The following is a 124871-nucleotide window of genomic DNA, read 5'->3' on the forward strand; positions in this document are numbered from 1 at the left end:
AAAAAAAAAAAAAAAAAAAAAACCTAAGTTATTACAAAATAAACTAAGGCAATTCAGCTCCGTCTCCCTCTTTGGCTGGACGGTCCCTAACGTCTTTAGCCTGGCTGTCCGCAGTAGTATGATCCATTGGAGCTTCGCGGACAAAGACGTTCTCATTGAAGAGAGCATCAGTATCCTCCGACTGAGCGGGCTGGGCGATGGATGGCTCGGGGGCAGAGACGGTGACGGTGGATAAGTCTAACTCTAGGTACAACCTCCTCACCTGACGAAGGGCATCGTCGAACCTGTCATTGAAAACTAGACTCAGCTCCACAATAAGGGCGTCGGAGTCACGGTACTCGCGTACGGCGTCCTCCTTGGCCTGACGGACTTCATTGTCTTTGTCCACCAAGTCTTTCTTCAGACTTTCCACCAGCTGAACGGCCTTATCCCGGGCCGTCTCGGCCATCCTCAGCTTCTTTTCCTGAGTGACCTTCCAGGCCTTCAGGTCGAGCAACTCCCCCTCCGTCACCTTAGTTTTCTCATGAATCCGACCAATGGTCGTCTCGTGGTTGAGACACCGTCCCATAAGGCCTTTCATCATGATCATAGCCTGAGGGACAACAAAAATGAGTAAGCAAAATATAAGTCAAAAAATGATGAACGGATGGACTAAGGACGACGGAGTAATTACCTGGGCAATGTTGAAAAGGCCCGTCTCCCCCATCGCCTCCGTCGAGTGATTCCCAAGATCCTCGTAGTCGTCGGTGGTAATGATCGACGACAACTTCTCCAAGGCATACTTGGAATCCTCGCGGAGTAAGACGGGTGGCTTCTTCTGCTTGCCTGGCTGACCCATCATCAGCCCCTTGCCCTTACCGTGCTTGGCCGGAGTAACTGACTTACTCCCCTCAGCCATCAAGCCGAGGACCGGGTCCAAGGGGACCTTGGGCTGCTTAGGTGGACGGTCGCTTTTCACGGGCAGCTTCCGCTTTAAAGATTGCTTACTGGAGCCCGTCCCCATGGGGTCTGTTCCAGTCTGTTTGTTCTTCGCAGCTTGAAGTCTTATGGCTGCTCGTCTCTTTGCATCCTCCATCTCTGAAAAAGGATGACGGACTAAGAAACAATAATAATAACGCAAAAAAAAAAAAAAAAAAAAAAAAGGTCATGAGGGTAGACAGACTTACGCAGACGGGTCTGTTTCTCGTACTTTAAAGCCGCTGGGGTGGGCTCGGGACCGTCACAATACCAGTGAATAGTATTGAGGTTGACAAGCTTGGCCCACGTCCGCTCCTCTGGTGTTGTCTTGGAAAAAATTCTCTCAAGGAACTGAATTCCTCAAGTGTAATTTGGGGACGCCGTCGAACTGCACCATAGAAGACGGAGGTTAGAAACATTACAAAGTTACTAAGATGTACGGAGTGATTTATGACGGACCATACCAGATGAGTTTAAAATGCCCCAAACTGTGTCGACGGGCATGAAGTCCGTCTCCCTTGGATGACACATCCAATCCTCTCCTTCCATAAAAAAGTAACGACTCTTCCAGTCCCTATTTGAGTCCGGGGTTTCATAAATGACTTTCAGGACGGGGCTCCTAGGGACGAAGCTGTACATGCCCCTCGACTTGTTTATCTCGTCCGGACGGTAGCAATGGAGGAACTCTTTTATTGAAAGCCTCCTCCCTCCGTTCGACATGGCTCCGTACAGAACCTCCATAGCAATAAAGACTTTCCAGGCGTTGGGGGACACCTGGCTAACGGATATGCCTAAATAGTTTAAGAGTTCGCGGTGTAGCGAACTCAACGGGAACCTCAGACCAGCTTTAAGCACTTGCTCGTACACACCCACTCCGTCAACTCTTTCGTAATAACATTTTTTTGACTTATAAGGTAGACGGAGTGGGATGTGGTCTGGAATTTGGTAGCGGTCCCTAAGTGTATTGAAGTGACCCTCCTTGATGGTTGACGTAAAGGCATGGACCGTTCACTCTGGGGGCAAGATGAACTCCCTAAGTCCATCAACCCCCACGACGGACCTCACCAGTAGCTCTTCGTCGTTTGATCCCTCTTGAATTTCGATCATCTCCAGGCCCTCATGTGTTGAGGACGAGGAAGATGATGACGGACTACTCTCGCTCGGGACGTCGTGGTCTTTGGGACCTGACGGGTATACCCCTTCGTAATCCACCCCGTCACGAACGACCGACTGATTACTTGACGCACTAGACATGGCCTACAGGTAATGACAGAACCTAAGACTCTGACGGGGTTGGAAAGAACGACGGGCACACGAAGTATAAATAAGAGCAAAAGAAAAAAGAGAGGACAGATATGAAATAACTCACCAGAAGATTGGAGCAAGATGTGGCAGGCAACGGATGTGTGAGTGAACGGACTGTTCTCTGACAGATGTGACGGACTCGCTTTGACAATTTCTTCCAGCAACAAGTGGGGAAATGAGGGGCGGAGGATTGATATTTATAATAGAAGTGCACGGAAGACGAAGCGACGCCTCGTTCCAAAACAACGGCCATTGACAGGATGACACTTGGCACAATACATTAATGCATTAGCTCCTGATCCAGCAGTGTACGGATGAAAATTCACGGACATAGGTGTCCTAGATGCATGACCGAGTTTTAGATCCGTCACCCCATGGGTCCGTTCATTATTCTTGACGGACCCATCGGGTGAGGGGGCAACTGAAAAGGACAAAATACCTTGGAATGTCTTATGAGATTGGACGGGCCGAATATGGTCCGCAGACGTCCGAATAAGCGAGTCCGTCATTTGTACGGGCCTCCAATGGACGGATCTGATGTGAACGGGCCGGATATGGACGGAGTGAAGGAAGGTGGGCTGGTTGTCCATGGGCCCGTTGGACCCCTCATGGGGGATATTTTGGCCCATTCTCATAAGGGCCCAAATAGAGTCCTTGTGCTAGTAGGACTCCGAAAATCTTACATATTTGGTAAAGATCTTCCATATAAGGAGGAGATCTATTCATCACGTTTAGGATTCTACAAGGAGAGTCCTATAAGGAAAAGACTTCCGCGCCAAGAAAGGGATGTCAATCTTATGCCACTATAAAAGCCCCAATACCCTCACAAACTAAAGTACGCATGATTTAACCCTCTCTAGCACTCTAGAGTTGTGATAATATTTTCTGACTTAACCTTCGGAGGGTGTTTGGCCGGCACCACATCGATGCCCTTCGATAGGTTTTCTCCTTTGTTTCGTGCAGGTTAACATACAAGCAAGAAGAGTATTGTGCGACTCATTGGTGAATTTCTTTGATTCATCACCCCTTATATAAAGACACGATGATAGTACAAAATTTGGCCTTTCAAACCTTTGTTAGTAAAAAGTGTCAACTGTAACCCATGCAAAACACGACAAGTTTGACAATATATATTTTAAACAATGAGTAGTAATGAATAAGAAGTCAAATTATATACTGTATTTTTTTGGAAAAAAACTTACCTAATTTAGTTAGATATTCATACCTACTTTATCAAATTTTCTTGGTTTTGTTTTGATAACTACTTTTATCAAATTTTATTTAGATGGAAACAGTATAAAAAATTCATTAAAAAGCGAAAGACTTATTTTTATACATATTATCTATTATTGAATTTTTTTTTTTGATGTGATCTATTATTGAAATTAAATATATAAAAATAAGAATTATAATCTTAAGTTTACACAATTTAAAGTTTACAAACGTGGCCATAAAAATATAGGTGGTTTGCTGTTAAGTGCCAAAAAAGACGTAATTTTAGTTTTTCATAAATTATCATTCCTGGTTGAGCTGGGTTGAGATAGTCTCCAAAAAAAAAAAAAAAAAAAAAAATTAGGTTTTTTTTTAATATAAAAAAAGAACAATAAGTGTCCACAACTTTGGTGATCATTCCTGGTTGAGCTGGGTTGAGATAGTCTCCAAAAAAAAAAAAAAAAAAAAAAATTAGGTTTTTTTTTAATATAAAAAAAGAACAATAAGTGTCCACAACTTTGGTGACATTCTCGTTATACATTCCTTTGATACTTGTTTTTTAAAATACAAACTTTGTTCCACCTGAAAACAACGAAAGATATGTTGGTATGTAGAAGATGAGACTGACAATGACAAGAATCTTATGAATTTGATTACCCAAATGTGGGGTTTATACTGATACTCTAAGTCTTTTATCACACCAAAGAATGTAGAGATTTTATTTAAATCTAAGCTACTCGATGCTCTCAAAATTTATATTATATACTTAATTTCTCTAAATCTTGTTGCCTCATGGTCAAACTAGGGAAAAAAAAATTGGTGACTTATATTTGATTTAGTGTAGCCATTACCTTTAGATGGTTGATATCATGTTACTTTCACATGGTTTAGCATTTTAGAGTGATTTGCTAGCTTATTTTGCCTATCTTTCTTTTTTTTTTCTTTTTTTTTGTTAAAAAACAATTGTTTAAAAAACAAGTTGGGTTTGAATCAAGCCATCTTTGCTTTGAGTAAAACATTATCAGATTTGGATAAGATATATTCCTTTAGGTTTGAGTCGAGCTAACAGATTAGATCAAATTTTGCCAGTTATTTATTTTCACACTTTTATTTTTCAGAATAATTATTGGGTAGTTCGGTAGCATTACTCCCTCATCTCACATGAAGGGTAAGTCTCATTTAGTCATGTAAGAGGAGAAAGCAATACTCCCATGTAGGGCTGTCCACCAGACTCAGCAGCCCGTTCAACCCAGCAAACTCGCTTGCCATCGACCCGCCACCACCCGATCCGACGACTCTGGCGGACGGACGTGGGTTCTGAACTCGATAACCCGACCTCATGTGGGTCAATTGTCGGTTTTCTGTTTCAAAACCCGTGACACCCGACCCGAACCGAACCTTTATCCTTTCTGGCGAAGTATTACGAATTTTCGACTAGATCCGGCGAGATCTCACCATTATCCGACAAAATCTAGGCTAGATCTCGATGGATCCGGCCATATTTCTGTCCGATCTCAACAAATCTAGCCATATTTCTGTTCGATCTCAGCGGATCCGGCCAGATTTTGGCCAGATCTCGCAGGATCCAGCTAAAAATGTTCCCCGTGATAAAACCCGATACCCAAACTGATACAACCCGAAACCGACTAGACCCGAACTGAAAAATCCGACCAGATCACTGGGTCGGTTTTAGGCCATATTTTTCTCCACCCGAATAATTTGGGTTGGGTCCGAGTTGGGCACAAATCTGACCTAGCACGACCCGTGGACACCATAGTCCCATGCTATCCAATAGATTTCCTATTTTTCATTAGTAAATTCATGGCCCGCCCAATAAAGATAAGTTTCCGCTATAAGAAAGTCTAAGCCAAAGCCCAAACCGTATTCATGACCCATCAATGGACACCCCCACCTACGATATAAGGCCGATCCAGTGGAAGTAGACAAGAACTCTAAGGCGGTTCCAACTACAAAATTTTCGGCCCTTAAAAGTTCAAAAGGCAGCCATAGTGAAGTCGGGGTCTCCTTACGCTAGCCGCTAATTTTTATATATATTCGACCAAAACATAAGGTTAGGGTTTCGACTCTCGAAATTTCCTTTTTCTCTCTGGATTCAACATTCATCTTCGCCACGAATTTTTTTTCCGCGATATCTTGCAAAATTTAGGAACCGCTTAATTTTTCTGGTAATTCTATTTTCCACTTTTGAAAGATTAGCATACAGTTTTTCAGTTTCCAGTTTTCGTTTTCTTCATTGTTTGCGTGCAATTATTTTTTCTTTGTTAATTCCGGTCTCGTATAATCTCAACCGCTCGAACTTTCATCACATAATAAAGAACTTGAAGTTAGTCACTCATATCATATAGTTGAGGAATTGTAGAATTGCACGAATTATTATCTGCTAGGGTTTCGAATCTCTCTTTTTTTTTTTTTTTTTAATTGATTTGTTATGTATTGTTTGGTTTGTGAATTCATAGGAGAAAGCGATGGATGAGGGGAAGCACAAATCTAGGAGGGAGGATTCGGAGAGGAGTGAGGTGGAGGATTTGAAGGAGTCGAAGCGGAGCCACCGTGATCGCGATAGAGAAAGAGATAAGGAGAGAAATGGGGAGAGACACAGGGATAGGGTGAAGAAAGACCGTGATAGCCGGCGTTCTGAGAGAGAGAAGAGTAGCGAATCTGATGACAAGGAGAGAAATGGGGAGAGACATAGGGAGCGGGATAGGGAGAAGAAGGACCGCGATAGCCGGCGTTCTGAGAAAGAGAAGAGTAGTGAATCTGATGAGAAGGAGAGAAATGGGGAGAGGCATAGGGACCAGGAGAGGGAGAAGAAGGACCGAGATAGTCGGCGTTCTGAGAGAGAGAAGAGTAGTGATTCTGATGGCAAGCATGATAGAATTAGGGAGAAGCATAGAGACAGGGACAAGGATAAGGATAGGACAAGAAGTCGTGATGACGACAGAGAAAGAGAGAGGGCCAGAGAAAAGAAGAGGGAAAGAGACAGGGAAGAGAGGGAGAGAGAGAGGGAGAGGGAAAGGGAGAAAGAGAAGAGGGAGAGAGCAAGAGAGAAAGAAAGAGAGAGGGAAAGAGAAAGGGAGAAGAGGGAACGTGACAGAGAAGAGCGAGAGAGGGAGAGAGAGAGGGAAAGGGAGAGGAGGGAGCGTGAAAGAGAGAGAGAGAAGGAGAGAGAAAGAGAGAGGAGGATACGGGATAGGGAGAAGCATCGAGAAGCCGATAGTGATGACGGTGATGATAATCATAGGGAGCATGACAGGAAGCGACGCAGGAGAGACGATGATGGTTACAAGGATAGAGATCGTGAACGGAGCAGGAGCAATAGCAGGCCTCGCAAGCACAGGGCTGATAGTGAAGAGAGCCCAAGAAAAAAGAGTACTGAGGATGATTCTGATAAGGATAATAAACTGACCCGTGAAGAGGAGTTGAAAGATGAGCAGCGGAGATTGGAGGAGGAAATGGAAAAGCGGAGGAGGAGAGTGCAGGAGTGGCAGGAGACAAAGAGAAAAAATGAAGAAGCTGAGAGAGAAAAGCGTGGGGAAGCAAATGCTGAGGAACCCATGTCTGGGAAGACCTGGACCCTTGAAGGAGAATCTGATGATGAAGAAGTACCTCCTATGGGGAAACCAGAGACAGATATGGACATTGATGAAAATGTCAATCCTACTGACAATGAAGTTGGGGATTCAATGTTGGTTGATTCTGAGGATGGAATAGCTTCCACTTCACAGAATGGGGCTGATGGTGATGCTGGGGATGAAGAAATTGATCCATTGGATGCCTTTATGAATTCTATGGTATTGCCTGAAGTTGAGAAGCTAAACAATACTTCAGCTCCTCCGAATTTTGATGATATGGATGTGGACTCAAAGAACAAACCTAAGAAGGATGAATTAAGTAATGGTGAGCAGCCTAGGAAGGGTTCAAATAAGTCTATGGGGAGAATAATGCAGGGTGAAGATTCAGAGTCAGATTATAGTGACCTTGAGAATGATGAGGATCCTGTACAAGAAGAAGATGATGATGAGTTCATGAAAAGGGTGAAGAAGACAAAAGCTGAGAAGCTTTCTGTAGTTGACCACTCAAAGATTGATTATGAACCGTTCCGGAAAAACTTCTATATTGAAGTGAAAGAGATCGCTAAGATGACTTCTGAAGAGGTTGTTGCTTACCGAAAAGAATTGGAATTGAAGATACATGGTAAAGACGTACCAAAGCCAATTAAAACCTGGCACCAAACGGGACTTACGAGTAAAATCTTGGAGACAATAAAGAAGCTGGAATATGAAAGTCCAATGCCAATTCAAGCTCAGGCTCTGCCTATAATTATGAGTGGTCGAGACTGCATAGGCGTTGCCAAAACTGGCTCAGGCAAAACCCTTGCATTTGTGCTGCCAATGTTGAGGCATATCAAGGACCAGCCACCTGTGGTAGCTGGAGATGGACCTATTGGGCTTATAATGGCACCTACAAGGGAGCTTGTACAGCAGATCCACAGTGATATAAAGAAGTTTTCCAAGGTACTTGGTATCAGGTGTGTGCCTGTGTATGGAGGTTCTGGTGTTGCTCAACAAATTAGTGAATTGAAGCGTGGTACAGAGATTGTTGTCTGTACTCCGGGTAGGATGATTGACATACTTTGCACAAGTGGGGGGAAAATTACAAATCTGCGTAGAGTCACATATTTAGTTATGGATGAAGCTGACCGGATGTTTGACATGGGTTTTGAGCCTCAAATTACTCGAATTGTTCAAAATATTCGGCCAGATCGCCAAACGGTACTCTTTTCTGCAACTTTCCCTCGTCAAGTAGAAATTTTGGCACGTAAAGTGTTAAACAAACCTGTGGAGATACAGGTTGGTGGGAGAAGTGTTGTGAACAAGGATATAACACAGTTGGTTGAGGTGAGGCTGGAAAATGAAAGGTTCTTAAGATTGCTGGAATTACTTGGGGAATGGTATGAGAAAGGGAAGATTTTAATATTTGTCCACTCGCAGGAGAAATGTGATGCTTTGTTCAGGGATCTCATCAAGCATGGTTATCCTTGCCTCTCGCTTCATGGGGCTAAGGACCAGACTGACCGTGAATCCACCATTTCTGATTTTAAGAGCAATGTCTGCAATTTGCTAATTGCTACAAGTATTGCTGCTAGGGGTTTAGACGTGAAGGAGCTTGAATTGGTGGTCAACTTTGACGTTCCAAACCACTATGAAGATTATGTCCATCGTGTTGGTCGTACAGGTCGAGCTGGTCGGAAAGGTTGTGCTATCACATTTATTTCTGAGGAAGATGCAAGATACGCACCTGATCTTGTAAAAGCATTGGAACTTTCTGAGCAAGCTGTTCCCGATGACCTGAAAGCTCTTGCTGATGGTTTTATGGCAAAAGTGAATCAGGGACTTGAGCAAGCCCATGGTACTGGTTATGGTGGAAGTGGTTTTAAATTTAATGAAGAGGAAGATGAGGTGAGGAGAGCTGCAAAGAAAGCACAGGCCAAAGAATATGGTTTTGAAGAGGACAAGTCAGATTCGGATGACGATGATGACAGTATACGGAAGGCAGGTGGTGACATATCCCAGCATACTGCCTTAGCTCAGATAATCGCTGCTGCCTCCAAAGTCAGTACAGCGAATACACCTATGCCGACCCCTGTCTCTGCTGTACAACTGCTTCCCAACGGTGGACTACCTGTTACACTGCCAACAATTGGTCTAGCAATACCTGGAACAACGGCAGCGGTGTCTGCAACTGGCCTGCCTGTTGTTGCCAATGATGGAGCAGGGGCAGCTCGGGCAGCAGCAATTGCAGCGGCTCTCAACTTACAGAAAAATTTGTTGAAGCTTCAAGAAGTTGCTATGCCAGAACATTACGAAGCGGAGTTGGAGATAAATGATTTTCCCCAGAGTGCTCGATGGAGGGTTACCCACAAGGAAACTTTGGGCCCAATTTCAGAGTGGACTGGAGCTGCTATTACTACGAGGGGGCAGTATTTCCCACAAGGTCGGATCCCGGGACCCGGAGATCGCAAGCTCTACTTGTTCATTGAGGGCCCTACTGAACAGTCTGTCAAGAGAGCTAAATCAGAATTAAAACGAGTTTTGGAAGACATCACAAACCAGGGATCACAAACAAACAGTGCAGCCCAACCTGGCAGATACCAAGTTTTATAAGTGTAAGCAGTTGATTTCAATTTATACAGCCATTATTGGCATAACATTACATGCTTCTGTTGGATTTAAGTTGAGACCCAACTTCTGGTTATTTTTCTCTTTCTTGGTTTATTGTTGGATAAATTTCTGTTAACTACTTTTTGGCCCTCCACCTTAAACAAGGGAAGGAGGTGCCATTTGAGCTAGCTCATTAGCTAGGAAATGACCTTTTTGATTTTAAAAAATCTCTACTAGTGGCTTGGGGATTGTTTATATTTTTATGGTGTAACTTTAGTTTGTGAGTAGCACAAGATATGTAATATAATCTAGAATTGAAATCGTGACTTTCTTGTTCTTCTTCTTTTTCCAGATTTCCCTCCCTCCCTCACCATTGTAATACCTTGTGGTGTCTTGGATGTAGCATAAAATGTTATGAATTGTTTCTTGCTTACCACATTTGTTCGACCCTTTTGATTTTTCTTTTCTTTTGGTTTTTCTTTTCTCATGGCACGAGGGATGTTTTAAGCCTATGCCCGCATTTGCTATCGTGGATGTGAAAGAGATGGCGATTATGGTGCGATACTTTTTTCCTCGCATTCATGTTGTTTAGTTTAGTCTGATGTGTTTTGATCTAGGTTTTCCATCCTTCATATCTGACTCTTAGCGGCATGAGTTTTAGGATTTGTGACGTTATGTTATGTAAAAAAATAAATTTTGTTCTTGTATGTTTTTCAGGTTCAGTTGGGAAATTTCAGGAGCCAATTGTTGCTTTGTGTGCAACTTTTGTTGTGGTGAAGATATCGACAGGACTTCTAATCAGGACACCTACTAGTAAGAAGATCTCCATTTCTTGGTTTTTCATGGGGTTGCTTAAAAGTGATTAAATTTAATTGGTTTGGCTGAGCTTAAAATGGATGTCTATATTATACTACATAACAAGTTACTTGGTCTCTTTACAGTAATAATCACCTCGAGTGCAGAATGTGTTCCATACACTCGTGAACTTTGGGGATGTAACATATGACCCCTATTGTTGATGATATTTTTGGTTTGATTCTTTTTCTTTAAGTGGGATATTCCTATATGATTGATATTGGAAATTCTTCTTGGTTTGATATTTGGCCATGTGGAATTGTTTAAAGTGGAAGTCTGCTAATGTTTTGTTTCTCTATTTCAGCCTGAACTCTCAGCAGATCAATTTCTAATGGTTATTTTCATTTTTTATGCATTAAAGTTTGATTTAAGCATTTTTAATTGGTTCAGCCACCGGCAGTAAGCCTTCCAGGACTGTCAATCTGAAACTCTGTTCCTATCATATCAGAAGCTAGTAGGGAGAGAACTGAAAGGAGGTTTGGAAGAAATGGACGAGAGGTAAATCAGCATATTGGATTGGTATACTGGAACTCTGGTATGCTTTTTTCCGAACTCGTGTCTTGGATGTCCTTTATGTGATGAAGGAATTGCTTCACTTGCTGTTAGATTTCTATGGATCAATCTGCTCGTGCCTCAGAAGGCTGCTTCCTTCGTTTGATTTAGAAGATTTAATGTTATTTTCCTCGTTTTATTGTGATGTGCAATAAGTGTGATGCGGTGCTATATAGAATTGTTAGGTATCTTGTGGGGGGGACAAAAGGTTATGTGGAGTTGAAAATACGAGTCCTTGCAATTTACAGCCTTGAATGTCTGGGTCACTTTGGTCTTGTCCCCCAAAGTTTAAAATTTTAGATTGTGACCCATAGTGTTTGGAAACAAGTTCATCCCTCAATGGCCGGTGTTGATGTGTCTGTTAAGAATTAATTAAGCTCTAAACAATGTGGTTTTTGCTTAGAACATGTATAAAAAGAAGAACAAAAAATAAAAAATTTCCCTTTTTAACTTTTTATACCAGCTAATTTGTAAATATCGGGACTCTACAAACACCATCCGCAATTAGCCACCCAATGATGTGTTTGAACGGATGGATTCTCTTGCTTTTAAGAGACTAATTTTACACATCTTTCCTTCTGATCTTCATGTCATGACCAACGCACAAAACTAAATCTACACTACAATATTGGCACCCAAATAGACAAACGCAACATTGAACCCCAAGCTTTAGCCACCAAAATCAAGGGGCAATACCATCATTGCCATGATTAAACCCATAAACTACTCAACCCACCTGCAGAGTAAAGTCAGTATGCTGTCGGCCAAGCTCATTGCCATGGGTTTGAAATTTTGAGACCCATTCTTAAATTAGGAGAGAGAGAGAGAGAGAGAGAGAGAGAGAGAGTGTGTGTGTGTGTGTGTGTGTGTGTGTGTGTGGAGGGAGAGGGATAAGAAAGTAAAGGGAAAATAAAGGGGGAAAGTGAAATAAAACAAGGAAAATGAGGGTAGGGGTGGCAATTTTTATCCATGTTCATAAACCCGTCCATTACCCACCTTATTTGGATAAGTCTTAACTCAATCCATTTAAATATTTGGGTTAAATGGGTAAAAACTCATTTGGTTATTTAATTAGATGGGTCTAAATGGATAAATCCACTAATAACCACTAAACTCATCTAAAATTTAAATTTAAATAAAAAATCCAAATGGGCTCAGCATGTGTAAACAACATCAGAATGTCGTCGGAGAGCTTTATCGACCTAGCTTCGGTGAAATCACCGCCTCCTTCCAAGCTACCAGATTTGGAAGCATCGGCTGGAGATTTTGAGTTCAGGCTAAAATATCCGGTGGCCATGCTCCCTGCCGACGAGCTCTTCTTTGATGGAAAGTTCTTTCCACTACAGCTCTCGTCGGTCAAACCTCAAGTCAACAACGCCACCATTTTCGAGATCAGGTCGCCGGAATCTCCAAAAACTCGCTAGAGACCAGAGATCTCTAGTACCAACCCGTACCTCTTTTCTCCCAAAGCTCTAAGATGTTCCAGCCATGGAAAGACCTTCTTGGCCTCAAAAAACTCTACCACAACTCAAACCCCAAACCCGACCCAAAAGCAACACCGTTGTCCACCGCCACCACAACCACAAACACCTAATCCCTCAAACACTTCCTCCAACGAAGCTCGAAGTTTGCCACCACATCATCATACGACTCATCGTTGAGCCTTCCTTTATTAAAAGACACAGACTCTTCCTCATCCGAGAGGTAGAGGAAATAGATGGAGACGGAGAGGTGGCGCCGATGAGGATTTTTCGGAGGAGAAGACAATGTAGATCTTATCTCTCTGTTTGAATCTCTCTCTCTCTCTCTCTCTCTCTAATGCTTTGTTTGGTTGCTGAAAAATGAAAGGAAAAAGAAGGAAAAAGTGATTTCTGAGGTTTTTTTTTTTAATTATTTTTTTTTTAAGTTGATAACTTAAACTTTTTCTCTTTCTTTCTCTTTCTTTGATGGTTTGTTTGGTTGCTGAGAAATGAATTTTGTGAAGGAAAATGAAAGGAAAGAATAGAAAAAGTGATTTTTAAACTTTTTAATTTTTGTTTTTGAAGTTTTTAACATGTTATTTATTTATTTGGATCATATTGGGTTAAATGGGCGGGTTACTAATTAAATGGGTTGGGCGGGTAATAGATAATTAATTTATATATAAACAGATCATAAATGGATAATTACACACCCAACTCATTTATGACCAAATCCGTCCATTTGCCACCCCTAAATGAGGGCAAAAAAAGAACAATATATGAATTAATAAAATAAATACACAAACATGAGTTTAATAGAGTTTAGAATGAATTACGTTGTTTTGAGCTTAGTCAGCACTTAGCAGAGGGATTACATGTTTCCAAGCGTTATGTAACGTAAGAGATCATAAGTTGGAATTTTAAATTATGTTCACAAACTCTGTTTTTTTGTTTTTCAAAATTATTGACTACCACTGCCACATTTTCTTCTTCTCAAACAATGAAATCTTAAGGAGAAAAGATACAATAGAGCTATGGGCACAATAAAATACAAAATATTTTGATTATTTTCACAATAATGCCCATCTTCCCATCCCCTCGTACAAATCTGAGTCCACCACAACCCCAATTGGAGAGACAAAACTCAAAAGGGAAAAGAAAGAAAATTATGCAAGATCAACAGTTACATACATTTGATAGGAAAGAGGATTTCAGTCCTGGTTCCTGGAGATATCGAGATGATGCAAAATCCTTGGTTCTAAAAGGGATTTTCAAATCTAATTGCGTTTTTAATCCAAAAAACCAATGGGAGAGAACAATGACAACTATGATGATAAGAATATTGAGGAAAAATAACAAAAATATGGACACAACAAAGACAAATAGGGGAAGTGCCGAATTTGGCAAAAATCAACAGGACAACCATCGTTGTAGATGATGTCTTTGAGCACAAGCCTCACATATTCCTCACAAAACTCCTTGTAAACAGAAGTGTCTCCGAGAAACTTTGAGAATTCGATCACCGTTTTCTTCAGCACCACCTTGAACACCTTCGTCGTCACTGCCAGCTTCCTTTTCTTCCCATCCATTCTCCCATGCATTTTCCACCTTCACGCCCATCACACTAAAATTCAGCCTCTTCACCACGACATCCGACTTTGTGACGCTCATTGTTGTTGAGCACTTGGACGTGAACATCAACTCAGATTATCTAATGCTCTAGAATGGGCTCAACGAAATGAACCTGGGCGACATAAAAGAAAGCGCTTTTATTCTTTCACATCCACTTTTTTTACATTATTTTTTCCCATCCACTTTTATATTTTAAATGTGGACAAGTTTTTTTCATCTTTTTATAATGTGTATATTTCTTTTTTCTGTATCAATTATGGACGCGTGGCGGAGTCAAGATTTGACTTCAAGGGAGGCAAAATTTATATACATTATGTGCATTCATTAGTACATGTATATGTATATTACTTGATATAAAAAAGCAATACACATATTCTAGTGATATTTTAATATAATAAGACCTATATAATTTAAAATAAAAGAATAGAATAATACTATTACTTCTTAAATACAGTACTATAGAATAGTATATCAGAGCCTACTTGTTAACCGATATTAATACTTGTTGATGGTCATTTTGGAAGTCAAAAAAAGAAAGGAGCCCAACAACATGGGCAGAAAGGAGTTTGTAAACAGATAGAAAAAAACCATTAAGCCCAAGTGGCAGGAATAATGGGTCACAAGTCCATAAAATAAACAAATGGGTATTGAGGAAGCAAACGGGCTCAAAGAAGCCCGGAAAGAGAGAAATAGCAAACCCATGGGCAGTATATGATGTAGAAAAGTGAGAATGAGTCATGACAAGCCCGAAGTAATGCAAGTAAAGAAAGTAAGGGTTTAATGGCAAGCCCATGAACCCCAAGGATGAGGACAAGGTAATTGGGCTGGGGAAGCCCAATGGAGTTAGTAAAAACCCATGGGAATGCAGAGTTAGGAAAAGAGTCAAGGAAACCCAAGAAAAGCAAATGAGCCAAGGATGCTTAAGAGAAAACAAATGGGACACAGAAGCCCGCAAGTAATGTGATGAAAAACTAATGGTCATACTGAGCCACTGGGGAAGGAATAAATGGCGGGTCCAAAGAGGTCCAGCAGGATTGGGTCAAATAAATGTCACAGCAGGAATGACAAAGTAATATAGCAGAAAATTATAGTAGTTAAGGAGTAGACTGAAAGAAGGCAAAGCCTAACATCAAACAAAGCCCAGCTCCTAAGGGGAGCGGGAAATCAGAAAGTAGCTCACATAAAAGGTCAAGGATGGATGGCAGACTGTGTAGGCATGCTTCTAGACTGCGGCGAATGCGTGAGCAGCAGACAAATTTTGGACATACATGAAAGGGAGACACGTGCAGGCCCAGACATCACTAGCTTGTACCCGGCCAATACAAGACATGGTGAGGTCATGGGTCAGAGGTAATAGGGCATGGTTTCGCAGTGGGGAGAAGGGAAAACCTATTCTGGGGTTCCTACTCAAGCTCTTTTGGGCGATACATCTTGCTGGGATGAAATACCATCCAAAAGAAGTAAGGCTGAATTGGAACCACTAGGTGCACGCCATAAGGGACAGGGAAAGAGAGCACCCACACCGTGGCAGGAAAGGGTGCCACCACAGACTAACAAACAAAATAGTTTTCCTTGTCTAACGATAGGGAGTGGCACACAGACGAACCAGTGGTGGTCGGCAAATACACCCATACCAGAAAAAAGTGGTTAAGGGTTAAAATAGTAAAATCCGGTCATGGCAGGCATTATAAAGGGAGGCCCTTGCCGTGTACAGGGGACAACAACATAGAATCACGGTATCAAGAACCTCTAGGGAAAACCAGGAAATAGAAAAACAAGTGTGGAGGAAAGAAAGAAAAGATAAGAAGAAAATTAAAAAAGGAAGAAAGAAATAAATAGAGAGTTAGATCGGCAAGCATGCATCAATAGGTTAATTCCCTCTCTCCCTCTCAAAATTCTACTCTCTGCTAGAAGCAAGAAGTTCATTTGGGCACCAACCATTCAGGTCTGTTTCTCTTAAAGTGATTAATTTCCACGGTAGGATTTTCCCCGAGAGATTATTCGCATTGAGAAGAAACGTTCTTCTCTCTCTGGTTTTGGTCCTGCGGATCAGACTTGATCTGATTTCTTTCTTTTGATTAACCTATATACTACTCATTTATTCCCCTTGCTTTCTTTATAAAAGTAATTGTTGTTAAACTGTGATTATTTTTCTTGATTTGGGATTATCTATTCACTTTGATTAAGGAGTCAAAGTACTTTCTTTTGTCTCATTATTATCATATCTGCTTGTCACGACTTATCTAAAACAGCTCTGCCTATTATAAGCATGCTCTTGGCAAACGAGGTATAGTTTGCGCACAAGTCAGATCAAATTGAGTTGCAGTTGAACCGGTCTCAACTCTTTTACTCAAAACACTTGGGTCTAGTACTGCAGGAGGTAGCCCAGCCCAATATAACAAAAAGGCCCACTACAATACTTTAAGAGACTAAGACACGTTGCACTAAAAGAAAAAAAATAAGAAGACATGTGTAACACTAAGAGAATATAGCTCAGTTTTCAAAGAATCTAATACCTAGTAGTCACAAGAGGGTTAGTCTCATTCCTGGAGTTTAGATCAAATTCTCTTCATGTATTCTATACGTTTAGGATTGAGAAGAAAACAAGAAAATGAAACCATCACAAGACAAAGTTAGGATATCTCTTATGTGCCTAATTTTTTTTGGCGGGCCGGGGGGGGGGGGGGGGGGGGGGGGGGCGGGGAAGAGGAAGACTAGGAGGAACTTGGGTCTTTGGAATTTCTTTTGAAGTTAACCCCTTATTCTTGTTGGCCAATAGACCCTTTAAGCAGGTTCTTTGCTTCAAGTTCATATTTTCTTCTTTGGCTTCCGAGCTAGTATTAACCTAGGCAACTATTAACCTCGGAGAATGTGCAGCAAAAAATCTATCCGAATCGGCCTCAAAGTCTGAGAGATCTACTGGCCTTTCTGGCACTTCACCTTCCTCCACAAAATGGAATTGGTTGATCTCGGCCTTGAGGGATAAATGTCTAGAAGCTGTCTCCTCTCTCGAAGCAGGTACTTCCTAAGGGATGCGTTGAATGGGCAGCTCAACAGGTGGAAGGTCTCTCTGAGCCAAAAACCCTGGCTTAGAGACTTCTATACGCACTAATCTAGGGTCATCAGCCCTTATTGCTTGGCCTACGTCCTGATATATGCGAGACAAAAGCACGTAATCCAAAATCAAGTGAGCAGCTCGTAGCTATCCATCTTCCCTTATGAATATCTGACCTCAGCAGTTTATTAAGACCTGGAGTGTTGACTAAGCTGAGCCTCGGAGCAGTGTGAGTTTTATCTACAAAAAACATCTAAGGAGGAAGCCATGGTTAGATCTACAAAAACTATTATCCAAGAAGGCGAAATGTTAAGGCAGAGTTAAAAAGAAATAAAAATAAAATAAAAATAAAAAAAGAGAAAAGAAGAACTAAGAAGGCTAAAGTCCTTGCTAGGGGACCTAATCCTAGGGTACCTCGCCTAGCTTTCCTGCCCGAACTGGGCAGTGAAGACCGTCGTGCCACTCCCTGGAGATGATTAGATAATCATCCTTCAAGCCCTTGTTGGACTTAGGAAGGCAGGATATTAATCTAACAACATCGGATCGGGACTTAAGGTAATATCTCGCACTACAAGAGAATGACACTCGTACATATGAACGACGTCGTGCCATGTGAGCCTTAATTTCATCTGATCGTTCAAAGCATCTACATTCCCTAGGACGCTAAATAGGTTGGGGGCGCATTGATGGGGACACAGCCTGTGATTGCGCAGGTAGTCTCTAGTTATCCTACCTATGGGAAGTGTCATTCCTCCCTCTATAAAGGCGATCATAGGAATGACAACTTCACCCTCCCCTCTATCTGNAGGGTAGTGCCCCCTCGACCCTTTGGCTCCACCCCGACATGTGAATGAAATAATGGATGTAAAGTAATGTGAGTGAATATTTTCTCTAAAATAAACAAACTCGAAAGCGTAATAAAAAGGCCACGTGGCATCCACTAGCACAAATATATTATTTTTATCTTATTGTTTGTCTCATCAGTTTTTTTCAGTCACTTAATTACATCAATGAATGAAATGACACATTTCAAAAGTTAGGAACTATTTTTAATCATGGGACAAAAGTTGAGGACGAAATTAGTAATAAACCAAAAAAATATATATATATATATATATATATATATATATATATATATATATATATATATATAAAGGATTAAAAATAAAAATAAAATAAAAAACCCGAAGGAGAGATGGACATCTTAAAGTACAATTTATTGGGTGAATTCAGGCTTGAGCCTTGGCCATTGAACTTTATATCTCTAACATGGTCAAATCTTCCTCACCCATTGCAATATTTGCTTAGCAGACCACTGAAAATGCTTGAATGGCCCTGTCTACCACCGATCAATCCATAGTAAGGAGAAAGAAAAGGGAAAAATAAGAAGTAAAAGAGGTTTGTACCATTGCTTTTAACCTTGAAAATGCTAAGGCTAGTTATGGAGAAATTATTAGAACCTCTAGGACCACTGTGGTCCTCCTAGCTCATTCCCACCCAATAGAAAAATGTCACCTATTTTAAAATTATGACTTAGCTCTCTCTCACCACTTACATATTAATTTTTTTTTTTTTTTTTTTTTTTTTTTTTTTTTTTTTTTTTTTTTTTTTTTTTTTTTTTTTTTTTTTTCGTATTTATCATTAATATTTGTTTGTAGCTCATTTGCATCAAGCCACATCATAGAATTCATGTTTGTGATTTCAGCCAATCTGATATAGATATGGGAGTAAGGAATAAGTATACCACTATTAATTGTCAATTACAATTGTTGTTTATGTTATCATTGTTATGCGTTGAATTGAAATAATGAACCTATATAGTTGGCCTAAATTGAACATGACCGATTAACCGTGCCAAATTTTGAGAAGCATATCCTTTTGAGTTATCAAATATGCCAAGACCATATGAGTTTCTAAGTTTTCATTTTTTTTTTCTTTGGTTGAGATTATGAGTTCCTTTCCAAAGTATTATTGATAATTGTGAATTGAAAATTTTCATAATTATTTTCCTTCTTTTTTATATATATTTTTAATTTTTTACATCCTATAATGTGGTTGATGTGGTATGGCCAGCCTCATATTACACTATAAAAAAGTGCAAGTATATTTTCAGTTATTGAATAATTAACGTTTTGTTGTAGGTTATTGAATTATTTCAGTCTAATATTATCAACGTAAGCTGTTTTCAAAGCTTACTTTAAGTTGATGAATTTTTATGTTTTTAGAACTTTACTTTAGATTGATGTGATTTAGTTTTGTATTTTTATGATGGATTTTGTTTTTCCTTTGATTTAATAGATGTCATCTTATTACAATATATAGATAGTATATAAAAATACATCATTATTATATTATATAGCATGACTTGAATAATTTGATGTTTATTACTATATTTTATATTTGTACTCTTTTTGTTCTTATCTTATTTTTTATAAATTTGTTTCTCTCTCACTCTCTCGATTTTTTATTCTTTCTTGCAACTTTACTTTAGGTTGAGGAATCATTGTATTTTTTATAACTTTATTTTTTGGTTAATACATTTTAGTGTTATATTTTTGAGTTTTCCATCACAATTAATCTCTCCCTCTTATAGTTTTGGTTTAATTTTTGTTTGAGTTACTTAGTTATTTTGTAAATGAGAATTTGAATTTATATAAAAATAAATTAAAAGTCTTGGCTATGCATTTGAATGTGTCTATCAATTATTTAAGTAACATTAAGTGCAATTTTGTTATGATTTTTTATTATCATAATAATCTTCTTTAAGAGAATGAAGAATTTGAATGATTTATTTAAAACTTAAAAAGTTTAATTGCACAATAAAAAAAAATAGAAAAACATAGTGCACTATAACATAATTTCAATTAATATGGACCACCTCATAAAGGAGTCATATCAATCAAACACAACCCAAAATAATATAATGATATATTGGTAGAATTAGAAAGATAAAATAATTTTAGAAATTGTTTAATTTTTTGGGAGAACAAAACTATCTTCAACAAAATTTAGAAAAAAAAAAATTTTATACCACGATTATAAAATAATTATCTATTCCCACGCATCATGTGGGTCTGCAATTAGTTTAAATAAATATATAAAAAAGGTGTTGTATAGTTTTTATTTAAAAAACTCTCTCTTGTTAATTTAGACAATTTTTTTTTTTTTTTTGGTGTGTGTGTGGATAAAACAAAGAATTTATTTATTAACTAAGGAGCACTGTTATAAGTATTGTCCATTGGGCACTCGTGAGGAGTGCCTAGTTGCAAAATATCACACACATATTTTACATAAACAAAATTTGGACATTCATTATATTCTCTAAAACTGCATTGGTGCTCCCATCTCCTCTTTGCTAATTCATTTGCCACGCCATTTGCTTCACGAAAGACATGACATGGAAGGACGGTCCATTCTTGACCAAGCAGCATCTTGCAATCCAAAATCAAAACAGAAAGTTCCTATGCCAGAATACCATATGTTGTTAGCCAATTGAGGAGAATTTGAGAATCAATTTCTAGATTTATATGTTTATACCCTAATTCTCAGGCCATTTTTAAACCATATCTAACAACCCATTTTCTGCAATATTATTTGAGGCAATGCCAATGTGAATTGATAAATCTTTTATCCATCTTCCCTTACTATCTCTTAATACATTGCCACCTCTTGTTTTACCAGGATTATTTAGAATTACCATTTGTATTTAAGGTAACAAAAGCGGGTTGTGGAGGATGCCAATATATTATTTTAGTAACTTTTGTACCTTTTGTTTTTCTATGATATGCAAGATGATAAAATTCTACAGCTAAATGTAAAAATTTGTGCATAAGCTGGTTAACTATTTTAGAAGGAGGTTTGAATATCCTATTATTTATACAAAGTTGTTAAATTTCATAAGCAAATAAAATATTCCACGGCATCATCCGAAAATAGTTGGGAGATATATTAGTAAAATTTTCATGTAACCATTCTACTAGTGATTTATGAAAAAAAGATATTTCTCACTGTCCATGAAGAGCAAAGGGATACTTCTAATAAGTTCCATGAATTCAACTTTAATTTAGTCTTCTGCATTGGATAATGGGCCCTCAATATGATACCTGAGAGGTCATCCTAGTATCCAATTTAATCTTTCTTGTTTGGTCACGCATTTTCGGTTTCCTCGTACACAAGTTCAAATTTGGGTATGATTCTTAAAATGAAAAAAGAAGAAGAAGAAGAAGAAGAAGAAGTTCTAATGGGGTACGTCTCTTTTGCCAATTGCAATTTGTGTTCTTCTTTTCCTCTCCTTCTGTCTTTTCATTTATGTTGGTCTTTATCTTTATCATTCTTTTGGCTTTTGGGGTTGCATCTGCAATACGCCAGACAGTGATGGGTCTTTGGTTGGATCATAGATGACACATAAGAGATAGTTTATAAACACAAAAATATTTAAAGAGAAAAATCAGTACAAACTTGTCATATTAGCAATGTCAAAAATATTGTCAAATTTTTTTGTATATGTAGCATTGCTCGCCTTATAATTAAGCAACGTTGAGATTAATGATCCAATATTAATAGTTACGATTAATGATCCAATATTAATAATGAAGGCCATCACAGTTAGCTTAAAAGAATGCTTTCAATCTAAATTATCTAATGAACTGGTTTACTAATCAAATTAGTTTTCATATTTGATAAACTGAGGTATTTAGAGAAATTGCATAAAAAACATAAGTAGTTTATAACATCTCTTTTTTATTTTTGGTGTAAAATGTGGATGGTTTCCTTGTCATATTCTTGTTGAATTAAAGATGAAAGTGCAAAACTTTGCCGGAATATGATGCAACGTTATTTGGTAAATATTTATTGGCTATTATTAGTTGCTAAGAAACCAACCTTAGGATCAAGTGGGGTGGTATCTAAGTTAACACTTTCTCACTTCATAATATAGTATTTGAAATTGAATTTAAGCACGCTGATATGTCTTTTTGATTGTAATGGAAGTGTTTTAGTAATTTTTATTTTTAAGATTGCAACTAAAAATAAAAGTTACGTAATTTCATCATTGATGCACTTGTTATTTCTTTTAGTAAATGATGGTTTCTTTAATTTTCATCACTGTTCTAATAATTAAAGCGACAACTTCAATGTAAAATTCCTCTATAGACATATCCTTGGTGCGGTGGTCACTTTATAAGTATAAATGATTGTGGTATGTGGGGAGCAAGGACTGGAATTCAAGTCTCTAGAGGAAATTTTCATACTCATATACACTTAGATTAGGTTAGAATAAAATTTCTATCTTGTATTAAAAAAAAAAAAAAAGAGTTATAGACATCCATGGTTGATTCTATACTTTGAAAATTGGAATTGGGAATCCAAAAAATACTTGAGTCGTAGACGAATCTTCCAAATACGAGACGCTTTTAATATTAGTTGTTTTCTTACAAATTTGCTACTTTTGATATCATTTAGAATTGGCAATTCCCTACAATCTTCTTCTTCTTCTTCTTCTTCTTTTTTCTTCTTCTCTCTTCTTCTTTTTTTTTTTTTTTCATTTTGAGATATCCCAAAAATATTGTCCATACACTCCAATGTGAAAAGTTTAATAAACAAAATTTTATCTTTTTTATTTGGAAAGTTAATACTTTTTTTTAAAAGAACTATTTTAAATTAAGAAGAATCCTTTTCAAAATGAGTAATTTTTGTTATAACTAAATATATTAAATAGTTTTTTTTTTTTTTTTTTTTTTTTTTTTTTTTTTTTTTTTTTTGTGAAAGCATAGATTTTTTTTTTGGGAATCCAGCAGAAGACGTAGAAGTCTTTGTTAATACACTCCACAATAAAGTGGTAAAAATTGAAATCGAATGGTTATGGAAAAGTTTGATGGTTTACATCGAAACATTATTTACCTAGACAAAACTTAAGCATAGTTCTTTTGGTGTTATATTTTATATTCCTCAATTATATTCTTACTATATTATTGTATTGATTAATAAATCACATGATTAAATTTAATTATTTTTAAGAAAATAACGTTATTTACGCTCAATCTAACATTAATATAACTGAATTTATTTAAAGATAAAAAAAGGTAAGTATATTAGTTTTGTCCAATATATTTCTTCCCCTTTTTAAAAATAAATAAATAAATTCAATAGTTAAGAGTAGAAGATTTGCACCGTGGATGTCACCCTTAGAAATATTGAATAGTGCCAACAAGCTACAAATAAGGACCTTCTCAAAAAACAAAGAAAGAAGAAGCTACAATTAAGGATGGCAATGGGGTAGATCAGGCTAGATCATGGGTGCCTTGTACCTGCCCTACAAGGTAGTTACCGTGTCCCACTTTGCTTCGCGTGTTGAGGCAAATTGCCTTGCCCCATTCCTGCCCCACCACCTTGCAAAACCTCACCCCATTTTAATTTGCCTATCCCCAAACCATTACAATATTTCTTTTAATAAAACCTGTTACGTGCAATGGTATAAATCATACTTGAAATTGCAATTAAATTGATTACATCAAATCAAACAAATTTTTACTAAGGACTCAATAATAAAAATAATAAAAAGTATTTAACAAGATAATATAACAATAAAAATAATAAGTCTTAACGTTTAAACATTTAAATACTTTGTAATACAATAAATCGAAGGAAATATTGTGAAAATTAATAACACGAGCATTTTTGTATATAAATGTGAGCCCAGGCAAGTCAGTCTCTGCCCCGCCTTGGAATGTGGGGCAAAAATCTCAACCCATCCCCACCCATCACCTCTATGAGGTAGAGAAAAAGACCAGGATAGGTTGGATTCAAACAGAGCAAAATTATCATCCCTAGATAAAGGCTTTTGGCCTTCTCAATTATTTTTGAGTCTAATAAATTTGAGGGCATGATATCAATCACAAGCCCTAAGGCCCGTAATTTTTTAAAGATGTGCATTAAAGTTATTCAAGGGTTCCAGCATACTCTCATTATAATAAATGACTATGTTAATAGATGCCCATAGGACAATTGTTAATAAATTATTTTTTACACAATTTTTATAAGAAATATAAAAAACTGTTAACAACATTTACTATTTTATTATTATCCTAATAAAATGTCTCTAAAAATAACTTCCTGAAAATGAAAAAAATAGTAGGCATGGTGTGAGTCGACGGTCGCAAATGGCAACTAGAAAGTAGGCGGTTTCTCTATAATTAATTTGCTCCGCAGAAAACATAAAAAACAAATGCCCATCGTGTTACAAACTTTTTACGCGTCTCTTATTTGTTGTCATTTGTGACATTGTTTGCCATTTATATAATAGACAACACATACACACATATGAGATCATTCATCTACTACTTTCTTTTCGGAGTTCATTTGGGTCTTGGACTTTGCTACTACTTCCTACGAGTTATTAGGTGAGAGAGATAAGTCTTTGTTTTTGTTTATGTGTCAACACGTAATCATTATATATTTTTTATGGTTCAAAAATTAGGAAATATTAACGAATATTCTAAAAGTATTTATTAGTGAATTATTTAAAAAAAAATTTTATAAAAAAAGAGAAAAAAAATTAATATTTTGACAATTTTTTTCACTTCTTATAAAAGTAATATAAAGACTTTCTAAATTAATTTATTAACAGTTGCCTTAAAGACACCCGTCATAACCCAATTAATATCACAATTTTAATCAATATTTTTTTCATTATTTAAAATTGTGAATCAGATAGACATTTAAATACAGCTAGACTCCCCCGGCTTATGTGTCAATGTGTCATATCTGTCTTTTTTTTCTTAAATACATTCATGAAAAGTAAAGTTAAGAAGGCGTAGGAATTGGCTTCATTGAGTTCTTCACACACGTGGGGGTTCATTGCAATTTGCATGGGAGAAAAATAGGGTCGATTGATACAGAGGAAGAGGAGGGTCTATTGACATTTTGAAGGTGTGTTCTGTTCTATTCTGTTCATGGTTTACAGTTTGTGTGTCATATGACAGCAAACTTTTCTGAATCTTTCTTGTTTGGAAATTCAGAAAAAAAGTTTTTTGATTCAGAACGACTTTTGGTGCCAGCTCTTATTAGCTTTGTTCAACCATTCTTTTATGTAAGCTCCTGAAGCTGAACATAGATGGGTTCAGGTTAAATGAATGTATAACATTTAACTTTTTCCATGTCAGTAATCATTTTCTTTTTTTTAACCTTCACACCTGTTTTGGGTGGGAGTTGTTTAATCTTTAACAATAGTTTAATAAATGTTTCACGGCTGTCAAACATACATCATATATGTTCTTAACTTCTTGTGATATACTTGGTGCAAATATACAGTTCTGTTTCATAAAAGCGTGGCAAGAAAATCTTAAGAGAATTCTTTTGTACAGAAAATTTTGAAATAGTCTAAAGAGTGCCAAGTGAATCATGTGATTCACTCATTAACCTGTTCTGTTTTTTATGGCATCTGCTTGTAGGGTTTAATTTTGTAGGATTGGCATTCTGTTTTGTTTCTTATGCCTGTTGTGTTTAAGATTAACAATGCCAACGTTGTGTTATGCCCCATTATCTCTAGCGAATCAATTCAGTTTCTGACAGCATATTTCAGATATAATTTAAACTATCATGCCATTTTTCATAATATTGGCTTTATATATATATATATATATATATAGCAGGTGAAGGTCATTTTCAGAGTTGTGAAGAGATCTCAACATGGGCCTTTTGGAGCTCTTCATCACCGCATCAATTCCAGTGTTGAAAACGCTATTGTTAACCGCACTAGGGTCTTATCTTGCCCTAGAAAGCGTTGATATCTTGGGGGAAGATGCTAGGAAGCATTTAAATACTGTGAGTTGTTGATTTATTCAGTTCATGTTAGTTGTGCTTGTAACATATGGAAGAAATGTTATTAAAAAATTATACATCTGAACATTTAATTTTGATTTTGTTTTGGGATAACAAAAAGGAAAGGTACTTATTTATGTTTTATGTCATTATTTGAGCATTATCAAATCAAGCTGTAGAAATGGTGAGACATACATTCTGATTATCCAATGCACTGCTCAGTTTCTTAGTGTGCTTTTTTTTTTGGTTTAACAGGTAGTATTTTATGTATTCAATCCAGCCCTTGTGTCCACCAACCTTGCTAAAACAATAACGAGCGAGAGCATGCTTAAGTTGTGAGTTACACTCTAATCACTGCATCAATTCATTTAATCAATGCCAAAGCTTTCCCTGGGAAATATTCGACTCCCTTTTAGTATCAGAATTATGGTATTTTGAAGTAAATTTGATTGAATGTGTAGGTGGTTCATGCCAATCAATATCCTCATCACATTTATTATTGGCTCAGTTCTTGGATGGATTCTTGTCATAATTACAAGAGCCCCTCCACACCTGAGAGGCCTTGTAGTGGGTTGTTGTGCTGCAGGTAAACATATATAAAAGATCCTAACTTGTATTCGAAAAGATTGCTTCAACTTCTATGTTAAATAAAACTAAATATGGTTTAGAAAGTACAGCTTAAACGGTTATGTGGGCTCAAATAAAAAGAAAATAAATTATCATTGTCCATCCCATCATCAAATTGATTATTACTTCTGTCATGGATAATTTCTTACAAATTTGTTGTTTCCCCTACTGAATGTCACCTATGTGCTGAAAGATAAAAGGAGAAGACTAAGACCACTAACTGTTTGTTTCACCAGAATTGAGAGTTAATGTTTTCACCATAGCAAAAACTTAATCTATCAGCCTCATTTTTGCTGTAGAAGTGCAACAATATTTTTCACGCAATAAGCTAGAGTGAAGGAAAAATATATTGGCAATTGCTGATGGTGACAATGTAATTATTAAGGATGTCGTTCTGTCACTTGGAGTGTACTAGGACTTTCTTATTAAAGGGAAGGGACTTCAGGAAGCTCTTTGTCCTAACAAAAGTTAGATGTCTTGCTACTGCTATTCAAGCTGCTTTAATAATTTTTTTTTATTATAACTCTAGTTGGCCAATTGTGTATTGGAGAGGGCCATTGGTGCTGACTGTCAAAAACTGGATCACTATAATGGCTTGTGAAGGCTTATGAACTTTACTTACCATTGGCTCATTGCAGAAATGATGGGTTAGTTTGACCAAGGATATTGGGATTGTAACAGCTGCTTACCTTGAAAACAAGCAATAAACAGGATATATTCCTATTTGCATAAATTGTTTCCCAAATTCTTTTCTTTGGTATGAAAAATAGCTGCATTAGCTGCTTCAAGAAAACACTGTATAAAATCTTCAAAAAATGCTCCAATGTTTGTCTGACTAAATATATACCACTTTGTAAATCATTGACAAACATTTTTTTTTCCTTATAAAAACAGGAAATTTGGGGAACATTCTTCTCATTATGATCCCAGCTATTTGTAAAGAAAAAGGAGGACCATTTGGAGCTCCTGATGTCTGTCATACGTATGGAATGGCTTATGTTTCACTTTCAATGGCAGTATGTATCTTTTCATTTGATTCATATATCATTTTGGACTGAAGGTTCTTTTTAATCTTCATGGAATTCAAGGGAGAAGGATTTTAGCTATTCTTGCTTCTTGAAATTACAAGGTGTTTATAAGCACTTTTACTATATAATAACCCTTTAATTCAGTACACTTAGGCCAGCTCTTGGATGGGTTGTGGTTGCTATCTCCTGAGGAAACAATATTTAAATCTGGTTGTGAATAATCATATTTATTATGTACAATTTCTCCTTTGCTTCAAATTTGCTTGTCCTAATGTATGTGTAAATTGTGACTTTGTTTCAGTACATCTTGCCCTGTTTGACTATGACAGACTAATTTCCACATATTTTCTATATTGGAATTTTTTGTTGTGATATTTCAGATAGGAGCCATTTATTTGTGGTCTTACGTGTATAACATAGTTCGGCTATCTTCAAGGAGAATCACCATAGAATCCGGAGGAAAGGACATCTCTAGAGAATCCTCCACCTCAGACCTGGGGAGTTGCACGGAGCCACTACTTTCTTCCACCAAGGAATACTCGATATGTGAGGTCCCCAAGGAGTACTCGATAACTGAGGACCATGAAGAGCAACATTCACTGCCCTGCGCTAGAACTGTAACGAAATCTGAGGTTGCTCCAGCATCATATTTATGATGAATTCTGTGCTTTCTCTGTGAAATACTTCTTATATTATCTTCTAGTGGGGTGTTATATATGACTTTTCTTTGCCATTATTTCATTTTCACTGCAAAGCTCGCCAAAACTGTTTCAGAACCTAATTTAAGGAATTCTTGTGTAAAACCGTGAGAGAGGCATGAAAGGGTATATCCCTTCACTACTACAGTTTCAGAACCTAATTTTGATTTGGATTTTTTTAATCTCACTGAAGTAATTCTAAATAAAGATTTACCTGGTAATGACTATTTACAGGTGGATTTCTTTTTCTATTTTTGTTTTAATGACTAGAGAGCTTTACTTCTATTTAGTTATATAATGCAGAAACATGTCTATTTCTTTTCTCTTTTGGTAAGTGTTTTCTGGTATTGACAGTGTCAATTGTATAATTAGATCACCTGACTCAGTCAGGAAGCCATGTTGGCAGCCTATGATGAGATCGACTTTTTTCTAAGAAAAGTTTCGTCATAACAATGATTTTCTTTTATAACTTTATCCCCAAGTAGTTGACATATAAATTTGTCTATATGATTTTGTTATTTGATTCGTTGTGGTAGATCTAGTAAATACTTCACACTGCCTGTGATTTGATAAAACTATGCTATCATATTTATTCCTCTTCAGTGAAAGCAGCATTCTGAAATCTCAATATTTATTCCATTGCAGGTTGCAATTGCAGATAAAATAAAGCAAAAGTTAACAGAGCTGTTTAAAAAGATTAATCTGAAGATAATATTTGCACCTTCAACAACCGGAGCGGTATGACCTTTTAGCTTATTGTTGTCATCTCATCGCTTTTGATGTATGTTTTAGCACTCTTTGATTAGGTAGGTATAGTCCTAATGAACCTGTCATGATATTGACTAAATTTTATATGAAGACAATATTTTCCCCTTCAACCACAGGAGTGGTATGATCTCAACTTATCATCGTCATTTCATTCCTCTTGATGTACTTTTAGCACCATTTCATTAGGGTAGGTCCAGTCCTAAATGAGCCTGTCACAATCAAATCTAACTTTATCCTCCTTGGAGGATGTCCCTTGCATTTTTACACAAGAATGAGTTGTACAACTTGGTGAAGGAGATCTATTATGGTTCTTGCTTCTTATAGAATAAAATTTCAATTTTTTAGAGAAACAAGCCATGTGCAACATGCTAGTTCAAACTGAATGTATTTGAGTTTGGAATTAGAACCAGGATCATGTCTGAAGCCACCTTCCCCCTAAATTGAACAAGAAAACAGGACTCCATTCTTAAGTGCCCAAGCCTGTCCATCCTGGCCATGACTTCTTTATGATTTGGCTAGTGTTGATTGGTTTTCTTGCTATGGTGGCTTCTGAATATTTGCTTTTGATAATTTATTGATATGTTGACTAACCTCATGCACTTTTCTTGTGTAGATTGTTGGGTTCACGATTGGACTCATCCCTGAGATCCGAAAGTTATTGATTGGTGAAGTTGCTCCTCTTCGTGTGATCCAAGACTCTGCTTCCTTGTTGGGGTATAAGACTTAAGAAAAAAAATCTATTAAACTCTAAATAAATTGGTCATGATTTTGTTTTGGGATGCAGGATAATAGATAACCACTAATGTCGGTAGATTGAATGGTCTTCATCTATTTGTAGAACGTAGTACATATCATTTATATAATGTGCACTCTCAAATCTCAATCCTCAAATATAATGATGTTATTTGTCATTTTGAAAGTTCTTGCTACACTAAGTCGCTAACTCTATGGCCTACACAAACTATTTGCATCATATCACACATTAACTTGGATTTTCTCTACAATTAATTGGCTCAATGTATTTACATAGTTACTTTCTGTAATGAGAAATTTTTTGATATTACTTCTCCCTTTTGCTAAGCTTCTGAATTAATCTATAACTGCAGTGATGGAGCCATCCCAGCTCTCACTCTAATAGTAGGTGGAAATCTTCTCAGAGGTAATACTAATAACTGATATGAAGATTAGTGTAACTTTTGTTGGAACTTTGTTCTCATTGACAATAGTAAAGTTGTAATTGATATAGGTTTATTTTTTCTTCAGGTTTGCATGGGTCAGGAATTAGTAAATCCCTCATCTTTGGCATTGTAGTTGTTCGTTATATAGCCCTGCCTCTGACAGGGATTCTCGTCATTAGAGGTGCACATCGAATTGGTTTGGTGCATTCTGATCCATTGTATCAGTTTGTTCTTCTGCTCCAATATGCAGTCCCTCCTGCTATGAACATAGGTACTAATATCTCCATATTCGGATAGAGCAATTTCACAACAATTTTACAGTTTTACCACTGTTTTTTGTTTTTTTGGGACTTAAAAGTAGAGAATCCACCATTACATATTAAAAATGACACAATCTGTTAAAAGCTTAGTTGGAAATGGAATTTTCCAAAATCATTCAGTTGACTGGCTGCTTTGTTCCCATATTTGATTTTTGACATCCTTGAATGGCAGGAGTTATCACTCAATTGTTTGGAACTGGAGAGAGTGAATGTTCTGTAATCCTGCTGTGGACTTATTCCTTGGCTTCAGTGTCACTTACTGTTTGGTCAACCTTCTTCATGTGGCTTGTGTCTTGAAGTCTCACAGCTTTCATTAAAATGACTTCCACATCCAGGAATTGCAGATTTACAGCAGATTTTAAATTCAGAGAGACAGCTGCGTGTAGCTTTTACGGCAGATTTTAAATTCAGAGAGACAGCTGCGTGTAGCTCAAAGCAGATTTGAGCTACACAAAATTTTGAAAGTTTTGTGTTACTAGTATTTGATATTCGCATTCAATTAATGTATTTTGAGTATAGAAGAAAAAAAAGTCAAGAGAAAGTTAAGTATAGCCCGCTGTTATACTTAAGAAAGTTCACAGTTATTATCATTAAAAAGAAAAGCAAACTTGTGTACCATCTGTGTGATTTAGGTGATTTAACATCTATATCTGCTCAGTAGGTGATTTCAACTTAATATTTTTAATCTTTTAGTCACATTGTGTATCATGTCAGATTTCTTGATTAAATTACGCAACTAATTTCTTACAAAAAGCAACCCCCCCCAAAGATAATATTGACTACATTATCAATTTAGCTTTTAGCTGTACAAAATTTATTTAACAAATTGTCTTCCTTCCACTTAGATAAAATAAAAGCCATTATATTAGTTTGCACAAAGTTTTTTTTGTCTTTCAGAAATTCCAAATCAACTGTCAATATGAATAGAACTTGCAATAAAATAATTAACTACTTGCTTTACCATCAAAATTCACAACACCACAACCAAGCCTTAATCCCAAAAATTTTAGGATCGATTATGGATCCTCAACAAACATCAAACTTGTTTGGGTTATGACTGTAATCTGAACAGTAAATAACTGTAATTTGAAGGACTAATATATAAGCAAACCATATTTTCATTAGAATTGCATAAGCAAGGTTGAGCAATTGTCTAGAACAGATTCATCGTGCTACTGCTACAAACACAATTAACATGACTTGAAGTATGCTTGAGGGAAGCAGATACAATTTGCTACAGAACTTCTTGTAACAAGCCAAAATAAGATTTCTCATCCACATAGTTCAGAGAGAGTCCTTGTTCAGATCATCAAAGTAAGGATGTTCCATAGCTTTCTTTGCTGAGATCCGCTTTGAGGGCTCATACTGCAACATTTGCTGCAAAACACAAGTGTCAAGCGAGTGTCAATCATCATATAAAAATAAACATTTTAAATTTAAGCCAACGCCAAATTATGAGCAACCAACTTACTGCTAGCAGATCCAGTCCATCCTTATCCAAGTTAGGCACAGATGTTGACAGATTTTGAGGGCTCCATTGGGGGTACTCATGCCAATTCATTAGTTTGCTGACCCCAGGCCACACTTCTTCATTTGGAGTACCTAGTAACCTGCATTAGAAACCAGAAAAAAGAAAAATTGTGAGGACACATCATATAGAAACCAGGGAGGCCATTAGAAATGAATTGTTGTTGTCTTTACTGAACCTGAATATATGAAGGAGCTGTTGCAGTTCAGAATCTCCTGGGAAGAGTGCTTGCTTTGTGACAAGTTCAGCTACAATTCGGACAAAATATATTAATTAATCACACATTAAGCAAATGTAATATAATTTGGTAATCAACAAATTCATGGAGTAGGGATGTGTACCAAATATACAAGCAACAGACCACATATCTACAGCAGTAGAGTAATGGGTCGAACCCAGAAGGACCTCAGGAGCTCTATACCACAGAGTCAATATCTAGGAACAGCCATGACATGAAAGTTTGATTAATTACTTGTTAATCAAGCATAAAGAACAAACATATAAATAAGCATGATTTGTCGCATTTTTACCTCATGGGTATACTTCTTGATTGGCACAGTAAATGCCCGAGCTAGTCCAAGATCTGCTATCTTAAGCATCATCGTCTTTCGGTCCATCAACAGATTGTGGGGTTTCAGATCCCTGATCATCACAAAAACACAGTTAATTCCAATTAATTACCCAAACAAAATAAACCCTATTTGAGATTGAATTGTTTCAGATGAAATTGAAGGAAAATAATTACCTGTGTAAGATTCCATGACCATGGCAAAAGGCAACACCCTTGCAGAGTTGGAACATTAAACACTGCATTGAAAAAACAAAATTCCCAAACATTTTCATTTTGTAAATAGAATAATTAAGATCACAGACTTCGATAGAAAAACAACTATGAACAATCACAAAAGAGTTTGCAAATGTAAAATTAAGAATAATTAACCTTAACAGTATTAGCAGGAATGTCCTCTCCAGATTGACGGAAACTCCGAATGAATTTCTTGAGATCAGTGTCCATATACTCAAACACCAAGTACAGTACTGTCTTCCCTTCTTTATTCTGACCTTGTTTCACATCCATCAACCTTTTTCATCACCAAAATTAAAAATTTAAAAACACAATCTTTTTCAATCTTTAACAAAATTGAAGGATCTAAAAATCTAAAAAAAAAAACCTAGAAATCTGACAAGAAAGAAAAGAAATTCAAGAAACCAAGAATCCAAACCAAAAAAACCCTAGAATTTGAAAATTGGGAAAGAGGAAATTGGAACCTGACGACATGGGGATCGCGAGAGAGCATGCGGAGAATGGAGACCTCGCGAAGAGTGGTGGGAGGGACGCCTTCTTCGTCCTCGTGGAGGCGAGTTTTCTTGAGGGCTACGATTCTGCCAGTGGCTCTCTCTCTCGCTCTGTACACCTTCCCGTACGTCCCTTCTCCTACTTTCTCTAGCTTCTCGAACGCCTCCATTGCCGACACCGCACGAGTCACACCAGCTTTCTCCATTTCCTTTCTCTTCTCTTCTCTTCTCTTCTCTTCTTTTCTTTCTCTCTCCAACGCTCTCTCTGTCTTTGTTTTTTTCAAAATGTAAATGTACGTACAGGGGGCTTAAAGTGAGGGATTTCGATATTTATAACGGTTTGGGGGAAAAAAGTAGGGTTCGGTGTAGGGGCGTGGCGTGGAGAATGGAGTGGGAGTTCTGATCGTTGCGCAACGGATACTTTTTTTTGAATTTCAAAATGAAAATTTGTCCAGATCAGATCACTACTCGTATTTTCTACTATATACTAATATATTAAGCTTTTATGGGCTTCTGCTCGTTTTTTAATTGGTCGGGTACAAGACGGACGGCCCATCATTTTTTTTTTATGGGAACGGCCCATCATTATTAATACTGAAAACAAATCACAAATGGAGTACTTTCTAGCCCATGAAAAAAAAAAACTACCTTATTTATTAATTATATATAATAAAATAAAAAATTCACTACAGTGCACTCACTTTTTTCTCTCCTTTTGTCCCCAGTCCCTCCATTGAAATGCGCCATTATTATACAATCGGACTTGAAATTTTTTATACCCGAAAGCTTGGCTGCAAGTGCACACCTTTTCCAGCAATAACGCCAATACCTATTCCAGATATCGAAAAATTGTTTGGTATTCTACCTCTAAGTTAATGAACTCCACCTGAATTCCTCATTTGTTAGAGCATCACCAAAATTACCAGAACAAAGGAACTGATCACTAAATTATAAAAGCGCATCAAAGTTTATTCGACTTTCACCACCACCCACTACAGAAACTATTCTATGGTCACATCCAAATAGAAGTCCACATAGTTTATGACTATCCTAAACTAGGGGGAAAAAATTTATATCCTCTTTTTAGTTACTAAACAAATATGTTAACAATGAGCACTAAGCGCGTGCACCCTTCCTAGATGTATTTTACAGTCTTCTACGACAGCTTTTCAGTTGCTACATGTATTTTACATGAAAGATGATGGAAATGGCGCCACAAGCCCATCACCAACCAGAAAAGTTAACTTCTTAGATTGAGCCTCACATTCTGAACCTTAACTGATATCTTTAACTTCTGTTCTTCCAAGTTTTTCAAAACAGCTGACAGTTTTGCTCGATATGCTTCACATTGCTGACTTGCATTCTCCAACTCAGCAGTCAATGCCTGAATTTCCTTGTCCTGATCCTACAAAAGGGAAACAAAAAGACTATAAATTAATTTACATTGAGACACAGGTGCACATATAAGAAACAAATTAAATGCATAAAAGAACCAGAATGAAGAAAGCCACTTTTTGCACACAAACAGCTCCAAAATACAAATTATTGAAGAGGTATAATACGAGTTGATTTTTGAAGATTCAGTGTGTATGTTTATTGGACAATCTTCTAGACTCCTGTTCGTTAGCTGAGACTCAGCCAACAGACTACGCCTTTTTTTTTGGTTCACCTTTTTGTTTTATATTGATAAGTTCATTTGAGTTTGAAAATTGAGGTTTGAGCATCTTATTTGACAGTTGAATGAACTCGATCAGTTCTACAAGTCCCATACCAATGAAGTCAAATCCTCACGATAAGCACATTTATTATATAAATAACAAGAGATTTTATACCAGAGTTGGTCTTTTCAACAGAGATATAAATGAATAGCAACAGTAAGAGAACAGGAAAAGAAAATAAAAACCAGTAGCCATGAGTTCAAAGCTGTTCAGACTATGATAGACTTGAAACAGAATATCCAATATCTTCATTATCATCATACTTACTTCCCCTGGTACTAGGCTATCTCCAATGCATGCAAATTATGCCAAAGCTCTGGAAAATTTGCAAGCTGTAAAACTTACTATATTCTTGACTACGGATAAAAAAATAGATAACAACAGCACAGAAGAGAAAACGAACTTAAGATAAGAACAGAAGGTTTAAGGAATCTTGAATATATAGAAGTCAGAGCTCAAGATTTTTTTTTATTGGTCTTGCATATGGTGATTAGAACCAGCAATGGTTGTATTTTTCACAGACTATATTACCTAAAACGGCATTACTAGATTACATTTCCTACAATAACAATGGTCTGGTAGCAGAGTGGTACTTCTTGGAAACGTGGAGTTCTGAGGATCAACCCACTGTGGGTGAGATTTACGCAATTTCTATCAACCAGATTTGACCATCAACCTTAATATATTCATTCATCCATCCCAATAAAGAGGGAAAAGACAGACAAAAATGGAGAGATGGGAACAAAAAGAAACCATTCCTTTGTCTGCAATTACAGAAGTTTGAAACGTAACAAGCAATGGAGGGATGATAACAGGGCTGGTTTCCTACCTGCCCCTGCCCCACTCCTGCTTCAAGGAAGTTTTTTTTTTTTTTTCCCCGCTTCCTGCCCTGTCCTAGCGGGCACCCACCACGCCCTGCCTCACTTAATTTTTTTTACACAGTTTATTAAAATTTCATTTAAACTCTATCATACATTAAATTAAAAAACATAAAACATTTATTTATAAAAAAAAAAAAAAAAAACACACACATTCTAACTTTACAAAACCTTCTTAAAGCAAAACAATTCAAGTATTAAAAAACACAAAAACGATTAAAACATAACAATTCAACAATTAAAAAACATAAACAATTTAAATCTTAAAACAAAAAAATATAAATACAATAATACAATGCCAAAAGACAACATAAATTTAAAGTTTGATGGCTAAATGCACATATATATGCCTTATAAAAAACCTGTATAAAAAATACTTTTTAATTGTTGAAATATAAATGGGGTAGGTACAGGAGAAAAAATTAACTCTCGTCCCCACCCCATTTGCTATGCAGGGTAGGGTGGGGTGAGGCGGGTGGGTACCTGCAGGGGCAGGTTTAAATTTCTATTCCTTTATTCACTCTAAATACCAAGGCTACTCCATGAATATGCTGTAGATAAAATCAGCACTTGAATCAAACAACTATCTATATAATCTTTCACACTGAACTGACCAACAGTCGAACATCTTCCAAGTAAATTCCACACCAATATCACATCTAAATTTAACTGAACATGCATACTTCTCAAAAGTACTCAAACCACACTTCCAACTCCAAAATGACCTAATCCACTCCTCATTGACAGGAACATGTTCAATACCATAGTGTATATCAAGTAATCTTGTTAATTTCTCTCTCATAGGTTATTTAAAACATTGATACTTTATAATGATTGACAGCATATATCTCACAAGAACCTATTCAATAATGCCGCAAGTTTTGGTGAGCTGTGTCTTTGAAGTGTGAAGGATAAAGTAAAGTCAGGTCCAAATCAGACCCACCTGGAGAAGAAAACCTTTCAGCAAATAAATTTTCACCTAAGAGTAAATTTTGTAGCATAACATACAGCCAAGGATTCCTTCTTTCATATGAATTAAGTGTTACAGGTAAAGAGTAAAAAGATAATACCAGAAGGAATGCATTATCCATGAACGGCACATCTTCTATCATTGTTAAGCAACAATGTCAAGAAGAAAGAAAAGTTTTTTCCTATGCTGGGGTTGCTTATCTGCTGTTATGCTAATAATAGGCAGAAGCAAAGCTTCAAAAGAAAACTCAAACAGATACATAGAGTAAGATGTATCTAGAGTTCAAAGAATACAAAATTTCTTGATTGCCTGCTGCTGATCCTATTATAGAAATAGCCGATTTTCTTGATGCAGTTTTTTTCTAACCTCATAATCTAACTTTTAGTCAAGAGACTACATTCAGATATTCATTAGAATATGTGACAGCTTAGAATATTGCTCCCTATAACTTTAGTTTTAGTTTGTCCTCACTTTTATGTTTGTTTGTAGCCATTCCAGTTTCATCAACCCACATAAAGACATCTACAGACCTTCAATAGACAACAGATACAAACGCTGAAGTTCTTGAAAGATAAGTAGAGAACAAAGTACCCTTACAAATAATAATACAGTTCAGTATTAGGACTTTCTAACCTCATAATATAACTTTTAGTCAGAAGATAACATTCAGATATTCAGTAGAATATGTGACAACTTAGAATACTGCTCTCTATAACCTTTTCCTTTATTATTATTATTATTATTATTATTATTATTATTATTTATTTTTATGACGAGGAACCCCCTCAAGGTATGAGGCAGTGGGACCACCCCTGAGGGGCAAACCCCGAATGTCTACACACTGCCACTGGGCAGGCATCGGGTAAATTGCAAAATACCTCAGTTAGACTTAGGAGTTGAACCAGAGATTTCTAGGTTTACAGTTAGTCCAGGCACTGTCCCTTACTGCTGAGGCACCCCGGGTGGGGGAATTTTTTTATAACTTTAGTTTTATTTTGTTTCACCTTTAAACCTATAAAAAAAAGTTTGTCTCATCTTTAAACCCACAAGATCCATGCAATGGACACACAATTTTATGTGTGTTTGTAGCTGTTCTGGTTTCATCAGTCTACAGACCTTGAATAAACAATAGACACAAATGCTGAAGTTCTTGAAAGATAAGCAGAGAATAAACTCCCCTTACAAATAATAATACAGTTCAGTATTAGGACATATCCAAGGTTCTTGCTAATAAAGCAGCGTTTTTATCTAGCAATAATCAGCTCTTATTCCTGTGGAAGAGGAAGATTACTGAAGAAAAGACTCTGTGAATTAAGTAGAGCATGTTTACTAGGGGGGGAAATCAGAAGATGATATGGTGCAGAGGCCATGAAGGGAGGATATCTTTTATGAGAAAAGAACATACCAAGGAGTAAGACTGAAGCTGTGGACTCCCATTATCCAGTGCACTCTGATGAACCCCAGAACCATGCTTCTTGGCCGCAGCAACCTTCTTTGCAGCCTCTTGAAGAGCAGTCATCGCCACATTATAAATAGGCACAGATTCAGCCCCTTCTTCTACATATTTGATAGCTTCTTGTCGTAGATTGTCATAACGAGCAGCAGATGACTCTTGGGAATCACTAGGCAATCCAAGAGTGCACTGATCCAACAAAACCCCACTTTTTGCATTTCTTGTCCACCGTTTCAAGATATAATGAGGTGGAAGTGTCAAAACATTGGTTACTCTAAATACTGCTAATATGTGCCTACATATAATACCTGCAAATTCAAACATTTGACAGCTACAACTGGCTTTCTTTTCAAAAATGTTGAACCTAACAAAGTGCGTTTTGTGGTCTTCCCCAAATTTTGCTACCCGGTACATAGTTTCTGATCCTGTATCATCAATTATAGTTGCAGGATAAGCAAGAGTTTCAACCAATTCTTCTTGGAATATCATAAATATTTTCCTTGTGTAAAGATTTGCTGCTTGTTTTTCCATGGGAGATGGTGTTTTTAGAACTGGTAAAGTATTAATTGTATCATAATCTGCCTTTACTTCTTTTTCATACCGACTAGCAATTGCCTTTTCATACTGCTTAATCAGCACCTGAACATTAGTTGATGCATTTATATAGCCATCAAAGTATGAGTTTATGTTATCACTTCCTTGATTAATTGACATCTCCCCAAAGAATGTGTCCCGTAGATATACTGGGACCCATCGGTGGCGAGCATTATACATTGACTGAAGCCATTCATTATCCCCAAGATCATATCTTTGAAGTAGGGACTCCCAACATGACTCGAACTCATCGATTGTCTCTGTCACATTGATGCACTTCTGGAACTCCGCTTCAAAATTAGGACGTGCGTGATACACATCAGACAATTTCTCTTGAGCTTCCCTAAACACATTCCATTTACAAAATCGGTGACAGGTTTCAGGAAACACTTGCACAACTGCTGCCCGTATGATCCGGTCTTGGTCTGTCGTGATTGAGATGGGATAGCGACCAGACATTGCAGCTAGCCAAGTTTGGAATAGCCAAACAAACGAGGACTCTGACTCATTAAGGAGTAATGCACACCCAAACAATACAGGCTGTCCATGATGGTTCCACCCTGTAAATGGAGCAAAAGGAACTCGGTAACGATTAGTTCTATATGTTGTATCAAATGTAACAGTGTCTCCAAAGTAATTATAATTCATTCTTGAATTTGGGTCAGCCCAGAAAATGTTTCCTGTTAAATTTTCAAAATCACCCTGGACTGCACAAAAGAAATCAGGATCCTCAGCCTGCATCTGCTTCAAATAGTCAAAAACAATCTGACCCCCACTCCCTAGACTCCTTTGCCTGCTACTACTCATATAATTCTGGCAATCGACTTTAGTAAAACCAACATTGTTAATTCCACCGGATTCTTTGATCAACACAGACATCACCCCACTAGGGCCCATCCCAGCCGCTTGAAGAGTATCAATCAGGCTCCGAGCAGGGCCTGATACATGCCTATGTGACCGGAGGCAATGCACCTTATCGGGGGGCACAAGCTCGTGATTATGTTCCTTCACTAGTTTTGACACAGCCCATTTCCCAGAACTCTGCTTCTTCACAGTCATCTGCGCTTTACACCCAACTCTAGTAATCGTCCGCTGTCTCTTAGACCTATTTTCACCTCCCTCGCGACGAAACCCTTCACGGGAACACACAATTTGACGGCATATGATGGAGCCATCACGGCGTGAACGCTGGTACACACTGACCCGGGTACTAAAACCAATACGCCGGGCATACGAGTTATAGAAAATACGTGCAGCCTGTTCGGAATCAAATTCCATACCCTCATAAGGTTCAAGATTGGGTTCTTCCCCATTGTGGGTCAAGAACACATTAGACGTACTAGAATTAGAACCCTCAAATGACTCATCATTGTAATCTCTTTCATAGTCATCATCATGGTTTTCTAAGTCTAGTGTGGCAGTGTCATCTTCCATAGAACCACTAGCGTCAAATTCCATAACCTCATTTTCAATGTTCAGTGGTTCAAAATCCATAACTGGGTTAACAAGTTTCTAACTTTTCCATTAAATTATCACCTTTTTATAGCAATAAATAGTGTGGGTGCTGGAAAGTAAGAGAGAGAGAGAGAGAGAGAGAGAGAGAGCTAACTGACCGGGAGATCAGAAGTGAATAGAGAGCCCAAAGTTGCAGATTATCGACACCAGGAAGAGAGAGATTGATTGTACAAAATGGGTTTTTGGTGAGAGAGAGAGAGAGAGTGGTAGCTCTGGTTTGTTCAGTTGAGGAGGGAAATTGGGGTGTTGAGGGTTTTCAGTTTGGGGAAAAAGTTTTGGGTGTGAGAGAAAGATATCAAACTTTGTTGTTCCATAGGACCAGTACTGATCTCCTGCCACACAACACAGCTTTCTTTTTTGTTACACACACTGACACGAGTACACTACAAGTCTTAAAGTCTGTCTTGAGATCAAAAGGAATTGCACCATGCAATTACACCACTTTTTTCATAAATTTTTTTACATTTTTAACTTTTAATTTTAATTTTTTACATCTTTTTAATATTTTCTTTGTGGGGTTAGGATTTGTGACCCAATCTCAAAACAATGAATTTTTAAAGAATGGGTGAAAGAGCTAGATTGACTATGAAATTGACAACAGTTAATTACAACCTACACGTATAAACCAACATGAAGTTACTCATAAAAAATGGAATGACTTGGTTTCCGAAGAGGCATATCATTGATCATATAGCGGTTACAATTCTTAAAACTACAGTAAGGTTTTCTTTTTCTTTTCTCTTCCTTTTTTTTTTTTTCCTCTCCCTTTTTTCTCAGGAGCCTCCTTCCTTTATATATCATCCCTTCTCCTCATCTCCATCGTCTACTTGTACCTCATCCGTGAGCCTACTTGAGTATATGTCATGTCAAGTATCTCCTTTAGCTCTGTGTGAGTGGCAGTAGGTGAGGTTACACTGTTCAGGGGTCTTCTCCACATAAATGCGGCTAGAAAAGTTGCTGCAGAGCTTTAAATACGGTGGTAGCAGCTTTCTCTTTAGATATTTCTTCATCCTTATCGTCTCCAAGTATACTTAGAGCTTATCTTGATCAGGAGGAGTCCTCTGAAAATCATTTTAACTTTTTATATGTTCAATTGATCCATACTATTCGCGTCAGAGGAATATAATCTCTTCAAACAAAAGGCGACCTCTTCGGATTGTAATCACTTTTCTTTCTGGGGGTCCCTCTTCCAGATGGGCCTTGCCCTTATCTCTCATTCTCTTCGGACGTACAGTAATCCTCACATGGGGCTCTAGGCCCACTACATTAGACTGGACATTTCCCCCCACATTTTTATTTAATAGTTGAGAATGAAAATTACTTTTTGTAACTTTTAATCTCCACCTTTCAATACTATTGCATCATGTGCAATACTACTGCGAGAAATATTTAGTATTAAAAGCGTATCAAAATTCAATACCTTACTAATAAAGGAAAGACATATGTTAGTAAATAATTATTTTTATACACATGTTTCTTATTTATTGAGTTTTGATATAAATGATGTGATTTTATTTAATACAAATACTTTTTCTTAAGCTACTGCCTCTCTCTCAATTTTTTTTTTAATTATAAAAATGAAAAGAAAAAAGGACTACCTGATGTAGCCATTGTCTCATTTCTTCCGACTTACTTAAATTCTACTCATGATTCGTGTGGGATCATTAGTGCAATAGTGAGATTTGTTTTACTTTGGAGAGGCTGGTGAAATTGATTAGGGTAATTTCTATTTTTTGCATGGAGAACGGGGGAAGAAATACATGGAATAAGACTTATAGCTACTTTGAGTAGGCTATTTTCAGCTAATCTAACATTTGGAACACAATATGGATATATTAATGCAGATAGAATAATATATATACAAGTGAGTAAACTTTATTTTTATTAAGTATTTGAATTTTAACCTTAACACCTTCCTTAAAAATACAAAGAGATGCAAGTTCAGATACAAAACTCTTAGTAAAAATGCATAAAATATTTTTATTTATTTGCCATTGTGTAAATCTCAAAAACTTACATAAGCAATAGAAAAGTCTTAACTAAATTACAAAGTTATGGATTTTAAAACTATTTAAGTTTTAGAAAATGATATTAATGTTATTAAAACTGATTTTTTTTTTTTTGGTTTAAGCATAAATAAGAGGATTCAACCTCATAATTAAAAATAAAGCGATGGACACAATTGATCATAAGAGCATCTCCAACAATTTAGCCAAATTTTCACACTATTTAAAAAGCAAATAGTTTTACTTTCCTACTTTTTCAAATACATTTTTCAACCAACTCTATATTCATTATCTATCAAATTTAAATATTAATTTTTCATTATTCTTTAATCTTTCTTTATTCTTTATTCATAATGTGCACAAAAAAAGAGAGAGTGGTTGAATATTTTAATTAGTGGAGAGAGGGGACTGAATATTTTAGTCATAAAAATTCATTTGGAGAGCAAAAGTAACTCTCCATGTGGGGAGAGTACTGTAGCTATTCTATTTTATTTTTTACAATTTGGAGAGGTTGTTGGAGCTAATTTTTGTGGGTTTGCTTTCCGAACATGACTTTAAAGAGCCTATTGGAAATCTTTGAGACCACTAACCTCCATTAAAAATTATACCTGGTAATGACAATTAACAAGGGTATTACTATTATCCGTTAAAAATTATACTTGGTAATGACAATTAACAAGAGTTTTACCAACTTAATAATCTCTACCAACTTGGGGGAAGGGCAAAGGACAATTTCCCCAGACACCAGTTTCTCTGGGTTCCCAAGTGTTGACTAGTTTAAATTTTTCTTCTTCCATAGTTAGAGCCCCTTGATTACACTTTGGAATGGGTGGAGACCTATCCAATTATTAAACCAGAAGTTAATGGATTTTTCATGATTCAGCCAGCCACTTTATCACATAGCATTAGTATTGCACAAACTAGTCCAAACAATGGATTTTCTCCTTATTTTGGTATTTGCGTTTGAGAGGAATCACCCACTTATCCTCCGATCCAATTCGTAGTGCCTAATTGCTCTTCGATGAAGAGCTAGGTTCCATAATGCTTTTCCTAGTTCTAATACCCCTTGCTTTTAGGTCTAGTAACAGTGTCCCAATTGACAATGTTTTACCTTTCTTTTCCTTGCTATCGTCCTAAAGGAAACCTCTATTATGCTTGTCCATTAACATGCATACTCTACTTGGTAGTTGGCCAGATTGCATTAAGTGTGTGGGAATAGTTGTCATTACCGAATTTGCAAGATCGAGTCACCCTGCCATCGAGAGCTTATCCTCTCATCAGTGATGATTGGAACTCCTAAGTATTTTCCAAGACTAATGATTTCAACAACATAAGCAACAACAGTTCAAATTCACATCTAGCAATTATTCTAGAACAATTATTAAAGAATATAACATTATTGAAAACTGGATATAATCATTAACCTGTTTTGAGGCTTCATAAAGGAACTAAAAACAAAAATCAGCAGTACAGTTGGATAGTACATGTTTAATTGAAATAGGTGCAGACTCTAAGGTGAAGAAAACAATGTTAGGCACCTGTTAATCGAGCAATAATTTCATTTATATACTCATCTGAACTTCCATCCTCATCCACTGCTTCCTTGGCAAACTCTTTCCACTGCTTAGCATTCTTCTTAATCTCCTCTGCTCTCTCCCCATGCATGACTTCACTGATGCATCTGTCAATTTCTTCCCTCGTAGCAAGATTATTCCCATTTACCTTTGGTTGAACACCCACTGCCCAAACTTTCTCGACAAAATATGCATTAGTCATTTGATCTAAAAACTGTGGCATTCCCACCATAGGGACTCCAAAGCTTATTGCCTCAACAGTGGAGTTCCATCCGCAATGTGTTATAAAGCATCCCAGAGCATGATGGGCCAACACCTCCAACTATGGGCACCATGTCACCACCAATCCTTTTCCTGCTGTCTCCTCCATAAAGTTATTAGGGAGATTGCTATCTTCGGTTATCTTCACCACCCATAAGAAGTTGTAGCTAGTTTGCCTTAGGGCCCATGCAATTTCAGTCATCTGTTCAGCATTCAAACTTGCAACACTGCCAAATGAAACATACACCACTGAACCAGGTTCCTTTGTGTTGAGCCAACTCACGCATGACTCACTTTTTGGCTTATAGAGATTGAAACCATAATCTGTGTCGTCTTCCACCCTCTTGTCCAGATAAAATAATGGCACGGTTGGTCCAATAGTCCTAACAGGCCAGAGATTGGCCATCCATTTTACAACCTACACCTTCCCAAATTTACTTTGTCAGAAGTTGATATGACAAAACTGTGTTGATAATGAATTTAAATTATATAATTTAGGTCTGCAGACAGATTTGAGTTTTGGCAGATCATGGTTCATCTGTATCCAAGCTTCCACAACATGTATCAAAATTTCCGTTCAAATTACATTTCTATCAGATTTGATGAAACCTATTAGATTATGAAATGATTTATCATAACCAAATGGAATAAGTAGATTATCAATTTACAAATAAGATGTAAATATGTCCGTATGAATCTGGATAATGCATCCATTGATATAACTGCATATTTAATCCTATGACAAGTACTCACATGCATGTGTGTCAGACTTAGACAGTTTTGAATGAATTGAAGTAAATTCTATGTATGAACCTCTTGTAAATGGATCTAACAGGTTGTTCATCTTTATTGGACTTGTGGATTGAGAGCACTATCAAAATCACATATTAACTGTCTCACTAATATTTCAATGCACTGAAAAAGAGTCAGAAAATATAGTACCAAACTCACCTCTTCTTCCAACTTATCAAAGGAGTTAAAAAGGACCCAATCCGCTTGCTCAATGTTGCTGAATTGGTTCAATATGAACCTGACTACAGGGGGGTAGGGTCCTGTATCTGAACCAAGAGATGCCAGGTTTGGAAATCCAGGCTTTGGCAGTCCAGGTATTTAAAATGCAGGCATGGTTAGTTGCTCACCAGATAGCTCCACATGCATTGGATAGTAGCTGGCAATGGCAGCACATGGTTGAGTGAAGAATGCAGCACCAGCAACACCTAGTTGCTTGGCTATATTCAGAGCCCATGGTAAATTAGCATCATACACTAGGCACTTCACCGGGTACTTGGAGTTCTCTAGTTTCTTGGTGAGGTCAACTAAGCCCCGTTTGCCACTAGCTTCAAACCTCTCAAGGAAGCCCTTAAACCCACCTGGTCCTCCAATCCCACCTTCAATGCAGTCATTATATATATTGGCTCAACTGTAACTGATCCAGCTCCAGTTTGCATGGACTTACTGACAGAAAGTAAGGCCGCTATTGTGATTTTGAGCCCTTTCGAGGCCAACCGTTTAGAAAATTGGAGCATTGGATTTATATGGCCTTGTCCATGGAAGGGAAGAACCACAACGTGAGCACTGTAAGCTCTCTCTTCCTCAATTTCTCTTTAGATTTTTTTTTACCTGCATTATTTCCTGAGCTGATATAATGTTGGCTTTGTATAGAGGTCATAGAGACAAAGAAGCAAATTTTATAAGATTGATTTCTAAGCAAATGACCATATAACTGGCCAAGTAGATCCAAGCAAGGAATGCATCATGAAGTGCACGAGTAGAAGTAATGCATGTCTCTCCCGTATCTCATGAGGGTTCAACTCGGCAAAAGGCGGCATTGTGAAAGAACATACATAAAAGTAAAACTACTCTGAGCCTCTAAAGCCCACTTCACAATAGGGTATCTCATATTTCATATTGAGATGAGGTGTAATATTTAAAGTATTGCATGTATTGCACATGCAATTACTTTTAATGACTGAAATTGATAATTGTAAAAAATAACTTTCAATCTCAATTATTAATTAAAAAAAATTAAGAAAAATTTATGAGAAGTAAAAAATAGAAGTTAAAAAAGTAAAAAGTAAAAAAATTGTGAGACAAATGAGGTGAATTGCACCCGGTGCACACTGGATCCTAATCCATCATATTTTCATATACACCTCCAAATTTTCAATAACTAAACTAGCTGTCTGGTTCCACTTGTCAAATGGAAAGTACAATTTACCAAACGGAGCTACAAATGATGTTCGATGAAGATGTAATCATTGTTGTCATGATGCTACAAACAATGCCGTGCCACCAATATGCATCAAAATCTGTATGATGTGAAAGGAAGGTAGATAACCAGTCTTATGTGCAACTCATCTTTGACAAAGCATTAGCTAGTTCTGTGCGAACAACATGCTGGTAGATTAGTTTTTTGTTGGTGCAAAAAATACTACAACATTTTTATTAAAGCTAAACTTGGTAAGGTTTCTTGTCAAAAAAAAAAAAAAAAAAAATCTAAAAATCTAATCCTGCCTATCTATCAAAAATAAAAAAAATAAAAACCAGTAGCTAAACTTGGTAAAGTTTCTTCTCGAAGAATAATTTAAATCTAAATTCCAACTCCGCCTATTTATTAAAAAAAAAAAAAAACACCTAGTACCTAAACTTGGTATACCAAAATTTAAAAGCCACTAAATTTCTACCCTTCTTACGTTCACTCTGTTTCTTTAGTTGGTAAGTTGCAAATAACAATCATAAACTATCATCTCAAACAAGTAATTTGGCGTTAATTTAATGGCAATGAACTCACTAAACGCCATCTCATACTGTAGTACAAGTAACCATAAAAAGAGTCTCAAAACAGTATCATTATCATATATGGTTAAAAGAAAAGGATGAAAGTGTCAAAAGAAAGGACAAAGGAGGCCCTAAAGCACAGGTCAAAGCCTAGCCATACTGTAAACAATCAAAAACCAATGACAAAATAATAGTACGATCTATAAATCTAAAGATTAAAAAGAAAACGCACTCTGATTAAAAAAGAGCAAAAAGTGACCAATTCTAAACCAATGAAAAATAGTTGTCCGGAAAAGAGAGAGAGAGACAGAGCTTACCAAACTGTCAAAGCAAAAACCCTTTTGAATCAGAGCTCTAATTATCCACCAACCCCCAACTAAACCAAACCAAACCAATGAAGGAAGAAAGAAAGAAGACAGGTCCTAGTTTAATAGTTTAGTCACAACGGTCAAAGGTGCTTTACTATCACGTGCTGCTGTTTCTTTGAACCAATGCCCTGACAACACGTGGCTCTCTTGAAAGAGAATGGAGTGGAGTCAACTGAGTGTGTGGTCAGAACCCACGTGTATTAGTGCATGCATTTATTGGGTTTCAAACTTTCAATCTACAACCATGAATATTTTGGCTCGGCTGTTAAAAATGAGTTTTTTACTGTTTACAGTTTATAATGCTTCAATCCAAAGTTTTTAGCTGATCACACTGCTTGAAATAAACCTTGCTTGTACTGCAATTAAAGTGTCATTGGACTCGTCCAGGGGAGTCCAAATCTCTTGTGTCTCATAGTCTTTGTCTCTGCCATTGAACTACATGATTTAGCTAAGACGTACTTGTAAAATTGATATGAGAAACAGAGAAACAATTTGGGCGGATTTGGAGAGAAACAACGGAATAAAAATAAATAGACCCCACATATTTAAATATTTATGAACCAATTTTACATTTTTGCCCATAACTCTCATTCATCTTTTACATTCGTGTGGGCATAAAAGTAAAATTACATATATTTTTCTTTTGGTTTCCTTTCTCTAGAGTTCTCTTTTCTTTTCTCTTTCCCTCCTTATTCAACTATATGTGAGAGAATTATTTTCTTTTTTCCTCTCTCGTCTCCTTTCCTTTACTTATTTCTTTTCTAGTAGCGGAACCATGAATTTATATTTGGGAGGCCAAATATAAAATTAAACAATTAACTTTTTTCTTTGTGTATATATTAATTATATCCATACTAATAGTAATGTACATACAATTTAATAATCAGAATCCAAAGTGTATTATTTTTGAATTACCGTCTCCAAAATATGTCCATGAACCTAGAATTTTCAAATTAAATAATCACCCATTAAATATAATGACTAAAATTTGAAAAAAAAAATACTAATAATTTAAAGATTGCTAAATAAAAGGTAAACAATCATTCAAATTTCAATATATAAAAAAAAATAATAATAATCTAATAACTACAACCAAATACATGTTATATTATTATTTTTATATAAATTAAATGATAAAAATAATATATTTTAATCATATACATTTATAATGTTTTGATATATTGATTATTTTAATTTTTTAAGAACAAATAAACATATGAAAAAAAGTCAAATCAAACAAAATGAAAATAAAATAAAAGTACACTTTATGCATAACCTACACGGCATGGCCAGCCACACGCTTTCGTAGAAAGGACTTTAACCACACACCTCTCTCCACCCCAGACTCTCTCAAGTCAAGTCTTCTCTGGAGAGAGTGAGAGACCAATCTCTCTTCTCCCCAAACGCTCTCAAGACAAGTCTTCTCTAAAGTGAATTCTAATGAATACTTTGAGGTCAAATATGCTACAATGTTTTAGGGAACGGAAAAAAACCATAGCCCAAACAGAGGAGAGTTTCTACTTAAAAAGCGGGGGGCTGATGTTGGAGCAGCTTATCACTTCTTTTGATGGCAAATACAATTCCTTTCGGATATTTTCCAAACAAGAGCTCGAAAAGGCAACAAATGACTACCGTGTGGATGGAATACTATATAAGAGTTTCCACTATATAGTATACAGAGGAATCCATGATGGTCGTGAAATATCTGTCAAGAAGTTTATGTCAAGCTCGTTTCAGACGTACAAAACATGGTGCATAAATGAGGTAGTGGTTGTGTCCCAGATGAACAACCACAACAACGTTGTTAAGTTCTTCGGCTGCTGCTTAGAGACTGAAATCCCAACGTTGGTGTATGAATTTGCAGAAAATGGAAATCTCTCTGATCATATCTTTGATGATCGTCGATTGCTATCATGGGAGAGCAGGCTTAGAATAGTGATCGAAGTGGCACATGCAATTGCATATGTTCACATGGGAAGACCCAAGACTATTGTCCATCGGGATATAGAATCAAGAAATATTTTCTTGGATCATAACTATGTTGCCAAAATTTCTGAGTTTGGTTTCTCGTTACCAATTCCCTTGGACAAAAAATATGTAGATGCTGAAGTTGTGGGGGCTGTTGGGTTCATTTCTCCAGAATCACACTATACCGGCCGATATACAGAGAAGAGCGATGTTTATAGCTTTGGAGCTGTCTTGTTTGAGGTTTTAACAGCAAAGAGATCATGGAACATATTGCATAACGAGTTTGAAGTTCCTGAAGAAAATTGCAGAGGAGAAAGTTCAATTGTAGGGGTCCAAAGTTGCAGTTGGGATGAGATTGAAAGCTATATCCAATCCTACTTGAAGGCTAATCTGTTGGATGGAGGAAACAGGAAGCAACAAATTGAATGTGCAGAGCTTGCACAAAGATGTCTCAAAATGAATTCTGATGAGAGGCCTACCATGAAGGAAGTTACACAATCTCTTAGAGAGATCAAAAGGCTCCTAGATACTCCAACATGATTTTGTAGTCCTTTCTCATTAATAAATATCATCATTTAATAAAATCTAGTTCATAAGGATAATATCCATGACTCTCTGCTTTGAGCAGTTATATTTGCACCAAAGAATGTGACGTGGATTTGCTTAATTTGCGAAGGTTTTTTTCTTTTTTCTTTTTTCTTTTGTTGGGATTTGTACATTTTCCAGTCCATTCCTTCGGTAAGCTCCTTCAAAGAGCTTCTCTATCATAAATAAGAACATGGGTCCAGTTAACTATTTATTTTGAAAAAGTTTTTATGGAGAACTAAAAAAACTATCAAAACAGTTAATTACTTTTCGTTTTTTCACAGTTAATTACTTTTCGTTTTTTCATAAAAAGTTTCTTAAAATAGTTAATTTCTTTTTTCTTTTTCTTTTGCTGGGATTTGTGTGTCTTTAGGGCATACATTAGTAAATCTCTAAGAATTTATAAATCATTCTTCAATGGGTGGCAAGCAGGACAATAGGATTGTACACTGCCTAGAAGTAACATTGCCTGGCAAGGAGAGTACTCATGCCTTTCATTCACAGAGAAAATAAAAGCGCAGAAAAAAATTTAACTCCCTTCTTTTCTGATGTGTGGTTTGTCAAAGGGGAAAGGAAAAAGAAATAAAAGATAACGAAGATAGATTTTCCTCTCTTTACTTTTTTTTTAAAACCTGCAGATTGAGAATAATATAATTTTCAGTTTTTTTTTTTTTTTCCTTCAGTTAATTTTCCATTCTAAATTGTGAAGCAAACGTTATGTAAAATATAAGTACAATATATAATCCAACAAAAACTGAAGCCGCACACCTGGCTTGCAATTCAAATCAGAAACTGGATTTATCAATCACAAAAATGTCATCCCAATACCTTTCCACTTTAAAAGCCTAAACAAAGGAGGCAAATTGATTCTAATCCACAATATCTAACAGACAAACATCCTTAGGGCTCTGATTGAGATTTAAAAACAAAAATACAAGATGATGAAGAATAGTTAAAAAAGAGGCTGCTTCCTTGGGCAGGCACACAAGAATCTATCAAATAAGTAGACCCCACGTATTTAATTTCTTATGAACCAATTTTACATTTTTTTCCCGTAACTCTCATCCAACTTTTACATTCATGTGGGCATAAAAGTAAAATTACATATATTTTTCTCTTGGTTTCTTTCCTCTAAACTTCTCTTTTCTTTTCTGTTTCCCTCCCTATTCAACAATATAATAGAGAATTATTTTCTTTTCTCCTCTCTCATTTCCTTTCCTCTACTTATTTCTTTTGATCTTTCTTTTCTCTTCCTTCGTTTGCAACCAAACAAAGGATAAGGTTGAAACTTGTATCTAGCGCCTTTTTGCACTAAACACAGTACGATTCAAACACATGTCTATTTTTGGACATATATCCACATGCAAAAAAAGCACCGGACACAAGCGATATGAGACGGGATGCGGAAGCGTTAAGAAGCAGAACATGTTTGCTTCAAAAGACAAAAGTTTGAATTTTATTAACTGAATAATTGTTTTAAAAACGTTTACAAACTTAGGGGCTTATTTAAGGGTTTCGTAAAACTTGACAAATAAGAAAATATATTTTAAAATAATTCCTAATTAATACCTAACCATAACAGGAACAAAATTTGACCTAGTTAACATTAAAAGCATCTAAAAATAAGGAAATAATAACCCTAAACCTAAAATAACGTTTTTTACATAAAAATACCTTGTAATTAAATAATTACAAAAATTAAATTGTACATTCTGTCCTACATCATGATATCCATAAACTAACACCAATCTCTCTTGTAACATCCCAACCCAACTTTATAATTAACCTATATATTTGAGTGGTTAATTATTATTTTGAGCCGTTTACTTTCTATAATTAATAGAAGAGTATTTAATAAGCATATTATTATTAATGCCATTGAATAAAAGTTGTAAAGATTATAAATAATTGAATGGCTAATTGTATTATGATTAGAGAAATGATATGTCTACAACATTTCTACAATATTTTTACAACAAATCCTAAGTGGCAGGTTGTTACTGGTTGTTATTGTTGGAGCAAAAAAATAATCTTAGTGTTAGTTTCAAATTTGAACCAATAACAACTAACCACCTGTGATTTGTTGTAAAAATGTTGTAAAATTGTTGTAAACGTAGCATCTCTCTTATAATTATATACTAAGTATGTACAAAGTAATATATGCTACTTAATTAAGTGGGTAATGTTGTAAATAGGTTACCATCTAATTATAGATTAAGGAAGTTAACATGTTGATTGTTAATTTAACATAATCATTAGTTAGTGCTATGCTTAAAATGAAGTTTTGAGTGATAAGAGTATTAAGAAAACAACTAGTAGGTGATAATATTAAGGTGTAATTAACCATTGGTGTCATAAGTGTGGATTTAAATCCAAGCCAATCAAGGAGATCAAAGATTGATGTGGTTTAATAAAGGAAATAGTAATCTTAAATTATGCATGAGCAACACTTGTCCTCCATAAATCTCCAAAGACTAATACCTAGCCGGCCACGCAATAAACAAGCTCCACCTCATTTCTTATTGTAACTTTCTCAAAACAACTAGAACAATCAAGAAGCTCTCACCCTCTCTATTCCCACAAATCCAAACATCAAAAGGGAATAACTCTCAACTCTCCTCTCCCTCTCACACCTATGGGTCCAGCAGCAACAAGGAAGTTTCTTTCAATTCTTCTCAAGCTCTTGTTCCTAACTTATAGCTAGAGTGAGTCTAGCTCTATCACTTCAAGAACCTATGCCTAGGGCAGGGACGGACCCAGGTGGGGGCCTAAGGGGGCCTGGGCCCCCTCTTGGCCTAAAAAAAAAATTAGTAAGTAAATTTTCCCAAAAAAAAAAACAACAAGAAGACTTGGGCCCCCCCTTTCTTTGTAGCCCAGGCCCCCCTCCAAAAATCATAAATCATCCCACTAATCCTAGTCGGCCAGCCCAGAGCCCATGTAAATGTTAAAAAAAAAATGCAGTAGTCCAAAACCAAATGGAAAAACGAATTGAAAAAGAAGAAGAAAAAGTCAGAGGTGAGACAAAGAGTGAGAGGCAAGACAAACTTAAAGAGTAGAGAGTAGTACAAAGAGAAATTGAGAGAGTGAGAGGCGAGAGAGACCCATATTGCCGCCGCCCACGCTGTGATGCCGCTACCACGCGAGAGAGACCCATCTCGCTGCCCACGCCGCTATCACGCAAGACCCATATTGCAAACCCATCCTAGTCCTTGTCAGTTGTTGCCTGTCGCAGACCAAATGGCCACTCACCAACACCGCCACACCGACGCGAGAGCTATCTTCCCGCCAATTGCTCGATCTACCCAGCCCAGCTTCTTTGCTCCAGCTTTCACAGTTCACAAGTATTTAATCAATCCTTCAAAACCTAATATAGTTTTTGATTGTTTGTGAATCTTTGAATCTAACAATCTGTGCTTGTGGACTTATGGTGTTTGTGTTTTTACTGATAGTGATGAATTGATGTTAGTGATTGTGAATTGAATTTGTGCCTATAATGTTTTTTTTTGGCTTTTTGGCTTTGTGACTCTGTATCACTCTGTGTTTGTGACTCTCTCTCTTATATTATATATATATATATATATATATAGAGAGAGAGAGAGAGAGAGAGAGAATATGTTTGACTGTTTGTTGACTAGTAGTTGGGCAATAATAGGGACAAGTGATAGAAAAAAAAATGGTAAAGTTAGGAAAAGTTTTTGGTGGTAGTGCATAATAAATTCATAGTGTCGGTAGTGGGACTAGGTGAGGGTCAAAAATATGGAGACAAGACAAAGACAAAGAGATAAATAAAAGCAGAAATACAAAGACCAAAGACAAAAGAAAAAAACAAATTATATAATATTAGTAAATTGTCACATAAATTTAAGAAAATAACAGTAATTCACTTTTGCGTATTGTTAACTCATGATGCTAAATTAGATAAATTTATAAATTTAAAAGAAGTGAAAAATACTAAATTTATACATTGAAAAGGATATAGCTTTGACATTTTAGATTCATTCATAGATGATTTTGAAGATTTAAAAGAGCATCGAGTTCCCTTTTCATAGATGATTGTATTAAACAACAATAGTGTTTCATGTCTTTTGTTTTTGTTGGTAGTTGATTGTATCTTAATATATTAAGAAACAATGATTTTTGTGTATTTATCTTGATTGATAATTTTTTAATACTATATGGATGTGTATTTGAAAAAAAAATTCGCCTAACTTCGACCCCCCTAGCTTGAAATCCCGGGTCCTTCCCTGGCCTAAGGTAAGGGAAAAATCTAATTCTTTTAATCTATTGTCCATTTAAAGTTTAAACTTAAGTGATGGTTATATGAATTTGTATATGGGTGTGTTGGATTCTAGAGACTGTTGATTGCCCGTATATGAATTGAATTATTGTTTATGCTTGCATGTGCTCCTAGATGATAGACTAAGATATAATATGTTATGGGTAAGTGTTAAAATGAGTAAAATAGCTAGATAAACTTATGGAATTGCTAATTGAGGTGTTGAATGTGTGGTTGATACAGTAATTGAAACTTGTTGAGAGTTAGTTAATAGGCACTTCATGAACTTGTTAAGAGTTGCACTCATTGGTTAACATGTTTGGACATTCTAAATTTTGTATTTTTTTTTCTAGAACAGCTATGAGTAAAAGGTTTGTTGGAATTATTATATAATATGTCTAGTATGTGTGTATTAAATTTCATATGAAAATACCATCGTTTGATAATTGTTTGTGAATTTATAAGAAAATGTTGCAAAGCTGTCACTGTGACAGATTCTATGTTCAAACATAATAAATTACACAATAAATTGTATACTGTGAATTTGGATGCTAGGGATATTTCCTATGAAAGTTAAGACACTTGCGGTTGTTATTGAACTGATCTCACAGTATTTGGATGAGTATAGAGATAATGGTGTAATTTATAAGTTGACTGAATTTCTGTCAGAGCAAGTTTGAGTATGATGGATTGTTTGGTTTTTATTAAATCATGGATGTAGTCTTTGCCTCCGAAACTGTTAGGGAAAATACTAGATATCTAAAGGAGCAATTCTATAAATTGGCATGAAAATTGGATGTAAATTGGTAGCCTATTTGTATTTTATAAGTCAAGTATATGTTGATAGAATAAACAATGAACAATAAGTGACATACCTGAATTTGAGGATTTAATTCTACAGCTAGGGTGAATGATTTGAGTTGTATATTAGTATGCTCATCATTTGGTATGTCTGGATCATAGATTAATTTTGTATAACTTGGTTCAAAATTTAGTACTCAAAGAAGGGGTTCTAAATCATTCTACTGTTTTTCCATGTTGTTGTTTTGTTCAATGTGTTGTATGTTGTCATATGAGTGTATATGGTTATATGACTACGCTTAAAGGATTTTATGTTTATGCATGCATTATTGCCCTAATCTCAAGCATATTTTGAAATGAAGTTAGCTCATTTGGAGATATGATATAAATATGAGAATGATAGTTTTTCTTGAGTTTGGTACATCATTTGTTGATGTATGCATAATATGTTTGTGAGAACCTCGTTGAGGTGGGATTAAGATTTCCTTGATTTTAAGAGATAGGTTTTGAGATGAATGTGTAAGTTTATGCTAAGGTATAATTGATAGTAATAAGCTTTGATATTTGGTTTAGCTGTTATCAGCACCCAAGTTTGAGCTCCTTCAACTTTAGGCTCTTGGTTCCTCTGCTTTTAGGTAAGGGATAAGTTATATAGACATTTGGTAAGTTATGAGATTATTGTATTATGCATTAAAAGATTTTTGATTAGAAATACGACATATAATTATATTTCAAACAAAAACATATTCGTGAGCTTTCGAAACCTTATGTACATGATTTAAGTATATTGATGCTATTACTAATTCCATGAACATGATGATTAAAGAAAAGAATGGAAATGTTATTATTATGAAATGTTATGCAAACTATGAATTTCATTATGATGTATAATATGAAATGTTTTCAGATTATGTCCTCTGGTGATCTGAACTCGGCCAATAGGGGTTAAATTACTGGCTTTCCATGGTTAAATTACTAACTTTCTATGGAAAATGTTATCTGATTGGCCATTAAAAGTTAGAAGAAATAGGGGTGCTCGTAACTCTGATATCCCAGAGCGGGCAGTATATGAAAGTTGGAGGAAATAGGGGTGCCCGTAACTCTGATCTTTGTGACGTCCTAGAGTGGACAATATCGTGCACATGCATCACAAATCTGTACAAACTTATCAGATATGAACTAACCAATATGTTAATTATAAACAGCTATGTTATTTTATGATCATGAGAGAATGATTATGTTGAAATGCATTATGAGCATAATGAAAAGATAAAAGCTCTTATGAAAAGAAGAAGTTTCTGAAGAAAAGAAAAGTTGTTCTTTAAAGATAAAAGTTTCTAAAGTTCTTTGTGTTTTAAAAATAAAGTATCTGATGAAAAAGTTTTAGTGTACTATAAAGATAAAGCTTCTGATGAAAGCTTATGTTAAAAAGTTATCAAATATCTATTCTTTATGAAACATTAAGTCTAGTGATTATGAAAGTTATAATATTTTATGAAAAGAAGTTTATAAAGAAAAGTTTTGTTATTCTTTAAGATGTTTCTAATTTAAGACAAAGTTACCAGTTATCTGATTTAAGTCAAAATGATAGTTTTTCAATAAGAATATATATACGTGTGTGTGTGTGTGTGTGTGTGTGTGTGTGTGAGAGAGAGAGAGAGAGAGAGAGAGAGATTTAAAACTATCAATATTATATTTGGTGACTTTGTAAGAAACAAAAGAAATTTAGTCTGAAAGGATTTGTAATATTATTCTAATAAGTAAAAGGAAAAACAATTATTTTTCTATGAGAAGTGTATAAATTATTATTATGAATAATATAAAGTACTATGCATGAAAAGATGTTCTCTTATCTGAATCTCCATAAAATGAAATGGTTTGATTTACATGCATTTTTATTAAATTCTAATGTAACTTACCCTTATTGAGTTGTGTAGCTCACCCCTTCTATTCTTTCAGTCAACAAGTTTTATTATTCTGAAGCAGAGGAAACCTTAGTTGAGTTTTGGGAGAGGCCAGTTTAGTTTTATAAGTATAAACCCTAATTTGGTAATTTGATGATTAGTTCTGCAATATTGTGTGTTTTAGGATCTAATGAAAATTGTGTATCTTAAAGTATTAAAAGATGTATTATGTGAAATTCAGAATTTGAATAACTGGTGGATTGTGTTATCACTTGAAGTACAATGTAGATGCTCTGAATATTAAGTAAAAAGTTATATCAAGAAATAAAGAAACAAGAATGAAAAGAAAGAGGGAAGCTTTTGTAAAAAGTTTAGTTAGTTCTTGTTAATATCAGGTTTATGCTAGATATTAGCATGCCTATCATGGTCACAAATCCGGGTATCGGGTTTGGGATGTGACATTTCTCTGCCCCAAACTCTCTCAAGTCAAGTTTTCTCTGGAGAGAATTCTAATGAATACTTTAAGGTCAAATATGCCAGAGTGTTTCAGGGGGAAAAAAAAAACCATAGTTCAAACAAAGGAGTATTTCTACTTGAAAAACGGAGGGCTAATTTTGGAGCAGCTTATCACTTCTTTTGATGGCAAATACAATTCCTTTCGGATCTTTTCCAAATAAGAGCTCAAAAAGGCAACAAATAACTACCATGTGGATGGAATACTATGTTAGAGTTTCCACTGTATAGTATACAAAGGAACCATGATGGTTGTGAAATATCTGTCAAGAAGTTTATGTCAGGCTCGTTTTAGACGTACAAAAAACGGTGCATAAATGAGGTAGCGGTTGTATCCCAGATGAACAACCACAACAACGTTGTTAAGTTCTACGGTTGCTGCTTAGAGATTGAAATCCCAACGTTGGTGTATGAATTTGTAGAAAATGAAAATCTCTCTGATCATATCTTTGATGATTGTCGATTGCTATCATGGGAGAGCAGGCTTAAAATAGTGACCGAAGTGGCACATGTAGTTGCATATGATCACATGGGAAGACCCAAGACTATTGTCCATCGGGATATAAAATCAAGAAATATTTTCTTGGATCATGATTATGTTGCCAAAATTTCTGAGTTTGCTTTCTCATTACCAATTCCCTTGGACAAAAAATATGTAGATGCCGAAGTTATGGGGGCTATTGGGTTCATTTCTCCATAATCACACTATACCGACTGATATACAGAGAAGAGCGATGTTTATAGCTTTGGAGCTGTCTTGTTTGAGGTTTTAACAAGAAAGAGATCATGGAACATATTGCATAATGAGTTTGAAGTCCCTGAAGAAAATTGCAGAGGAGAAAGTTCAATTGTAGGGGTCCAGAGTTGCAATTGGGATGAGATTGAGAGCAATATCCAATCCTACTTGAAGGCTAATCTGTTGGATGGAGGAAACAGGAAGCAACAAATTGAATGTGTAGAGCTTGCACAAAGATGTCTCAAAACGAATTCTGATGAAAGGCTTACCATGAAGGAAGTTACACAATCTCTTAGAGAGATCAAAAGGCTCCTATATTCTCCATTATGATTTTGTAATCCTGTCTTATTAATAAATATAATCATATCTAGTTCATAAGGATAATATCCATGACTCTCTGCTTCGAGTAGTTATATTTGCACCCAAGAATGTGACATGTGGATCTGTTTAATCTGCGAAGGGTTTTTTTTTTTTTTTCTTCTTTTTTTTTCTTTTTCTTTTTCTTTTGCTGGGGATTTGTACATTTTCCAGTTCATTCCTTTGGGAAGCCCCTTCAAAGAGCTTCTCTATCATATATAAGAACATTTATAAATCATTCTTCAATGGGTGGCAAGCAGGACAATATGGATTGTATACTGCCTAGAAGTAACATTGCCTGGCAAGGAAAGTACTCATGCCTTCCATTCACAGAGAAAATAAAAGTGCAGAAAATAATTTAACTCCCCTCTTTTCTAATGTGTGATTTGTCAAAGGGGAAAGGAAAAAGAAATAAAAGATAACGAAGATATATTTTCCTCTCTTTACTTTCTTTTTAAAACCTGCAGATTGAGAATAATATAATTTTCAGTTTTTTTTTTTTTTCTTCAGTTAATTTTCCATTCTAAATTGTGAAGCAAACGTTATGTAAGATATAAGCACAATATATAATCCAACAAAAACTGAAGCCGCACACCTGGGTTGCAATTCAAATCAGAAACTGGAATTATCAATCACAAAAATGTCATCCCAATACCTCTCCACTTTAAAAGCCTAACCCAAAGGAGGCAAATTGATTCTAATCCACAATATCTAACAGACAAACTTCCTTAGGGCTCTGATTGAGATTTAAAAACAAAAATACAAAATGATGAAGAATAGTCAAAAAAGAGGCTGCTTCCTTGAGCAGGCACAAAATAGTCTATTAAATAATGCCATATGAAACTGTATCAGACCACGTCGTCAAATTCCATGAAGCCATTGATCTTATAGAAGCTTCAAAACAGAGAGAACATAATCAACCTTCCTATCATAACGAAAAAAAAAAAAAAAAAATCTCTTCCAAAACTTGCAATACAATCCACTCATAATTATTTTGTACCAAAATAAAAATGTTAAATAACAAAGAAAAACTCAGTTTAATACCATCATCTATCAGATCTGCCTACAATATTAGGATATAAAATTTGGGGGAAAAAGAAAAAGAAGCAAAGAGAAGTGAAGATAACAAGTATTTTGGAAGACAAGTACCACGGCCATCACAACCAGAAAGGTAACAACTGTGTTTAAGGGGATGAGGTAGTTGAAGGTGAAGCCAATGCAGTAAGAACGTCTGTCACAGATGCCATGACGCTCAAAGCTGCTTTCAGAACCTCCTGTGAACACCCTGGCTTTACGATGGTTCGCACCTGAAAAGAGAAAAGGTAATTTAAGAAAAATAGATGACAATAATGGAGAATACATGTCAAATGTTGACATTCACATCATGACTAGAAAACAATTTTGCACAAGTGCAAATTTGAGAAGAAATAGAATTTGTGGCTTTGATCCCTAAAACAGGTTGTCATGTCACAAGCAAACATACAAAAAATTATTAAAGTCATGCTTGAACATCCCAATTATTAGAAACATCAACAGAAAGTGACAGATTAAAAGATCTGGCGGTCTGAATAATTGTCCTTGTTTTTTCCCTTTTCATTGTAAAGTTCATAGCATGTACAAAGAAGACCTGAGAGAGAGAGAGATCAAAGAATAGCAAGCACCTTGTCAAGATATTCCTGCAGTTTCTTGATACGGCCCATGTAATCCTGGTCTTCAACACATAGAGTTACAACCTTAGAATCAGCACCAGGACCATCGAACTGAAGGGGTCCTGGATTTCTGTAGATATCATCCATCAGAAATTTTGCTGCATTTTGCCTCAACAGACTGCAAACAAGGTCATGAATCAGTTGACAACCAAAGTGATAATGGAATCTCATGAAGCAGAAAGACCAATGTTTCATTGATTTATATGAACATCAAGCAAAGCTGTGGCCACTGGCCAACACACACACACACACACACACACAGATTCTATAACAAAAGTAATGCCATTTAAAAATAAAATAAAATAATCAAACAAGTCATATAATCAGTTAGAAATTTTATTTTCTTTTCTTCCCTTCTTCCTTTATCCTAATCCCAACTCTATATCAATCAAGCATCTTGATTCTTGCGTGCAATGATGAGGAGACTTACTCATATGCTTTGCCTCTCAAGTCCACAGTTGCTGGATGAATAGCAGGTTTTCCTATTGACAAGGCCCCCGGATTTTGAGCCCAACGCTTCACAGTCATCATTGCCTAATGTCCATCAAATATGGTCAATGGAGTTAACATTCTTGACAAATGCAAGCATTACCAAAGAACCAAAAATGCTGGACTTTCACTTGACTTGAAATAAAAGACATTTAAGGAAAACTACAAAATCCATATTTGTGAGTTGCAATGGATAAGAAATGCCTTTTTTTCCTCTTTTATTTTATTTTATTTTTTTCCTGATAAGTTAGTGGCCCAAGGGGAGGGAAGAGTTGAACCAGTGATTACACCTAGTAAATATAATTTTACTACTAATTTTTAGGATCAAAACCCCTGCAGTAGGTCCGCACCTTGGGGTTTATGGAGGAGAAAGGCTATATTAAGTATAAAAAGAGAGAAAACCCTACTGTCATTGGAGCAGCAGCACATCGCCACTTATTCACAGGATTCTTCAAGTTAGTTACAGTTGCCAAGTAACCATTCAAACCAGCTGCTAACATATGATAGCAGATGTGTCCAAGAACCTGCAAGGATATCAAATCACTATGATCATGACAGGTGATAAAATATTTATAGCTAAAAGGCTGACAAGCCAAAGCAATGCCAAGTGTTTCCATACGTAGGCATAGTCACAGTCAAATTTTGATGGTAATGATCCCCGAGCCTGATAACCAAAGAAGTGACAGATAGCATTGAATTTCTTCCCTTTGTATGTGCCTTCTTTCTGCTCAAAACACCAAACACATCAGCAACTAAGCATTTTGTTACAAAAAATAACTTAGTATAAACAGTTAATTGTAACCAATTCTAAGCCAATTATGGTTTTCTTATCTCAAGAAGCACTCATTATCTCACCTAGAATCATGGTTCAAATATTTTAGGCATCAAAAAGAAAAATGTACATGATAGAAGTAAAACAAGAGGTTAAGGAATGCCTTCTTAGAGGTGTTTAATGATGAAGCGAAAGGAGAGCTAGATCATCATATGGCACATAGATTATCAAAACTTTAATGAGGGCAAAAAGTTTTGAAGAATGACAACAAAATGCCATGCTAGCATAAAAGAAGAGAGACAAAAATGACAAGCAAAGAACAAATGGACACAATGGATTATGGGTAGTTAGGCCAATTGGATTTATTTTCCCATCCTCTTAATTGATTAGCATTTCACTTCTACTATCATTTATTGACATTTCCTTTTTTAATAGAGTAGAGGTTTTTTTTTTTTTTTTTTTTTTGAAAAATAGAGTAGAGATTCAAGTATGAGAAACAGAGAGGGAACATCATTTGATAATTTGCAACCAGAAAATTATTAACAGGAAAAGAGAAAATTAAAAATACAGTATTGACAGTATAAGGGGGAAAAAAAACCAAAAACAAAAACAAAAACTGAATGGAGATTAATCTATAATACCAGACGCTTGTTCATTTCTGCCTCCACAAGATGTGCGAGAAGTTTCTCTGTCTCAATCTGTAATATAAAGCAAAAAGGATATAAAAGATCTTGAAGTTTGATGATTCCTTTTCAAAACACAACTCTCTGAAGACCATTACCTGGGACAACTGTGCAGAGTCATCGGATTCAGGGTAAAGGAGCAGCTGTAACATTCAAAGACACAATCTCAGATGAGCCCCATAACTCATTCGAATAAGATGAAGTACAATGTCTTTCAAAGTGATTTTTTCGTGGCAAATTGGTACCTGTTTCTTAATAAAGGGTGGCAAAAATTCAAACAAAGCAGATGCCCAGGGTGAAAGTTGAGTAGAAATGTTGTCAGTGGAAATACCTTGCCTGAGCAAACTATGAATTTCCTGAGGTCCAAGATGTTAATGTTAGAGCATAAAATAATATAACTCATTAGTCTCACATGAAACTATGAAGAGAAAATTGCAACATCAGTTTTTCATGGAAACAGAAGCCACTGGTATGAAATGATGGTTCAAGATAATTCATCTTAACAGGGGGGTGGGGAGAGAGAGAGTTGCTATGACAGGAATTATTAGTTTGAACTGCCTGTTACCTTCAATAGGGCATATATTTCAGGGATGCTTTCTATAAGACCTTCTGGTAGTAAGATGACTCCATGATACTTGTCTGGTCCCCAAAATGAAGGGGGGAAAAAAGAGATAGGTCAGATAACAAAAACTGAAATTATCACCAACAACATGAAAAAGCTTGAATTATTTAGAACCTTGCTCTGCCCTAGCTTGAACTGCATCACAAATTTGTGCTGCAATATCAAAAAGTGTAAGCTTTGAGGCAGCCACCTCCTCCCCAAGAATAACCTGCAAAGAGCATATCAAGTTATATTTAGAAAAGAGATCAAGAAAAATATAAAATATGTGTTGATAACTTCACAAAGGCATAATCAAATTGCATAACACCAGACAAGAAAAGCTAACCATATTGGGATGGGATTGGAGGGTGCACTCCAAAGCAACATGGGATGCCTTCCGGCCCATGAGTCTGATAAAATAATAATACTGGAACAGAAAAGAAGTTATGGAGACTTTAAGATTTAGAATAGAAGAAAGGAACAAAACAGAGAGCATAGTAAGAGCAATTACAAGAGCTCTTGATTCACCATAAAAGAGGTTTATGGCGCAACAAGATCAATAAGGCTACAGAAAAATTCTAATGTCAGTTCACCCTTTACCTTCTCCGCGGAGAGTGCATCAGTGCAGACATTGCTAATGAGCTGGGAATTGACCTGAAAGAAAAGAAGAAAATTGATTTCTCATCCTCAAGATTCTTTAATTACACCTAATTCAAATAGAGGTTAACGTGCCCCAGCTGCTACTTGCATGTAATCTCACAAGGCAATAAGAAACAGAACATAAAGGTAAAAGGGGGTAATTTAAAAGAAAAAATATAAAGGGGTAAAAAGTTTGTCATCTTCCTTAATCAAAAATTTTCATGCATATATTTCCCTACCAAGTAAAAGGTCATTACCATTTGGCTAATTATGCACTAGGGAGATAAGGGCTTCCTCCGGGAACCTTTTTTTTTTTTTTTTGGGCTCCTTTTTATAGGTGACTTCCTCAAAGAACATGATGGTTATTACTACACTTCACTTTCAAGTAAAAGATCAACATCAATTGACTAATACCTTACATATTGTATCAAAACCAACATTGGTCTCCACGAACTGGTTCTTCAGATCTCCATTCAGTGTAACAGGTACACCAATCACCTGTCAAATTAATAGAAGTTCTATTAATAGACTGGTATCATAAAAATATATCTAGATTAAAGTTACAAATGATGCGAGGAATAAAATTGCAACAAAAGCATTTTAAAATTCAATTGCTTTATTCTGGAGACAAATACCTATAAATATGAATGAAGTAATACATAAACTTATAATAAATACATCACATGCAAAGTACCTTCGTTGGGCATTTTGCTACAGCAAACGTTTCAGCAAGCTGAGCAGCATCTGTGTTTGATGTCACTCCTACAAAAATATCATAGATTTATACTCAATAACTTCAAAATTTAAAAATATATATATATATATATATATGCTAACTGCAAACATATTCTACACCTTACCTCCAATAATGACAAGGCCATCCAATTTCAACTCTTTGCAAGCATTTAGGGCAGAATTAACTTGCTCAGTTGTTCTAATTTGATCCTTTGTCCGTCCCAGCAAATCATAACCACCTGGCCAAGCACAGCCAATTTATACAGTTCATAAAATTCAAATAATTTAATATCTCAAAGTGGTGATTTTCTTGCAGGATACCTACCTTGATTTTTGTAGGTTGAAAGAACGTCATCTGTAATCTCAAGAGTTTTCTTTGCAAATAAACCTTCTGAACCACCTGTTACCAGTTACAAAGGCACTGGCTTAAGTAAATAATATTTGCTTCAACAGAGAAAATGCACACACCATTCACTTGTATCCCAACGAAAGCAAAAATGAAACATAATCTAGAAACGAAAACCATGCATAATTCTTTATGAGATCCAATGTTTTAAAGCAACCAAACAAGCCAGTTTCAAGCGTTGATGTAAGGAAAAATTCATAGCAAATAAATAAAAACAAAGTAAAATTGAAAATGATTATACATGTCTAGATTTATACACACACATATGGATATAATAAAATAAATACAAAGACACAACAAACAAGCATACTAATTTAAATTACAAAAAACTAGATACTAAAAACTCAAATAGAAAATGCAGCTTACCGAGAAATCCAAGTAAAGTACTCTTGGGGTTGAAAATTTTAAGAGCACTGTAAAGACCCCATACAACATTATGTCCTCCAGGAGATTGTCTACCAGAAAAGACTATTCCCACCCTGTCAAAAGATATTACATTGGATAAATAAGATGTAAGTGTAATATAAAAAATGCACGAGAGGACTATGTAATTATAATCAGATGTGCACCTAAAAGCCGGATGCTCGGTTATGATCTGAGCATCTGGGACTTTTGCAGTGGCCCTGAGAAAGTGAGCCAAAGGCTGACCATAAGTGTTTGGAAAGTAACGAGCTATGGAGTGGGCATCAGCGGGGTCTGCTGCCGCAGCTGCATCACCAAATTCAACCCTGACAGTGGTTCCCTGTTTGATGACAATGTAGGATTACCTCAGTCATTATTCCAACTCTGTTAAAAATTAAATTATTAACCAGAAAGCACCCTTTCATGGCACGGATTAATAGATATCTCATTTATGTTAATTTTCATCATCAATAAACAGTAATAACTACACTACAATACATGAGTATATGATTTACCGCCATCAAATCAAAACCCTAAACTAAAAACTGAAAAACACAAGAAAATATTTCATAGTAACACAACTGACATGGGAAAATTCTGAACACCAATGCAATGAAACAACAAATACGATTCGAAAAAGTAATACCAATTAACAAGAAATCAATGGTCAAACTCAAAAAGCATAAATCTTGAGCTAAAAAAGTTGAAACAAATGAATGTTGCAGGGTTTTGAAGATATTACAATCCACAAATTCTCAGTGTCAAAACAAAGCAAAACAGAGTGGCAGTAAACAAAAATAGATCTAATCAACCAGTTCCACCAATTCTTTTCGCACGTAAGTAGATCTTACACACAATCAGATCACAGATTTTTGTCAAACGCATAGTGAGCAAGCCATTGCATGAAAAAAACCAAAACAAAAACAAAAACATATTCACCATAATAAGAGAAAACCCGATAGGAGATCAACCATAAAAACACAAAACGAATACGAGTGTATAATAAAGAACAGATTTTTAAGACGACAAGAATTTCATAGTAAAAGAGGAGAGGGGGGGACCTGGAGACAAGGAGGGAGTTCAGGTTGGTAAAGAGATCGGAGTTGTTGAAGGTCGGAGAGTTCTCTGGGAATGCCGTAATCTGAATCCATGAGAGAATTCCTTGGTGTTCGCTAACTCTATCTGCGACTCTGAGTTTTTTTTTTTTTTACCTAGTTTTTGAGGTTTTTGGTGTTTCTTGTTTGTTGGGGTTGGGGTTTGGGTTTGAGAGTAGTAGTAGTAGTAGTTGTACACTGGGGAAGGGTCTTTAAAAAGACCGTTTTTATAGGAGGGGGAAAAGCTGGTGACTCGGCGATACAACCAACCTTGTTGCGGCCACAGGTTTGGTTGTCCTTGCTCTTTCTTTCTAATTCGCCTCTGTTTTTTCTATTTTATTACGTACATGCCATGGGTTCTTTTTTGTAGGTTGACTGATTTGCCCTCCGCTTCTCGAATCCTTGAATTTTATTCGTTGAGACTTGAGAAACTCAACTGAACTTCACCGGCCCTTTTGTCAATTCTCAATTTGTCATCGTTGGTATATACCAAGATCAACGTGATTAACACCGTTGATTTATCTCTTTTTACTATATTTTGTTTTTTCTTTTTCAATTCTTTTTTTTCAAAAAATTTAGAATTATTTTTAAACCAAAATAAAAAAAATTAGAAACATAAAATATCAAAATAAAAACAACTCAACCATTAAGGCACAAAAGCATACTTTTGTTTTTTTTTTTTTTTTGGTCAGTTTTATTGGATCTGGATGGTATATCCATCCATACCTTTCTCGGCCTTTTGGCTAAGATCAAGTGTAGGATGGTATATCCATGATTCTAACATGATGTCATGAGCTCGTAATGGCCCATGCTGATGGTTTGAAAGTTGAACCTCAAGATGGACGGGAGTAATTAAAAAGTCACAATTATCATCACAATTATCTTTCATAGTAGACTGTAATTAGATGCTTGTCACTTTTATATGGACTTATAATTTTTTATTTATTATTCATACTTTGTCACGTCACTATTATGGTAAAAAATTGTGAAAAATTTTGTGATCCTAAACCTTTTCAATGGATTATAACATATGCGATATATACACGGTCTCTAATCATTCCCGTTAACATAATTTAAGAAGAGAAATGTTATGATTTACAATATTTTCACAACAAGTTATAAGTAGCAAGTTGTTATCACTTAAAATTTTTTTTTATCTACCAATAACAGTCAATAACAATTTGTCACTTAAGATTTATTATAAAAAATATTATGTACATAGCATTTTTCATTAAAGAATGATTAAAACATAAATTAGTTATTAGGCAAAACAAAGTTACATATTTTCTCAATTGAAAAAAAAAAAATTAAAAGATGAAAAGTTAGATATATTTAAGAGAAAACATATTTCAAGCTTTTGATATATGCTGAATATCAAAAGGCAAAACATCTCAGTTCCTTTTTCACAATTTCCCAAGTATTCATTTTCATTTCATGTTCCTTTTTAGGGTCTGTTTGAATATATCTGAAAATTGAAAACTAAAACTGAAAATTGAAAAATACTGTAACAAAATAATTTTTAAATGTATAAATAGTATCGTGGAACCCATTTTTAATGAAAAAGTTGCTGAAAAGTGAAATTTGTGGCTCCGTAAACAGTAAAATTTCTGCTGAAAAGTCAATTATTGCGACTACTGTTCATTAAACAGTAATCGCTACAGTGCTACTACAGTAAAAAAAGAGCTGAAAACGCGTAAAAATTTTTTTTTTGAAAAAACGCAGACGTCAAACATAAACGTGCCACCCAAGCAAGCACTCAGTGCCAAAAATAGGTATTCTATTGAATATTTCATTCATTTTAATTTTTCTTAAACGCTTTTATAATTTTTTAATACAAAACATCACGTTGAGATGTCAAATGCTACCAAGCATGGTTGATCTAATCATCAATGTTATTATTATAATTAATTAATTAGTTCTCTCATTTTCACTTACTTTCATTATTTATCTCTTTAAAAAATTCATTCATCTCTTTAACAGTTTTCACTTGCTTTCATCATTTATCTCTTTTAAGAAAATGCTCTTTCTTTAAAAATTATTTTTTAATGACAAAATTTGACTACAAATTTAATTATATATAATCAAGTTCATAACCAAACTTTATTCTTATTTTTAATTTGAATTCGAGCCATAATATTACTTAAGCAGTTTCGGCCGCCGTGGGTTTAAGGATGTAGCCTACAAAATAATATACTAATACTTTAAGATAGAAGCAGAAGCTATTGGCTAGGGAGCAAAATTGGTTAGCTGATTTGTTTAATTTGGTTGAATCAAGATAATTTTATTTAACATTGTACAAAAGTGGCTTTTTAATAAGATACTGTAACTTTTTAACTTTTTAGATGTGAAATACAGAAAGTTGAGGGGCAAATTATAGAAAGACGGCACCTGTCGCACTTAACAAAGCTGACTGGAAGATGGAAGATAGGTGCTTTGCTTGCTTGTGCTTCATTGTGCACATGCGGTTGGAATATGCTGTTAGGGATATTTTTGTAACTTAATGGAGACCACTGACTTACCAACCAACGTTTTATGTAATACTAACTTGAAAAACACTGGCTGGATGTATCTTTCACCTAACTCTCCACCATGAACTTTTCTCTAACATCATATCTCTCGTCAGGTCAAGGCATTGAGCTACTCTAGAAATAGGAAGGGTCAAGGGTCAATTTTCTTTTTCTCTTTTTTCTTGAGCTCTAGAATAGGGAAGGGGATTGGTAGTGGGACAAGATGGTTCCATTTTGTGTGCTCCGTTTCCTTTTTAAGACCGAAAAAACTCACATTCACATGAGGTGAGAGCAGAGTATAATCTACGCAGGATGTAAACATTTTATCATCTCAAATATAAACAAGATTGTTTATATTAAAATTCTAAATAGATCAATGAAGGGTTTTTATTTATTTTTTGAGAAAAAAAACTTCAAACTTTATTAATAAAAATTAGCCATGATCGACGGGAAATACAGAATTTAGGTGTGGAAGAATATTCTCAGTCCACACTGAAAAACCTCTAACATGTCTAGCATATTTAGCTAGGTTATTGAATTTTAAAATGTGATATTCTAAAAATACTTCAAGCTAATATGTATTTAACGCATACCATTCTATTGTATGTGTTTAGATATATCTTGAAATAAATAAGATACAACACAAATTGAAGTTTTTTTAGCATGGTAATTTAAGTTATTATTAGTTGAATGAGCTTTACCAACAAAGATCAAACCTTTACTAAATTCTCTCTTTGTGGATAATTAAACGTAACAAATTGAAATACCTTACTTTCTAAAAAAAAATAAAAAAAAAATTGAAATATTTTAAAATTTGTAAACTTTTGCTATGAACACTCCTTAAAAAGGCTGTAGTCCGTATTTTATGCTTCTAATTAATTTAAAACATTTGAGTAGCTTTGCATCTTCAAATCCTTTATACATGTTAATCTAAATAGAAAAAATAATTAAGAATCTAATAATTTTATAGATTATAGATTAATAAAAATATAAAAAAAGATTGAGATGTTACAAGATATCAAGATCTAAATCAGGATCTCACAAAGATCCTACATATTCAAAATTTTACTTAAAGATGTGAATTAGATCATAAAATTTGAAGTTTTTAAGATATAAAACCAGAATTTTATAACTATACGGAGAAGGTGACTTTGACATAATTTTGTCTTCTTTTTTTCTTTTTTCTTTTTAAAAAGTTAGAAAGTAGGTTTGACAATTATGAGATAAAAAATATGAGAGAATAAAAAAAATCACTAATGTTGATAATAATAAGATATGTATAAAAAAATTATGAATAAGATATATATTTAATAAAGATTAAATCATACAAATAAATAATTATATATATACACACACAACACATAAAACAGGGCAAGCAAACCCCATTTCTCCTCTCATCCCTCTCTAATAGGGAGAGAACCAAAAGAGCAACTGAACAAGACATTTTTACCATCCCTATATTCCCTACATGAGAACATATCAATTTTTCAAAGAATGTTATATACTTAGTCCAATGCCAGACAAAAAATTAATTTGGATATCATCATTAATTCTCGCCCCAAAGGCCCAGATTATTTATAGTTGATCTGTTAGAACTCTAGGTTAGGTCAAGTTCACCTAACCTGATAGGAGCACATTCCAAATGAGGAGAAGAAAATGAAATCACACCCAAAGCATATGGGTCATGTGGCCAGAGATCTCCAACAACAATCTCTCAAAATCTGTAAATCTCACTATAATGCAGTAATCTCTCGGTGTGTAAATCTCACAATATCGCAATAATCTCTAATTACAATTTGTAGACCTCGCAATAATCAAAAACCGTACCACTATGCTCCAAATTCTAAACAAATATTCAGAAAAGGAAAATAGGTAGATGTCAGATAACTTTCTAGCTCACCTACCAAAGACAAAGAAAGCAGCCCCATATTGGCATATTCTGTGTCTGTCTCTCTAGCAAACCTCACACTCTCCATTTATTTAGGGGGTAGGCCAAAGAATACTGTCTTCATTTTTTCCTCTACCTAATTATAATACCTAATTATTACCTAATTATAATAAGGATGAGATTTAAGGTTGGTTTGGGAACAGTTAGCTGAAATTTAAAATTTTTTACTGAAAGTACTATAGTTTATCTATAGTACAATGAGACCTATAAATAGTACTAAAAAGTACAATGAATCTCATGATTAGTAGCAAAAATAAGCTAAATAGTAAAAGAAATTGTCCAATATAAGTTTATCCCAAACGCAACCTTAAAGGTGCGGCTCTGTTAATTGAGAATATATCACCTTAGCCAGAGATCCCTTCTCTTGACTGAAGGAAGATGAAAATGGCTACTCCATGCGTAAAACTAAGTCAAACCTTAGCCAGAGACCCCTTCTCTTGACTGAAGGAAGATGAAAATGGCTACTCCATGCGTAAAACTAAGTCAACATTGTGCTACAATGAACATGGTACTATACTAATATACATCCAGAATTTTTTCATGATATTGAAACCTCAAACTGTAAATAACCAGCATGAAAACTTTATATATGCTTTGATAAAGATGCTTTGTGTTAAGGAAAGCTCCTTTTCCTTTTTATGATTGCTTCATTATAGTCACGATCCAACAGAGAAAGGTGGAGAACCATGCCTCAATAATGGAAACAAGAATACATATTTTCAACCCAAAATAATATACCATGCGAAAAGGCAAAGAATAATGATTCAGCTATAATGAATAAACAGGGAACCACAACTTAATTTACTCATTAAAAATCCACCAGCATGTCCGTTAGTATCATTTATTATCACTTAACTAACTACTCTCAACACCTAGACATCAATACAGAGAGACAACCGAGCATATAAAGGAAGAAGAAAATCTCTCACAAAAACTCAGAGAACAAGGTTTGTGAGAACAAGGTAACTCGGTTTCATTTTTGTCCTTGAAGCTTTGCATCTCCTACTCTTTACAAAAGATTGTACCATCAAGTCTCCAAACATCTTACTTCTTGCCCCTCTTAGAGCTACTCCTGGGTTTCCCAGTCCCACGTTTACGAGTGGAACTATTTCCAGGATTAACTGGGGCATTGCTGGCAGATTGAATAGGCACATGATGCCCAGGAACCAAAGCAGGGAACCCAACAGCAGGGATTCTGCAAAGTAACCATGGTCAACATCATCCAAGTTAAAAAACATGATTAGATTAGCCATCACATAGAAGCATTATGAAAACAATACTCTTTCTTTTCCCACCTTTAAATGAACTAGGTAAAAGATCAAACTAAAGATTTACTGAAACCATAATGGTAATTCAACCAACTTTGCAAGCACAGGCACAACAACCTCTTACAAGTAGGGTCATGAGAAATGAAAATTAGTAGTATAAGGAATACAAAGAGCTGATTAATCAACTGGATACAAACATGCAAGTTGCATGATGTAGTTGGACAAGAAAAACCAAATAGTTTACACACACCCATGTGAAGGCCAAACTTCTAAAAGATCATCAAGGCTACAAATTTTTTTTTTTTTTAAGCATGGATGAGTGTAATTTGGTCAAGATGAATTTTTGTGCAGAATGTTGCTAGTTCAGAACAAGCAAACCTTCAATTATATATCTGTCAAGAGATACTTAAATTCAACTTTCTGGAATATATTTGAATATCATCTTTTATCTAAGCTTAGTCAGACTTAATAGTGCTTTAATACTCTCCCCTCAAAAGAGGGGGGAAAAATCGGACCTAGACTGACCAAGTGAGAGATATTTTAGTTAAATTTGTCAAATCTTATGCCACACTCAGCCAATTGTCAGTTCAAACCAGCTGAGCTCAAACAGGAACACCTAGCTCAATCCGGTCCACACAATAGTTCATTCACTAGGCAGTTATACATGGCAGGTTTCCAATGGCAATTATAAATTTCTCTCAGAATTAGCTATTAAACTACTTAGTCCCCTAGCCCAAAAAAAAAAAAAAAACAATAATGGTAATAGAAAAAAAGCAAGAACAAGATGGTTGATGACTCATACCCAAAAAGAGCACAGCAGACTCCTGCTTGGTCGCTGAAGCACCAAATGCGCTGCCTGAATGCAAACTAAGCCGTAATGCTTGATTCTCGGCGTAACAGCACTGAAGCAAATGCCCCAGTCTCCTACATTCCCCTTCCAGATACCTACTCTTCAACTCAAGATCCCTCACATACATCTTTTTCCTCTCCCTCGATCTCACCGCCGCATCCCTATTTCTCAGCTGCCTGAAAATTCAAATCCATCATGACATACAACTCTTGAAGACTCTTTACCATTCAGATAAAATAATGTATCACACTGTCACACATTCATACTCTTCCAATTGTATACATGAAAGTAAACAAAATTCCCCCACATCTTATTTTGCCAAAAAATTATTACCCATATCAATAAAATTTAATAGAGCAACACACACAACAAAATTCCCAACATATGTTGTCTTTGTCATACATAATTTCCTAATAGTAATTTCGTACCATGAAAAACAAAATTCACCAACATAATTTGTCTTTACCGTACAAAAATTGCTGATAGTAATTTCGCACTACTAAGCAGTTCTATATAAAAATTTTAATAAAAAAACAATAAATATATAACATACAAAGACTTGCCCTTTATACAAAATCAAACCCTAATTAAACATTATCTATAATAGAAAGTCCTAAATTTTTTTTTTCTGATTTAAACAGTATGCATAACGCAAAATTGATATTCAAACCCTAATATAAAAAATTAGCAGTACCTTCTTCGTTTCTTGGAGGTAGGATCATCAGCATCAGCAGCATCATCATCATCTTGAGCTTGATCATCGTTATCGACCTTCTCCTTAACCGAACTAACGTTTCCGTCATCGGAATCACCGGAAGAGTCCTTATCGATCGGAGAAGACGCATCGACGACCTCACCGGAAGCCTCTACAGGGGAATTCACGAGTATATCAGCGAAAAAGCTGTCACAGAACTCGTTGCTCGGCTCCGCCGCGCCGGAATTGTTGTTGTTATTGTTGTCGTTGTCGTCGTCGTCGTTCATCAAAAAGGTCTGGATCTCATCGATTTCCGGTGAAACCGAATCGAGTAAACCCATGGGTTCGAGAGAAAAAGCATTTCCGTCCTCTGGTGATTCATCGAAGAAACTATCCCAATCGATTTGTTCGAGTATTTCATCGTTTAAAAAATCAGCATCACCCATAATAACCCACTAATTGGGATTTCTAAATTAAAAATTTTAAAACCCTAACTGAAATTTTACAATAAAAAGGAAAAAAAAATTAAAAATTAAAAGGAAAATGGTGTTCTAGTTGGGCCTAATAAGAAGAGCAGTTGTGATTTATAGTCGTATTTAGAAACGCGTATTTTCGGTTTCCTTTGTGGGTAAGCAAAGGAAAGGTCAAATTTTATTAAAGTAAAAAAAAAAAAAGGGAAAGGCTACAGAGTGGAAACTAGTTTCTATGCAACAGCGCGGTGGTCCAATCACGGTGGTCCACGTGTGATTGTGGAGAATTGGGGTTCGCGTGTGATGACGTGGACGAATAGAGTTTTTGTTGTACAGATTCTAGTGAGATCCTCGGAGCAGAGGATTAATGTGTGAGCGTTCCCGTCACTCAGCCAATAGAATCGCAGTTAGTGGAAGCTGAGAAAAATTGTGGCGTTAACACGTGCAAATAGTGTGCATTTTTTTCTTTTCTTTTTATGTTCTTTTGGGATTTTTTTTTTAATTATGCTAAGCAATGAATATCATTTCGGTGGCCGTTTCGGTTTGTCTATTGGAATAAAATATTTCAGTACCTGCCGATTTTGGATACCATTTCAGGATTTACTATTTTATATAAAATATATATATATATATAGCAATTAATAAAAAAAGATTTATTATTCATTTCTATTATTAAGCCAAATGTTATAAATTAATGAATTTAATATAGCTTTTTAAAAGAAAATCATAATAATAAAGTGATTTTATTTTGGAAGATATAAAGTGATTAAGTTAATTATTAAAAAAATCAAGTTTGAGGTTTTTTTGGTAAATAAACAAACATAGTGGGATACTTATAAACCATGAAGCTTCCTAGAAGCTTCCTTTCAACTTAAACTCCACTCACCATCTGTCAGGTGTATCATTGGTTCTCTACTCCTATTCCTCATTTCAAAATCTTATCACTTATATTTCATTTCTCACTTAGAAAGTTTATAGACGCAGCAGTAGTGTAGATTGCAAAACTGAAGAAGACCAATTTCAAAATAGTGCAGATTGTAGAAGTGAAGAAGAACAATTTCAAATGGGTTACTGCAGCCAAAATTGAGCTTTTGTTTTCTTCTTCTTCTTCTTGTCTTTTTTTCTTTTTTCTTTTTTCTTTTTTTTTTCTCTAAAATGATTTGGTGGCAGGTCTGATCTGGAGTTCACATTTATGGTGAAGGAAAAAAAAAAAAAAAAAAAAAAAGAGGCTAACTTCATTCCGACGGAAACTTCTATTTCGGCCGGAATTCACCGAAATGTCTCGAAATGATCAAAATTGAACGGAATGACCCGAAATTTAATCCGAGGTGGAATAGGGGGTTTCTCATTCCAGTTTGTATACCGGAATGGTATTTTCCGACCAGAATGGAACATAATTAATAACAATAATGCTAAAGACACAATTTTTGATAGAATTTTGTGCTACAACTTATCACATGACGAGTTGTAATTAGTAAGGGTGTATCCCCACATGACCTACTGACATACCATTATCAATCACAAGTCACCATGTGACGAGTTATGATACAAAATTTTGTCAAAAATTATGTCCCTAGCATAATTCTTGTTTTTTTAGGGTGTTTCATTGCATTCCAAACGAAAATTTGGAAAAGAAAAAGATTTTCAAGTCCATAATTCTTAAGATAAATAATAAATGTAAATCTACCATGAGACCAATGAATACAGTATCAATTTCAACTATATTTTGTCAAAATCTTGCAGCTTAATTGATTAAGATTTGTTATTGTCAAAAGTTTTGTAACTCAAAGGAAACACCAATTCTCCCACACCTATCAAAGCTAACCCATAGGCCATAGAGTTCTAGCCAAATCAATAGATCAACGATCAATTGATGTGGAGGTTGAGCACACCTTTTTTTTTTTTTTCTTTTTTTGAAATGCTAATGAGTGCCCTTGGATATTGGTTAATAATCTATTTAAAGAAAATTTTGATACTACTTTTAAGGGAAATGAAAAAAGCTGTCAAAATATTAATTACTTTTTTTTTTTTTTCATTTCTCATAAAAACATTCTTTAAATGTATTATTAAACAATGCCTTAAGAGCACTCGTTAACATTTTTTTTTTTTTTAATTAGGCTGAGTACACCTAAGCTTTGTAGGATGGTCAGTAAATGTGCCCTACTCAGGATTATTTAGTGAACAGTTAATCGCCTTCTGCGAGAAGAGAATATAAGATTAATGTTGTTGTCATTAAAAAAAAAAAAGAAGAAGAAGAAGATATTAATAGAGCTACAATTGAATTGCAAATCATGCTTTTCAAAGAAAACAAAATGCTATATGGGTTGAAGAGACACCACCTTGTATTAAAAATATTTTACAGTTTCGTGTTCAGTTGGATTGGTTGCCCCTTCCTTGAATTAGTGTTTCTATATTGGTTGATTTTTTATAATAAAACTATCGTTTATTACTCAAATGAAAAAAAAAAGAAAAAAAAAAAACATAAGATATCATCAAAAGCTAACTCATTTATGAATTTACTTTCCTTAAGAGCTTAACACATGACGAGGTAACCAATTACTGACGAAACTGTCAAGCCTGTCCTATGAGGACGAGGCCTTCGATACGAACGAGAACATCCTCAGGACAGACAACGTAGAAGGCAGCGATATTGACGAAGACACCCAGTCAATTTAATGCAGTCAACTAAACGGTTACACTTCCAACTGTACGAACCGTTTGGAGACATTGATGCCTCATTACACAGCCCCAAAACGTTACCCAATGGAGCATTAAGACCTCCATAACTCCTCCAATGGCTAGGGACAATGAGAACATATATAAAACCCGTACACCTCCACGAAGCAAAAGAGAGACAAGTAAGAAAGGAGATTGTTTATTTGCTTTTCTGTTCATTTTATATTGCTTTTCTTAAAAAGAGAGTTTCATATTCTAACTTTGGCATCGGAGGCGTTGTGGCAGGCACCACACCGGTGACCATCTCTATAGGCCGAAGAATCATCTCCGTCCGACGAACATCACTGACGAGTTCACACTTATCAGTTTGGCGCCGTCTGTGGGAACGACATTTTCTTGTTCAAACTCGAAATAGTGGTTCCTTATTCCTATTCTTTCTAGGATGGAGTCTAATCAAGATTCTGCAGCCCTAGCTCAGCAAGTTCAAGCCCTTGCAGCTACAGTTGAAGAACTGACCAAGCAAAACCAAGAAATGAGGCTACGGCTTCAGCAGGAGGAAAATCGTTCGAAGGGAAATCAGGAGGATGAAGGAGATAGCAACAGAAGAAGTGACCATCGAAGGCCAAACACCCCCGCCGAGCAAAATTCAGATATTCTTCAGGAGATGAGGAGGGAGATGGACGAACTAAGGAATGCCATCAAAGAAAAAGCAGAGCGGAGCGTAGATCGGATGGTCCGGGCGACGGATTCGCCATTCATAACAGCGGTTCTCGACTGCCCAGTGCCGTCAAAATTTCAGTTACCTTAACTCGAGACCACCTGAACACCTTCAAGACGACCCTGGGACTTCAACAGCCCCCAGATGAAATATTGTGTCGTTCCTTCCCAACTACACTCAGGGGAGCAGCTCGAGAGTGGTTTACAAAGCTGCCAACGTCGTCTATCAATACGTTCGAGCAGTTGAGCAACGCCTTCCTGCGTCACTTTATTGGGGGACAACGACCAAAGAGGACCGCTGACCATCTGCTTACCATCAGGCAGGGGGAAAGGGAAACCCTGAAGTCATACGTAAAACGTTTCATGAGGGAAACACTGGAGGTAGACGAAGCCGACGATATGGTGCAGCTGACGACCTTCAAAGCAGGGTTAAGGTCCAGAGATCTCGTCAGCTCACTCGCGAAGAATCCCCCGAAGATGATGGCTGAAATGCTCCTCAAGGCGCAAAAGTACAAGAATGCTGAGGACGCGTTGGTTGCTATCAAGGACGGGGACAGACCAGGGGACAAAGGAAGAAAAGAAGACGATCGTAGAGGGCAAAAGCGGGACTGACCAGATCGTCGAATCAATGACGGAGTCAGAAGGAAAGATGAGAAAAATCCGCGAACGGTAAAATTCACCCCTCTCGTTATGCCTGTTGACAAAATTTTAACGCAGATCAAAGAAGAGCACTACCTTAAGTGGCCGCGACCACTGCACTCGTCTCCTAACGTCCATGACAAAAGTAAGTACTGTCGATTTCACAAAGATCATGGCCATTACACCGAAGATTGTAGGGATCTCAAAGAGCAGATAGAAGAATTGATACGAAGGGGGAAGCTACAGAAATTTGTGAAGAAAGGGGAACACAATAAATTCCGAGATGAAGACAAGGGTCAACATGGGTCTTCATCCAGGAACGACAGCCGTCAATCACAACCTCCTCAAAATGTGGTCGGGGAGATACAGACGATCGCAGGGGGGCCTACCACCGGGGGCTCATTCAAGTCATTCAAGAAAACACATCAACGACAGGTGAATAGCGTCCATATGACACCCCTGCCGAAGCAGAGACGAACTGATCAGGATATGACCTTCAACGAGAGTGACTCCAGAGGAGTAAAACAGCCTCACAATGACCCCTTGGTCATAAAGCTCACCATAGAGGGGTTCAACACCAAAAGGGTCCTCGTGGACAATGGTAGTTCTGCCGATATCATTTACTTTTCCGCATTCCAATTGTGGGGGGAGAAAAACCCAGCCCAACTTATTGGGCCCAAGTCCCTGAATCAGGAACATTCTTCATCCGAGGAGATGGGACCTTCAGTCGGATGCCCACGCCAATGGGGGATGCCTGGAGATGAGCACGCATACCATCTGAAGAGATGCTCATATGTCCGAGTAGCCATGCGTCCTCGGATCCGAAGAGGTTTGATCAAACACGAGTATGGGAGGTTCAACTGATCTATTTGACAAGTGTCAAGAGGGAGAGGGACCTCGGACACACATAAAGGTAACGGCAACAGAGAAATATCAAGGAGGCACACTCCAACCACCACATTTAATGCACTGCACCTAACTTCCTGGCCGCATTTATGAGGATAGGACCCCTGAACAGTGCTTTCTCAGCTACCGCCACTCACATAAGGCTAAAAGTGGGGTGATGGGACATGTACTCAAGTAGGCGCCTGGATGATGAACAAATGGACGGAGGAGATGTAAGAAGGCAATGCTATATAAGGGAGGGGTACCTCTGATAGAAAGGGATCGAAAAATAGGAGAGGAAAAGGATACATGAGATAGTTGTAACCCCAGGAATTGTAACCTTATATGATCAATGAAAAACATCTCTTCGGACGGAGTATTCATATTAGTCCGAGATCACATTAATCCAAATCTTCCCATTCGCATCGCTGTTTGATGTTGTTATTTTCATTATTAGCCTAGCTCTTTCACCCACTCTCTACAAAATCTATTGTTTTGGGCTCGGTGGGCCAAGAACCCATACCTTTTTGGACTTGGGCTGCAAAAACTGACCCTACACCAATAATTGAAGCTGGATCCCAAGAGACTTCGTCCGTTCGATTCCCCACTCGTCAGTTTCAGCGGTGACAGAGTGTATCCCAGAGGCATAGTGACGCTGACAGTAACAGTGGGGACGGACCCAAAACAGTTAACTCGTCAGATAGACTTTTTGGTAGTAGATAGTCCCTTATCCTATAATGTCATCATCGGAAGGCCAGCACTCAACAAGTGAAAGGCGTCCACATCCACCTACTGCTTGAAGATGAAATTTCCAACGGAAGATGGTGTTGGCGAAGTCAAAGGAGACCAAGTTCTAGCTCGAGAATGTTATCAAGCTATTTTAGCAGCTAGGGAGAACCACACGTGGATAGTAGAAGAAAAAGAGGAAGAAAAGGTGGAAGCATTAGAAGTGGTGGAGCTGATCGAAGGGGAAATGACGAAAACAACCAGAATAGGGACGACGTTAAGTCCTGAGATGAGAACGAGGCTCATTCAATTTCTCAGGGAGAACTTGGATGTCTTTGCCTGGAGCCATGACGACATGCCAGGCATATCTCCAGAAGTTATTCAACACAGGCTGAATGTCGATCCAGAGAGGAGACCCATCTAGCAGAGACAAAGAACCTTTGCGCCAGAAAGGGACCAAGCGATTGCTGACGAGGTAAGCAAACTCTTGACTGCAGGCTTCATCAGGGAGGTGTACTATCCGAACTGGTTGGCCAACGTTGTCCTAGTAAAGAAAGCGAATGGAAAATGGAGAATGTGCGTGGACTTCACAGACCTGAACAGGGCCTGCCCGAAGGACAGTTTCCCTCTCCCCAGGATAGACCAGCTAGTAGACTCTACGGCCGGGCACAAGCTGTTAACATTCATGGATGCATTCTCAGGGTACAACCAGATAAAAATGGCTGACGAGGATCAGGATAAAACCGCCTTCATCACCAGTCAGGGGCTCTACTGCTATAAGGTAATGCCCTTTGGTCTGAAGAATGCAGGAGCAACTTATCAAAGGCTAGTGAACAGAATGTTCGTCAAACAGATAAGCAGGAATATGGAAGTGTACGTCGACGATATGCTCATCAAGAGCAAGGAAGAACTCGTGCATCTAGACGACCTTAAGGAGACATTCGATACCCTCAAGCAATACCAAATGAAGCTGAACCCTGGTAAGTGTGTTTTCGGTGCCGCCTCCGAAAAATTCCTCGGATTCATGGTGTCTCAGAGAGGAATAGAAGCAAATCCTGAGAAGGTGCAAGCCATACTCAATATGGCATCGCCCAAGTCGATCAAGGAAGTCCAGAAGCTCACGGGCCGGATTGCAGCTCTTAACAGATTCGTGTCTAGAGCAACGGACAAATGCTTGCCATTCTTTAAGACCCTGAAGTAAGCCTTTGAATGGACCGACGAATGTGAAGTGGCCTTCCAAGAGCTCAAGCGTTACCTTAGCAATCCACCACTCCTGAGTCCATCCAAAGAAGGCGAAAACCTGTATTTATACCTAGCAGTTTTCTCTATGGCCGTCAGTGCTGCCTTGATACGAGAAGAAAGTAGGAAACAGCTCCCAGTCTACTACGTCAGTTAAGCCTTCCAAGGAGTTGAATTCAGGTACCTAAAGATCGAGAAAATTACGTTTGCATTGATAGTAGCCTCGCGCAAGCTCAGGCAGTACTTCTAGGCAAACCTGATATTGGTAATGACGGACCAACCCATCAAGAAGTCTATGAACAGACCCGAAGCAGCCGGAAGAATGGTCTAGTGGGCAATCGAACTCAGCCAATTCGATGTGGAGTACCATCCCAGGACGGCCATCAAAGCACAGGCTCTTGCTGACTTCATCGCCGAGTTTACCTATCTAGACGAGCCGAGCCCTACCATCAAGGACGAGACATGGATGATGCAGACCGATGGCTCGTCAGCCCAAAAAAGAGGGGGAGTAGGGGTCGTCATAACCACTCCTGACGGAGAGATATTGAAGTACGGAGTCCAACTAAGATTTCCAGCCACCAATAACGAAGCTGAGTACGAAGGAATTTTGACAGGTTTAAGGCTCGGAAGAGAGCTTGGGGCTAGGAACCTGCTAGTCCAGAACGACTCAAAGCTAATAATTGGGCAGGTCAGAGGAGAGTACGAAGCAAAAGAAGAAAGAATGCAGAAATACCTCAGGTTGACGAAACACCTGATTCAAGAGTTCGAAAAAGTGGAGTTCATCTGAATTCCGAGAAGCCAGAATATGGCTGCAGACGAAGTTTCAAAGATAGCCTCGTCAGAAGAGACAGAACCAAGAGCAGACTTGATGATAGAGATACAGAGAAACCCCAGCATAGAAGAAATTTCGACATTTGCAGTCGAGGGCACAAGTAACTGGATAACGCCCATCATGTCCTACCTCCAGGATGGCCACCTACCCCAAAACGCAGACGAAGCTAGGAAGATAAAGAAGAGATCCGCCAGATTCACAATTCTCAATGATGCCTTGTACAAAAGAGGTTTTTCAATGCCTTACTTGAGGTGTGTGGACGAAGGAGAGGCCGAATACGTCATGAGGGAGGTTCATGAAGGGATCTGCGGAGATCATGCAGGCCCAAAATCCCTGGTAAGAAAAATTATGCGAGCAGGTTACTTCTGGCCAACATGCAAGATGACGCAACAAGATTCGTCAAGAAATGTGACAAATGTCAAAGGTTCGGGAACGTTCAAAGGCTACCATCAAAAAAGCTGACGACAATAACATCTCCATGGCCGTTCGCGCAATGGGGAATCGACATCGTCGGCCCATTGCCTCAGGGCAAAGGTCAGGTAAAATTCTTACTAGTTGCTATTGACTATTTCACTAAATGGTTTGAAGCAGAGGCACTGGCAACCATCACCGAAGCCAGAATCCAGGGGTTCGTATGGAAGAATATAGTTTGCAGGTTCGGGATCCCACGGACTATCATATCGGATAACGGACGACAGTTCGATGGCCAGAGTTTCAGGGACTTCTGCTCAGGCTTGGGCATCAAGAACCAGTTCTCGTCACCAGGCCACCCACAGGCGAATGGACAAACGGAAGTGACGAATCGCACGTTGCTCAAGATCATAAAGACAAAACTGGACGACGCGAAAAGAGATTGGCTAGAAGAGCTGCCCAACGTCTTGTGGGCCTACAGAACCACGGCTAGAACCCCAACGGGAGAAACCCCCTTCAGACTCACCTACGGTACTGAAGCGGTGATCCCTGTCGAAGTGGGAATAACTAGCACCAGGAGAGAAGCGTTTAATGAAGAAGAAAATGACGACCTACTGCGAGTTGACCTAGACTGCCTTGACGAAGTTCGAGACAAAGCCTTCAGCACGATGACGGAATACCAGAGAAAGATGACAGACTACTACAACAGAAGGGTGAAGCTCAGGAGACTCAACATAGGGGACCTCGTCCTACGCAAAGTAACCCAAACAACCAAAGACCCAGCTCAAGGAAAGCTCAGGCCCACGTGGGAGGGGCCATACAAAGTCATTCACTACTCCAGACAAGGCAGCTACCACCTGGAGACTCTAGACGGACAAAGGCTCCCAAGACCATGGAACATTGAACACTTGAAGAAATACCATCAATAGATGTAATGGAAAGACGTGTCCGTCATTTACGATCAATAAATGAATTATTCAGCCAATATTTGTGTATAAACATGCCCGGAGAAACTAACGAAAGCCAAAAGTGGCCAAGTAACAAGATTCCGCCTAGACGGATGTAAGTTACTGACGAATATCACTTAGTGATTAAAAAGCCAAAAATGGCCAAGTAACAAGATTCCGCCTAGACGCATGTAAGTTACTGACGAATATCACTTGGTGATTAAAAAGCAAAAAAAAAAATGGCTAAGTAACAAGATTCTGCCTAGACGGATGTAAGTTACTGACGAATATCACTTAGTGATTAAAAAGCCAAAAAAAGCTAAGTGACAAGATTCCGCCTAGACGGATGTAAGTTACTGACGAATATCACTTCGTGATTAAAAAGCCAAAAAAGGCTAAGTGACAAGATTCCGCCTAGACGGATCACAAAGAAGCCGGAAATGGCTAAGTGATAAAATCCCGCCTGGGTGGAAACAAGTTACAAGCATGCATCAAACAAAAAAGAAGAGGGACGAGCAATCACGAATACAAGTAAGAAATAAAATTAAAGGCCAGAGGCTAGTAGGCCAATTGTTTCTACAACTAAAAGCCCATAAACGCTGGGCTAAAGATACTGTCCTCAAAATAAATAAGATTGTTTGGCAAATAGATTTACAAAAAAAGAAAAAAGAAAAAAGCCCAAAACATGACGGGCACCACAAAAAGAAAGAAACTTTTTCAAGGGAATTTTCTCTGCTAAGTATCAAACTCGTCCAGCTGCGTCGTCAGCAGGGGCATCCTCGGCATGAGCAGCGTCATCAGGAGCGTCAGCTGGAGCCTCAGTCTCAGTGGCAGACGATTGGACAGCCTCGTCAGCCGCCATTTCTTGATCCACCTCTTCCAGATCAAGCGCCTCCATGTTTACTCTGGAAGGGTGTTTGACGAGGTATCTCCTTAGAAGCTCAAAACCCTTGAAATACCAACTGAAGAGCACGGTGTTGTACTTGTCAGTGGTCTGGAAGGCTGCAACTGATCTAGTAGCAATTGTCTTAAGGCTCTCTTTGGCTGCTACAATTTGCTCATCCTTCTTGATGTTCAGCTGACGCTCCACCCTAAGATCGTCTGTAAGTTTCTTTGCTTGCTCTCTCAGGGTATTCGCCGTGCCCATTGACTCGATGAGATCCTTCTTCAAACCCGAATTTTCTGCCTCCAACACCTCCACCCTAGAAGTCAGGGATGCCACCTTAGCCTCTTGGGTAAGGTACTCAGAGGAAAGATGAAGACTTTCCCCCAGTACCTGCAAGAGAGTTAGAATTTTTCAAAAAAAAAAAAAAATCGAGGAAGAAGTACCTGGATGATTTTATGGACGTGGCCAGCAGCTACCCCACTAAGGGGGACACCAGATAAGGCCTTTAAGTCGGCAGCAGTCACTAATTCATGGCCTCGATCCATCGCCATTTTCTCATCATTCCATATGGTAGATGAACGAGAGTCAGCCTTCTCCTTCTCTTTCCCTTTTTCGGAGAGACGTGGCCTTTTCGAGACAGGAGTGCCACCTATCTCTTCCAGCGATACGGTTGGAGAAGCTGTCCTCGTCGTCTCCCCCACGGAGACAATCGGGTGGACGGAAGCAGTTGGAGCAACGGGGGCGCCACTCCCGATAACATGCACCGTTTTCTTGCCAATGTTGGACAACGGCTCATCTTTTTTCGACCTCATCTTGGCGTAGAGGTCCTTGTTGAACTTCATCGTCATCTCTGCCAGAAAAGAAAGCAACATAAAAAAAAAAAAAAAAAAAAAAAAAAAAAAAAAAAAAAAAAAAAAAAAAAAAAAAAAAAAAACAACGGCACTGACAGACTCAACACTTACTCTTCTTTCCTTCGATTTCGATATTGCGCAGAACAAAAGGGGAAGGATCTAGACCAAGGTTGTAAAAGGCTAACGTCCTCGGGTCTACCAGGTCGTCCTAATTTTCAATTGTCTGAGCGTATTCAATTGCCTGCTCAACGCGCTCCTTGTACCTGTTCTTGAGCTTAGGCCGTCTCTTCACTGCAAAAAAGGAGGATAACAAAAAGGTTGTGACGACCACAAGCAAATGAATACCACAAAGCTAAAACGACGAGGAGGAAAACTGACGCACCTAAGGTCGGGGTTGCCCACCGACAAAGCAATCTTGGAATGTCACCCCATTCCTGACTAGAGGGAGTCTCAAAGTCGTCCCCGGACACAAAGAAAAATCTCGACTTCCAATACCTGAAGGACGAAGGCAGCCCTCTAATAATCCTGATCCGTCTTTCCCAAGGAACCAGCTCATAATATCCGTACTCTTTTGATTCTTTTAAACGATAAAGCTGGACGAGTTCACCCACCTTAATCATATCCCCATTAGCAGCCAACTATATCTCCATACAGTTGACTACTATTCTCCATGAATTTGGCATTAACTGCCCAAGGGCGATCCCAAAATAGCTCAGGAGCTCCATGAATAAAGGATGGACGGGGAATCTAAGCCCACAGGTAAAGGCAGCCTCATAAAAGCACACCTCACCCGGGAAGAAATGACAGGCCCTGTCCTCATCATTAGGACGACGAACACGAACCCTCTCTGGAAACTGAAACCTATCCCTAAACCTACTCACCGTCTCTGCATCCAGACCACAAACCTCTTCAAGGGCATAGAAAGCCCTAACGACCCGGGCAGAAGAAACAGCTGTATCTCCCTCCACTGGATTGTCGCTGGACGACAACCCAGTCTCGAGATCGCTGGATCTAACCTCGGACATAATGTTCTCCCTCCTCACCTAACCCTCGAACCAATCAACTAATTGCCTAATTAAAGGCAACAATTCAGTCAATACCACCCTAAGGCCACTACCCTCAAAAACAAAATCCCCAAAATCAGAGAAAGTGCCTAAAGCCCCTCCTAAACGCGCAAAAATGAAAGAAACTGAGGGACAAACAATTCTAACCTCAGAACTACCAACCATGAAAACCCAACCAAAACACAAAAAAAAAAAACCAACTGAGTCGCAGGAAAATCAAAAACAAAAAGCAGCAGAAAAAAAAAAGAAAATCAGGAATACTACTGCAAGCAAAAAGAAGGAAAGAGAAACGGGAGGGAAAGAGAAGCATACCTTAGACAATGGCGGAGTGAGAAAGCTTTGCTTGACCAATGTATCGACTCAAAGAAAAGTGGCAGGAGAAAACTAGAAGAAGAGTAATGGCTGAAAAGTAAAGGAGAAAAATGAGAACAGAAGGAAGTTAAAAAGAAAAGCTCGAAAAACGAAAAGGTCGGTGGGAAACCCAATAGTCTCATCACCTTGGGCATTAATTGCACCAATCAGCGTGCGCCACGTAGGCCACAATCTGTGAAACGCCGCCGCTTCGCACTTAATACGGAACAGAACCTCAAGAGTCACTTACAACCTGTAACCCTTCATATTCTATGATCGTCATTAAAACGACGAACACAGAATCGGGGGGCAGATGACGAGGTAACCAATTACTGACGAAACTGTCAAGCCTGTCCTATGAGGACAAGGCCTTCGATACGAACGAGAACATCCTCAGGACGGACAACGTAGAAGGCAGCGATATTGACGAGGACACCCAGTCCATTTAATGCAGTCAACTAAACGGTTACACTTCCAACTGTACGAACCGTTTGGAGACATTGATGCCTCATTACACAGCCCCAAAACGTTACCCAATGGAGTATTAAGACCTCCATAACTCCTCCAACGGCTAGGGACAATGAGAACATATATAAAACCCGTACACCTCCTCGAAGCAAAAGAGAGACAAGTAAGAAAGGAGATTGTTTATTTGCTTTTCTGTTCATTTTATATTGTTTTTCTTAAAAAGAGAGTTTCATATTCTAACTTTGGCATCGGAGGCGTTGTGGCAGGCACCACACCGGTGACCATCTCTATAGGCCGAAGAATCATCTCCGTCCGATGAACATCACTGACGAGTTCACACTTATCAACACATTTTTTTTACAGAAAGGTTTTTGCCTAGCAATTGCTTTTGATTATTAGTATTTTTTATCCTTAGACTAAAATACTAGAGTCTTTTGGCTAAAAATTGCAAAAAATGGAGTTTATTGGTATTATAGATATTGTTCAAAGTTATTTGGCAAAATGAGGAGAGAGATTGAATTTCAGCAACGGTGTTGCCGAAATTGCAAGAAAAAGTACAACGTGTCACGGGAGAGAGAAAATTAAATTTCGGTTCTTGTCTTGCCCGTATTGCCCAAAATGGAAACCAATTGTGGCAATGGCATTGCCGAAAATGGGAGAAAAAAAAAAAGATGCTACGTTCACAACTTTTTTCACAACAAATTATAGGTGGTTAGTTGTTATTGATTCAAATTTGACTCTAACACTAAGATTACTTTTTTGCCCCAATCAGCAACAACCTGTCACTTAAGATTTGTTATAAAAATGTTGTGGACGTATCATTTCTAAAAAAAAAAAATTGTGGTGCCAAAAGAGAAGGGAAAAAAAAAAGTGGCAAATTGTTTTGTGGCAATGGCATTGCTAAAATAGAGGGGGGGAAAAAAACAATTTGCCACTTTTTTTTCCTTCTATTTCAGCACCACAATTTTTTTTTTAAAATAATACGTCTACAACATTTTCACAATATTTTTACAACAAATCTTAAATGGTAGGTCACTAATTGTTATTATTGGGGGCAAAAAAATAATCTTAGTGTTAGGTTCAAATTTGAATCAATAACAACTAACCATCTGTAATTTGTAGTGAAAAATATGGTGGACGTAACATCTTTTTTATTTCCCCTTCATTTTCGGCAATGTCATTGTCACAATTGGTTTCCATTTCGGGCAGGACAAAAATTTCGGTAATCTCATTACCGAAATTCAATTTTCTCTCTCCCCTGACACATTGTACTTTTTCTTGCAATTTTGCCAACACTGTTTCCGAAATTCAGTCTTTCTCCTCATATTGCCAAATAACTTTGAATATTACCTGTAACAACAATAAACTCCCTTTTTACAAATTTTAGCCAAAAGACTCAAAATACCAGTTAATTTTTTGTGTAAACGGAGTTATATATGAGTAATAATAGTCAAATATGAATGAAAAAATTATTCAATACTTGAAAAGTAATATTTATTCCTCTCATATAAATATATATATATATATATATATTGAGAAGAATTTCATCCCCTCATATGAATAGTAAATTGTACCATGAATTTAATTGATAGACCTCATTATTAAATTAGAGAAAAACAGAAGTAATGAATAATTATCCCATATGAAAATGTAGCCCAGCTAGATAAAGAGGTCCAATGGACATGTACTTTTGTTATATATTAAAGACATGTTTAACTATGTTTAGAGCTTGAATATTTGTCACTTGAATAAATCCATCATTTTGAGGAATGGAAGAGAGCAGGTTGGTTAAATCTGGGACAGGGAGACTTGGTACCAGGTAGGTATAGGTATGTGTTAATTGGATAACAAACCTGTAGACATTTCCTTAAAATAATTCTTTTGCAAGCATCATATATTATTACTCGTGTTAAATGATCAATTCAAAATTATGAATAGAATTATTAAGTTATATAGAGTCTATGAATAAAGAAAAATACTACGTCCACAACATTTTCACAACAAATCATATGTGATTAGTTGTTATTGATTCAAATTTGAACTTAACACTAAAATTATTTTTTTGCCCCAACAATAACTTGTCACTTAAAATTTGTTGTAAAAATGTTGTGAAAATATTGTGAACATATAATTTCTCCTGAATAAAACCATTCAAATTATTGAACAACAAACCCCACCTTAACAGCTGCATACAATAAGAGCCCGTTTAGATTGAAGGGGAGTGAATGAGAGTAAAGTAGAGTTAGTTGAAATTAGACTAATTTTAGGCTAAATTTACTCTACTTCATTCTTTCCCCTCGATCCAAACGGACCATAAATTACTACACAGCATTCTCTAAACAAATCACGTGTCCTTGGTCATGTGTCTCTCACGTGACAAGCTTCACATTTTCTCAAATAAAGACTCCAGAGGAAACAAAACAGTATATTCCCTGAAATTGAACAACCAAGAAACATGCAGCAAAAGGTCATCGTCGGATGAGTTTGCAGTTTCTATGTAAGCCAACACCATCTAAAATAACCATAACTAGATAAACAAAGCAAGAAATATCTTGCACATGACCTTTGATTGTTTTTCAAATTAAGGAGTAAAATTTCCATTCAAACATGGAAGGAAAAAACAATCGCCAAGAGCTTCACAGCACGTTGGCACATCTGGCCCTCTCCATACAGGAGCCAGGAGGGCTCAGTACAATTTCATGGGGTCATGTTACACTACTCAATGTAGCCAAAAAAGAAACAAAAGATAAACAAACCTACGCTACACCTCAAACATATAGCTACAAAGTAAAGTTGGAACCAGAACCAAGCAATGAACAGCAAGCACAGTTGCAGCAGAAAACACAACACATGACAGAGGCAAAATCATCCCAGATGCCCAACACATTAAAGGAACCAACCTTTTTGATAATTGAAAAAGATAAAGGTGTCCATCTTGCATGGAGGACGCAGTAAAGGAGGGAATTCTTCCCCGTCTTACAAGAGAGCTTGACATAATTTTTAACCAATCAATACACTCTTGTGAGGGTCCTACCATTATGAACCTGAACACTTCTACATGACCATGATTTACTCCTTGTTATGCAATAAGCACATGATTATTGCACTTTGTGATCATTTTTTCACGATTTCAAACATCCCATACACCTTTAAAACACACACACACACACTTACAAACAATAGGATTTGAATTTATGGTATCCAATCCATGAAGATTGCCTTTTATCATTAAGCCAAGATACCAATTGGTTTTTAGTTTAGGATCGAACCCCACCATTCTATGCACGTATTAAAGAAAAGAACAAGAGGTATCACATTTTACATAAATTGCCCTATAAAGTATGTTGAATTAAAGGTCTGCTGAAGATTTGCTTATTTCTAGTAGCTAAAAGCTAGTTTATTACCAAAAAGAGAAAAGTTAGATTGTTTGCAAAAATAGTTGAAACAAAAAGCCAATAAGCAATTGCCAAATGCACACCACATATTCAAGCATGATTATCATAAAAGAATAAAAGAATAAATTTTATTGAAGATGACAAGCTTTGAGCACCAAACTCCAAGGACATCAAAGTCCTGCACATCTCATATGATCCCTGTATTTTGTGCTGATAGATCAGTGTCATGGAATGACTCCAGATAAGAACTTCAATAAACTGGTAGTAAGGTAACTGTAGATAATCACGCTCTGTATGGGTAAAGGCGGGGTGAAGAGTTCAAATGATTAAATAGAATATGTATAAGGTGCTCCAAATTTCCTTCTCACATTATGTAATTCTGAATAAGTGGAACTTCACCATTTCCTGTAACATCAAAGGACCTGTCACTACAGATCACACTGCCAAACCCCATGAAAATTGAAGACATGTCAATATTGGAGTTGCTGAAGTTATGACACTTCAATCCTCGACTTCTTTTCACCTCCAACAAATGAACACTTTTAAGTTGTAACCCATACATTAATATGTGTATTGTCACCCTCCAAACAAAACAAGTGGTCTTCGCCAGATCGAGCATGGGTAGACCCTATATCTGCAGTGCTAGGGCAAAGGGTGAAAGAGGTGAATTTATGACTCTCAATAGTAGATGGGTAAAGAGTGTTTTTGTTCCTCAGGGGGTCAACCTAGTATCCTATAAAGCCACAAAACATTGAGAGAAGCACTACCTCAAAGCTAGATTTAAACCCAGACTTCGTGTTGTCAATATTCCCGCGTTAAACATAACCTGTTTTTGCTTTCCTAGAGGCAGAAAAGCAGAATATTATTCCCTGATAAACATGTTTATTTTGATTAGAAGAAAACAAAACTTAGATACACACTTCATAAACTAACCAGACAACTTGCCCATTTTCTGACCCACTTTGAGTACGGCAAGCCCAATTTTCAGGGCTACCAGACCTGGCCCTAAAAGCATAAATAAAAATCATTAGAGAGAGAGAGAGAGAGAGAGGAAAAAGAAAAAAGATTCTGACTACAAAATAACACCAGGAACAGATATATAAGAAAATGCTCTAAATCTGTTGATCAATGACCTCCAGACGCTCAGGAAGTACCTACATATTGCAGTGACATCTAGGATCACAGAAACAATCACAACCAGTTACCTAAAATAGATGTGGACTTGTAACCACAGCCCAAATTACACTCTGATACAAGACTAGCAGAACCCACCGCACAACAAGTGTGCCGAGGTCCTACAGTAAGTTGATATTGACCAAAGCCTACATTATATTATACATCTTCCTGGAAATTTACACAAAGGATAGTGTCAATAAGCCCTAAAATATTAACCTTGTCATTGTTATTTAGTTTTCCAAAATCTACAACTCATCAAGTCAAGCTCGATTATCAAAGGAACACGGGGCTTATGCCTCTAACCATTGAACAGTCACCTTATTGAACAAGTAAAACCTCAAATGAGAGAGACTGAAAAAATGAATGACAGATACCTGCAAGCCAATTTCACAGCTCCTTTGTCCTCAAATGACAAAAGACTGCCTTTTATATTATTTCTAATTATATTTTAAGCACTAGGATTATTTACATAAATGCATTTAAATTTACAGATGCTCTTCAAAAAACCCTGCCACTCTAGGAATGGGTGTTCCTATGTGATTTATGTAGCTGCTTGACAACCTACTATAAGATCAGTGCAGCTGAAAACTAACAAATTGGCACTGATAGCCAAACCTCAAATAACACTCAAAATTGCAAAAGGCCAACCAAAACACAAAGACCTCACCAACTTCCAAATGCAGTGCTCTAAAATCTTAGATCATGAATTAAGCACCAAACACTCCAGAGGAGTTCCAACTTTCTCTAAATAACAGAATCAAATTGAAACTACCACATCCTAGGGGGATTACTATTTACTCCAAACAAACTGATGCTTACTTATGATTCCAAGATTTCACACCTAGTTAAAAAAAGCTTATTCTATACAAATTCAAAACAAGCTCTGAAAGCTTTAACTATCACCTTGAAAGCAAGCCTCAATTGACAACTCCCAAATTATTTACATTACAATCCTAGTATCAAGCAAAGACTAAATGAATACCAACAACCTGATCAAACTTTTCACTCAAAATGCATAACGATTGAGCAACATTATGAAGCCTGACGATGGGTAATATCATTCACTTGGGCTAATTATCTGGTAACAGATACTAGGCCATTGATAAGATCAAGAAGAAATAATAAGAAAGAAGCCCAATTCTAATGTAAAAATTATAGAGTATCCTATTGAAAACTGTTTAGCATTTGGAAAGCAAATGGTTAAACAGCACCTTAAGACTCCAACAATCAGACCAAATGCGTACCACAAATAACATAGATTCTGGATTGGCAACTCAAACTTAAGCCAATACACTTAAATTAATGCAGAAATTTGAACTAAACACTAACCCCATTACAGCCCATACTTGAACAATGAAATTTTCAACATAAAGGAAACTTAGAAGCATAAAATTTTCAAAGATGATCAACATTACCCAGTACCAGCACAGTTAAAAGATTAAAAAAAAACTACAATTCAACATACCACATTTAATCTACTATCTTAATTTGACACTACAATCATGGCCCAATGGTTCAATTTAAAAAGAACACCAATTTGGAAGTCTCAAGTAAGCATTAGAACAAACACCTGAAGAGCAACCTAGAACGAACTAGATTTAAAAAGTAAATTACCAATGCCAAAGCCAAAGTGAGCTATTTATATATATCATATCATATCATATCACTCCCTCTCCTCCCTTTCTCGATTCCACTGCTCAATTCTAGCTCGGCGCTCCTCGCTTCCGTCCCTAACAGGACTCCTGCTCCGCTTAGGACTCCCATACCTTCTCTTAGACCCATCTCTTTCATGCCTATCATACCTGTCCTTGCTGGATCGCCCGTTTCCGCGATAATCACGGTCCCGAGAATCCCTCTCACGCCTATCGTGATCCCTCCGGTGCCGCAGCGGGCTCGAACTCCGGCTCCGGCTCCGGCTAACCCTATACCCACGGTACCTCCCAAACAGCTTCCTCCTCAATTCTCTCCCAATCAGCTTCACGTGCATGAAATTGCAGTACCCACCTCGGTTACAGTTATTCTCCTCGAATTGTCGACACGTGGCTTCGCGAAAATCGGTCACCGGCGAGAAATCGGCGATAATGGGTCGACCCGAGTAGAACCGGCCCTGTAAGGCCTGTAAAGCCGAGGCGGCTTGGTCTTCTTCCTTGAACTGAACGTACACGTTGCCGATCATGTGGTCGGCGAGGTTGTCGCAAACGTTGAGGCTCTCGATCTCGCCGAACTTGCTGAGTTCCTCGAAGATGTCCTCGTAGAAATCCTCGAAGTGCTCTTGGATCTTGCGCGGGTCGATGGTTTGACCCTGGGCGTCCACGCCCGGCGTGATCATGTCGGGTCGTTGGTACATGTTCGACAAAAGCAAGGTCGGGGAGATCGTCGGTCGGTTGTGGAGGCGAGAGCAACGATCGCCGTGGCGACACGCGCCGATCTTGAAGTAGAATGGGCAATTCACGCGGTCCTTCTCGGTGCCGAAGATCGAAGCCAAGTGCTCCGCCATGTTAAAGTCGTTGATTAATTTTAGGGTTTGAGAAATGGGGAAAAAAAAATTGAATAAAACCCTTATTTAGAAGAGGGGGAAATTGAAAATGAAAATGAAAACCCGGGGTGTGAGGAAATTTTAAAAAATAAAAAATAATAATAATATTTGGGTTTTTGGATTTGAGGAAGGCTCTACTGTTCTAGGCTATATTTAAGGCTACGTAAGAAAATGAACTTCAATTGCTGGTTTTTGATTTATCCATCGATTAGGACTCGAAGGTGGAACTTTTTTGCTCACCATTCGCTTTAATTGGGTATATTTATAAATGACAATCACGAATCAGAAGTTGTAAGAAGCGTGGGTAGCATCATAGGCGTTAATTGCGTTGACTTTTCTGAGTTCTTTGAACAATAACAATCTTGTGGGTTTTTTTTTTTTTTTTTTTTTTTAACGAGAAATTTTAATAAGCACGGAAGGTTGTAGTGGATCTTATTTAATTAAAAAATTGAATAATAAAAAAAAAAAAAAAAACTGCAAAAAGAAAGTAAAAAAAGTTGCTGTAACACAGCCCTTTTTTATTACCCAAGTTCTATACTTGGGCTTGGGTCAATTCAGCCTAGTTCGTTTGATGATCCAAATAAGCCCAAGGCTAAACTTATTTGGTTGGGTTTTCAACATTTTGTGAGCATCTGTACAATTTGATCTGATTGTTTAGGTCTAAATTGTCTCTTTTTTTTTTTTTTCTTTTTTAAATGATAAAAAAAATGTCTTACACATGTGGTCACAGGCCATGCCCACTTAAACCCGAATTTAACATGGTGTGGGGCACCGCTAGATACGTTAAGGCTATTTATGACAGTACAACATTTTTTGTTGAAGCATGTGACTTGAGTGACTTGAGCCAGCATACCCCTGCAAGCATCACATAATATCAGTCTGAGGCTCCTACAAATGCACTATGCCAACCTCTAAATTGTCTCTTTTGGTTCATTGAAGTGAAGTTGCTTTACTTTGTATGAGTTTATAGTTCTATATTTAGAGTGACAATGTAAACAATATCCTAGAGAGTAGAGAGTAACGGCTACCCTATTGCATACTTGTCTTAAAAATACATTGTCATAATCACTTTACCCTCAATAGAACTAGAGTGACAGATCAAAAAAAAAAAAAAAAAAAAGAACTAGAGTGAGGATCTCACATGCTGGCGCTAATTGAAAAATGATTTACAAAATACTTATGTTGCAGTATAAGCTTGATAAAAAAAAGTAAAAAAGAAATCATAAAAAAAAGGCTGATTTTGTGTGTATCCGTTGAGTTACAATGGTCTTAAAGCACTGCTTGAACATCTGGATTATATGTTTATGGTTTACCATATAGTACAATTGGAACCTGATTATTCGTAAATGTTATAAGCACCTGATTCATATTCGTTTTGATAATTATTGTGACACATTTATCACCTTTTTGGGTTCCTTCTTCCTTTGTGAAGAAGTATTGTTAGCATGCCCATCTAAAGCAGTCACTCGAGTGATCTCACCTCTAACACTATGATAGCGAGTAAAGAAAAAAATATGTCATTTGGCACTTTGATAGCAAGCAAAGTAAATATCAGACTCCTTCGTTACTTTAAATTAGGCAAATGTCATTTGGCACTTTGATAACAAGCAAAGTATCAGATCCCTTCAATATTTTAGATTAGATGAATATGAGACACATTTATGTATATATGTCGGCTTAATTTATGCTAAGATGTCTTTGATATTTATGTTGCCGAAAGCCTACAATCCTCTTTGAAAAATGTACTCAATTGTAGCATGTTGTCTGTGGCCATGAATGATACAGCCTAACAAGACATAGTTGGGATAGCGATTCAACCAAAGCTAAATAACATGAACTAAATGTGTTGGGGCATATTTGGATGGGTTTGAGGGACATGATATGCTAATCCTTAACAAGGCCTAGTGGTAGTGCTCCTAAATTTTTCTAGCAAGCATGCTCGACAGTAGCATGACCTAATGAGTAACGGCTACCCTATTGCATACTTGTCTTAAAAATACATTGTCATAATCACTTTACCCTCAATAGAACTAGAGTGACAGATCAAAAAAAAAAAAAAAAAAAAAGAACTAGAGTGAGGATCTCACATGCTGGCGCTAATTGAAAAATGATTTACAAAATACTTATGTTGCAGTATAAGCTTGATAAAAAAAAGTAAAAAAGAAATCATAAAAAAAAGGCTGATTTTGTGTGTATCCGTTGAGTTACAATGGTCTTAAAGCACTGCTTGAACATCTGGATTATATGTTTATGGTTTACCATATAGTACAATTGGAACCTGATTATTCGTAAATGTTATAAGCACCTGATTCATATTCGTTTTGATAATTATTGTGACACATTTTTCACCTTTTTGGGTTCCTTCTTCCTTTGTGAAGAAGTATTGTTAGCATGCCCATCTAAAGCAGTCACTCGAGTGATCTCACCTCTAACACTATGATAGCGAGTAAAGAAAAAAATATGTCATTTGGCACTTTGATAGCAAGCAAAGTAAATATCAGACTCCTTCGTTACTTTAAATTAGGCAAATGTCATTTGGCACTTTGATAACAAGCAAAGTATCAGATCCCTTCAATATTTTAGATTAGATGAATATGAGACACATTTATGTATATATGTCGGCTTAATTTATGCTAAGATGTCTTTGATATTTATGTTGCCGAAAGCCTACAATCCTCTTTGAAAAATGTACTCAATTGTAGCATGTTGTCTGTGGCCATGAATGATACAGCCTAACAAGACATAGTTGGGATAGCGATTCAACCAAAGCTAAATAACATGAACTAAATGTGTTGGGGCATATTTGGATGGGTTTGAGGGACATGATATGCTAATCCTTAACAAGGCCTAGTGGTAGTGCTCCTAAATTTTTCTAGCAAGCATGCTCGACAGTAGCATGACCTAATTTATTTACCCATTCAAACAAATTTGGAAGTAGCATTATTTTCTCGTGCCCAGTGTTCAAATGGAAGATTTCTAAAAATGTCGGACAAGACTTCCAATAACTACCTAGGTCAAAATCCAATAAGGGCAGTATAACTAACTTGTGAATGAATAGAGGAAGAGGTTGCAGGACAGCAGGAGCAATCCAAATTTATATTTCAAATTGAATCATTCAAGAAAGAATGTGAATTGAGCAAAAACAGCGTGCTTGCTCAACAATGCAACAGTGTTTAAGAGGGGAAAAAAAAGAAAAAGAAAACTAATCAATCCAAATTTATAGTTCAAATTGAATGAAAGAAATGGATAAGAATAGATCAGGCTTTGGAGATAAAAGCTGACCCCTCACACATGAAATCATACAACACTGCAAGAAGCAAAACCACAAATGATTGAAAATCATCTCGGAAGGCTGTTTGGAGGGAAATTACGTAATGGATTCTCCCTCAGTAGCTCCGTTTCCCTGCACAATTAAAATAGTAAAAGGCTGATATAAGTATCACACTATCACTTAAGAGATTGCCAGGATACTGAAATAGACAGCAACATATATTCTCTAGTAGATTGCTTACTTTTTAAGGTCTTGGCCATCCCCATGCCTAAGTTGCAACATCGAAGACTTATCACCACCCTCATTATTCCTCTTATGAATTCTGAAAACAATAATAAGAAGAACAACACATTATCAGAACAGAATTTGAAGAATGAGAAAAAGATCTAGAATGCATTGACACTTTGATTACATGTCAAATGAAAAACCATTAACTAATACAGTAACACTCCACTTGATTCTACTGAAACAAACGGCGTTGGTGTTGGTGTTCATTTTTAAAATGTCCCTTAAAAACATTTCAAATTTCAACACACATCAGCATAACAGCTGCATATTATTACAAATGATGTTTAAAATCAAATGACTTCAAATTCTGTGTTCACATCTTTTATTCTTTGGACAAACCAAAACAACTAAGATTGTAATAAACATATTTAGTAGAGTGCAATGCAGGATATAATTGGGTGACAATGCTAATATATCTAATAATGGTTGCTTTTAATAAAATTTAAAATGATACTCACTCTTCACATTCTTCATCGACAAAAACCTCAATACTACTGGCAGTTATTCCTCCTGTTATAGACCCAGGCTTCTGAGGAACCTAAAAGAAGCAGAATTAGAGTTACTTAGATGCTATAAGAATGATGCAAGGAAGAAAAAGTCTAAGGTTTGAAGGGAAGAGTGGGAAGAAGGTGAATGGTAAACCTTGTATGTTGTCCACTTGGAAGGGATTGCATTATTTTCTTTATTTCTCTCTGCTCGAGCTCCAAGAGTGCGCCAAGAATTCAAGTCTGTCTTTGATGTATCTGGCTGACGATCCACATTGCTTATATCTTTGAAAATAGTGAGCGGAGTTGCATGAGCCCTATAAAATGGAACCAGAGCAAAAAATTTAGAATGGAAAAATGAAAATGTATAGTTTACACTTGCTACCATCAATCATATCTAGAAAGTCTTATTGACATATTGAATGAAATCATCCGATCCAACTTTAAGGAGGAGAAACATCAATGGACTAGTCTATATTAATGGCATCAAACATGCACATGATAACTCTGCATATGGAAGAAAGACAAACAAAATGAATACCTAAAAGAACTTAAGTCTGAAACTTGCATTGATCGAAACTTCCCCTTTTCAAAGCTGGAAGGTGAGCTTCAACCCAAGTAAAGGGTAAGTTTAATGCATTTTGTTTCACTAAAAACATGTGAGCTGCCAACCAATTAATATGAGAATCAAAACTCTAAGACAAAATTGTGCTTTACTCCAGTTTGGAAATGTAATCATGTTGGAAGGGGCGTTTTGGAAAGAGAAGCAATGGGGAGATATGGAAAACTATTACTTTGGAAAGAAAGGAAAGCTCATTGTCTTGAGGGGAAGGAGCAAAATTTGGTGAGTAGAAGTTCTTCTTTTTGAATATTCTAGATGATTGGACTTCGACTTCTCATATTTTTTCTACTATGAACTTTCTAGCATTCCCAGATACTTCGAGCTGTTGTTAATTGTTTTTGTACTTCTATTTTCTTCCTTTTCACTTATTTTGTTTGGGGTTTCCTTTGTAAACTCCCAGTGTACGGCTGCGTCCCTATTACTTATCAACAAATAAATAAGGCTCTAAACAGACCAAAACAATGAATTTTGACTACCAGAAGTAATAACATCACAACAAACTTTGAATGAAAGGCCCAGTTCTGCAATGGTTTGGGGATCCTATTACCTATAGCAACTTTCATCATTAAATTTTTAGAAAGCTTTGAGGTTTCTGTCTAGAAAAATTAAGTAAATAAATAACTCCATATTGCTCACCTATCTGGCCTAACATTTTTCTTGACAAGATCAGAGTTCTCAGTGGTCTGCATTCCTGAAACATTAGAGAGAGTTTTAAAAAGCATATATTTTTTATAAGTAGAATGCAGAAATTCAAGAAGGCAAATCAGAGCAATGGATCTTACGATTTTCTCCTCTGGAGAGGACTGTTCCAAAACTCCGTCCTGGTAACCGCTTCTCCACTGTATCTTCCTAAAAATGAGGATAAATGGAACAATTAATGGTTTATTAAAAAAATAAAAGTGATATTAAAGTTCTTAACGAAAAGTTGCAAGCATACATCTGTTGGTTTTGGTCTTCTCATTGAGCGAGCAAAATACTTCCTATAAGAATCCTTCAATTTTTCGAGTGGTTGAGCATTCCTATATAATGGAAAAATTAATCAGAGATGTATTTCTGCAATGCATGAATAAAGAAGAGAGAGAGAGAGAGAATAAAAAACTGAACTAAGGCTCAAAGAAAGAAATTGAGAAATTAGAATCAGCATAAAATTATGGTTAGAACATATGTAAATAACTTATAAGTGACAAATAAGGCTACTCAGTGTGCACATACTACAGATTCCATTTGTATTATAGGTTAATACATATGTGTAGAACAATCTCCAAGAATCTCATTACCAATGTGATGCATTTAAAACACAAACTCTAAAAAAATGAGGTACTAAAACAAACATGAGAGAGAGGAAGAGCACATTTTTTCTCAAAATTAGATCTTGTAGCAGGATGCAGATTGCAGGCAATATTACAAACCACACTCCCAATAATGTAAACATTGTTTTGACCCTTAGTGAAGGCCTTACGTTTAATAAAGCCTTAACCAAATAACAACTAGAAACTTAACACCACACTACAATATTTCAAAGACCAATGAAACAACACTACAAACTGTGCAAACATTAAAAACTAACTCTGAAAAGAACACGCATTAAGAGATCTCAATGAGCAAAATCTTTTAATTCATTCCAAGGTCAAAGAGTTCTCATCAACCAAAGCTTACAGGTTACAGTTACAGCCACGTTTTTCTTGTTCTTCGAATACTTCTTTTTCAATTAAAAACATAAATTACATTTCACATATGAATACCATTTTCCAGTTACATTTACTGATCGAATACAACAAAAAACAGCAGAATATATAATAGAACATTACAACAAATCTTACCTAGATATGCCAAGATTATAAATTTCATTGGCAAGTTTCATCTTATTCTTGGATTCTAAGTGTGAAGCATAGGATATATAGTACACAGCATGAGTCTTCCCAATTTCATTTGCCTCTAGAAAACTGTATATGATTTCTGCATCACCACAATTTTCAGCCTGCAATAGCATTTCATTTTCAAACATCAATCCAAATAGGCAACAGTCGTGATGACGCATGCACCATATTAAAAGAGAACAATTAAAACAAAATTTTAGAAAGTAAAAAAAAAAAAACCCACATATTCCAACCACACTTTCAGGTAGCGTAAATCATCCTTATAGCGGTCTGAATGCCAAAAAGTGCGCACACATTGTTCATATATCACAACCAGTCCAGAGTAGTCTCCTCCCATTGGAAATGCTTCTTGAACCCACTTAATACACCTTGCAAAAGAAGCAAAGATACCATTAATCAGTTTGGGCATGTGTGACAACATTTGAAAAGCTGCTTGCTCGAATAAATTCTTTAAAAAAAAAGAAGCGAATATAGTGCAACTTTAGCAATAAAAACCCACAAGTTCAGGAGGAAAAAAGTCATGGATAACTTGTACAGAAAACAAGAACCCAGTATCATGCATGAATATCAATATGAAAATGGCAAAACTTAAGTACAGTTTCTTAGTTGTTGTAACTTACGTTCCTCAATTAAATTTAACCATGTTTATCAATGAAGGCATTAAATCTAGTTGAGAGTACTCACTCGAGCCATGGGTGTAGAGGATCATCTCCTTGATACTCATCAATAGCCTCAATCAACCTCCTAAAACCCCACATGAAGAAAATCAATCACAAAAATTGATCAAAGAATATTTCAAAGAAAAATAGTCCAAGATTGAAAGAAAGAAAGAAAATAAAACCTTCGGTTCTCAAGCAGAGATTTCTTGAGTTGATTGTCGTTGTGGGATTTGAGAGCTTCGTTTAAGAGATGAACCTTTCTGCCTCTCTTCAAGGGCCTCACGTTTTCTTTGAAAAGTTCCCACTCGTTCCCAGTCTTTCTCTTTGAGAGAAGAAACTCCGTCTCTGGATCCAACCTCTCGATCTGAATCTGACCCTCCTCCATCGCTGCCTGCTACTATTACTTACTCTTTCTTCTTCTTCTTCTTCTTCTTCTTCTTCTTCTCGATGAAGATTCAAATTTTGAAACACAGATTGGTTTTGGGTTATCGCTAACTAACCGTTAGAAAGGGGTTTTTATAGAAATTGGAATTTGTGCGCTCTGCTGGCCCTACCTTCTATGAAATTTGAACTTTGAACCTGCACTAGCCGTTGGGCCCAATTCATTACGAGTTTACTCAACCATTCAGCCCAAGAAGGAAAAAAAGATCTTTGAGCCTAAACAAATTCAATCGAAGCTATGGTCCAGATTCTAATTTGTTAGTTTGTACCCTTGCAGGCTTTACCCACTGTACCCATATCGTGGGCTTTGGCCCATTGAAACTGTCCTATTTTGATTTTAGCTTTCTTGAAATAATCTAGTTGCGGCACCAAGCTTGTTCTGGATAAATCACATGATTGACTATAATGGACATTCCTTCAAGACACGCTTCAGGTTTAAGATTTTCAATAGTTGAACTTATTATGCCTTGTGTAATGACCTCAACTATTTCCGTTTCTTCCAATAGGACAACAAGGAGTCTATCTCTCCTCTCATTCTCTCTCATTTCTATTTGAATGAATGACATGTGGCATACTAACCATCCAAATGGGTTGTCTTTGACCATAAAGAACCAAAATGCCAATCCAAACACTATATTTCTAAGAACTTAATCAAATCCCCAGCAATCCTAATCTAAACCTGAGTTTTAATTATATTGTTGATATAACATCAATCATAATTATTGTTATACCAATTTGTTAACATTTAATAAAAGTAGTAGCATCTTTAGCATTTTATCAAACCTATTAATTTGTTTGAGTTATAAATTAAATACTATTATGGGGGTCAAAAACACTGGTTAGGAGATCTTGATCAACACAACCAATTTCTAGATAAATTGGGTAAAATTATACAGTGGGAATATTAGGCAGATGATTGAATACAAAGATGGTTGAAAATAAACACTTTGATTAGGAAAATCTATTTCCTGAGGTATGGTGTATGAATCAAAGACAAATACAAGTTCTTGTTCCCTCTTCTTCTCTCTCTTACTATTCTTTTATAATTTTTTGGACCCCCTATCTTGTTGGCTATTTTCTCCTTTATCCTCTCCTCATGCCTCCTTTACAGCTGCATTTCTTAGCTAGATCAAAGGGGGCACTTGTTCCATTAGACACCCTTCCCATCATTTCTTGCTTATGAAGGGAGACTTTTAGGGGGTATCTCTACTGTTCAGACTAGTCATTCATCATTTAATGAGGCTGACATTGGGTAGGAATACTTAATTAATGCGGAGATGATTGTTACATTGGGCTCTGCATCGTCTCCTTCATGCTCCTTGGGAATGGGGACCGAAGTTGCATCCTCGATAAATCTATTGATATCCTCTTGGTTAGGCTTTTCTCGGATTACCTTAGTTGTCGGTCTAGTTCGGTTATCACCTCTCAGGCTTAAGCTTCTCGATGGTGGGATTTGGGCCTAGTTCTTATTTCGAGGGTGTCTCTTTGACCTTTCTTCATCGGCCCGAGTTCACAGGATGGCTACTTTCCAACCCCATAACTATAATTTAGGGATATTTTTCAAATTAAACCTAATAATTTTATACATAACAAATTAAATACTGAATTTTAAATTTGTTTCAACTCAAGAAGCTTTGTGGTTTAGCGGCAGAAAGATAGAAGAGAGGATTTAATTTGAAACAATTTAAAAATTCAAAAGTTAATTTACAATTTATAGTTTTTTTTTTTTTTTGGATGAACCACAATTTATAGTTTATGAAAATATAGAACCTCCCTAAAATTAAATTAGGATTTATTTATTATAATAATTTTTTATAAGAAAGAAAAGGAAACAAACAAGGGTGAAAATGGCCAAATACCACCCTTTTATAAAATTTGTAGCAAAAAAACACTGTTTTGGAACTAAATGGGGATTTACCACTTTTTCTAGTACTCGAGTTCTCTATTTTCTATTCCACCGTGGCACTGGCTGACATGGCATTTAGGGATTAAAAAATACCACTTTATACTCGAGTTTCTTGGGCTCGAGTATTGTATAGTGTGGTACCCGAGTCCATTAAACTCGGGTATCAATCTGTATTGGCCCCAATTTCTTGAGTGCAAAATCATGCCCATTGATACCCGAGTCCAGGAAACTCGAGTACTATGTTAGCGATGCCCGAGTCCATTAAACTCGGGTATCAATCTATATTGGCCCCAGGATTGCAAAATCATGCCCATTGATACTCGAGTCCATGAAACTCGAGTATTGTGTTAGCAGTACCTGAGTGCATTAAACTTGAGTATCAATCTGTATGTGGCCCCAATTTCTGGATTGTAAAAATCATGCACTTAAAATCTTTACGTCCAAATTACATCCATTTGCATGAAGTTCTCGCTTATTGCTGTACTCTTAAAATCTTTACATCCATTTGATTTTTTAGTGAACATTTTTTTTTTTGATAAGTTGATTTTGGTGAATGAAACCAGAACTTCATGCAAATGGGTTGAATCTGCTGAATGGACAAGAATCACAAGACATTGCCAAAACCCATGAAACAATGCACAAGGTTTCCTCCATAACTAAAGATGGCTTATATTGAAACAATCAAAGTGACCACCATTTTAACAATTGTAGATTTGCAACAAACAATTTCAAAGTTGGTACAACTAACTTCAAATTAATACTAAAAGATATAAAAATCATTTGTAGCAAAATCTTAATTCATCGATTGAACTTGGCAAGATACAATTATTTGTGAACAACATTATCAATTTGCAGTCAATTTTAGGGCCTTCTTAGCACCTATGCTAGACTCTTAATTCTCAATCACTACTCACTAGTGTTCTGTCTTGAAATATTTAGCAGCCATTGTCTTGAATCCAACATCCATTTTTCCTTATTTTACAAAACTTAGCTAGTATTTGATAAGTATACAACCTACCAAAATAACCTACAAAAATAATTAATACTGTCCACAGTAATATATTATGTTTTCATTTTTATTTTTCTGAAGAAGCAAATTAAATTCATAGAAAAGAAAATGGCACATAGCTACTATATGATAAGTTCACAAGAGAAACCCCTTTAAAAAAGTATACAAGGGAAACCAAAAAAAAAAAATCAGCTTCTAAAGCTTGAACTTACCAAAAGAGACCCCAAAAAGGAAAGAAAGAAAATAAAACAACTAGACTAGACATCCAAGTGAACAAAAAAGAGCATGAGACCATGCACTAGATGTTTCACTTTAAATTTTCCGCATAAAGCAGTCCACCTACTCCTTGCTATGACCTATATTGGCTTTCAGGAAAGTCTCTGGGCAAAATTTGAAATAAAAGTGCTACCAAGTAATGAAACATCATGTTTAGAAAAGTAAAAAAAAATCAAAATACAAATCAATTTGAATCATTGCAGAGGATTAATCCAGGGACATAAAAATTAAATATTAAAATAATGGACAGTTGTTATTTTGAATACTTAACTTAAAGTAGCATGTGTCATCAAGACTAGCTTACTTATTGTATAGCTACACAGCAGCTCTATCAAGAATTACCAAGAAACGTACTATTGCTATACAACTAATACACAGCAAAAGAAGCCCCTATGCATTTCTGCATTACACCTACTGCATGTATGAATGAAAAGTAAATATGTGGCAGATTTATTATAGCTACCGCAACTTCAATGATGAATTGTGAAAGCAAAATAAAGAATTGAAAGGAGATTGTTAACAGTCCATAAAGAAAATACCATAATCACTAATAAGCAACCTCACTCAAAAGCTTAGAACACTTTTTTTAACAACTAATGCATAAGTTTCTTTCCATACAAACAACAGTAAATTAAGATTTAAAAACCGATCATATCATAGCAATATTTAGAACAAGTCAGAAATCAGAACTTCTATAATCAGCATTAAAAAAAGGGAAATTTTTTTACATACTAGTATATTGATGAAAAGTATTACATCTCGTAACAATACTTTTAGAATACGAAAAAGGAAACAGTTGATGAAATCCCATCAGAACCCTATAATTGATAGATTTTGTAGGCTTGAAGGACTAGACAAAGAAAAATCTCCTAGTACAAATTTTGATGGTTGATTCTCAGAAGGTGAATGCTGAAAAAGGCCAAAGTTAATTAAGCATATGAGGACCGAGAAGTGTAAAACAAAAGGCAACAAACTATAGGTGACAGATAGAAGCACTAGTAAGAAATTTAATGAGAAAGAAAATTACTAAAAGCAAATTACCTCTCTTGGGGACTCCAAAGAAGGAAGAGCTGAGACTCGTTGGTGATAAAATGCATTGTTTAATCTTAGGTGAACCAATGAGGAACATTGCCTAATAGACAAAGAAATGAGCAGCTTTAATATCATGAGTTTTATATCCCAAACCTACCAACCACTAAGAGTATAAAATACAGTGTTTAACTTTGTGAGGACACAAAGATCCATATTCCATCATCCATCAGTGATGTGTAATATCAAAAAGGAAAATCATTTCCAGGATTTTGTCATAAGTAGTAAGCAGATTGGTAATAATTCTTTGCACTAAACAGAAGCAGAAAAACCATGCATCATTGACACAATGTTTAAATAATTAATTTCAAGTTGTTTGTACCAAAGGTGACTTCTGTTTTGGCTTATGCATATATAAGTATGAAATATACTAAACGTGAATAGATCTTGCTTTTTTGTGTAAAAGTCTTTTTGGTTCTTTGCAAAATTTAAAGAAAAAAATATGCTTAATAATTCATTGAGAAAAAAAGATATCTCAAAGACTATTATTTATTTATTTTCCTTCTAATACTCCAAATGGCAATGCTAATGACTTTTTGTATGCATCCTATAGGGAAAGTAGCTTATAGTATAAATATCATGTTTGGTCCTTAAAATTTTATCTAATTTTTCTTAAAGTTTTAAAAATACATAATTGAATGGCATATAGCATGCATTTTGATTTAATGGCATATATCATGCATTTTGTTTCAAGTTGCATTTAAAAGGATGCCACGGTTCAAACTTAGCGTACTTAGTTCGTGAGACCACCACTCGTTAGTACCTCGTTTTGCTTAGGGCATGTTATTCGGTTATGACCCTCTTGGTTACACAACCTGCATTGCACCTTCCTCCCCCCCTCCTTCCATGGTGTGGTTCTCAACCGTTTCCTGCCCTCGTCCATCTCATTCCTAATTCATGTTGAGACAGGGCGACCTTTCTCTCGGATCAATCGGGGGTTAGGGAGGATCCTTCGAGTTTCTTTAGGATCCAACCATGATAATCTATCTTTCAACGTACAGAAAATGGGAGCATAGCTTCGGAATAGTGCATCCACGCTATAGCACGGGTCAATATACTGCAATGCATCATGTCGATACCTAATACAAACTGTAATGACATGTGAACATGGTATCTTGTACAGTTTCCATTTCTGACATGTGCAAGTTCTTTGCAGCAGATTAACTCTATGTGCGTGATCCCCATGTCCAACAGTCCTTGGATTATGTGGTGTATCTACTTGATATGATTGTTGTTGCGCGCTCAATCTCATCACCCTGTGATACTCCGCCTTTGCCTTATTTCTCATGAAGATATCCAAGGCATATTTACACCATTTTTTTCCTGAATTCAACTACGCTATGCTTTTATTGCGACGATCATCGAAGTAAGCATTTAGTTTGAACCATATGTATTTCACCATTGCCGTAATAAGTAGGCTACAAGCACCTTTTAGAAGACCATTGAAACGCTCGAAGACATTTGTAGTCATTGCCCCATAATGGTAACCGTTGTCAAAAATTAGAGCCTATTTCTCTTTAGGCACATCCTTCAAATATTGATGCGCATCGTGGTTGACATTCTCAATTAAATCAAATGTGGCATTGAACTTTCGCTCTTAGGTAGCACTTGTTGCCCTCCATACTAGATTTTTTAAAGTTTCATTGTTCCATCTAGTGTTGACATTACTGCATAGATGATGAAGGCAGTGACGATGTTCAGTCATGGGAGGCTGCAAAAAGTCTCGATTAGTGTTTCTGAAGATAGCTTGTATCCTAGGGTGTTTGTTAGATATGACACACAAGTGTCTCCAGTCGATAACATACCTTCTTATACAAGCCAAGAACCAACCCTAAGTCTCTGTGCTCTCATTCTCGACAACGACGAAGGCTAGTGGATAAATCTTATTATTAGCATCTATCGTCATTGTAATCATAAATTTCCCTTTATATTTTCCATACAGGTGAGTTGCATCAATGCTAATCACAGGCCTACAGTGCTTGAATCCAACAACACATGGACAAAATGCCCAAAGTACAGACTTGAATCTATAGGTTCCCCGTTCATAATTATCGTCCACTAGTAACTTATACTTTGTACCCAGACTTGCATCCTTAAGTCTTGCCAAAAAACTCGACAACTCTGCATAAGACTCCTTAAAATCCCCATATATAGCTGCAACTGCCTTTTTTTTAGCAACTCATACCTTGTATGTGAACCATAATGATTACATTAGAAATAAATACAAGTTAAATAATTATAGTTGAAGAAAACAAATCAATACTTGTAAGGTTAAAAGATGAAGATAATATTTCTTTCTCTTTATTCCTCTTTTTCTTTCTTTTTTCAATTTCAATTTTCATAACATAAGGTATTCATGGGTTTTGGGAAAAATATCATGCTTATACTTCACAAAAGACTGATGTCTCTATATTGTATTGAAAACAAGTTAAAGAATACCTGTAGTGAGATACTTCGTGTTTAAAGTCTGCCAAAGCAACGTGGCATAAGTTCTTTATCTTATACGCAGGGTCTTCTCGTATATAGTGCTCAAGTACGTATGCTAGGAACATCGAATCAACCATCCAACCATCATGAGCATTCTGAATTTTGTCGCACGTGCGGGGGCCCTTGCATTTTGTGATCTTCCAGACGTTGTCTCCCTTGCAACATATCGCACGGACTGATCATGGATAGGAATTATCCTCGCAACTCACCATAAGCCTCTCTAAGTCTAAATGCTCAGTTTTGAAGCTAAAATTCTCTCGCATTGCAGACTAAGTCAACGCATGTCACACTGCCAATTTAGTCGCGAATTCTATCCCTTTCATTGGCTGCTCCCCAAGCATCCAACTTGATACTTCTTCTTGCATAACCGGTGATGGATTAAACATATTATCCAAAGTGTTTTTGGTGAACCATTCCGTCGTAAGATCGGGACCGGGGCATGTGTCTCTATTCTCTTCTACAACCACATCTTTGATATGATCAACATCCTCATGTTCACCCATGGTATCTTGGAACTCCTCGAAGTCATCCTTAATAACATCAATATGGGTTGCATCATCACCAAGTCCGTGATCATCTTCATTTTCGGATGTGCCCCCATGCAGCTCACCATGAGATAAATGCTCTCCTACATGCACTTCCTAGGGCCCTTCCTCCTCCTTAGTTGAGTTCACATGGGGAAATGTCTACCACGGTTCATTGCCATACCCATCTCTTGTGTTCTCTGCACACCCTTAATAAGACTGTAATGGTATTGAGTTGATGTGCTCATCTACAGTTCCATCCAAAGCAGTATGTTGTGAACCTTCTCTAGCCTCTACTATGGCGGGCTCAACAATGACATAGAGCTTCGAAACAACGAATCCTTTCACTGCCATTTGTTCAACAACTTCCCACATCATCTTCACTTTGGCGTCACCCAATAACTGTAGTAAATTGTAGAAAACTTAGGTGCCTACAACCGGTTGAGGTGCTCGATACACGATAGAAATGTTATGCCTAGACTGGTCCAACCCCATCGCCTTCAATATTCTTCGTTGCAAGTTCGTAAGGCTTATCCCACGCTTCACCTTAACACATTTTTGCTTTTGGTTTGAGCCTTGGTACAACAACCCATGCAACTTATGATAATACGTCTCTCCATCGTAGTACACAGAAAAAGTGAAAATCCATCACCAACCTGTTATTAACAATATTAAAAGTTGTCATAATCTATAAATAGTTGCATAAATTTGGCATATGATAAAAACAATTTATATTCATACTCAACCTCCTCGACTTTGTGTATGGACATATAAATAATTGAATCTTGATCATAATGTGCACTTAACCATATATATATTTTATACACATATAAAATAATAAAAGATCAATCATTTCGACTTTATTTTATTAAGCCAATTTCTTTTTTGAGTAATGAATTCATATTATTATGAGCACCCTTATTACTGTAAAAGTCAACAAAATATCATATTACCTCTATCTATCAACCCATGAGTTTTATACAATTAAGCCACACATGAACTATACTTGTCACTAATTGAGAATTCAACTAACCTTTACTAGTTCTAGCACTTGCTTATTCTGAGGGCGCTGTTGGATTGAATATTTTCAAAATATTTGCTTAATTTTATTGTGTTTACAACACTACATGTATGTGTGTAACTTACAATATAATCTTACTATGCATGCTTTCTATTTGCTATCATATGGTTAAGCTTGATTCTTTTATATTTGTGGTCTATTTTTTTTGACAAAACAGTTATATATATATATATATATATCAGCAGTTGTACATAGTTAATATTGCAAAACTCATTTCATGAAACTCATGCATAAAAATCTCATACAAACACAATCCAAAAACTAAGCATTTAACTCATGTATAAAAATCTCATATTGTAAACACAATCTAAAAACTAAGTATTTAACTATTACCTCTATGTACTGGTTACAACAGGGTTGACCCAAAGGTTAAATGGACAGCACGTTAGTGGATGGAGACATTGACACTAAGAGTCAAAGACTTGCAGATGGTGACCCATCAGTAAAGTTTCTACTTCCAGTTTCTGACTCACACATGGACTTGGAAAGAGAGAGATATTGAAAATAACCTCATGATTCCATTTTCTTAGAAATCTAAGACAAGATATGACAACAATACAACAAAAGGAGAATTTACACTGAAGATAAAATTCACAAGGGTTTCTTTTGCAAAGAAGCAGGTGTTGGAGGTGAAGAATGCATTGCTTGATGCAAGAAGGAAGCAGGAGAAGCGATCAAGCTTCTCAATTTATGAGTAAAAATATAAGGTAATGAAAGAAGCAACAATATTTGGCACCTTTAGCTTATTTCAAAATAAGAAGATTTTCTATGAGGCAAAAGTACATGGCAACACCAACTAGCACAATTAGGAATTGACATGATAATATAGACAAATGATTCTTCTTTCAGTTTATATTTTTATTTTTTTAAAGGTGATTTCATCCATTTCTTATCATTTCCATCACCTGCCATGTTTATTTTGAATGGTAAAAGGTGCCTAACAAGTGTGCATGTACTTTAATCCTGAGCATAGAGTTAATTACTTCTACACATAAGATGAGCTAATAACCCTATAAACTGAATTATGTTTGCACTGTATCTTAATAAACTTAAAAAACACTTAATCTGACATACCTTCGCAACATGAGGGGCAATGAGCCATGCAAGAGTAACAGTAAGAGCATCCACAGTAGATGTGGTATTTATGTTAAATGCTATAATATTTGACATTTGGCACACCAAACACCAAAAATGGAGCTTTATCAGATGTGCTAAATGTGTCAAACTTTTGCAATATGCTATAGTACTCTTACAATTTTGGCACGGTATGGACAAAGAATGGCATATGGTTTATTGCTTTTTTTATTCATCTTTCTCTCTCATTCCAATTAAAATATCTCTTTCATCTTCTCCTTCAGCCACAGATTCACTGCCTCTATCTCCACTCTCTCATACTCTTTCTTCTCCCCTCTTCCCTTTTGCTCTATTCTCTTCCCATTAATGAATCATGAGTCACCACCGATTTCCTTTATACCATCTCACAAATTCCATCATCACTAATCTATAAAATCTCCTTCACCGGTTTTTTTTCCCCTTTTGTTCGCTATCTCCTCTCTGTTCTATCTCATACACCGAATTGGTTTAGTTCATCTTAGAGTCACTGATTCGCTATTCAATCTCGGTATCGTCGATTCGCTGTTCAATTTTAGTTTCACCAATTCTCTGAAGGTTTCATCGATTCATTCTACATCTACTGCGTACAGGTAAGTTCTTTGTCTTCTCTGTGATTCTCTCGATATTTCGGTGTCTACTTCTATTCTCTCTATCTTCTTAGTTCATATGTGCTATGAGCTGTGTTATGTATTTGTTTCATTAATTCCAACATTTAGGCTAAAACCATATTTACCAAAGATCTAATTCCAACATTTAAAATTTAGAATGATAAAGAGTGAGGCATGGATTCACAAGTGTCTTTGTGTGAGTGTGTGTTAAAGTTGAACCTATCAATCACAATTTCACAAAGCCATATATATATATATATATATAAATTATTTGCTATAATTCTTGTTTTTGTGCATTTAGATATGCATTTGATTTTTTATTTTTGGGGGGCTCTCTTTGGAATACCTAAATTATTTTTATCTACATATCTATTTAGAGCATGGACTCAAGACATTATTCATCGTTTGCTGATGTCTTATGGGGGAATATTAATCTTGAGGATGAACTTTTCGGTGTATCTGAAAATGGTCTCCTGTTAGTCGAAGATTCTCCACTGAATGATGAAGTTGCCACTTCTAAGAAAAAATCAACATATGGTATCAACTTCAGTGCTGAGGAAGACAAGCTATTTGTAGCAGCATAGCTTAATACCAATGTCGATCCTGTGTATGGTAATGAGCAACATAAAACAACATTTTATGGCAAAGTTGCAAAATAATTCAAGGACCACAAGATTGATTCTACATGTAGTATTTCATCCCTAACAAGCTGATGGGGAATAATTAATAGGGAAACAGTTAAATTTTGTGGGTTCTTAACTAAAATTGAAGCAAAGAATGAAAGTGGAACAACAGCTGATGAGAAGGTATAAATTTTGCGATGGTCTTTAATTTTTTTAGATTTACAACACAAATGAATTGTTTGAAGAAACTAATTATGTTATATTTATTTAATTTTTTTTAGATTGAGAAAGCAAGGGAATTGTTTGAAGAAATTCACGGTTACTTTTTTTCAATATGAACATTGTTGGCTAATGTTGAAGGACTTTCCAAAGTGGGTATCTACTATGCCTAGGGAAGATTCAAAAAAAAGAAATGCCTCAAACTCCAGATTCAATAGATCAAGGAGGGGGGGGGGGGTTGATGACATTATAGATTTCAAGAGGCCAATAGGTAGAAAAGCTGAAAAGGCTAATCGAAAGAGAAAAGATGATGGGAAAGATGTTAAAATGAAATATTTGAAAAAGAAAATGAAAATTCTTGAAAAAGGTTGTGCACAAGAAAAAGAGAAAGTACATATCAAAGTGGAAAAGGTTCGCTTGCAAGAGTTGACAGAGAATGAAAGAATTATGATGTTAGACACAAGTGGCATGATCGAAGACCAAAGAATTTTTTATGATGGACTCAAAAAGGAAATCCTTTCAAAACAAAGATTAAGTCGTTCATTGGGTTAAGATGATGTTGGTGATGTCTTGTTTCAACCTTATTTTGGTAGTAACTTAGCCTTGATATGTATTTTGTGGCATTTTTTGGGTGTAGCTGATTTTAGGCCTTGATATGTATTTTGTGATCTTAGCAAAATGTTTTGACTCTTTTATTATGTGATTTCGTTGTAAATTCTAGTAGGCCACTGCCATCTAAGTAATCCTAACATTTTAGCTTATATAAAATGTCGTGTATTTTCTATATTTGATTCTATACTACTATAGAATTTATATTACTGTCATGCTTAATGCTGGTGCTGTGCTATTAACGCTGCTGATTGGGTTGAGAGGCCAGTGTGTAAGTGTCCTGATTCTGCTTTGGTGTTGTATGTTATATGATGTATGTTGTGTTAGTGACTGCTGCAGTGTAGTAGTATCAGTGGTGCATTGCAGTAGTGTGCAGTTTGGCATTGGTTAAGGTTGTGTAGTAAGTATTAGATATATGTGTGTGCTAGATGATAGTAATGGGGGATATTGCCATGTATATACAGTTTGAAACCTCAAATCTTTATGTGGTTGTTTATGTGGCTGTTTACCACTGTTTATGTGGCTGCCTAAAGTCTGTTTATATGGCTGTTTACTACTGTATATGTGTTTCTTTGGTTGCCTAAAGTTTGTTTTCAGTTATATGCTTCTGAAGTCTGGTAGCTGTTTATGTGGTTGTTTACTGCTGTTTATGTGACTGTGAGATAGTGGTGACAAATAGTTTGGCAGATAAGTCATAAATAAGGTCACGTGTATATGTGGTACCTTCTAGCTTTTCTACGTGACATGCATGAAAATAAGCCAGTATGTCAAACATGTTCTATGATCACTAACGCTTAAACTCCGAAACATTTATCAAGAATTAGGTGATGTCCGCACTTTATGCTTTTTTTGGAACTAAGGGATTTCAACTAAGCTTAGATTGTCTAATTAGCCTACTTGAGTTGTGGTTTAGCTAGTAATCCTGTTCAACTTATGAGTTTTCATTTCAGTCTTAGCCTATACATTACTTTATGCATCATAGTGTTGAACCAAATTTACAATCTAAAATCAATAGTTTATGGGAGGAGGAGCTTGCCCATTTACAAGGTCGTATAACTAGATTGCATCAAAGCTTTGTGGCTTAGGGGATGATATTTCTGTTAAGTCAATTTGCCTATGCTAGAGGGACCATAATTTACCCTTACAAAGATATTGGTATCATATATATATATATATATATATTACTATCCATAGCCTGTTTATGTGTTAATTTTCAACACTCTTAAAATGGAGGATTGGTTTAGGAAATCACATTCCACCAATTTACTGAGTATATAATGACAATTAAACCTGCAATAACATCTTAATTACAATCAAACCTTCTTTTAAAGTTATTGATTTCATTTCATATTATGTTTCTTGCATCTATATTGATAATTGCTTTCCAATGTTTTCTTTTAGTTTATCTCTATGGGTAGTTCTTTTTTTCGTAAATTGCTTAATGATGACTCAGATGAAGATGAGATAATTATAAAACTTCTCACGGGTTTGAAATCACAATGTAAACATTGTCAGTATATCGACCGTAATCATTTGGCATGCCATAGAAGGCTTTATGATGACTATTTTGCCGAAGAACCTGTATATCCCCCCAAATTATTTTGAAAGAGATTTCGAATGAGACGTTCTCTTTTTCTCTGAATCCTATCTAAGGTAGAAGCTCATGAACCTTACTTTATCTAAAAAAGAAATGTTGCCAAAAAGCTTGGTCTATCTTCCCTTCAAAAGATGACCGCTGCACTTAGGATGCTTGCTTATGGAGTAGCAGCTGATTTTATGGTTGAATATGTGAGAATAGCATAAACCACTGTAATAACCAGTATGAAAAAATTTGTTGTAGCAACGGTTGCTATTTTTTCAGAGGACTACTTGAGGTTACCAAACAATAAAGACATCGCTAGATTGTTAGCCCATGGCCAAAACCATAGATTTCCAAGCATGTTAGGAAGTATTGATTGCATGCATTGAAAATTGAAAAATTGTCCAACTGCATGGAAAAGGATGTATTGTGGTCATATTCGTGACCCAACTATTATTTTGGAAGCAGTGACTTCATATGATCTTTGGATATAACACTCATTTTTTGGGTTACCTGGGGCAAATAATGATATTAACGTGGAATGGTCTCATGTATTTTATGAGCTTGCACAAGGACGTGCTCCTGTAGTTAATTACTTAATCAACGGTCATGATTACACAATGGGATACTATCTTGCCGATGGCATATATCTAAAATGGTTAACATTTGTGAAGACAATCCCATCTCCACTAGGACCAAAAAGAAAATTATTTGCAAAAGCTCAGGAGGCATATAGGAAGGACGTAGAGCATGCATTAGGAGTGCTTCAAGCACGATTTGCAATTGTACGTGGACCTGCACGGTTTTTGTATCATGAAACACTACAAGACATTATGAAAACATGCATAATTCTTCATAACATGATTATTGAAGATGAGCGAGATGAAGCTGAAGCAGTGGACTTAGATTATGAACAAATTAATGAGATTTCATGTACACCAATGTCACGTGAGCCAACAAATGAATTTTCGGAGTTCATTCAAGTTCATGAATGCATTAGGGATCAAGAAGTTCATTCTCAACTCCAAATGAATCTCGTTGAACATTTATGGCAATTACAAGGAAAGTCATGAAAACTTTTGGTTTTGTTTATTTGTCTCCTCTTCTTTATGGAGTTGCCATTAAAACTTTTGATTTGGTTTATTTGTTTCATTTTGTTAATGAAGCTACCATTAAAACTCATTGGCTATGTTGTTTTGTTGTGTTAAGTTTAGTATTAGCCAATTGTTTTGTTGTATTAAATTTAAGTACCATTTGTCATCAAGGAAGTGTCCAGCTCAACTATGTTTAATTCAATGGGTTTTGTGTGAGTTAATGTTATTGGATATGAGTTATTTGTGTAAGTTTTCTATGGACTACATTGGTAGTTTAGTTCAGTTGAAACAACTTCAACTTGACAGGTTGGCTTTTAGATTGCATATGTTTTAGGCTTTTGATATGAGCCTTGACAGGTTAAACATGTTTTTTTTTTTAATTTAATTTAATTTAATTTTAAAAAATGCTTAAGAAAATATGGATTTTTTAAAATATGACAGTTGAATTAAAAGGATTGTTTGAAAATGTTACCATTAGAATAAAAATATTTGAAAATATGACTGTTTGGAACAAATATTACCGTCAAGAACAAATAATAAAGAAAGAATAAAATAAGAATTAAAAAGAATTAAGAAATAATATTTAAATGAAGTGGTAAAAATATAGAACATCTGATAAATGCTATATTATAAAATGATGTGGTAAAATAATAAAGTAGGCTTTTGGTGTGTTAAAATGACATTTTTTTTATGGCACATCTGCTAGGATGCTCTAAAAAGACCTGTAGCAAACAGTCATTAGCATCCTAGCAAGTTCATTTGTCTTCATACTTTTGAAATGAACAGTTTATACAAGTTTCAGGCCATCATTAATTACTAGCTATGTCTCCTCCCCATGGTAGTTTCGGTTGGACTAGATGAAATTAACCATGCTTAGAAATAGATTAATATAGTAGACAAAAGTTTTGTTGAAAAAATAAAGGAGAGTGTAATACAGTTGTGCAATTGAAAAATAACTTACATAAGTTATTCTATAGGTCTGAAATGGAAATTTTCGAAGTTCATTACCAGAATTTTGCAAGTTACGATCAAAAAATATATCAGCTTGTAAGCCCAAATCTTCAAGTTCATTGCCAAAATATATGTGCTACCAAAAATATATCTCCAAAGGAAAAAAAGTTCCTATACATCACAAAAAGATCCTGTACTATTGCAAGCCCAAAGCAGCACTGATTCTTGACCATCGAAAATCATCCTCGTTTTCTTCTCCTCACTGGTTCCTTGAATAGTCTCACCTTGCATGAAAAGAACACAAGCAAATACTAATATTCAAATCATTTAACTATAAAGAGATGTATAAGTAATCGGTATTGAATCGAAGTATAGTACCATGTCTAGTCCCACAGTCAAGAGGATGTGTCCATGTCCGTTACGGCCTTCGCGGCCGATCCTCAATGTGTGAAGCCTCTAGTGGGGGGGGGGTAAGAAGGGTTTGAAGGTGAAAGCGATGGCGGTGGCGCCGNGAAGCCTCTAGTTGGGGGGGGGGGGGGTAGGTATCTATATTTGGATGAACTCGGTATGCACAAACTTAGGGAGGACAGCACCAGGGGTGGGTCGCCTAGGGGTGGGCATGAATCTCATCTCATCTCTACCATGTACATCTACGGGGGCAGTGCCAGTAGTCAGTGAGGGAGATGTACGGGTGGTGGGCAAAAAAGATGTAGTAAGGGATGTGGGTGGGCAGGTATCATCGCTCCTTATGGAGGGGGACCAAGATGTGTTCTAATGGGCAAACGTATGGGATGGACCCGCATCATTGTGTGCCATGGAGCCCATGTCATAACTAGTGTCCAAACACATCTCATCTGATGTTTGACTTGCTTCCTTCATGGTATGGTCATGCACGGGTGTGTGATGCCAACTAGATGTGGGCACGGGTGTGTGACACCAACTAGATGTGGGATGTTGACTAGATGTGGGACGTCGACTAGATGTGGGCACGAGTATGTGATGCTGACCAAATGTGGGACGCTGACTAGATGTGGACACCAACTAGATGTATAATGCTAACTAGATTGACGGCCTCCATTCCCTTGACGTCCACCTGCTTGCTGACCACGGCCTATAGCCGATTCACTTGTGTTGCCCGCATCACGTGCATCGTCCAAGGTCAACTGACTGATCTCTTCAACAAATTGCAAGACATTAATACAGTCGGTGTATATCTCAGACCCTGGTTTACACTTCACCATAATTCTCAACTGTGATTCAACCTGTCACAAATATACAAGAGTAATGTTAGTAGGTTGAACTAAACTATGCGAAGTGAGGTACATTTATAACAAAACAGTCTTTGTAAAGTTACCAAAGTGTCCTAGTACGAGGTCTCTTTTGTAATATGGCGAAGAGTACTGGGACGAAACCACACCATATACTTGTCATTGTAGCTCATCTCCCCATGAAAGGGCAATGCATCTGCAATTGTGGCGTACGCAACCCATCTAGCAATATGCGTGGCATGTTCTTAGGCCCAGTTTTTATGTTGCTTGCCCTAGAATGTTATCTTGTGAAGTTCAATTGAAGTATCAACATCAACTGGTATGCCTTGCTTCATTCCAAACTGTCGGAGAACACGTTCAAGGTGATGGCCCTTCAACCACCCAAAAATGTATGAGCGGCACGATAGACCTCCATATGTGTCGGCCTACTGTACAACATGCGAGCAGGGAACCCAAATAATTTCTGTATGGCTCCCAGACAATCTGCAATGATCCAACAAATGCAAACAACCATATTAACAATATAATTAGAAAAAATGTGTAACGAATGTGAACAATACATGTAACTCTAAAATAAAATAAAATAAATGTTTATTCATTCTAAAGCGAATTTTAAGTACAACAACTACATGACAAAATGGTTCCCACTTGTAAGGCACGATACCTAATTTGGTCGTAGCAAAGCAAGTGACACACAATAGGCGCATAGGACGTGTATTGCATGTTCAGTTGTTATCTTAACCCCTTTCCATCTAGCAAAAAACACAGACAAAACCTTCATATTAGTTACTTACATAATTTCCATGCAAAAAAAGTTCATGCAAAAATGTAAAACGGTAACTATCTAAGATCCTACATACCTGATAGCAAGTGGACCTAGGAGCAGTGCCTGGTGTGGATGCTGCATCACAGGACATATGTATGGAAACCTCGCCCACACCCACAACTACACCAATAGCATTGCACCACCAATCTGCTTGGTTGTCTTCTCTGATGCTTTACAGAGGTGTCTATATAGCTAACTTAGTACTGCACTACCCCAACTATAATTCTTTCCGTTGCTGATTGGATTGAAAAATTGCAGATACATAATTGAGACATGTTTGCCAGACTTGTCCATAAACTGCGTACCATCCAACATCCCCAGTATGTAAAACCGAGCATACTGCTGCACAAGTACCTCAGTGGCATCAGCTGAGAGAGGGTTGCTAAACCGCTCCTCAAGCCATTTGGCTTTTACCCTCAACCCTTCCATTACTGCAGTGTTCTTATTAGCACTAACTTCTTTGTTCAGCAGCCTATGCCCTAGCAAGTCGACGCAGAGGTCACCCCAATCGTCCATATGGGTATATCCCACCACCGGCAAGCCATCTACAGGTACCCCCATTATAACCTCCATGTCTTGTAGCGTGATGGTCATCGCACCGTGGGGTAAGTGGAATAAGTGCGTCTCCGGCCTCCATCTCTCCACCAACGCCATGATCAATGCATGGTCAAGGTCCATATGTGGGACCCAAAGTAGCCCATCTAACCTCGCATCTGTGATATAAGCAGCAATCCGTGGATCTAACCACCTTTAAGCAGACCTTTCTCTGGGTGACGACAAGTTAGTACACCTGGCACTTCCTGCAAACAGATCAGCTCAGCATAGCACGTAATAATTACGCTTTAAACTTAAATGCCAAAAATCTTTCTACTACATATATTGACTACGATTTTGGACAAATGCATACCTCGCCTTCCAAAGGAGCATCCCAAAGCAAACTTGAACGATGCACAGCCTGCCTCATTAAGACAGTCTGTATAAAGGGTCCCGCTTGATGTGGGTCTATAGCTGGCATAAATTAAAGGTGATTAATGCCCCATTAAGTGACTACTAGCCCATTAGGTCAAATGCAGAGCATAAACATTCTAATTCTCTTTTTAAGGAGCATGACACGTGAGGAAAATTCACATAATTGAGTTCTTACTTTTTCTTTAATAAATTTCTTTTATAAGCTTGCATTTCATTCAAGAGAGAGTGGCTATATACCTTACAAGCAGATTCAATGAACTACTAGATGAAGCAAAAAGTGTTATTTGTGTTATAGTTTATTGGCAAATTTAAAAGAAAGAGAATTGCATTAGGGTAAAGTGAAGCCATTTGTTTTGGATGTGTTTATGCCTGGTAGGTAAACAGAGTCATGGCATTACAATAGGTAGGGTGTCTAAACTACAAGCATGATCTTTGAAATTGGTATGGCAATTCACAATTAGAAGTTGAAAGTATTATGCATCTTTTAATAGGTATTATGCAATCCAAACACACATCTTTTACTTGAACATCTAAGGGTTATCATGCATTTGGTGACAACAACAATCAGGGGAAAATTCACGTCAAATACATAAACTTTCTTCTTCTTCTTCTTCTTATTTATTTATTTTTAATTATAAACATATTTGACTGAAAATGACAATAATATATATCTAATGCAGCCTTCACTGATTTCATAAAAATAAAAAATGAATTAAACTTTAGAATGTTAAGTAGATTACAACATATTCAACTAATGGAAATAGAATGCATCAGCATACAAGATAAACATTTTCACCCCTAAATCAATAAATGAGAAAGCCACAAGTTTCAGATGGAAGAAATTTCTAAAATGAAAGTCTCTCTATATTATTAAAATCAACCCTCACCCTCACTTTAATAGTCCAAGCATCCTACTCATTATTCAACAACATCAAGCCCCAAAAAAAATTTAGGCTTAGCTATGGATCCTCTATATATTCTAAGCAACTTACTCAGTCTCACAAATCAAATATGGCCTCAATGAGAACGCTAACTGTGTCCCACAATGACTGATTGCTCTAATACCACATGAAAAATGTTCATTAAAAACAAAAAACAAAAAATTCAAAAATTACATCACAAATACCGACATATACCGACAAATAACCCTAACCCCCTAATGCTCAAACAAATATTGAGATAAGGAGACATACCTTATAATTCCAAACTGAAGATGCAGGCCGAGAGCAAGAGGGTGAGTACAGAGCGAGACCGAGACTAAGAGGGAGACTGAGAGCGTGTGGGAGAGTTAGAGTGAGATGATAGCGAGATTGAGAGAGTGAGAGGGAGATTGAGAAAGTGAAAGTGATGAGAGAGTAAGACTGAGTGGGAGAGAGGGAGATTCAAAGAGTTTAAGTGTGGGTAATAGGAAACTTGAGTACCACACTATACAGATTCAGAGAGTTTACTTGCAATACAAATTGATACCCGAGTTTAGTGGACTCGGGTACCACACTATACAGTACTTGAGCCTAAGAAACTCGAGTGCAAAGTGGCATTTTTTAATCCCCAAATGCCATGTTAGCTAGTGCTACGGTGAAATAGAAAATAGGGAACTCGAGTTTAGTGAACTCAAGTTAAAAAAAAGTGTAGATTCCTATTTAATTCTAAAAGAGTATTTTTTTGTTACAAATTTTATGAAAGGGTGATATTTGGCATTTTCACTCACAAACAAGTACAGAACAGTATAATTATCCGAACAGTGTGAAGATGTTGAGTAGGAGGATTCACGAAATTCATAGGGACGCAGAGGAGAGAGCAGCAGCTGGCGGAGATGATAGAGAAGAAGGTGATAGAAGCGAAGGAGGTGTGCGGCGAGGACGAGAGATCGGACGAGTGCAAAGTGGCGTGGGACGAAGTGGAAGAGATTAGCCAAGCCAAAGCCGATCTGAGGCTCAAGTTGGAGAAACAAGATCCTCTCGAGTTCTTTTGCCAGGACAATCCTGAGACTGATGAGTGCAGACTCTACGAAGACTGATCACTACTATTCCATGATTTTGGGGTTGTCTTTGTCCTAATAAGTCCTTTTTTTTTTCTTTGTTTTTGTGTATATGCTTAGTTGCATCTATCTATGTTGTTATGCTTGGTTGCCCTGGCATAATAATAGTTGTCTTGGTACTCTCTATTTGCTCTCGTTAGTTAAAAAGTGGCATATTTTATGTTAAAAAGAACTTATTTACAAATCATAAAAAGAAAAGAAAAAAATAACTTATTTAATTATGTTTTCTTAAACTTAACTAGAGGTTCTTCAATTCAATTTGTCAATTGAGTCCTCGGCTTTTCCGATTGGTACCCGTACTACTCTCAGGAGTAAGGCCATGATTCAGGACCAGCTGAATGTGTAACTTATCAATAAGGACCAGCTGAATGTGTAACTTATCAATAAAAATAAAGAGGTGCCTCAATTCAACCATATGATTTATATATATATATATATATATAGTACAGCCATTATTGAGGGCTATCAAGATTCCCAACCCAAATTTTGTTTATTTTATGTCACAATACTTATCCTCACGAGTGAAAACTATCGCTCCCCTAAATCCCTTTTTCCACACCGCTTAACACTAAAAAGTATTAGATAAGTTATAAAACCTTCAGTTAATATCTTTTCTTTTTAATAGAATCAAGAGATAATTTTGGACCTAACCCTAACTTTACATATGAAAGTTGTCTCTGTGAGACCCACGCGTGTGAGTGAAAGATGTTTTATGATATTGTCTCGTGAAATAGCTTCTCCATAAGATATTCTAAAAATCTCATGAAATGATAATATGGTAAATTGAATGTAATGTGTCTAAGTCTTTCATCGTATTCTAGACCAATGAATCCATCACCCACATACCTCCTAAGGGTTGAAGACTACTTTAATTGTAATGGTAAGTCATATGCACGATAATAATTATCTTCCATTAATCTTGGATGAACAATTACAATATCAATGAGCATTAATAACGCTTAAATAGGGGTGGCAAATGGGCGGGTTGGGTCATAAATGGGTTGGGTGTGTAATTACCCATTTATCCATTTATGACCCGTTTATATATATAAATTAATTATCCATTACCAACCAAACTCATTTAATTAGTAACACACCTATTTAACCCAATATGACTCAAATACCTCTAAAACAACTTGAATACCCTCTTGACCTCCAAAATTACTAAAATATCCTTAAATACCTAAAATGATACAAATACCCCTACACTTCTAAAATTACCAATATACCCTTGGACATCCAAAATTATCCCAAAAATCTCTAAAATGAGCAAAGTACTCATGAAACCTCCAAAATGACCAAAATACCCATGATATCTCTTAAATTACCATATATGCTTAAAACCTACTAAAACGACCAAAATACTTCCAAAATCTCTAAAATGACCAAAATACCCCATAAAACCCAAAAAATGACCAAAATACTCCGGAACCTAAAAATGACCAAAATACTTCCAAAACCCAAAAAATGACCAAAATACTCCCGAAACCCAAAAAATGACCAAAATACCTCCGAAACCTAAAAAAATGACCAAACTATCCCCGAAACCTAAAAATGACAAAAATACTTCCAAAACCCAAAAAATGACCAAAATATCCCCCGAAACCCAAAAAATGACCAAAATACTCCCGAAACCTAAAAAATGACCAAACTACCCCCGAAACCTAAAATTGACCAAAATACTTCCAAAACCCAAAAAATGACCAAAATACCTCCGAAACTCAAAAAATGACCAAAATACCCCGAAACCTAAAAATGACCAAAATATTTTCGAAACCCATGAAATGACCAAAATACCCCCCGAAACCCAAAAAATGATTAAAACACCTCCGAAACTCAAAAAATGACCAAAATACCCCCGAAACCCAAGAATGACCAAAATACACCCGAAACTCAAAAAATGACCAAAATACCCGCGAAATCCAAGAATGACCAAAATACCCCTGAAACTCAAAAAATGACCAAAATACCCCCGAAACCCAAAAATGACCAAAATACTCCCGAAACCCAAAAAATGACCAAAATACCCTCGAAACCTAAAAAATGACCAATCTACCCCCGAAACCTAAGAATGACCAAAATACTTCCAAAACCCAAAAAATGATCAAAATACCCCCCGAAACCCAAAAAAAAATTACAAAAATATCCAAAAACCCAAAAAATGACCAAAATACCCCGAAACCTAAAAATGACTAAAATACCCTCAAAACCCAAAAATGACCAAAATTGCCCTCAAAACCCAAAAAATGACCAAAATACCCCAAAACCTAAAAAATGAACAAAATACTCCCAAAACCTAAAAATTACCAAAATACCTCCAAAACCCAAAAAATGACCAAATACCCCCGAAACTTAAAAATGACCAAAATACCCTCAAAACCCAAAAATACCAAAATACCTCTAAAACCTATAAAATGACTAAAATACCCCGAAACCTAAAAAATGACCAAAATACCTCCAAAACCTAATAATTACCAAAATACCCCTAAAACCTAAAAATGACCAAAAAATGACCACAATACCCCCAAAACCTAAAAATGACCAAAATACCCCAAAACCCAAAATGACTAAATACCCCCGAACCCAAAAAATACCAAAATACCTATGAAACCTAAAAATGACTAAAATACCCCCGAAACATGAAAAAATTACCAAATTCCCCCGTAACCTAAAAAATGACTAAATACCTCCGAAACGCATCAAATTACCAAAATACCCCTAAACTTCAAAAATGACGAAATACCCTTGAAACCTAAAAAAAAGACTAAAATACCCCATGGAAACCTAAAAAATAACCAAAATACCCCCAAAACCTAAAAAAAATGACCGAAATACACTCGAACCTAAGAATTACCAAAATTCACCCTAACCTAAAAAATTACCAAATGCTCTCTAACCTAAAAAATGACTGAAATACCCCTGAAACCTAAAAAATTGCCAAAAATACCTTGAAACCTAAAAAAATGATCGAAATACCCCAAGACGTAAAAATGACTAAAATAACCCCAAACCTAAAAACAATGACAAAATACCCCAAATCTAAAAAAATGATCGAAATACCTCAAAACCTAACAATTACCAAAATACACCATAAACCTAAAAAAGTACCAAAATATTCCCTAAACCTAAAAATTGACCGAAATACCTCCAACAACCTAAAAAATAACT

General features: G+C 36.5%; 11 protein-coding genes and 2 pseudogenes across 24 annotated transcripts; 6 read left to right on the forward strand and 7 right to left on the reverse strand.

Annotated features, from left to right (window-relative positions):
• Positions 1-5415: 5415 nt before the first annotated feature.
• On the forward strand, positions 5416-11520 carry LOC112029998 (DEAD-box ATP-dependent RNA helicase 42). 4 transcript variants are annotated; one of them, XR_010628978.1, is made up of 4 exons: positions 5416-5545; positions 5952-9661; positions 10374-10469; positions 10902-11520. XR_010628978.1 is itself a non-coding variant. In XM_024062682.2 (3 exons), the coding sequence occupies exon 2, from the start codon at positions 5961-5963 to the stop codon at positions 9657-9659; it is 3699 nt and encodes a 1232-aa protein (XP_023918450.1). In that variant the 5' UTR covers positions 5424-5660; positions 5952-5960; the 3' UTR covers positions 9660-9661; positions 10374-10809. The 4 variants fall into 4 exon arrangements, 1 of the variants encoding a protein (XP_023918450.1); XR_002884816.2 differs by having other exon boundaries at positions 5424-5660; positions 5952-10212; XR_002884817.2 differs by having other exon boundaries at positions 5424-5660.
• A 13427-nt stretch (positions 11521-24947) lies between these two features.
• Positions 24948-31342, forward strand: LOC112029961 (protein PIN-LIKES 3). 6 transcript variants are annotated; one of them, XM_065773503.1, is made up of 12 exons: positions 24948-25136; positions 25226-25296; positions 25856-26030; positions 26283-26362; positions 26489-26613; positions 27549-27670; positions 28063-28314; positions 29026-29118; positions 29762-29862; positions 30255-30307; positions 30412-30597; positions 30819-31342. In XM_065773503.1, exons 3-12 carry the CDS (start codon positions 25896-25898, stop codon positions 30941-30943), a joined length of 1272 nt encoding a protein of 423 aa, XP_065629575.1. In that variant the 5' UTR covers positions 24948-25136; positions 25226-25296; positions 25856-25895; the 3' UTR covers positions 30944-31342. The 6 variants fall into 6 exon arrangements, with proteins under 6 accessions (XP_065629575.1, XP_065629576.1, XP_023918408.1 ...); XM_065773504.1 differs by having other exon boundaries at positions 25859-26030; XM_024062640.2 differs by lacking the exon at positions 25226-25296.
• A 406-nt stretch (positions 31343-31748) lies between these two features.
• On the reverse strand, positions 31749-33880 carry LOC112029960 (cyclin-dependent kinase B2-2). Its single transcript, XM_024062638.2, has 8 exons — positions 33444-33880; positions 33115-33256; positions 32920-32981; positions 32705-32816; positions 32516-32609; positions 32353-32422; positions 32118-32256; positions 31749-32023 (listed from the first exon to the last, which is right to left on the reverse strand). Exons 1-8 carry the CDS (start codon positions 33674-33676, stop codon positions 31931-31933), a joined length of 945 nt encoding a protein of 314 aa, XP_023918406.2. The 5' UTR covers positions 33677-33880; the 3' UTR covers positions 31749-31930.
• Positions 33881-34414: 534 nt separating this feature from the next.
• On the reverse strand, positions 34415-40959 carry LOC112029984 (protein FAR1-RELATED SEQUENCE 5). The gene is made up of 2 exons (XM_024062664.2): positions 38442-40959; positions 34415-34875 (listed from the first exon to the last, which is right to left on the reverse strand). Exons 1-2 carry the CDS (start codon positions 40575-40577, stop codon positions 34711-34713), a joined length of 2301 nt encoding a protein of 766 aa, XP_023918432.1. The 5' UTR covers positions 40578-40959; the 3' UTR covers positions 34415-34710.
• Positions 40960-43987: 3028 nt separating this feature from the next.
• On the reverse strand, positions 43988-46339 carry LOC112029976 (UDP-glycosyltransferase 74E2-like; annotated as a pseudogene).
• Positions 46340-48912: 2573 nt separating this feature from the next.
• On the forward strand, positions 48913-50351 carry LOC112029996 (wall-associated receptor kinase-like 10). Its single transcript, XM_024062681.2, has one exon. The coding sequence runs from the start codon at positions 49026-49028 to the stop codon at positions 50091-50093; it is 1068 nt and encodes a 355-aa protein (XP_023918449.2). The 5' UTR covers positions 48913-49025; the 3' UTR covers positions 50094-50351.
• A 6415-nt stretch (positions 50352-56766) lies between these two features.
• Positions 56767-58971, forward strand: LOC112029949 (non-functional pseudokinase ZED1-like; annotated as a pseudogene).
• Positions 58972-59325: 354 nt separating this feature from the next.
• On the reverse strand, positions 59326-66478 carry LOC112029948 (pyrophosphate--fructose 6-phosphate 1-phosphotransferase subunit alpha). Of its 2 annotated transcripts, XM_024062628.2 has the most exons (20): positions 66223-66478; positions 65329-65501; positions 65126-65238; positions 64679-64753; positions 64479-64592; positions 64313-64380; positions 64033-64116; positions 63580-63633; positions 63326-63406; positions 63115-63208; positions 62944-63017; positions 62624-62734; positions 62477-62521; positions 62337-62393; positions 61543-61647; positions 61331-61447; positions 60865-60968; positions 60387-60552; positions 59875-60032; positions 59326-59619 (listed from the first exon to the last, which is right to left on the reverse strand). In XM_024062628.2, the coding sequence occupies exons 1-19, from the start codon at positions 66310-66312 to the stop codon at positions 59910-59912; spliced, it is 1848 nt and encodes a 615-aa protein (XP_023918396.1). In that variant the 5' UTR covers positions 66313-66478; the 3' UTR covers positions 59326-59619; positions 59875-59909. The 2 variants fall into 2 exon arrangements, with proteins under 2 accessions (XP_023918396.1, XP_023918395.1); XM_024062627.2 differs by lacking the exon at positions 59326-59619 and having other exon boundaries at positions 59693-60032.
• A 5006-nt stretch (positions 66479-71484) lies between these two features.
• Positions 71485-74104, reverse strand: LOC112029966 (bZIP transcription factor 60). Its single transcript, XM_024062649.2, has 3 exons — positions 73523-74104; positions 72781-73004; positions 71485-71905 (listed from the first exon to the last, which is right to left on the reverse strand). Exons 1-3 carry the CDS (start codon positions 73966-73968, stop codon positions 71646-71648), a joined length of 930 nt encoding a protein of 309 aa, XP_023918417.1. The 5' UTR covers positions 73969-74104; the 3' UTR covers positions 71485-71645.
• A 3971-nt stretch (positions 74105-78075) lies between these two features.
• Positions 78076-78888, forward strand: LOC136067530 (uncharacterized). The gene has a single exon (XM_065773552.1). It carries the CDS (start codon positions 78076-78078, stop codon positions 78886-78888), a length of 813 nt encoding a protein of 270 aa, XP_065629624.1.
• Positions 78889-90185: 11297 nt separating this feature from the next.
• Positions 90186-94026, reverse strand: LOC112029963 (splicing factor U2af small subunit B). 5 transcript variants are annotated; one of them, XM_065773512.1, is made up of 4 exons: positions 92870-94026; positions 91013-91084; positions 90847-90919; positions 90186-90484 (listed from the first exon to the last, which is right to left on the reverse strand). In XM_065773512.1, the coding sequence occupies exon 1, from the start codon at positions 93750-93752 to the stop codon at positions 92919-92921; it is 834 nt and encodes a 277-aa protein (XP_065629584.1). In that variant the 5' UTR covers positions 93753-94026; the 3' UTR covers positions 90186-90484; positions 90847-90919; positions 91013-91084; positions 92870-92918. The 5 variants fall into 5 exon arrangements, with proteins under 5 accessions (XP_065629584.1, XP_065629582.1, XP_065629583.1 ...); XM_065773510.1 differs by having other exon boundaries at positions 90186-90721; XM_065773511.1 differs by having other exon boundaries at positions 90186-90721; positions 91000-91084.
• Positions 94027-96868: 2842 nt separating this feature from the next.
• On the reverse strand, positions 96869-101505 carry LOC112029985 (mitotic spindle checkpoint protein BUBR1). Its single transcript, XM_024062665.2, has 11 exons — positions 101176-101505; positions 101019-101078; positions 100558-100702; positions 100278-100435; positions 99395-99476; positions 99240-99306; positions 99094-99148; positions 97993-98152; positions 97809-97888; positions 97304-97384; positions 96869-97194 (listed from the first exon to the last, which is right to left on the reverse strand). The coding sequence occupies exons 1-11, from the start codon at positions 101376-101378 to the stop codon at positions 97131-97133; spliced, it is 1155 nt and encodes a 384-aa protein (XP_023918433.1). The 5' UTR covers positions 101379-101505; the 3' UTR covers positions 96869-97130.
• Positions 101506-115177: 13672 nt separating this feature from the next.
• On the forward strand, positions 115178-115630 carry LOC112029978 (uncharacterized). The gene has a single exon (XM_024062659.2). The coding sequence runs from the start codon at positions 115178-115180 to the stop codon at positions 115628-115630; it is 453 nt and encodes a 150-aa protein (XP_023918427.2).
• The last annotated feature ends 9241 nt before the right edge of the window (positions 115631-124871 follow it).

Source organism: Quercus suber, unplaced genomic scaffold, assembly GCF_002906115.3.
Source record: "Quercus suber isolate HL8 unplaced genomic scaffold, Cork oak 2.0 scaffold_76, whole genome shotgun sequence".
Lineage (NCBI taxonomy): Eukaryota > Viridiplantae > Streptophyta > Magnoliopsida > Fagales > Fagaceae > Quercus > Quercus suber.

Excerpts from the sequence above, each read along its gene's own strand:
- LOC136067530 (XM_065773552.1), top strand. The coding sequence starts at position 78,076 with ATGCCTGTTGACAAAATTTTAACGCAGATCAAAGAAGAGCACTACCTT.
- LOC112029985 (XM_024062665.2), bottom strand. The coding sequence starts at position 101,378 with ATGGAGGAGGGTCAGATTCAGATCGAGAGGTTGGATCCAGAGACGGAG. Across the intron at positions 99,307-99,394 it reads GAAGACCAAAACCAACAGAT|GAAGATACAGTGGAGAAGCG; the intron begins GTATGCTTGCAA and ends CCTCATTTTTAG. Across the intron at positions 98,153-99,093 it reads AAAAATGTTAGGCCAGATAG|GGCTCATGCAACTCCGCTCA; the intron begins GTGAGCAATATG and ends TCCATTTTATAG.
- LOC112029998 (XM_024062682.2), top strand. The coding sequence starts at position 5,961 with ATGGATGAGGGGAAGCACAAATCTAGGAGGGAGGATTCGGAGAGGAGT.
- LOC112029984 (XM_024062664.2), bottom strand. The coding sequence starts at position 40,577 with ATGGATTTTGAACCACTGAACATTGAAAATGAGGTTATGGAATTTGAC. Across the intron at positions 34,876-38,441 it reads AGCTTCAGTCTTACTCCTTG|GATCAGGACAAGGAAATTCA; the intron begins GTATGTTCTTTT and ends TCCCTTTTGTAG.
- LOC112029966 (XM_024062649.2), bottom strand. The coding sequence starts at position 73,968 with ATGGGTGATGCTGATTTTTTAAACGATGAAATACTCGAACAAATCGAT. Across the intron at positions 73,005-73,522 it reads ACCTCCAAGAAACGAAGAAG|GCAGCTGAGAAATAGGGATG; the intron begins GTACTGCTAATT and ends TTGAATTTTCAG. Across the intron at positions 71,906-72,780 it reads GTCTGCTGTGCTCTTTTTGG|AATCCCTGCTGTTGGGTTCC; the intron begins GTATGAGTCATC and ends GTTACTTTGCAG.
- LOC112029948 (XM_024062628.2), bottom strand. The coding sequence starts at position 66,312 with ATGGATTCAGATTACGGCATTCCCAGAGAACTCTCCGACCTTCAACAA. Across the intron at positions 64,754-65,125 it reads TACTTTACTTGGATTTCTCG|GTGGTTCAGAAGGTTTATTT; the intron begins GTAAGCTGCATT and ends AACTGGTAACAG. Across the intron at positions 60,553-60,864 it reads TTGAGAGGCAAAGCATATGA|TCTGTTGAGGCAAAATGCAG; the intron begins GTAAGTCTCCTC and ends CCTTGTTTGCAG.
- LOC112029978 (XM_024062659.2), top strand. The coding sequence starts at position 115,178 with ATGGGATACTATCTTGCCGATGGCATATATCTAAAATGGTTAACATTT.
- LOC112029996 (XM_024062681.2), top strand. The coding sequence starts at position 49,026 with ATGAATACTTTGAGGTCAAATATGCTACAATGTTTTAGGGAACGGAAA.
- LOC112029963 (XM_065773512.1), bottom strand. The coding sequence starts at position 93,752 with ATGGCGGAGCACTTGGCTTCGATCTTCGGCACCGAGAAGGACCGCGTG.
- LOC112029960 (XM_024062638.2), bottom strand. The coding sequence starts at position 33,676 with ATGGAGAAAGCTGGTGTGACTCGTGCGGTGTCGGCAATGGAGGCGTTC. Across the intron at positions 32,423-32,515 it reads GTCTGTTGCTTGTATATTTG|CTGAACTTGTCACAAAGCAA; the intron begins GTACACATCCCT and ends TCCGAATTGTAG. Across the intron at positions 32,257-32,352 it reads CAGCTCCTTCATATATTCAG|GTTACTAGGTACTCCAAATG; the intron begins GTTCAGTAAAGA and ends TTTCTAATGCAG.
- LOC112029961 (XM_065773503.1), top strand. The coding sequence starts at position 25,896 with ATGGGCCTTTTGGAGCTCTTCATCACCGCATCAATTCCAGTGTTGAAA. Across the intron at positions 26,614-27,548 it reads AGTGGGTTGTTGTGCTGCAG|GAAATTTGGGGAACATTCTT; the intron begins GTAAACATATAT and ends TTATAAAAACAG. Across the intron at positions 29,119-29,761 it reads CACCTTCAACAACCGGAGCG|ATTGTTGGGTTCACGATTGG; the intron begins GTATGACCTTTT and ends TTTCTTGTGTAG.